The sequence below is a fragment of the Peromyscus maniculatus genome, chromosome 1, assembly GCF_049852395.1.
Source record: "Peromyscus maniculatus bairdii isolate BWxNUB_F1_BW_parent chromosome 1, HU_Pman_BW_mat_3.1, whole genome shotgun sequence".
Taxonomy (NCBI): domain Eukaryota; kingdom Metazoa; phylum Chordata; class Mammalia; order Rodentia; family Cricetidae; genus Peromyscus; species Peromyscus maniculatus.
This window is the reverse complement of record NC_134852.1, coordinates 167,418,045-167,562,223: the sequence shown is the minus strand read 5'-3', so window position 1 is coordinate 167,562,223 and position 144,179 is coordinate 167,418,045. Positions and strand designations below refer to the sequence as shown.

Sequence of the window (144,179 nt, the reverse complement as noted above, 5' to 3'; positions counted from 1 at the left end):
TCCATTGTCTTTTGCAATAGGAGAGCCCACTTCTTTGGAATTTACAGTTTCTCTTTTCTACATCCAACTCTTACTGAGATTAGACAGTGGCAGCCGAGGAATCTCAGGGGTAAGAATTCCTTCTCACTGCTATTACTGATGCCATTGATGGTGACTATTCATTTCTCACATAATTGCTATGAAATAGGCACACACATGTGCAACCTGTTGGTTAGAATGGCTGAGGCTGAGAAGAAGTTGCTATGCCATTAGCAAATCTTTGGATGAATGTAATGGAGTAACAAGAAAAATGTCCCAAGTATCTAAAAGGAAGAATGAGCCAGGTTGGTAAAATCAACAAAAGACAATGCTGTCCATTTCTCACATTTGCTTGTGTGGACAATTCAGAGGAGCTCATTCTTACTTGGGTAATGTTGAAGGTCCTGTCTAGGTCTGTGATTTTCTAGATCTCTTTCTGGGAAATAGCAAACCATGTCAATTTGACTCCTTTGAAGTCATCCCTACATCATGTGCAGAAAAGAAATGAAATGAAATTTAATTGATTCCCAGAAGGAAAAGTCTTTAGCAAAATGTAAGTAGGAGGTAAGAGCTGGAAGGCAGTGAGCGCTGAGGCAGTGGCAGAGGGATGGGGTTTAGTTTTGTCTGATTCGATTTGACTAAATAATCTGTGGTGGAATCACAACCTAAATGTGGACTCACTCTCAGGTAACTTAAACAGTAGTTTATTCAGCAAGACATGATTTGTGAAGGGAGGAGGGTGTAAAACAATGCAAAGTTACAGTAAAGCTGCGACACCGTGAGTGAGAGAGACTGCGAGAAGAGTCCTTAATGCATAGGAGTGCTTGGAGAAATTGAGGGAAGAGTTAAGAAGGACTTGACAGAAGGGATTTTGATAGAGGAAAGGAAGGGGGAAATCTGAGTGGGAGGAATAATTTACGAAGGGCCACATGTGAGGATGACCATCATCTATTCAGGCAACAGGAGGGAACCAACTTGGCTGGAGTAGAGAGTTGATGGAATTAAGGGAAGATGAGGATATGGGAGCAAGTCTGGATGGAGTACAGTGTGAAGAGAGACTTGAATCTGATTGAGTAACTTACATTTTTTGTCGAAGAAGGAAATCTATGAATGGTTTCAGTAAAGATGGTGGACTAAGTGCCTCCAATAATGCTCTCCTCCATAAAACCAATGGGGAAAATGGCATTGCTACCCACCAGAAGAGCTCTGGAAGTTAAAAAAGCATGAAGCAACCCCAAGTCAAGATAATTGGATGAATCTCAGTAGATCGTGTTCTTTCTGGCATGTGAGCCTGCCTTAACCTCATTTCCTTCTTTTCAGCTTTGTGATACCATCACTAAGCAGCAACTCATGATCAGAATGAAAGCCAGTCGCTTGACTATGCCATAGGAAAACACATGTGGCTGGATTCCTTCAAAGCCTCACTGCCAGAGAACTGCTATCATTGGACATGCCTTATGATTCTCTGGAACACTTTCCTTTAACTCTGAGCCTGCCTGGGGTGGTGAAACAGTTAAGCCAAATGCTTAAGGACAAGAGAGGAAATGAGATGTCCATAGGCACTTTGCAAATCTCTGACATCATCTTGGGATTCACAAAGTCACTGGAAGTACAGGCTGTGTGTATTTCCAATGCTCTGAACATGGTCAGCAAAGATCGGCAAGGGTCCCATGCTTTCAGCCTTGTCTGATCTTGAGGTTCTGTGAAGACATAAAATGAGTTGCTATTTATTCAACTAAATGTAGATGCTATGCCCCAAAGTACCGTCTGTCACTTGAAATCAGAACAGTTTTTGTCTCCCAGCATTTAGATACTCTCTGTCAAATTCAGTAGTTAGGTTATAAATAAATCCATTGAACAAAAAGGCCAGTGTCTAAAACATAAACAATAGATCTAGTAGAATTAGTTCACAGAAGCCATCAAAGAGATAGTTTCCAAAACCCAGAAAAACACATACCAGAGAGAGCATTGTCTCAGAGACTGAACATTTCCACATTATGGAATTAAAATGAAGTCACAACTGTAGCAGGCTTTCTTTGGAGCAACCAACCAGCTCCCAAATCATGACATGGAGACTTATTAGTTTTGAATGCTCAGCCTCAGCTTAGCTCTTATTTTAATCTGTTTCTCTTTATCTACATTTTAACTTAGGGCTTTATACCTATCTATCTATCTATCTATCTATCTATCTATCTATCTATCTATCTATCTATCTATCTATCTATCTATCTATCTATCTAATTTTCCTGCTGTCTCCATGTCTGGCTTGCAGCTGCCTGGCTTCCGGCCCCAGCATGTCCCTCTCTTTCTCCCCTGTTCTCTCCTCCTTCTCTCTCGAGTTTGTATTTCTCCACCTACCTTTTCTCTCTGCTCACCAGCCTTGCCTATCTCTCACATGCCTAGCTATTGGCTATTCAGCTTTTTATAAGACCAATCAGGTACCTTAGGCAGGCAAGGTAAAACAAGTGCAACACATCTCTACATAATTAAACAAACACAGCACAAACAAATGTAACACATATTTATATAGTTAAACAAATGCAGCATAAACAAATGTAACACATCTTTACATAGTTAAAATAATATTCCACAACACATGACTAGATCCACAACTCTGCTAAAAAATAAATAAAAATCATGAACAGAAACTGGCCTTGATGAAGCTCAGACTTTGGGATTATTAAACAAATACTTTTAGTAATTTAAAATTTGTTCTATGAACTAAAATAAGGTATGAATAATTAAAGAAGTGAGAATGATGTCTCAATAGAGAGTGTCAGGAAAGAGAAATATGTATTGTTTGACATTTCTTCTTATTTTTTAGAGGAATATTTATTATGGCTCATAGTTTGAGTGTATAGTCCATCATGGTTGGGGAAGGAATGGAGGTAGGTAGCTCCATGGCATTGGGAGTATGCATCTGGGACTCCTTCACATCCCAGTGAAACAGGAAGTAGAGTTAAGACAGGAAGCAGGGACCAACTATGAGGGCCTAACTCAGTAACCAATTTCCTCCAGTGGGGACCTCACCTTCCAAAAGTTTTACATCCACCAAAAAACAATGACAACAAGTTGAGGAGCAAGTGTTCAAACACACGAGCCTGCAGAGGAAATTTCAAACTCAATATTTTGTCCCTGTTCCCCCAAATGGTGTATGGACATCTCATAATGCAAAATGTGCTTTTGGTCCAACTTTAAAATTCCAACACTATTAAAAAGTCCAAAGTCTCTTTTAAGACTCAAGGCAATCTCTTAATTGTAGGTCCCTATAAAATGACCAAACAAACAAGTTACATACTTTCAGCATATAATAGCACAGACTAAATATTGTCATTTCAAAAGGGAGAAATGAAGACTCTAGCAAGAAGGTAACAGACTAAAGAAACAAGCTGGGAAAAATTAAACCCTGCAGCTTCATGTCTGGCATCTGAGATTCTTGGTAAAATTATCTGAGCTCCAACAGGCTCGGGGAGCCCCACCCTTTCAGCTTTGTAGCCTGTACCACATGTGGCCTTTTTTTCTGGGTTGACTCTTAGTGCTGAAGCCTTCTGAGCAAATGCACCTTCTTCCAGGCATCTCTGGTATCCTGGTGTCTCCATTGGAACTTTGGCCCCACCTTCACAACTGCACGTACAGCCTCTCCAGAAGCTCCATGCCCAGAACCCAACCTTGCTAAACGTTGCCTGCCTCGAATGGCCCTTTACTCTTGCACTTCCCATGCCTATGAAACCAGCACCTGATGGATGACACCAAGTCCTACTACCAGCTTGAGATATGGCTTTGCTGCTTTGGAACATAGGTACAGTGTCCTTCTGTTCTTTCGCAGTTGAAGCTGGGAAGGCTTTTCTCTAGGCAAGAAGGGTGCTCTGGAAACTCTGTTCAGGAACTCTATTTTTAAGTGAATTTCCCAAATGAGTCCACTTTATTATACCTTGGAGTTTTTGAGAGATGCGGCCTTTCTCTTAGTGCATTTTCCTACTCCTTCAGTGCCAAGTGTGAGGTTTGTACTTACTGATACTAATCACTTTAATAATTTTAGCTGTTCTGTCAGCAAGGGTCTTGTCCACTTGTCTGAAATGTATCCGTACTCATGTTCCTCTCCTGGCTAAACTACACATTTTCTCATATTTCTGCCCTGCCTTTCCTTTGAGTTCTTACTGTAAGTCTCACTGAAAGCAGATGGCAAACAACCATGCTACAGACTTGTTACCATGCTGTTATGAAATTTCCTCCACCAAACAGCTTAGTCCTTGACTTTTGAATTTAGCCTCACTCAGGGAAGAGTGCAGACAGATGCTTTGCCAGAATGTGACATGAGTGGTTCTAATTCTAATGGAACACTTGTCCTTTCTTAAGCTTTATGCACGGGGCTCCTGCTGTCCACATTTTCATCACTTTTCTGGTCTACTGAACACCTATTGGAACAGCCTGTTAGGCTCTGCCTACAACATTCAAGAGCTTTTGTATCGTGAAACTCTGAAATCTTTATCTCCTTTCCTGTAAGCCAATTGAACCGCATGGCTATGCGGCTTATAATCCACATGGTTAATTTTATTATGGCAACAACCCCACTCTTGGTACCAGTTTTCTGCCTTCATTGTTTTTCTGATTGCTGACATAGTATGCAAACTTAAGGGAGGAAGGATTTATTTTGAATCACATTTTGAGGGTCTATCCCATCATGTCTGGGAAGGCATGGTAGCTCTATGGTAATGGGAACATCCAGCCGAGACAGCTTACTCCTCAGGTTTCAGTAGAATAAGAGACTGCTGTTTTTATGGTTCCTTGGAATACCTCTGACACACACACACACACACACACACACACACACACACACACACACACACACACACACACCACATGGAGTGAGGGGGGGGGCTAGGGTTTAAATAACTACTGGGATTTTAAAGTAGACTTCAGAAGGCAGAAGCAATAATCAGAAACTTGAAGATATGTTAACTGAGACTATTTAGTAAAAGTCATAGAAAAGAATGAAGGAAAATAAGTAGAGCCTGAGAGAACTTTGGGATACCATTAACTTTATCAAAATACCCATAATAACAGACCCAGAATGAGAAAAGCAATAAGATCAGAAAAAAATATTTAAAGAAATAATGACTCGAGACTTCCCAAAATTGATGAAAAACATTAATCTGAAAACCTGATAAGCTTGGTGACAGTGGTGTGGATTAACTGAAAAACGTCTTCATCTAGAAATGGTCTAATCAACCTGCTGATAGCCAGACAAGGAGACAGTCTTGAGATCAGTGAAGGGGAAGCAGCTCATCATGCACAACTGTGGTTCTTATTCTACTCATCACTGATTTGAGATTAGAGGCCCCCGGGGTGGGGGTGGGGGTGGGCTGAAGCAGTGGGAAGACATTTTAGGGGGCTCAAATAAAGACTTTCAACAAGAATTCCATGTGCACTAAAACTATTGCTTTAAAGTTAAAGATAAATCAACATATTGTCTTACACAGAAACGAAAGGCATTTGTCTCTGGGGAATCTCTTGGGAAAGAAACATTAGAGTTGGCTGGGTGTGATAACTCAGCAGGTAAGTTGCTTGCCCCACACGAGAACAGACCCCACAAGCTGTCATCTGACACCCGTGTGCCATAGCACCCTGCACCAAGAACACAGACAATAGTAATACATTTTTAAAAATTAAAGTAAGTGTCATAGTCCCTCAGGCTGACATTAAATGAATTAGACAAGAACTTGAATACATATGAGAAAACAGCATTAGTTAAAGCAATTGGAAAGATTATATAAATAGCTTTTGTTATTCTCCTGAATGACTTAAAGGAAACTTCATAGAGCAATAATTGAGCAATAGAGTAAAACTTCATAGGGTAAAAATTATATAGTGTGTGTGTGTGTGTGTGTGTGTGTGTGTGTGTGTGTGTGTGTGTGTGTGTGTTATGGTCACACAGTAGATAAGGGTGCAGTTTGTATGAAAATATGCTGGAGGGGAGTAGACAGAGCTGGACAGGATTGAAGTTTTTTTATAGTATTAAAAACTAACTTGATATTAATCCAAATTAGATTACTGAAAGTGAAGATGGTAATTGTTCTCCTCTGGGAAAGTCTAAGAAGTGAAGATGTGATTTTTATTTTATTTTGCTACTTCTACTTACACTTTACTAGAGATAATAGCCAGATAATTGCATAAGAAACAAATAAAAAGCATGAATACTGGAAAAGAAGAATTTGGCTTATATTTGCAGATCACATGATCTTATTTGTAATACATTCCAAGAAATCACCAAAAAGCTCATGAAAACTAAAAAGGTCAGTAAGTTTGCAGGGTACAAAATCAATATATTAAACCAGCTGTATCTTTTCACATTAGCAATAAACAACCAAGAATTCAAATAAAACAATTCCATTTACAATAGCATAAGAAAAAGAGAAACAATTAGGAATACAATGGACACTGGAAGTGCAACACTGGGATCCTGAAAGTTGCAGAGCAGGGTTGAAGACACTTTGCAAAGTCTAAATGAAGGGAAAGACAATGCTTTCTTTCGGATGAACTGCTGAACACTGTGGATGTAACTGCTCCCAATAGGTCTGCAGAATGAACAGAATCCCTTTCAAAACCTCAGCTGCTTTTTGCCTCCCAGTGACTGACAAGCTGATTTTGATATTCACTTGGAAATCCAAGGTGCCTAAAACAGCCAAGACAATCTTGAAAATGACTGTAGGATTTATACTATGCAGCTTCAAAATTTGATGTGATATCCTCTGAAGAAAGCCTTAATGAAATCCGATTCTTTGCATGGTAATAAAAAAGGAATACAAGAATGCTGCTGGAATAAAGACAGCTATGCTGATTAATGAAATCGAGCATCTAGTAACAAACCTTTATATTTTAAGCTTTCATTTTATTGGTAAAAGATATTTAGGTATGTGCCTGTGTGTGAGGACGTACACATTCATGTGGGTCCCTATGGAGGACAGGAGAGGATATTGGATCCCTTGGAGCTGGAGTTAAGAGCATGACATGTGTGCTGGAAACTGAACTCGGGTCCTCTGAAAACACAGTGGTGCTCCTAATGGCTGAGCCATCGCTCCAGCTCCCATGGTTTTAGACAATTGTTTTTGTACAAGGATATAAGTACAGACTCAGGGGCAAAAAAGTAATCCTGTCAACATTTGATGTTGGCACTGTGATTGTCTACATATTGAAGAATGCACTTGGACTTACCCTCCCATCATATGCAAAAATTAATTTGGTACAAATCAATGTCTTAAATGTAAGAGTTAAAACTACAGGAACTCTACCTGTGTTTAAATCACATTGATCTTGGATTAGTCAATAGTTTCTTTTTCTTTAAAGTTTTTTAAATTAATTTTTATGTGTATGAAGGAGTGTCTTGCCTGTGTGTGTGTGAGCAGCATCTATGTGCTTCATACCTAGGGAGGTCAGAGATCTGGCCTCAGAGCCCCTAGAACCTGACTTAAGGACAGTTGTAAGCCACCATGTTGGTGTTGGAACCAAATCTGGATCCTTTGCCAAGAACAGCAAGTGCTCTTAACTGCTGAGCCATCTCTCCCGCTGCTATCATTTCTTAGGTATACCACATAAAGCAGAAGCAACCAATTAAAAACATATTCAACTTAATAAAATCAAATTCCCCTATTACAAAAATATCAAAGGGAAAAGGAAAAACCTCAAAGTGGGAGAAATAGTTATATATCATATATCTTACATGATTTGACATCAAGAATGACCATTCTTTCAATACATAAGAAAAATGACCCAGTTAAAGATGCACAAACTAATTAAAGTGAACACTTGTTTTAAAAAGATACACACATAACCAATAAGCATATGGAGAAATGGTCAATATACCAACCAGCAGTATGAAAATTCAAGTAAAATGACGATAACTTTGTATAATGTTACATAATGCATATGATGGGCAGTGCCAAGTGTGGATGAGGTACAAAGAGTCTTGCTAGTAAGGATGTAAAATGATTCATTTGGGGAAAAAGTTTAGCAAATTCTTAAAAATGAAGTCACCATGTCACCCAGCAATTCCACTTCAAGGTGATATTGAGGAAAAATTAAAACATAATCCACATAAAAGCTGTACATGTAGTTTAATTAGTGAACTACTTAAGCTGGAAAATGAATACAGCTGATATGTCTATCAACAGCCTAATGGCTATACAAAATGTGCTGTAACCACACTATGAAATACTTTGCAGCCATAAATGAATGAATTACATGTACATGATACCCCATAGGTAAATCTTGAAAGCATGCTATGAGATAGAAGCAGGGTAGGAAAGACTATGCGGACTGCATTTCCATTTGTATGAAAGCACAGAACAGGAAAATCCATGGAGACAGAAAGTAGATGGGTGGTTGCTAAGCCTGGGGAGGAGGCAATGAGACTGCCCGATAATTGGTATGGCACTGCTTTCCTGGGTGAGGCACACACTCTGGAATTAGTGCCGATCATTGCACGACTTTGTGAATATCAATAGAAACCTTGGAACTGTATACTTTATAATTGTAAATTTCATGACATATAAAAAATGGTATCTTTGGGGCTTTTCAAAACAGGAGAAATTGCATGTTAGTAACATATGTTCCTAAATAGCTAAGTGATGATCAGTACTTTTATATCAATGAAGTGATAGAGTGAGGAGATAGCTAGAAGATCATTGCATTCTGCATGAGGAGCACTGAATCAAGAGTCCTTACTATTTCAGTAGTTGTTTAGAAACCATCTCTACTCAGAAGCATCTAGTACTTATCAGTGCTGAACTACAGATACGGTCCCAAACACTGGTATTGAGGTTTATGCCAAATGGCCCATATTATCTCTGGGAGTGTGTATGTACACAGCACTTTGTAAACTGCAGTTTCTCCTCTGTACAACAGAGATTCTTTATGCTCAGGGGCAAATTATATCTGCATCAGACTATGCGTTTTTAAAAGGCCTAATTAATTTATGCAAGATACCTTTGATAACCTGCATACAGTAACAGAGTCATAATAAAACAGTAAAGGATACTCTACATTCAAAGCTCCAGGTTTGGCGGATGAACTGCCATTGAGTTTTTTTTTTTTTTTTTTTAAAGAGGCCAGAACCTTTGCATTTTGCCAAGCACAGCTTTGCCTGGCTCACTGTATATCCATGTCAATGCATATACTGTATGATGTATGTTTTATAACATGGGATGCTATGAACATAATCACACATGCTACACTTTGACTAATACATGTACTATGTATACTTATGTATCATATTTATAAGCGTGTGAACAAGCACAGGATGGGGAAGTGGGACCCCCACATCTTATTTAAATTTGATATTCTTTTACCAAATATTATTCAAAGATGCCCATGTTTGAAATATGTTTTTGATCTTTTTTGTGTGTGAAAATATAAAAAGCTCTTCTAAGAATAGGAAGCCAGTTTAGGAATGAAACTTCCTCTCTTGCTTAAAGGGCTGTGTTTTCCTATGCAAATGCAGCAAAGCCCAGAAATTAGCAATGACTGCTAAATTAACACACTTGAAGAGCTTGGCTGGTTCTAATAGGCAGTCAAATGGTCTTGTTACATTGTAATGGTGCCAAGCTAATTGAAGTGATTACTGTTGCTCATGAGCAGCCTTTTTGAAGTAGAAGTCTTTTAAATTATCCATAGACGTTAAATGTCAGACACTATTGTGTAATTATACTTTGTAAATGCTGAATGTCATAAGGCATCACAGGTAATTGAGGTTTACAGAGAGGAGCTTTTTCTAAACCTAATTGGGCATCAATTCTTTGTCACTTTTTCTAAATCTAATTGGGCATCAACTTTTTGTGCCAGGGGACACTCCAGTGCCTCACAGTCTCCCTTTCTCCCCCCCCCTCTCCCTGATAGACCTCCTCATGGGGCTCTACATGCCAAGATGTTTCCGAACCACTGGGCTAACAAACGGCTGTTTGTCTCACCCTGTGGCGTCTTCTGGGATTGTGACGCTGGTTTGGGATTTCACAGACTGAAGCTTTCTGAAGCCTGATGCGGCTATCCTGGCAGAATGAGGCCATCTGAGTGAAGCATCCCTCCTTGGATTCTCAGTGTGTCCTGGGCATTTCACTGGTTTGGGGATGGGGTACTGCATGTGATTTTTGAGATACTGGAAGCAGAGGTTTTATACGAACCTAAAACAGCCCTTTGTTTTCTACCCTTCTTGTTTTGTTTAGGTTGTGTTAGAGTTCATATCTTCCCTCCCAATAAAACACATTTCACTTTGCTTCTGTGACAGCAACATGCACCCTAAGGCAAACTTCAGGTTTTTGTGTCTGACCTGTGTGAGCCCTGCTCTGACCAAATGGTCCAACTGGACTTACGAGTGAATAAAGCCAAATGTCTTGCTCTTCACCATGAATCCTTCAGCTTGGCTGGCTGACAATATATTAAAAGAACACTGCTTTTAATCAGTGCCTGGAAGGAAATACACAAAAAAGTCTTTGGTTGCATGATTCTTCATATATATGTTTAATTGGTCACCAATTTTATTAACCCAAACTGCTGTTACCTCACTCTGATGTCATGGCTGCAGCCTCTGTGTGTGCTTCTGGAAGACGTCACTTTATGCAGGTCCTGGCTTGTCAGGCTATCTTTCTCTGTGCTTTTTAAAAAGTATTCGTTATTCTCTGGGACAAATTGAGTTGCAAGTAAAATGTTCTTTGACCTGGACAAGGAGACCTTGGGAGAAGCGTTGGTGCAGGCAGACAGGAGTATGAATACTTTCAATGTATTGAAAACATTGAAAACAAAAAGAAGAGCCAGGTGTTCTTGCTGAGTGCATTGGAGAGTTTTCTAATGTCTGAAGATAGATGCGGGGATGCTCACACAGATGTGCTAAAATGGTCCAGCCTCGTAATGGGCTTCAAAGAAGAACTCATATTCATTGATTGTGATTCATCTCATTGTGATACTGAAAAGGCAAATTAAATGGGGGACTTTTTATAGATTACAAGCAGTATACAGATACTTGTCAGAAGTAACACTGAGCAGTAAATGTAGTTTTCTAAGCATCACTTTGGAAGCTGCCTTTTGTGATGTGCCTGTCAGAGAAGAACAAGGTTCAAGGATATTATTAAAGTTGTTAGAAGTTTCAAGTAATAATGTGCAAGGTGCTGCACAAAATGTTGAATTATACATGGCTTTTGCACAATGAGCACATACAATCCTCTCTTTTGCTTCCTCCCTGAGCAAATTATACCCCTCTTGTAAGATTCTCACCCCAGTGTCTTAGAAGTCTTGCTTTCCTTATCAGTTACTGCCTCTGTTGTCCACATATAGCATGGAGGTTTAATGTAGAGGGGAGTCGATTCTTCTCAGTGTGGGCTCAATGGTTGGGATATGCAGGGGCTGGTGGTTCATGGTTTTGCAGAATTCCTTATTTCTATGTTCTAGGAACCTTCCTCAAATATAAGAAAAAAAGGTATGTGTGGTTTTGAATGGATTCACTGATGGCCCCTGGCCATTCAGTTGAAGATCAGAGAAACATGTGAAGAACATGGTGGTAAGTAGCTTTTTCTCCATGCTTCGAGGGCAAGATGAGAATTCTCAGGGAAAGTGTGCTGTAGGCTTTGTAGGACAAGCATCAAGGTTGCTTACTATTTAATTCTAGCTCTTTGCCCTGGCACACACTGATCTTGCATTTCCTTACAGTTAGATTAGGGTTATGTGATTTTATCCAGTTAGTTCTGAATAAAGTGATAATGCCGTTTTGATTGGAGTACCTATTGACCAAACTGTAACCTCAGTCTCAGTCACAATAAATCCCCACCCTCCTCCACTTTGTCTCCTTTTACCTTGTGCAGCTGCCGTTTCCTCTTCTTCCCCTCCCTCCCACCCTCCTCACACATCTCCCTCTGGAGAGGATCTCACTCTGTGGCACAGGATGACCTCATACTTGTGAAAATCCTTCTGCCTCAGAATCTCCAGTATTAGGATTACAGGCATGAGCCTTGACACTTGGTTTAAAACTGGCATCCCCCCAGAGCCTTTGTTCTGTTTGTTATTGTGACTGGCAGTATTGAAGATGATGATTGCTCTGACTGCTAGAGCAGAGACCTGAATCAGAGCCACTGCTGACCTCAGTGGGCCTGTAGGGTGGTGAATTGGAATTTGCTATTATTGACATTTTCCTTGCTGAAAAGCATAATAGCCTACTTGTTAACCCATACCTAAAACACTAGCTCACTGAACCAACCATTAAGTCATTAGGGTCTATGTCAAGGGTTACAAATACAAATGCCAGTGCCCATGAAACCATACTGAATGAAAGCAGACAGGCAGGCATGAGAAAAGACATGCTGTATCTGCATATTAAGAATAAGTACATATGCCATACAAAGGCATACAGTCTGGGTTTTCATTTTTTAATGTGACCTCTGATCTCTCTCTTTTGTAGTGACAGCCCCAGTAGGAACTTCTATACTTGATATACAACAGAGGTCAAGCATGATGCCCAGTGACTGTCGACACTTGCTCTGTATGTGTTGGGAACACAGTTGGAAGGATGGTGACAGAAATACTTTAGACCACACAAACCCTATCTAAATGAGGCAGCTGGCTTTTCCTTATCCCAAGGTAAACTTGACCTGCAGGAGTGTGAGTACAGAATACACAGTTTTCATTTTCCCAGGAGAACTTGAAGTTTAGATTTTGTGTGAAATATTTTGAATTTAAATATTCTTAGGAACAACAAAACATACCACAAGGCTGATGGTGTATGACTTCTACCCTAGCCTACTGTCTTACAGCCTTTGATCATCAAGCTGCCGCCAACAATGATTTTGTTTTTGTTTTTGTTTTCCCCCCTTTATTAAGGAGGTTACATCTTAGGAACAGGATAAACATCAGCTGGCAATGTAATGAGACAGAATTGAAGCAAAACAGTAGCAGATAGCTGTTGATTTCTCATTATATGTTCAAAACCTTGCCAGTTGTAATGAGAGATACTGAGAAACAAAAGAAGCTCTGACTTGTAGAACAGATCTTGTTGGGCAAAATTGGCAAAAGCTACAATATAATGTCTAGGAAACGAATTGAGAAACAATTCCAATAGAATAAATAATATGACAGATTTAAACAAGACTATTACAATAAACAAAGAACTTCCTTTTCCATTAGTTCGAATTTTTTAAAGGAGTTGGTGCGATGTATGGAATGTATGTGTATACCTTGTGTATGTGTGTGTGTGTGTGTGTGTGTGTGTGTGTGTGTGTGTGTGTGTATGTGTGTGTGTGTGTGTGTGTGAGTCTGTCTATATGTGTGTAAAATAAGGTGTGGACTGACATGATGGTGGAGGCTCAGAGGTTCTGTGATCTGCAGTCCACAAGGAAGCTGCTGGTGCAGCTCGTGACCTCAAGGCTACAGAGTGGACAGTGTAGCTTCGAATCTAATTCTGAAGGCTTGAGAACTAGAAGTCCTGAGGGTTGGAGAGAATCTCAGTTTATCTAGTGGGACAGAGAATGAATTCAACAATTCTCCACTTTTTTCTTCTACTCAGGTGCTCAGTAGACTAGATGATGTCCACTCACAGCTAGGAAGGTGTCTTAGTTAGGGACCAAGAGCAAGTTGGGGAGGAAAGGGTTTATATGGCTTATGCTTCCATATCACTGTACATCACCAAAGGGAGTTAGAACTGGGAACTCGAACAGGGCAGGAACCTAGAGGCAGAACCTGATGCAGAGGCCATGGAAGAGTGCTGCTTACTCCTCATGGCTTGCTTAGCCTGCTTTTTTATAGAACCCAGAACCATCAGCCCAGGAATGACCCCACCCACAATGGGCTGGGTCTTCCCCCATCAATCACTAATTAAGAAAATGCCCTAGAGTCTTGCATATTGCTCTTCTTAGAGAAGCATTTTCTCAGTTGGGTCTCCTTCTTCTCTGGCGACTCTAGCTTGTGTTAAGAGGACATAAAATTATGTCCAGCACAGAAGGGCCCCTGCTTTACTTTGATTCATATGTGAACTGCTTCTGATTAGACCTGCAGAGGCAACCTGAGAAATGGTGCTTGCTCAGATCCTTGGCTGACCCACGGCCTAGGTAAGCCCACCACCATCTTTGAAATGATGCAGGGATGTATATTTTATTGCCAACCTGTACACTGAGTGCTGCAGTGTTAGCCGAGGCAGGAAGGAGAAGGTGAGGGTGGTATAGCTTTGTGAGGATGTGAGAAAGGGGAATTACACAGAAAGCTGAGCAACTGAGAGGTCACTGATAGGCTAGAGACAAAGAAAATTCCACTGGAAGGTGGCAAAACATGCGGTAGAGCAAGGAGTGCTGCTTAGCTCAAGTAGAGGGTGCGGAGAGGGAGTCTGGCTGCCGGCTGTTTGTTAAGAGGAGCCTTGGTTGTCAGTTTCCACGACACAGATGTCATTACCAAGCTTTATGTATGGTAGGGTGAACTACATCAATGCTGGACTCACATGTCAAGCTTATTAAAAATCAAGACACTCAAGGATGCCACACCCCAGCCTTCCGAGGACAGGGATCTGAGTGAGCTGTGCAGTAGATTCTGAAGCAGGCTATCATGGAAGTACGACAAGCTGAAATCTGGGATACCTCAGCAGAAGAGCAAGCTGAACCCAGAGTGAAGCTGAGCCTTGTGATAAGAATCCAGGCTGACTTATAATGCCCTTACCCAACCCCCACTAGCCTGCAAGAAAAATGCTGTTCAGTAAATCAGTGATAGCAGTTTCTCTTCTAAGACCCATGACTTCATTAGTCATGGTCTGCTTTCATTCTTGTGCATGTGGGCATCCAGTTTCCCCATTTGTTGAAGCCTATCTTTTTACAGCACATGTTTTTGGCCTTTGTTGAGTATCAGATAGTTATAGTTATGAGTACTCATGTTTGTGTCTTCTGCTTTATTCCACTGGTCTACATATAAGTCTGTTTTCAAGTTAGTACCATATTGTTTTCTTGCCATAGCTCTATAATATATCTTTAAGTCTGGTATGCCAATCTCTCCAATATTATTTTTGTTCAGGATTGCTTTGGCTCTCTGGGGGTCTTTTCTGGTTCCATGTGAATGTTCGAATTTTTTTTTCTATTTCTGTGAATAATGTTGCAGGTGTTTTGATTGGGATTGCACTGAATCTATGAATTGCTTTTGGTAGGATGGTCATATTCTGTTGTGTCTATTATGTTTCACTACGCATTTCAGAGTCTACTAATTTGGGGCCTCTCTTTCTTTTGGTTAGTTTGGCCAGGGTCCATCTTGTTTATCTTTTCAAAGAACCAGTTTTTAGATTCATTATTTGTATTTTCTTTGTTTCTATTTCATTAACTTCTGTTTTGATCTTTATTACTTCTTGCCATGTACTAGATTTGGTTTTGGTTTGTTCTTATTATTCCAGACTCTTGGGTTGTGTCATTAAGTCACTTACGCTCTTTCTGATTTTTAATGTAGGCACTTAGGGCTATAAATGTCTCCTGAGAATGGCTTTAGATATAACAATAAACTCTTGGGGTGATATACAAAACAATAAAAATACATTGCTGAATGAAATGATGAAAATAATTCAGGATCTGAAAACTGAATTCAATAAAGACATAAAACACTGAGTAGAACACAAGCTGAAATGAAGATGGAATTGAAAAACCCAATTAGAAAATTAAGGGGGAAACCTCACATGTAGAATAAGTCAAAGACAGGATATCAGGACTCTAATGACAAAAGAGAGGATATAGAGAAAATAATCAAAGAATATAAACATTTTTAGAGCACAGGAAAAGAACATGCAGGAAATGTGAGACAACATCAAAAGGCCAAATTTTCTAGTAATCAGCATAGCTAAAGGAAAATAATTGCAAGTTAGTGTCATAGACCACATCTTTAACAAGAACAAAGAAGAAAAATTTCCCCAAACTGTATGGTAAGACATACCCATACAGATACAAGAAGCACACAGAAGCCCATCTAAACTAGACCAGAAAAGAAATACCCCATGGTATACCATAGTAAAGATACCAAGTATAAGAGCTGGGTGGTGGTGGGCACACCTTTAATCCCAGCACTCAGGAGGCAGAGGCAGGTAGATCTCTGAGTTCAAGGCCAGCTTTGTCTATTAAGCAACTTGTAGGACAGCCAAAGCTACATAGAGAAGGGAAAAAAGATACCAAATATACAGAATGAAGAAAAATGTTGAGAATTGCAAGAGAAAAAAGCACAAATCACATAGAAAGGAAAACCATCAGAATAACAGCTGGTTTCTCAATGGAAACTCTGAAAGCCAGAAAAGCCTGAAGTGATACATTCCAAGTTCTAAAAAGACCATGACTGCCAACCAAGACTGCTATACCCAGCAAAACTATCTACCATAGTTGAAGGAGAAAGAAAAACTTTCCATAATGCAAACAGCCTAAAACAACAACAACAACAACAACAAACCCTAAACAGAATACTGGAAGTGATACTTTGAACTGAAAAAAGCTCGGTCAAGAGACTCGAGGAAGAAAAAAACAATTGATTTAGCACTCTATTATTTAAACAATAATTTAATGGCATACAAAGCACAACTAAGAACACAAACAAGAAAAAAAGACTGTAATCTACACATACCTTACACCTTTTAATAATTACTCTAAATATTAATGGCTTCAACTCGCCAATCAAAAGGCACAGGCTAGGTAAATGGATTAAGGTACAAAATCCATGCAATTTTTTGTCTATAATAAATTTATCTTAAAGATGGATACCACCTAATATAAAAAATGGAAAAAGTATTCTAGGCAAATAATAGCAAAACAAGCTGGTGCTGCCACCCTAATATCTGATAAAATAGACTGAAACTAAAACTAATCAGAAGAGACATAGAGGGCATTTCATTCCAATAAAGGAATCAATTAATCAGGAAACTATTGCATACTAAACATGTTTGCACCAAACTCTGGCATAGCCAATTTCATCAAAAGCATACTAATGTATTTAAAGACACAGATTAACACAAATCTTATAATAGTAGCCAATTTCAACAACTCACTTTCTCCAATAGATACATCATTTGGACAAAAAAGAATAGAAATCCCCAGAATTAAATGATATCTTATACCAAATGGGCCTAACAGATAACTACAGAGTATTCCACACAAATTGCAAAGAATATACATTATATTTGGCAGCCCATGGAAGTTTCTCCAAAATAGATCACATGCCAGTACACAAAACAAACCTTTACAAATACAGAAAAATTAAAATAATCCCATACATCCTATCTGACTATTATACAATACAACTTAAAATAGCAAACAAAACTCTAACAAGCATATAAACTCACAGAGATTATACAGCTCATTACTGAAGAATGAGTGGGTTAAAGAAAAAAAAATCAAAATATTCCTGGAATTAAATGAAAATGACACAACACAGCAAAACCTTTGGGACTATTCTCTTTGAGTTCAGTAAGGTGTTTGTATTGTTTAAATTCCTTAAATTCTTTGATAAGTTTATTATTTTTCTTTTGAATGCTGTGTTGTGGGCTCATGTAGGTACTGCTCATTAGAGAACACTTCTTTAGAACTAGTAGGTTGGATGGAAGGCATGCTATCTTGACCAGTCACATTATTTTTGTAATTTGGACCAGGGATGTGGACTTCTTTCTTTGGTTGTGTGTCTGATGTGGTAATCTGACCTTCCTTAGACTGGGTCAGTTCAGCAGATACATGACCTGAGCTAGGCCAGTTAACGCTGGTAGATGAGTTTTTTTAACTGCACCAGGCAGATGGCTCCATACCACAGGTTTGAAGCTAGGCTGAGGATGCAGAAATGGCAGTGGGCAGAGGGAAGGATGGGAGAAGGACAGTATCACACCAGTCAACGGTGGCTCTTAAGGGAAGCAGGTTCAGAAGCCACTGATCTGGTGCTAGGCCTGTGGTATGGGGAGGCTTCAGGCCCAGGGTGGTGTTGGAGTCAGGAGGGATGAGAAGGGGAAGTGACTTACCCATCAGAAGTTGATCGGTAACGAAGAGAGTTCATGGGCTGAGGTCTGGAACTAGGCTTGTGGGTTTGCAGATCATGGAGGGAAGGCAAACCATTATTCAGGGAAGATTAACTATAGTCCAGATTTAGGTCTAATTTCTATATTGGTTCCTCAGTTGTCTTCTCCTCTTTTTCTCAGCCCTCATCTTAGAAGCATCCTTGGCTGGCATATCTCCAACATGTTGCCAGAGAAGCATTTCAACCTCACTTGCCTGGTGAAATCCCATGAACAACCACAAAAATATAAAGAATCAAATTTACCTTTGAGAGCTGTGCAATCCTTAAATAATGAAATGAAAAGCTGCGCGTAGAGCACCAGTATTCAGATCCATTGTGCTAGTCAGCTGCCAGAGCTGTCCAAGGCAGCATTTACTTTTGTCAGAAGCAGAAATGAGGTAAAACACATGGGAGAAGTTTCTAGAATGGAGAAATTAGTGGAAAATTAGGATGCAAACAGCATGTCCCGAGGATCAAAAGCAATTTAGACAAATGAAGTAATCGGTAAATATTGTTTGTTACATTGATAAATAGGATCTGGCAGCCATCCAAAGTTTGCTTTTAGTTGGAAGCCAAAAATACCTTTTTATTTGACAAGGTAATTTTATGTGTTGATACAGAGTGAATATTAGTGCCCCTCAATTTATGTGTTGAACCTAATCTCCCATATAATGACACCAGAAGGTGGGGCCTTCAGAAATTGATTAGGTCATTAGGAGAAGCTTTTATGAATGGGAATAGGGACCTTCTTAGGGGATTAAGAAAGCAGAATTTTCCCTTTTCTTCATGTGAATACAGAGCTAGATGCTTCCATCCATGAACCACAGCGATGCCCTTTCTTGGACTTTCTATGTTCAGAACTGAGTGCCATCATGTCTGTTCACCATCCACTCACAGGAAGCTGTTACTGAAGCTGGAATTGACAGGGCTGGGCTAGAAGTGTGTTTCAAAATGGGCAGGTGGTGATGATGTTGAAGGAAAGACATTTGCGGAATGTCACAGTCTGGGGATGTGGTCCCCTGTGAATCGGATTCTGCTTTTTCTGACAGAAGGGATGTGATCAGAGTTCAGACGTAGAGGGCTGGAGATTTTTCTTTTATGAGCGCTGCTTTCCTGATATTTTCCTCATGCTATGTGTGAAATCATGGTAAGGGCACGGGAGGGAGAATGGTGTCTCTGTCACTGGAAACTGAGTTCCTTAACATTGTAAAATGTGTTATCTAAGACCTACTGTGTGCCAGGCAAATTTCTGGGTGTCCAAGGAGAAAGGGAAAATGCCGAGAAGTGATTCTTTCACCCAGGGAACTGTTGTTTCATTCTTTTGGGTTACTTTGCTAGCTAGCTATGTATGTGGGGGCTAATTTTTAGACTGCCAGATTAAGGAATACATAGAATAAGGAGGTGGATGGATGTTAGCATTACAGGCTGGGTACAAAATATGTGAAATGGACAATAAAGTCCTTCAGGTGCCTTACTATTCTAGAATATATATATATATATATATATATATATATTCACATATTCACAATATATATCACAATATATATTGTTGGCTCTGTTGACCTCACAGGAGTCTAGCATATGAAAGCTGGGAAGGGCAGACTATTTCTTTTGCTCTTTGAGAAGACATTATCTCCTACTTTTGAGTCAGGTACCAAGAAGATAGAAAACTGTTACCTAGAGACAAAATTCTGACTCAAAGAAGACTACTTCTTTTTATTAGTTTTTAACTCTCTTATTATTATTTTTTTAACAGCAACAGTAACAACAGTAACAGCTAATATTAATTCAGACATAATTTTTCATGCTTTAAACACTCAGCTTTATTATTTATTTATTAAACCAGGGTTTTATATAGACCTTACTGGCCTCAAATTTGTTATGCAGCTAAGGATTACCTTGAACTCCTGATTCTGCCTTCACCTCTGAGTGCTGAAGTTTATAGCTGGTTTAGGCAGTGCAGGGGATTGAACTCTGGTCCAGGACATGCTAGGCAAATATTCTTCCAACTGAACTACATCCCTAGACACCAACCTCTTTTGACCCACAGGATGAGGCTATAAAGATGTTGCTATATGATCATGCTTTACAAAAGAGACAACTGAGGCACAGAGATGTTGGAAATGTGCTCACAGTCACACAGCTAAGGATATGGCAGAGCCAGGGGTAAAGCAGGGAAGCATGACCTCAGAGTCTATACCCAGTAACAGCTACCTCCAGATCCATTCTTACCTCAAGTAAGAAACAGATTTCACAGTTGTACTTCAACCACAGTCATACTTTTCTCCTGACATATGATCAAATAAAGAAAGCCTACCAGGCATAGCTTGAAACAAGCAAACGTAACAAAAAAACCTACAAAACAAAACGAAAGCCAGACCACTTATTACAGTGTTCCAGTAATATGATATTGAAATTGAAGATTTGGGGTTGAGACCATGGAAAGATCACAAACTCAAGGAAGTATTTCTTTAGAGTAAAATAAAAAAGTTATAATATCCACTTATCTGGTATTTGGCACCTCCAAGTAGTTTTCCTTATTTTTTTTGACACTTTCCATCATTCAAGATTTAAGGAATAATTAAGATTACAGTATTTAATGCCAATGTAATATAGAAGTAATGTAAAACTCAGTCTACATTAAAACAAAATTTAAAAGTAGGCATGAATCTATGATGTGTTGACCAGAGGAAGGAGTTGTTATTGGATAGAAATATGGATTATATCAATTAAAAGACCCCATTCACTTATAAACTAAATAAGCTTCCCTATCACTAGACAAAAATCATGTAGTATATCTGACAGCTGCTGGAAGGAATGGATACTGACACATGCTTTTCCTGATGCATTCTAAATGTATCAATCAATTACATTTAGAATTATACAATTATAAATAAATGCTCGAATTGCACAGAAATACTGGCAAAAATGTTGAAGTGTCTCATAAGCTCAGCGTAATAGGCACGTTAATAGTTGCTTCTAGTTTCATTGTTCAGTGTTACATGTTGAAGGAAAAACAGCTTGCTAAACACTGAACTCTTGAAATGCTAATTCAACTAATATTTATTGAACACCCACTGTGTGCTCAGCTAGGGTTGTGAGAGGAATGTAACTAGTATATGACTATTAAAGGACTTCCTGTCTTTGAAATCTTAAGTTCTTGGGTTTGTATTTGACAGAGAGGTAGAACCAGTGCGATATAAATATAGATGTAAGTAGCTACACGAGCAAGGGTTTATTAGAGGAGCTGTCTCATGCAATTATGAAAGCTAATGAGTTCTATTGTGGACCTTCTAAAATCTAGTGACCCAATATGCTGCTAGCACGGCTTAGCACAGGTTCAAAAGTCTGAGAACCCCGAGCCAGCACTGCAGCTCTTGGTCCAAGGACAAAGGCTTGAGAACCCAAAGGAAATGAATGCTGGTGCAAGCCCTGGAGTTCAAGTGTTGCAGAACTTGGATTTTTGATGTCGAAGGACAGAAGAGTGCATTTTTGCTTTGAGACAGAAAGGGGGTTGGTGAGCAGGAGGAGGAAGAAGGAGAAGAAGTTGCCTTTCTTCTGCCTTTATATTTTATCCAGACTTTCAGCCAATGCGGTGGTGCTGCTCACATGGAAAGTGAGTTTTCTTACTCAGTCTACAAACCTCCTTGTCGTTCCTTTCTGGACACACTCAGAGAGAGATCCACCAGGAAATAATGCCATGTTAATTCCCCAGTGTGCTGATTTTTTGCCAACTTGACACAAACTAAAGTCACTTGGGAAGAGGGAACCTCTGTTGAAGAATTGCCTCCATCATATTATCTTTTCTGTGAGGTAATTTTTAAATGTATGATTGATATAGAAGAGTTCAGTCCACTGTGGGTGGTGCTACCACGGGCAGAGAAAAGCTGCTTGCTGGCTTGCTCTCTAATGCCTTGCTCATCTTGCCTTCTTATACAACGTAGGAATGACAAGGAGGTTTGAACATTCCTCAAAGACTCTCAGGTCGTTCTGGTGATATTTTGAATTATTAATCAGTGGTTTCTGGTCAAGCAGTACTGAAAAATGAGCTATAATTTATAAGAGATTAGCACTACTGAAGTGAAAACTTTGATTTGCTGGGATAATTGGTGTTGATTAGCTGGAGCTAAAAAATCAGCTGTGTTTAGTAAGAGACCAGCATCATTAAGGCAGAATCTTCTAGGAAGTATTTCTGGTATACTTCAGCACATAGAAGTTCTGGTCCAGAGGTGACCAAAGCTAGATCTCAAGATGGCAGCCAAAGTTGGTAATGTGTAAGAGTTTCCAACATGGTTCTGGTTTCAGCTACATGAAAGTAACATGATTGAAGGGGTTATGGAGAGCAGTTGAGGCTTAGTACAATGAGAGGCCAGGAGAGACCGCTGGTGAAGGTGCAGCCTTAGCTACAGTAGAAACTCCAGGATATGGGAGATGCCAGGGCTGTGGGATGTCAGCCAAGGACAGTGGCAGGTATCGAGTGAAGCTGCCCTGAACATACAAGACAAGCTGCATGTGCCATGAATGGCAGAGCCAGAAAAGTAGGACTGCCTGAGAAGATTATGAATGAGTCCCAGATAATCTCAGATGTTGTACTTTTTACATTGTTGGATTTTGCTTTTGCTTTGATCTGACAATAAAGAAGCCCAGGCTCTTCACATTTGAAATAGAAAAGTATGTAATTTAGTTTTGATTTTACAGGGTCCCAAAGTTGAGACCTCTTTTTTAAAAAGAGACATTGAACCTTTTCTTTTTTCTTTCTTATTTTTTTTTTTGAGAGAGAGAAACATGGTCTCTCTTTTATAGCTCTAGCTGTCCTAGAACTCACTAAGTAGACCAGGCTGGCCTTGAACTCAGAGATCTGCCTGCCTCTGTCTCCTAAGTGCTAGGATTAAAGCTCCCACCACCATACCTGGTAAGACATTGAACTTTTAATTGGTGTAGTTTTTTTAAGATTGTGAGGCTTTTAAAAGTTGAATTGTGTTTTATATTGTGATATTAATCCTACCACAAGATTTTCGGAACAAACAAAAAAGAAAGGGGCAAGGTTTACTAGTGATGTGTTTGTATGTCAAGTTGACAAGGTGTCAGTTGTGATGGTTAGTCTTTGTCAATTTAACACAAACTACAGTCACCTGGGAACAAGGAACCTCAGTTGAAAAAAAAAACAAAAAAAAAACGTATCTACCAGACTGGCCTGTGGGCATATCTGCAGGCATTTTCTTAATTAAGATTGATGTGGATAAGGCTCTGTTTGCTGTGGGTGGTTCTACCACTGGGCAGGTGGTCCAGGGTTGTATAAGAAAGCAAACCTTGGAGAGAAAGCCAGTAAACAGCTTTCCTCCATGGTCTCTGTTTCAGTTCTTGGATCCATGTTTCTGCCTTGAGTTCACGTTCTTGACTTCCCTTATTGACGGATTGTGACTTGAGTGTTGTAAGATGAAATAAACTCCTGTCCAAGTTGTTTTGGGTCATGGTGTTTGTCACAGCAACAGAAAACGAACTAGGACACTTAGATACTCCTTAATCCTGTCCAGTCGACACTAAAAATTTACAATTGCTGTGCTGAGAAATGGCAGGTGACTCAAGTGACTCTGGAACAATTGCATTATTTCCGTGGGATAGCATTTTAAAGTCGGCAAGGGACTTTTACATTGACTCCTTGTTTTCATTATTTTAACTCCCTGATGAACTAGAAAAAGTGAAGCACTGAAGGATGGTCCAGTCCACACACAGCTCCGAGCTTCTGGCTTCTGGTAAGTAGTTTTCACCATGGCAGGATCCCTGTTTACTCAGTTTCTTCTGGGGTAGGTGCAGGGATCCTGGTCTACACTGTGAACAGTGTTTGGTTGTTATTTACATCTGGTACCACAGACTATGTTGGCAAGATGGTGCTGGCTGTGGTTGAGGTTATGGTTCAGGGGACCTTCTTTGAAGCTTATGTTAGACATATAGCCAGGTTTTCCTTCTTAAAATTGTATGGCTTCTATTTTGTTGAAGAAATCCATTGGGGCTGAGTTATGTCTGTATAAAATTCATGTATTGAAGTGTTAAACCCTATTCCTTAGATTATAACTATTTGGAGATGTGATTCTTATAGTGTAAATTAAAGTCAGGTCATTAGTGTAGGGTGCATCCTTATCCAATACAACATTGTTTCTTCCAGGCAAGTGGCAAAGTCAAAGCCAAATTGAAAATCATACAGCCTGACTACTTTTGTGTTACTTATGTTTTTTTCTGTTTTTTAAAAGAGACACTTTTCTATAAAAAAAGAAAAGATTTTACTTTTAAAAGAGAGAAGAAGCCTGATATATTGACACATGCCTTTAATTCCCTCATGGCACTCAGGAGGCAGAAGCAGGTAAATCTCATTGTAAGTTTGAGGGCAGTCTAGTCTACATAGTGAGTTTCAGGGCAGCCAGAGATACATAATGAGACCCTGTCTTGAAAAACACACACACAGAAAGAGAGAGAGAGAGAGAGAGAGAGAGAGAGAGAGAAGCAGTCAATCTGAGTGTCTCAATTCTGAAGAAACTGAGGTTTAAGGTAGCAAGGCAGCTTTCCATGGATTCCTAGGATTCCTCATGGAAAAGGCACTCACTGGACCAGCAGCTCTGACCTGGTCAATCGCCTTCTATCACTGAACCTCAGTCAGGGGGCTGATGTTGTAGAATGTTTCAGACACAATGGCTCAACAAGTCACTGAAAAGCTTCTCTAGGAAGAAAGCCAATGAACAAAACACAGTAAAGGTGAGTGTATCTTCTAGACACATGAACAAAGGTTCTGGGTTCCGCGGGCAGCTGTTGGTCTTCTATTCAGCTATAGTCAGACTTAGGGGTCCTAGGAAGTAATCTGTCACTCCTGAGGGGTATGTGGCGGGGGTGCTGTGCCCTGGCAAGTCTTGAGCTGCTCCAATCTGCATCCTTGGTTTATCCTTTCTGTTTCCTCACTTATCAAATATTTATTGTCAACAACGGGCAGTTCTGTTTGCACACAGTGTGATAGGGTAATGAGATAGTTAGGTTTCCTCCTGTTATTGATGGGGAGTGTTGATGGCATGAATAATTTCCTCTCTTTATAAATGGGAATTTAATTATTGATGCTTTGTTTAGGCAGTGACAAAGGTGTTATCAACAAATACTGCGGTTGGAGGTCTTGGGAGGCATGAGGTTGCCAGGTTGCAGTCTGGCATCCATGAGGGCCATGAAATGAACTTTCTCAGTTGCTTAGTAGAGAGAAGGCATGTCCTTATTTTATCTCATCTCATCTATATAATTTATATGTGTATCTCTACACACACACACACACACACACACACACACACACACATGTATATGCATATGTTGCTTGAAGAAATTATAAAACATATCAAGCAAAACAAAACTCTCAAACCAAATCCTAACTATATGCAAGCAAACTCAAGCATCAAGAAAGTACCCACTTCCCACTGTCACCGGACACTAATTGAATTCTCAGCATCACCAGAGGAAAGTTTACTCATACAGCAGATACTTTTGTAGCCTGGAAACTCACTTTAGCCCTTAAGATATAAAGAATGTGAGGCCTTGAAGCCAGAATATTAAGATTTCTGACTTGCATTCCTTGATTGGAGACTGTCTGTGCTAAGAGTAAAACATTTCTGGTCATGAGCCAGGAGTAGTAGGCTAGTAGACACTGGACTAGATAGAGAGGAGAGGGAGGGAAGGAGAGAGGGAGAGAAGGGTGGGACGAAAGAGAGACAGAGACAGAGAAGAGACACAGAGAGAACATGAAGTTCTTTTGGGAGGGTAGGGAATTGGGGAAAGTTCTGGAAGGACTTGGGGGAGGGCAAGGAGTATGATCAAATATGTTATTTGAAATTCTCAAAGAATTAATAGAAACATTGTTTAAAGAAATTAAACAACAATAACAACAACAACCGCTTCTGGTCAAGAGACCTAACATTCCAGCTGGGTAGATGTTCACTTGGCCGAGGGACCACCCTTAGGACAGTGGGCTTACCTTAGGCATGCTAAAGAGAGAAGAGTCCTTTACTGAGGTACTGTGCTCACCTTTCCTAGAATCCCCACCCTAGTGCTGCTGCTTTGCTGGGGCTGCTGCCATGTTACCCACTTTTCTGAATTATTCAGAAAACAGAATTTCTATTCTTCTATGTATCTCTTTTCTAAGCACGCATCCCCTACCATGTTGGGTTTTCTTTTCATCTGAAAGCCTCCCTTCTCGCCATGTGGCTCCCTGACTGTCAACTGCCTGACCTCCATGCCAGCTTAAATGGCGTGGCCTTTGTTCCTTCTCTCCTCCATACTCCTCCTCTGGGTGGCCACTGAGGTCTACAGCTTGCCTGCCCTGGGGTGTTTTCTCTTTTAAACACTAATAGAATTGTCTTTGAGCTTCTGTTTCAGTCCTTCTTAAATTCTTCCATTAATGCGTCTAAGAACCCCGAGGGGACTCTGGCTTCCCTTGTGTCATCTGGATGCTGTCCTTGCATGCCTACCCCCACCCTATTCCCACAGAAAAGAAAAGTAAGACACAAGAGCAGAGCGTATTTCTTCAGGAGGCTCCCTTAGTGCCTTAGCTGTTAAAAAGCCAGCTAACGTGACTGTCTCATTCTTTCCGGCTTCTGGGAGTGAGCTGGCCAGGATTTGGAGCTTGCGTTTCTCTTTCTGGTATGTAAGTGGTGTGGGTTCTGGAGTCAGGGCCCCTGGGGAAGAAGCAGTGGCTGTGATTCTGTTGTAGACAGGGCTTCTCAGACTGGGTATGTGAAAGGCCTGGGCAGCTCTCCTTGTCAGGGAGAGCATTTGGCTTTAACAATCAGGCTGGAGCCTGCTTCTACATCTTCTACATCTTCAGGGGTGAAGGGGGCTCTGCTGGTCCGTGGACCCCACCCTGACCAGGCAGCCAATCCAGACAGCAGAGGCTAAGACAGGTAAACAACAGCTGTGCTCTTGTTTTTTTTTTTTTTATTCTTTATCTTTTGCAGTTGTTACTGGGATGAGTGATTTTTTTTTTTTCAACCTGCCTCAAATAGCTTTTAGCTATAACATTTTCATTTTTCCCCCTCTTGAATTCTCTGATGATGCTAGACAGGAAATAAGAGTAAGACAGGCTGGCTTTGGAATGTTTTCTTTCCCTCTGATACTTTTATGATTGGAAGCTACTCTAGGAAGTCCAGTTCAGCCTCATGGACTAACCAAGCCTGAGTTATAGGCATGGCTGGCCAGCACCCTTTAAGTTTGCTAGAAGTTTTAAGTTGAGCACAGCCTTGACCTCTCCTGTTTAAAGGCTCCATCTGAGGCTCCCTACTTGCAGATGTTCTGGAAAATGTCCATGTCTATTTCCCAGAGAAGACCCTGTGAGTGTTCTCTGTGAGTGGGGCAGATTCATAATTGCAGGTAAATAATAAATAAACCACACCCACTCTGATCACTTCCCTCCATCTCACTAGGGCATGCCCAGAGAACAAAAGATGCTTGGGGAGCCTCCTGGCAGGATCCTCCTTCTCTCAGACCCCCACAGGCAAGCAAGCCTGCTTGGGGAGGCCCTGCTTCCTTTCCATCTCCTGGCTCCAGATGACAGCCCTGATGCCTTCTTAAAAGTTCATAAGGACCAGAGACAAAGATCCTCCTGATGAAGTGCTGAATGATCAAAGAACAAGAGAGAAGAGGGGGAAGAGAAAGGGACAGGGAGGGAGAAAGGAAGGGGAGGAGGAAGAAGGAGAGGAGAGAGAGAGAGAGAGAGAGAGAGAGAGAGAGAGAGAGAGAGAGAGAGAGAGAGAGAGAGAGAGAGAGAGAGAGGTGAGGAAGGGAGGAAGAAAGCTCAGGCCAATTATTTTTCTACAAAATACTGTATGTGACAACAGCAGCAGCCCCCAAAGGGCAGCGTGTAACAACAGTGCCTAATTAGAATGATTTCAGTGTAATCATTAACTTGCATCTAACACCTACGAGAGGATTTCTGTTTAAACTAAAACATGACCTGCATGGTGGAGAGGCCTTGTAAACTGTCTCTGAAATAAAATATGTGACAGGAAAGGTCAGAGCAGCTCTCATTTGAATTTCAAGTAGGGAGCTGGCTCCAAGGTGGCCGGTGCAGCAAGTCCGAGGACTCCCTTTCCCGGGCCTTTCTGCCAGCCGAAGCCGTTGGAAAAAAAAAAAAAAATCCTCCAGGACTAATTAATGGGATTGCAAAACAAGAATTTCTCATCTCCTCTCTCTGCTCACTTTCTTTTCCTTCTCCCAACCAGGGCAGGAAGCAAGGGTCTGAAATGGTGTCTGGGGAGAGAGCTGATTTCCTGTGTTGTTGCTACGAGACAGAAGGTCACCACCGCAGAGGGGCCTGATCCAGACACCTGCCTGTGGTCCCTGGGCCAGGCCAAGACGGCTCTGGCCTTCCTAGCACGTCTTCCTGCCAGCCAAGCGGGGGAGGCCTGGCTAATAAACTCTCTTCCCAGCAAGAGTGATGCCAAGGCGCTGCTTTCCGCTGGGCTGCGTAAAAGCAGCTATCAAATCAGCAAGATGCAGCTTGATTTGCAGGTCTCCAGTGAAATTTAGGAAGGCGGACTGTAAAACGTTCAGGGAGAAGGAAGCATGAAAACATTTTTAGGGAAAGCATTTAAAAAGTCAGAGGCAGACATAATAATAAAAAAAAGTTGGCAGGGAAGCTTTTATTTATTCATTTTGAAACATTGCAAGGAGCGCTGTTAGCAGCATTTATCTGCCTCTTTTTCTTTCTTTTCTTCTCCTATTTTTTTTTAAAAGGCAGCTCGAAAGCCAAGGAGCTGAAATCATTTCCCTTTTCCTCCTGTGACTTTTTAAAGCATCGTATATGTGGAGATTTTTTTTTTTCACTTCTGACTTTATAAAGCTATAACCTTTAGTGCATAAGCCTGACTTGGCGAACCCCATTTCATTCCTTGACTTCCTTTCCCCATCCCTCCCTTCCTCCTCACCCACCAGCAATGCAGGGCTGTTCTTTGTCATGCATACTGATTGTCCAGTTACTAACACTTTATTTGTGTTTTGTTTTCCAAATCTTTTCCCTTTCTTGATTTATTTAAAACACCCAGCTAGGATGAGAATTCAAGAAAGTAAAGCGGCTTGGCAAAGCCCTCCAACACCAGGGGAGGGAGCTGTCCTTGTTATCTTCAGCACATTCTGAGTCCGTGGGGTTACCTTAGAGCCTGAGGGGAGGGGGTGGGGTGGGCGTGGGGTAACACCTGCTAAAGGGGAGACCCAGCTTCTCCAGGCTGCCTCAGTGGGGACTGGTGACTGCTCTTATAACTGACTTCATGAGGCAGCCTGGGTTTGTCCACAGATGGTCAGTAAAGAGACATGCCACCTCAGGGGCATTCTGGCTAATGCAACTCAAGAGAATTCTTGATAAACCAGGCCCAGGTAGGGCCTTCAGCAAGAGGCCTCCAGGAGCCCAATGGCGTGGTTAAGTAGGGCATGTGTTACATGAACACAGCAGTTGTGGCTATGTATAAAAAACTTGCATGGGTGTGCAAATGCCCAGGAGTGGGGAGGATGGACACTAGATAGGTCAGCAGGAGTGAGAAGGGCATAGGAAAAGGTAAAGGGGGCAAATATGATCACAAAACATCATATACATGTATGAAATTGTCACGAATTTAAAAGAATGGAAGACTCTTTGTGGACACTTGTTTTCTACTCTCTCCATTGCTACTCGCTCCCCGCTCGGGCCAGCCCTGAATGAGAAAGCTCACTGGTCCTTCATACAACCCATGGATACCGCCTGTAGCAAGCAAGCAATACCCAGATGCTGATCTCTCAGGTCTGTTTTCAAACTTTGCCTATGGTAGTTTGTTCCATAGTCTCTCAGTCCTAGAGTCTATTTGCCTAGCAAGAATTCGTTTGGGCTCTTAATAAAAATCAAGGCAAATAGCAGATCTCCTTGTCAGCTTCACTGGGCATGTGAGAGGTCCATACATCCCTGCTAGAGCCTGTCCTGGGAGGATAAACAGAAACTCTACTGCTTTAAGAAGTTGTTTAGGGGTCAGGGAGATGGCTCAGTCAGTGGAGTAATCACCACACAGGTGTGGGGATCAGAGTTTGGACTCCCCAGCACCTACATCAAAAGCTAGGCATGGCAGTATGCACCTATAATCATAGTAGCTGGCCAGAAAATCCAGTTGATCCATGAGGTCTATGTCTGGTGAGAGACTCTGTCTCAAAAATGTAAGGTGGAGGGAGCAGCAATTGAGAAAGAAACCCAGCATTGACCCTTGGCCTCCACGTGTGTAGGCATCTCCCCCGTGTGTATATCAACACATATACATGCACATCCACCTGTGCACACACATACACTCACACACATGCACACACACAGCTGCAGAATTTCTGGCCTTTAGGTAGCGATCACATCCACAGTTGTAAAAAGATCAAATCTCCAGCTCTCTCCTTCATCCTCAAACCCTGTAGACCACTATCTAACCACACTTGGGTGACCTGATGAGTGTCTCTGACTTGGTAAGCCTCCTGTCAAAGAGTGGACTTCAGTGCCCCAGCCTGTAAAAGCCCCAGGTGTATAGAGGACTTTCTTAACTTGTTCTCTTTCTTAGAGAGCTGGACTGTACTGTGTGGACCAGTGGGACAGAGGGTTTAAGCAGAGGAATGGATGGCGCCACTTAGCAAGGTCCATAGCTATGGCCTAACTAATCTTCTTGGGGATGCAGGGTGACCAAAGCCTGCTGTCCTCAGCTTTAGCTGACCTCTTGAAAATTAAAGCATGCATATAATAATCTCATACCAGAGACAAGCCAAGCAGCACCTTTTTTTTTTCTTTTTGTAAAGTGACAGTACAAAAAGCTCTTTGTTGGAATCGCTGTGCAGATGAATCCGGAAGATGTATATGGAGGAACCAGTTACTCCCAGTCTCTTTCCTTTGTTTCCCTCTTTCTTATCTTGTCTCTTTTTTGTTCACTTTTTCCACCTGCTTCTCCTGAGTCTCAAGGTTCATAGGATGAGGGAAGAGCAGATGGAAAAGGATGGAAGTCAGAAGTTTTTGAAAAAGAACAGTAATGGGAAAGGACTGTCTATTACATTTATGCAGAAGTTGGAGCCACAAGACTAAAATCTGGACCATTCCCAGCCTCTTGGATGCAGCAATTCAGTCTGCTGCTGGGGGCTGCTCTGCTGCACTCCCTGTGTGTACACTGTCGACTGGACTCCCTGGCACACTGGGGATTTCCCTGTCAGGCCCATCCCTACAGGAATGGGCTGCTAAGTGACTGCAGCCTCAGTACTTGGTTCTTCAGTGATCTTTCAGTTTATAGCTTGTGAGGGCTGGGGGAGCCCTGGGAGCAGGGGCTTCCCATCCTCTGCCCGTGGTGCTCTTTGTGATGGATGATAGTTTGGGGTGTAATATCTGCTGTGATGGATCACAGAGGAGTATGAAAATTCATAAGGAAACGTTAAGTTGTATTTTATGGTACTCTGTCTCTGTGAGTGAGTGAGTGTGTGTGTGTGTGTGTGTGTGTGTGTGTGTGTGTGTGTGTGAGAGAGAGAGAGAGAGAGAGAGAGAGAGGATGTTATCTCAGTGATTTCATAGAGCTATGCCATTTTGACAGTTTAGTGTTTTCTAGCTGCTCCTTCATTCATGCACAAGGAAGAGAGATGTTTGCCCCCCCCACCCCCCGCCATGAATGGAAGGCTCACCATTAGGCCTTCTCTCTGCCTTTGACTCTTTGTCTCTCACCTTCTTTGTATAGCTTCAGCTGCTTGAGCGAATATCTGTGTGTATTTGGCTTGAGCATTCTGTCTTTGTATATTACAGTCTTAGCCACATCTGGGAGCTCTCGGATTCCCAAGACACTGGATACAACCTCCATGGGAGTAGTTTTAGCTTCTGAGTCTTAAAGAATAAGCAAGAGAGTGAGGGCAAAGACCAATAAGATTAGAGTAGTTTCTTTCCTCTAAGAGAACAAATTATCAGTGGGTTACAGAAGTATGGCAAGAATTTTCTTTTTAAATTTTCTCTGTCCAAGTTGAATGACATCAAATCCTTAAGACTCATATCATTCTACATGGTATAGTATTATTGTTGGCAGTGCATCCTCCTTTGCATATTGGTGTGGTGGGAAAAAAGCCACAGTATAAGAGGATGTAACGTTCACCCTAGGTCTGCATCAGACCCTCCTGTGATTTTGGTGGAAACACCCATCCTGTCCCAAGAAAAAGTGAACAGATTGGACAGGAGCCAGGTACCCTGCCACAGATAGGTTCTGTGGCTGCAGCTAATGGGACGATGTTGTCCCTGTTAAGAGAAGCTGTGGGGATGCTGAGATCCATGTAGTTCTGGGCCTGTGAGTGTGAGCTGCTGGTCCTCCAGTCAAGCTTGTGGAAAGTAGAATGCTCTGGCTAGAAGGGCTTGTTAGCACTTGATGGAACATGGTTCCCCCATTTCATAGTATCTTGAGGAAACTGCTTACTTCTTCATCTGGTCTTGTCTATGCCCCCAAGAGCACTCTCAGCATCTTCAAGCAATTACTCGGGGCTGGCTTCTAGGACCAGCTCCCTGGAGTTTACTGCTGGCCAAGCGGGCATGAGATAAAGGATCTGACTAATGGGTGGGCACTTGGCAGAACTTCCAGCAATGCTTATCTCCACCACAGGAGAGGATTGCTCAGGTGTTTGCTCCCCTTTAGGCCACCATCAGCACAACATTGGCATAAATGAAAGGAGAAAGGGATCCTTGCTTGCCAATCTCTCATTTTTGTTTAGAATGTTCAACATAAGACTTCAACATTTGCCGAAGTCGCTGAGGTGCTTGGGACCCACTATTCTCTGAAGGGGCTTCTGCTAGGGAGACTCTGCAGCTTTGTGATGCAGGGGAAGACACATCTTTGAGCTTCCTTGCCTCAGGCCCCTTGACTCCAGGCAAAGGTGGAAAAAGGCCTCCTTGGCTTACGCAGGACATCAAGTTTGCTGTTTGCTCCTGGGCAGAGGGAGCGCATTGGCAAACTGATGCTGATGGTAGCTTGCCAGAAGTTTTGGAGAGTCTGATAGAAAAAAAGGGAGGGGAAAAGAGCTTGAGAGATTTATGTGCTGTTCAATAGTGCTCGGGTCATTATGGACCTATAGTCACTTTTAACTGAGGTCAGTGATCATAACAGTGATCAGGAGGCTGTTTGTCAACTTGACACAAGCTAGTGTCACTGAAAAGGAGGGAGCCTCAGCTGAGAAAATGCTTCCATAAGATCAGGCTGAAGGCAAGCCTGTGTGGCATTTTTAAAATTAGTTATTGATGGGGGAGAGTCCAGGCCATTGCTGGTGGTCCTGGGTTCTATAAGAAAGCAGGCTGATCGAGCCAGAGGGAGCAAGCCAATAGGCAGCACTCCTCCATGGCCTCTGCATCAGCTCCTGCCTTCAGGTTCCTGCCCTGCCTGAGTTCCTGTCCTGACTTCCTTTGATGGTGAATTATGATGTGGAAGAGTAAGCTAAATAAACCCTTTCCTCCCAAAGTTGCTTTGGCTATGGTATTTCATCACAACAACCATAACCCTGACCAAGGCAGATGGGCACTGTTCACTGAATACCCACTCTGACAGATGAGTTAGACATGCATTGCCTTTAGATGTTGCAGGACTTCAACAAGGCAAGCTTGTTTATTCCACCTTGATAGATGAGGAAGCTGAGGGTCCATTGCCAAGCTTCCACAGCAACCATACAAGACAGATGAACACCTATGTCCCAAGGATGTCTAGGCTCTGATTTTCACAGCATGGAGGTATGCTAGGTTGTGAGGAAAAGGAAGAGTACAGATGGAATTAAGTTTGCCAATAAGCTGATCTAAGGAAAGATTGTCCCGGGTTATGATTGGTCCCACTATACGTAGGAAGGGTCCTTAAAAGCAAAGGCAGGAGGCAGAGGCATGACGTTTGACAAAGTAATGTCCTGTGAGAAGGATTTAACTGGTCATTGACAGCTTCAGGCAGCAAAGAGGCCCGTGAGTTAAGGAATGTGGGTGGCTCAAGTCATAGGAACTGGCTAGGAAACTGTGTCTTCCTTAGAGCCACCAGAGTGCACAGAAGCTGGCATCCTGCTTTTAGTTCACAGAGTCCCATGCCTGGTCTGTGACCTAGAAGCTGTAAGGTGACACCTGCATGTTGCCATAATGTACTAACTTGTACAGCTAATTTGCTGTAGCCATGGGGGAACTAATGGAGCCTCTGAGGGGCCGAGATAGGGCTAAAGACATAATCCAAAGTCCATCTTCTCTCCCAACTTCTGCAAGTTGCTAAACACATAAAAACGCCACCAGAAAAAGCCGACTCAGTCTCCTTGGCGAGGCTCCCTTCCGCTTCTTTCTGCTTTTCTGTTGTGCTCAGTTCACAGGCTCCTTCTCCACCTCTGCCTTGCCTTAAATTAACAGATCCTTGCTGTAAAAGAAATTGATTCTTCACTCCAAAGTAGGTCATTATAACACAGGTTTTAAATCATTTGGTCCCCTACTTGTGAAATATAGACTTCACTTTAATCTTCTGTGCATTTACCAGCATTAAAAAAGGCCCATAATTTGTGAAAAATGGAGTTTCCCCCCACCATCAGTCACCTGGACACATGTGTGCATTTCTCACCCTCTGAGTCAGGCCTGGAAGGCAGCAGGAGAGATGTTCTCTATCCACACAGACGCAGGTCTTCCCTTTGTATCTACATCCAGGAGACCAAAGTCAGAAACGTAACAAAACAGAAGGTTCCGGAAGCCACTGACATCTCTACCCACCATTTCTTTCCATTTTCAACTCTCCTTCTCAGAACTCTTTGTATTTAAGTCATTTTTCTCATTTTCTAAAACTTTTCAAATTTCAAAAAGCCCAAGCTAGGTTTTTTTTTTTTGTTTTTGTTTTGCTTTTTTTTTTGTTTGTTTGTTTTTGTTTTTTTGGTAAGATGTTGGCATAGTCAAAATTTGTATTGTGTTCTGAGCTTTGCACCAGGATGCTGGAGGGTGGCTCCTGGACTCATTAGAATTGCTGTTCCACTTTAAAAGACCACCCCCAAAGCATGGTGGACCTGTTCTAATATGGGATTCATGATACGTGGGCCACTGTAAAGGGAAGAAGGCATTATGGTGAATTCTAAATCCCCAGAGTCTACCGGTGTGGATAAGAAACTTTTGCAATGATTGTTTAATAGTATACCTGTCCTTCTTCATCGTCTGCCCATACCATATGTCTTCTGGGAATTCCTTGATTCTAGCACAAGGTGCCTGATACACAACTTCTTATACTCTTTGGAATCTGGCTTCAAATCCTAATTCTGGTACATGCTTTTTGCATGTACTTTGTTTAGTTATGTTTGATTCATCTTTGGCTCATTTATAAATTGAGCTGCAGTAATCTACAGTGCTATGAGAACTAAACAGGACAATATACTTAAATCATATAGCAAAAACTAGGCACACAACTAGAAAAACGTAGTGGAATATGGCCATCACACACATCAACTCGTGTCAGCTGTGGTTACCTGAACAACACCTGCATGAGATAAAGCCAGTCAAAACTCCATTATGGATGGGAAAGGAGCTCAGAATTTTCTTGAATGGATTGAGTTACTATGTTTAAATGTGCCCAGATTGAGAACTAGTCTGGATGGAATGTTTTATAAGTAGCAGTAAATTATCTCACTTCATACCTTCATACTCTTTCCCACAACTCTGCTCTCTCTCTCTCTCTCTCTCTCTCTCTCTCTCTCTCTCTCTCTCTCTCTCTCTCTCTCTCTCCCTCTCCCTCCCTCCCTCCCTCCCTCTCTCTCTCTCTCTCTCTCTCTCTCTCTCTCTCTCTCTCTCTCTCTCTCTCTCTCTCTTATATGAAGGTCAAAGGTTAGTGTTAAGAGCCTTTCTTTATGTCGTCCACCTTGGTCTATCACTGAACACAGAACTCTCTGATTGGCTAGTCTGACTACCCAGCCTCTGGAATCTTTCTGTTTTCCCAGTGCTGGCATTATAGGTGAAGGCTACTACACCTGGCTTCCTTCGTGGGTGCTTGGGATTGAACTCAGGGTCTCAGGTTTCTGCAGCAGGCACTTTACCCATGGAGTCGTCTCCCAGCCCTTCTTCCATCCATCTCATTTTACTCAACCAGCTCCCCTTTTCTGATGTTATAATAACACACAGACGGGGAAAGTTAGTGGTCCCAAGGATTATTTCAGAATGCTTCCATGTGTTTTAAAATGTAACTTAAATGAGCAAAGACCCAAAGCCAATTCTCTATCCTCATATTTTCTTGAGGTCCAAAGGGAAGGAAACTGTAATCTTGAAAAGCCATATTCAGAGCTAATGGAAGTAAGACTTCCTAAGGCAGGAAAAGTAGTTCAATCTTGCTGGATGAAACCCAGCGTTTGTAACAAATGTAACTGCTGTGGCTTTGCATGTTAAACAACAACATCTTTGTTTGATAAACCACACATACATATGCTTAGCTTTTTAAGCAGCAGCATTGCAATATGGTGTCAGAAATTACAGCCAGCTCTTGATTTCACTGCAAAGAAAAATTTTGCATAACCTAAAATTGCACTTATGTTGGAAACTAGATTGTCAGTGAGAATTTTAATTTTTGGTCCCTTCCTCCTTATGTCCCTTATGATATTCTCTCTTTCTTAGTTCTCTAAGCATCCCTCTTTGTTAGGAAGGACATGCTATGTTGGTAAAATGAAATGCCCCCTCTTTGCATCCGTTCACACAGGAGCTAAAGTTGGGAGTGGGGTGGGTCTCTCTTTCCTGTCAACTTCCTTTTCCCATCAATATTACAGTATGCTTGAAGGCTTAAAACAAAGCTAGATTTGAGTTATCCAATCACAAAAGGCATCTAAAAAATGTCTGGGCAAGTGACAAACACTCCCCTTTACTGGGGAGTTGGCTCACTCCAAAATGTCTAGATGAATTTGAGCTGAGAACAAACATGAAGAATCATAGAACAAGATGTAATTATTTCACACACTTTCAGGTGCCTAAACTCAGTATACCCTTGACCAATGTGAAGCCCTGCTACCCAACAGCCAGATTGCCAGGGAATTCAAAGAGGTTTCTACTTACCCAGACTCCTACCTTGACAACTACCAGGTAGGGAGAAGTCCCTCAGGCATAAGGGTGAAATATGGAGAAGGTAATTCTTGATTAGAAACAAACTGTAGAATGAGGCTGATGAAATCTAATGATTGAGTTTGTGGTAGCTTCATGCCAAGGCTGTGACAATATGTGTGGCATTGTACTTCAGTGGTTTGAGGTAGTTTATGGCCTTGTAGCTCATAGGTGTTGTGCAAGGAGGAACTTGGAGTCTGATCTTCATTTTAGAAAGAAGATGACCTGAGGGCCTTGGAGTTATCAATATCTGCTGGGGTTGCTGTTCAGATTTACACAGGGCAGGATCCCAAGTGTCCTCTCTCTCTTCTTTCCCCGATTTGTTCCTACTAAGGGTAATTTGGGACCCAGGCTCACTCAGTCTCCAGTCTCAAATTCCAAACACTGAAGTGTCCATAGTGCTACCCAGGACCCACTTTAGCTGTCATAGTTCCTTTTCTATTGTTGCGATGTTTTACACCAGCACCAAGGCAACTTATAGAAGAATTTATTGGGTTTACGGTTTCAGAGGGTGAGCCCATGACCTTCTTGGTGGGGAGCATGGTGGCAGGCCATTGGAACAGTAGCTGAGAGTTTACACGTGGAGACAAGAACCCCAAAGCAGAGGGAGAGAGTTAACTGAGAGCTGCATGGGCTTTTGAACCCTTAAAGCTCACCTCTAGTGACACACATCCTCCAACAAGGCCACACCTAATCCTTCCCAAACAGTTCCACCAACCAGGGACCAAGTATCCAGACATATGAGCCTATGGGGACATTATCAATCAAGCCAACACATTAGCCTTCTCCTTCATTCTATATGCTTGGGGAAATAAGAGTGCTTACCTCTTCTAAGCTTCTGGAAATTGTCATACAACTTAGAGACCAAACAGCACACTTCAATTCCCTTATATGTAGTGGAAACCAGGAAAACTGTTTATTGCTTATTATCTCTGTAGGAGTGAGACACACAGAGTCACACACACACACAAACACACACACACACACACACACACACACACACACACACACACACAGAGACAGACAGACAGACACACACACAGAAAGACATACACACAGAGACACACACACATACATATACAGAGAGACACCACACATACACACAGAGAAGGAGAGAGAGAGAGAGAGAGAGAGAGAGAGAGAGAGAGAGAGAGAGAGAGAGAGAGAGACAAAGACACAGATACATGCTTAATGGTGTGGGGGAAGATAATGGATGTTCAAGCCTCCCTTTCCATGGCTGGGGCTATGAGTAAAGTTTAAGTTCAGAAAAAAGCAGACCCAGCCTTCTAGTCCATTTCTTTAGAGTTTCTCACTGGTACCTGTGACCTCACCCTGAGACCCAGCCCCCACCATTTGTATCTATTTATTAGCAGTTCTTGTTTTTGGTGATTTGATTTTTGTAAGGAGGAAGGGTGATCACTGAACTGGATAGTTAGGAACCTTGTCTGCCTTCCAATTCCTATTCTGTTGATTAGCATCTCATTTTACTAATGCGTGTACTGATCGTGCTGTGTGGATCTCTTGAATTATAACACAAGAAAAATACAACCTAGGTTGTATGGCAAACATCATTTAGAGAGCTCTACATGTAACTTACTTCTTCTCTACAATGATCCTTTGATAGAAGTATTGCTACAGTGAAGCCAAGGCTGAGGATTCAGAGTCACAAAGAGGCTATATGATTTTTTTTCAAAGTCACATAGCTAATTAGTGAAGAATTTGTTTTTTTTTCTTTTTTCCTTTCTTTTTGATTTTTCAAGTCTGAGTTTCTGTGTACCTAGCTGTCCTGGAACTAGCTCTGTAGAACAGGCTGGCCTTGAACTCACAGAGATCTGCTTGCCTCTGCCTGTACTGGGATTAAAGGCGTGTGCAACCGCTGCCTGGCTAAGAATTTGGGCTTCAAACCCAGGCAGTCTGACCCAGACGATATCTTGGTAGTCACTATATGATATAGTTATCAGGAGGGAAGGATACTGGAATAGAATACTCCATTAGGCTCCTTGGTAAATGGTGTGGTATTAGTTGCTTTCCCTTTTCACTTGGCTGTGATAAAATCCCCGAGAAAAGCAAGCGAAGGGAAGAAAGATTTACTCTGGCTTGCAGTTTGAGGGTGCAGCCTATTGTGGTGGGAATTCATGGCAGCAGGAGCTCGAGGTAGCTAGTCATACTGTATCCACAGTCAGAAAGAAAGATACATGCTGCTATTTGGCTTGCTTTCTCCTTTCAGTCAAGGGTCCAAGCCATGGTGCAAGCTTCACAGTTAGCAAAGACCTTCCCACTTGAGCCAGGCTAGGAACTCTCTCACAGTCATGCCCAGAGGTCTGCTGCACAGGAGAGTCCAGACCCTGTCAAGTTAACAATCAATGTTAAGCATCACAGGGACCTAAGAAGTTGTTGGCCATGATAGTAGTTACCTTGGGTTTGTATTGGGAGGCTAAGGAGAGCTTAAAGGATCAATTTAGGTCAATTGTGTAACAAGCTTTGGAGGAAATCAGAAATCTGATATATGTATGGACAAAATGGATTGGGCAACTTTCAGTTCACAAGCAGGGAAAGGAGCAGATGGACGCACTTGAGGCACTCTGCTGAGCACAGCTGGGTACCCAGTGGAAAGTCACTAGAAGGGAAGGAGAAAGTTGCTATGGGCTCGGTTATGGGCTGTCTTTCTTTACAGAGGCTGTCCATAGCTCACTTACTGTAGTGGGTGGAATCCTTGGATTGAGAATGAAAGATTAACCCAATGGCAGAACCCAGAATGTCAAATGGAAGACACCTTCAGAGATGATCCCAATTGGTGGCCTGTGGGGTACCTGGAGAGACCAAAGTTTCAATTTTGGATACTGAAAATGCTTTATTAGTTATCAAATTAAAAAAATAAGATCTATTGCAATTTACTTTGAAGGACAAAAAGATCTGGGAACATGGTACCCTCACTGAAACACATCTCTTCTCTTAGAGGAGACATTTAGGATCCATTTCCACAGACTTAGCCATTTTCTGCGACTGTGACTTTTTCCTCATATGACTGCTGGTCTCTGTCAACATTGTGTCCTTCCTACCAAATTTGACAAATACACATGTGGAGGGTGTGAGTGGCAGCTGGTGAAAGCTAGTCTGGCTTTTATTTTTGAGTTGTTGTGTGAGGATCTCCACAGTCATGTGGCCATTTTCATACATAATCCTTATGTCATAAAGCAGCTGCTGGTGTTTATGAGGTGAACTATCTGTGCTTAGGTGGTGTTACAGCTTGAATGTGTTAAAATTCATGCTGTGAAATCCTTATACCCAGTATGGTGGCATTAGGAGGTAGGGCTTTTGGAAGGTGATTGGGTCATGAAGTAGACTATTGTGAAAGTAATTATTGCTGTAATAAGAGAGAGCTGCACTTTCTAGCAAGAGCAAGATTCTATATATGAACCAGGTATCCAATTTGCTGACGCCTTGATATTGGACTTCTAAGCTTGCAGAATCATGGTACGTGTATCTCTGTTGTTTGTTAGCCATCTACGGAATGTTATTTTCTCAGGCATCCCCAAAAGACTAAGGCACATATAGCATGATGACGCAATGCTGCCCTTCTGAGATTATGAATGGGCAAGGAAGAGTGGCTAATACTCAAAAGTCATAGGAAACATAGCTCTTTACAGCACTCCATTGTTCACAGAGCCATGATATGATTGCTGTGCTTTGGACCCAGAACTATTGGTATAAGCGGTAATGTGGGGTGGGGTGGGGGTGGGGATCTCTGGTGGGAGTGAGGACTTGTCCTTGAGAAAGTATTGCGGCAACCTCTGCCACTGTTCTGGATACTTTTATTAGAATTATTCAGCCTTGGTAATAGGCTGGATTTCAGCCAGATAATTCCTAAGAAATCTTTGGCTCTTTCAGCAAATCCACCTGCATTACTTGCACACTCACATTTCATCTTGGGTTGTTCATGTTCTTTCCCATTTCTAAACCTAAATTCTTTCCTTTGAACCTAATGGCCTTTGCTAGCACCACTTACAGTGGCTAAATAAACACATGCTGAGGAAATGACCCAGCGAGTAAAGGACTTGCTGCATAAGGAGGAATTTGGATCCCTTGCACCTAGGTAAGAAGCTGAATGTGGCAGCATGTGTCTGTAATAGCAGAGGAGGGAGGTGAAGACAGGAAAACCCTGACGCCAGCCATTCTGGTCAATCAGAAAGCTCCAGGTTCAGTTAGGGAAGAGATAAAGGAAGATCCCAGACATCGGACTTGACCTCTGGCCTCTACATGTTCAGGTGCACACACATATGCATGTACATGTATACAATACACACGCACGCACGCACGCACGCACGCGCGTGCGCACACACACTGGACCTGTGCTTGTAAAGGTGATGACTTAGAGCATGCTTTGAATTTCTTGATCCTCAACCAGAATTTTGAAGACGGATTTGCAATTTTCTCTGGTTCAATTGCAAACAAAACAAAACAAATCCTACATTTATTATTACAGGAGCTTTCTAGAGTCAGATGGATCTGATTTTCCTCTCCATTCTCAGTTTTCTAACTTCCAGACAAGTTATAGATCCCCCCACCTCTGCCTTCCAAGATCTGTAAAATGGGAACAATTATTTTTGCAGAAGCACTCTGAAGAGTAAATGCCAAGAGGTGGTTGTAAAATGTTTCGCATAGTCCCGGCATTTCAATGGCCACCATGGGACTTCAGCCTGTCTGTTCTGGTCTTGTTTTCAAGATGAGTGAGGCCTATTATGGACTGGAAAATTTGTAGGAACTGTCAGGAATTTTCTTGGAAACTGAAAGGAATGGGTACCTAATATGGACAAAATACCTCCAGCATTTGCTCTAATCATTGAAGAAAGGAACTGGGGAAGAGGGATTCCTTGTATGGTGACCAGAGAACAGGATGGAACTTTGACTACCAGTAAGAAAGGCAAAAATGTCCTTCTCCTTTCTGTCCTCGGAAGGACAGTAACTTCTCAGCATGGACACTCAATAACTATTGCTGACTGGCAGGCCATGGAATGTTATAGAAAGTTTACAGGGCAGGGAATATAATATTAATATCCATGCAATGTTTTTATGTTTTAATTTTGGCAGAGGAAGTCTGAAGCCTGGGGCAAAAGCTACTATTTTCATTTGCTTCACCTGAAGTTATATTGGCAGAGGCCCTCGGGGTAAAGAAGAAAAGGATTAGGTTTGGGAATGGGAAAGGATATGAAGGAGTTGTAATAAAATATATAAGTGCAGGAGCTTGAGGAATAAACACGGATGGATTTCAGTCAGAGAAGAGAAGGATCTGGCATAAAGACATTTTGAAGGAAAAATAATACACCCATAGGGTAGGCTCTGCTGAATGGAAGAGAGAATGTGAGAAGTAATGAAAAACTTTTAATATCAGGGAACTCCCTAAGAGGTGTGTGGATATTGTTGCTTTACATTGATTGAGGACCCACTCTGTATGGGGCTGCCATCTGCTTGCAAACCCAATGTATGAAAATACATTTTGGCAAAAGGATAAAGCTAGCATGGATAAAAAGGAAAGATACTTTTTCCAAGGATAGGTATGTCTGTGTGTGTGAGTGTATGTGTACAGGAAATGAATAAAGGAGTGATAATTTGATAGATAAAGCCTTAATGAAATCATTGGTAAGTCAGCTGAAGCAAAGGCTAGCATTTGCAATGTAATAATCACAATCTCATCTAAAGCAAGCAAGATCAGAATTCTACAGAAAAAGAATTTGTGTTACTGTGATGGGAGTTTAGACTGATATGTAGTTTAACATGAGCGTAGCTGCATTTCTTGCTTATCAGAGTTTTCAAGAAGGTTCCTGATGACGTTAGAAGTACTTATGAAAATGGATGTGTTGGAGGGCCCTCTGCTACCATCTGAACCCTGCTAATGTCTTGCCTTTGACAATGTTTTTGCAACTTTAATGAATTTTTTCTTTGACAATTTCATACATGTATATATAGAGCATCCTAATGTCACTCTTCCCACTTTCGTCTCCTCCTACACCTATTTCCTGTTCTCACATTCATGTCTTATGACTCACTGAATTTAACCTGGGTCATCCTTGTAACCATGGGGCTGGGCTATCCATTGCATCATGGTGGGTTCCTCGGTGAGCACATAAGAGAAGACAATGACTACCTCCCCTCCAGAATCTGTCAGTAGCCAGTAGTTTGGCAGGAATGGATAGGGCCTCATAGCCCATCTGGGATCCATGATGGGCTGATGATAGATCCACTGCAGGCAGCCATAGCTGCTATGAGTCTTAATTGTATTGCTTGGAGGTATCCCCAGTAAATAGTGTTTCACAGCATTCTTCTCCCTATTTTCAGCTCTTGCTTTCTTTTCAGTGCCTCTTCACAGTGTTCCCTTAGCCTTAGAGGGGGTGGTTTAAATGTCCCATTTAGATTGGGGCACTTAACTATTATTTATTCTTGGGCAGCCATGTATCTCTGTATTCACTGCCACTCAATGCAAAGAGGAGCTTGGCTGATTTAAGTAGAGAGCAGCATTTGTCTGTGGAGATAAACATAATATATAGAAGGCAACTTGCTGCATGACACAGTTATTAAAGCTGTACTCTAGTCACTACCTAAGGTCAGTTATAGATGCATTTTTTTTACAGTATTAAATAACAACTGATGATGACAGCTGTGAGCCGAGCATGGTATGAAAATGAAAAACGACTTGCCAATCATGGTACCCTGTGCTTAATGTTGGAGGATTATAGCCACACTGCTCTCAAAGCCAGGAGATATTAGATAGCAAGAGACCACTGGGGAAAGTATTGGGGGAGATGGGCTGCTGTGGAAACTCAGAACCTGAAGGCTTGCTGTAAGACTATCTGGCTTAACAACCCCCAGCACCTCCAGCAGGGAGGTCTTCCCTCAAGTGAACATTGGACTGCTCTCATAGTTTCAGTTTATATATTCTTTCTTTTGGAACGTTTTCGGGTCACTTGATCAATTCTGTATTGAACTGTAAGAATATTCCAGAATAAATCTTCTTGATGTATTTACAGTTATTGAAAGTAACTTTTTGACTCGTAAAAGAAATCTTGTTTTCTTCAACGAATTGCTCAGTTTTTGTCACTCTCTGCACCTAGTCAAGGTGGGCTGGCTTTGTCGTTGTCGTAACAAAGAATTCCATTATCAGGATTACTGACTTTAGTTTCTTAATATTACTTGAGTAGTTTTGTTGAATTTTTGAGGGCTCAAATGCCCACATTGAGATAATGTCTTCATGGAACAGAGCTATGTCAGGGGGATCAATTGATGTTAAGCAGCTTCATTTCTGCTTCCTTTGCAGGGTGTTGGTTTTGACACCTCTCTCATAGTACAATTTTGCACAGTTTTCCATGTCAAGTAGAACTTTTGCTTTGTTGCCCCCTGCCAACACCCCCCACAGCTTGGAAAGTTCTATTGATGGATAGCTGTGAGACTCCGTTATGATGTACACATCATATCTTGACTGTTCCACTCTCAAACAGGTCTTTTCCAAGTACTCCATCTAACACTCTAAGATAATCTCATGAGGACAGATGCCAGCCTTTCCCATTCTTCTCCCTCATATTACTAGTCTCACTAGCATATGTCATATTTTAATCTATAGATGCTAATCACCATATGATGATATTAGATACCAATAAATCCATCATACATTGAAAAATATTAATTATAGCATGCACTTAGTAATCTGTCTTACTGGGCACCATAGCTTAGTGTAGATTACCTCTAAGAATACTTGCATAAGCCTGTAGTTGGGCATTTTGGGAGAATATCATTCAAAGGAATTTGACATGTGGCAGATAAAGAGAACTTTGTTGATGGATTTGTGATTACCAGGGCTTTCTGAAGGAAGTGGTTCATTACATTGAGGTGCTGGGAGTTGGTCAAAGAGATTTAGGTCATTTAGTAGCCTGTAGCTGGAATGTTGCTAGTCTCTCATATATGATCCCTGAGCTATTCCATCAGCTCAGTTTGCTTGTGTCTGTCCTTCTTGCCACAAAGATCATGTCATCATCCACTACCCCTCTTCTTCAGGAGGTTCCTAGTTTGGATGTTTTATAAATTACATCTTCCCAAATAATGCCATCTCATTATCCAGCTGAAGGACCTGGGTGCACACAGGTAGAGGCTGAAGCAGAAGTGACATGGCGAATGTCCAGGTGCTCTCACAGAAGCTCATGATAATATGGCACGACAGGCACTTTACCCTATGTGGAAGAATGCCAGTTGGTTTTGTGATGGTCATTATTATCATTAGGGTGTTTTTGAGATGGGGTCCCAGTGCATAGACAGTGAGATTAAGACCGGCCTTAGCCTCCTTAGTGCAGGGATTGTAGGTGTGGCAAAATGGCTCTGATGGTTCTTACTGACCAAGATGTCCAGGACAGTCATTTAACTGGGATGGGGCACGTGATAATGGTAGTAAGAGAAGAGAGTTAGACAGAGCAAGAAGGAGGAGCTTAGTGTATGTGTGAGTCAGCTTTTTGTTACAAGAATGATTAGTTTTTAAAAATGGAAGGTTTACTTTCGCTCAGAGTTTGGGAGATTTCAGACATTAGGCTTTTTCTCATTGTCAGTGTGCAGTTGCTGTTACTTCTTGCTACCACATGGTGTCGCTGTTGGGGTGGAGTCCTGTCCAGGGCTGGTTTTCTCATCTGGCGTGACTGATAGATAGGTCATAGGCTCTTACTCCTGTGACTAACAGCTATTGCGATGCAGGTTGCTAGCATATGGGTTACGGAGTTAAAATAAAGGGATGGGAGTAAGAAATAAAGAGCGAAGGGCATGGTTAGGCAAGAATGTGTGGTTTATAGTTAGGGCACCTAATAGAGAAGGCTCCAGACAAAACAAACGTTAAAGGTGAAAACAGCCATGAACTAACCTCTGGTTTAGTTTAGTGTGTCTATTAATTATCACTGGGCCCACACAGGTAGCTTTATTTTATTTTTCATTATTTTTACATGGACTTAAACTCCTGTTGTTTTGTTGAGTTGGAGTCTTCTATGAGCTGAGAAGAGGTGTGATTGATTTGGGAGCAAGGGGGGAGTTTACCTTGATTATAAGGCTCACAGAGCTGGGAAAGTTGGTTACCTTGTATAGCATGCTATCATCCACCCCCTTGGTTTTGATTGCTTGTTGCCAGTAAAATACGATCAGAAAGATTTTAAAATGACTCAGCCTCTGTTAGTGCTAGAACCTGAGGAGGAACATTGTGCATGCAGAGGGGCTAGCCTGTTTCCCGATGACATACATGTCCTGTTCTTGTTCCAAGAAACCTGCTGACCATGCTTACTGTCCTTCCTATTAGTGCTGTCCTTAGAAAAGGATGCTCTTAGTCTCTGTGGTTCTCTCTCTCTCTCTCTCTCTCTCTCTCTCTCTCTCTCTCTCTCTCTCTCTCTCTCTCTCACACACACACACACACACACACACATACACTCATGTGTTTGTTGCCATGATAGTATTCCATAGGTAGAGGAGTTTATAAAGATAAGAGTTTTATTTTGGTTCATAATTTTGGATTTGGACAATCTAAACTTATATGGCCACATTGGTGAGGGCTTCACACTGTGTCATATCATAGGGAAGTTTGTAGGAGAGCCATGAAAAGAATAGTTTAGGGAAGCCACCAGGCTCTCTTGTGAAAATTGCTCTCATGAGACCTAATCTGGTCCCATGTAAGCTAGCCTGCTCCTGTGAGACTAGCATGAATCCCTCTTCTAAAGTGGAACCCCCACAACCTGTTTACATTCAATTCTGCCCCACCTTTGAAATATTTCACCCTCTTACAACACTTGCTCTCTGGAGACTGAGTTTCCAATATCTAAGCCTTTTGGGGACTAGCCAAATTCAGGACCCATTGCATTGACAGCACACTTGTAAGTAATTGAAGAAATGGAGCTTACCTAATTTGATGACAATTTCAGAGCAGCTGGATCTTGAAGTGAAATGAATTCCCAACTCATTTTTGGAATTTGAGGCTTGTGGGGCCACACATCTCTTTTCAAGAAAGCTCGGCTCAAGCATCACGCTCAAGACTGTGTGCCATTTACTTCTCCACTGAGACCCCACAACCAAATCTGTAGTCCAGTTCCTCAGGACCATGGATGTCAAGAGACTCTCTGAGTATTTAAAGCAAATCAGCCATGTGGCATTCATGGTTGCACTTAAATGCTGTGCCCTCTCCATCTCCACCCTTTCTCATCATTCTCCACATTTGAGGCAACCGATTAGACCAGACTAGAGGGGCTTTTGGGGGCAAGCTGACTTTATGTAAAGTCTTTAGGCTCTGCCCTTCAGACAGAAACATTAGATTAAGGTATGAACAAGGAAATAAGTTGTCACATTTGTGTCATGAAGGTCATGGCCTCCCTTCCACAAGGCCTGCATCTATTTCTGGAAGAAAGCATTCCTTTCTATATGCCTGAGAGTCTCCTTCTAAGTCTTGCATTTTAAATAAATCAGTTGCTTATCAGTTGATTCCTATTCTCTGGATTCATTTTCTTCTAACTGCCCCTCTCTCTTTTCCCTCCCCGGCTTACATCCTTTTATAAATGCCTTGGATACAGGCATTGATCCCAAGGAAACCTCTTGATCCATTTCTCTCTGTCCCTCTAGTTCCCCTCTGGCAAGAAGCTTACAAAGGGTGTCAGATGCTCACTCACGATGCATCTGTGGCAGCCCCAGTTCCCAAACGCCATGGAACATCAATAAGCAGACAGTGCCCACTGGGGGATGCCCACGTGCCTGAGGACGGGCATCAGTCATGTGGTGGCGCAGTGCTGACCCAGCTCCAGATTCACGGCTGCTGTCAGCCGTGCCTTGTGCAGCCTGAGAGTCACTCCGGCCCGTCAGAAGGAGGCAGCTGTTGTAAATTACAAGTGCAGATCCAGAGGATAATTCTTGGCTTTCAACACGCTGCAGAGGCTTTGGCAATTAATTTCCTCTGTTCTTTGCGTAGCCAAGGATTCTCCACATTATTCATCTCTTTGGGCAAAAGCCATTGGTGGCTCCTGAGTTATTTTCTCATTAAGCTTATGATAGGAATTACCTGATTGTGGATGGCTTGTTCTTGTAGTTCATTTTACAGGTGCATTCTGACTAAGCATGGCTTCAGCAGTAGTGCAATCAGTCTTAAGCTCACAAGGAAGAGTTCAGGGACGCATTTCCATTTGACCCGAAAGTACCTGCGTGGCACTTTCAAATCTGGAGGCACAATTTGCTGATGCCTTAACATCTGGGGGTGGCTGGCCTCCCTGTGTGCACCTGGCAAGACCCAAGTAGCTTCATTAGAGGCCTGAACCTGGGCTCTTATTTCCAACATCTTCCTAGTACTTTGATGTGAAAACAACAAACACACCAGCCTTTCTCATCAGGAATAGAATGAGGTGTGAAACCCCCCACCCCCACGGTCTTCAGAACTGTGGGTGGGTGTCAGAGCCCCAGAGTTCCAAGTCTCAGGTGCTCAGAGAGAATTCAGAAGAGCAACACGTCTTCTGCAAGACCAGTTTAGCAAGATCTCCTCAGGACATATTTGATTTTTTTTTTTCATGTGGAGGGTTGATAAAAGCCCAGTCCTCATACTGCTCTTAATGAGTAGTGTCTCTGTTGGGTGTGTTGGCCAGCCCATGCTGCTGCTAAGTCAGTAGACAGAGGAATACAAACTCAGCCGTCTTGTGGAAACTTCTAGATAGGGCCAAGGACAGGAGCCATGTTCAGATGGTCAGCATGCTGCCTGATTCCTGGGAGGCCAGCCTGGGCATCCTGTATCCCAGGCATGGGAACCGGGATGCTCCAGCTTCCCAAGAAGTGTTTAAGAAGCAGTAGTTCAAAAGGATATTGTGAAGTAGGCCAGGCTGGTCTGCAGTGTTCTTAGCTGTCTTTGTGCTTAGAAACTTAAATCATGCGGCTTTGTCCATTCTTGGTACTGCTCCCAGGGCAGAGCGAATATTTCGTATTCGACGGATGAATGAAAGGATCATGATGTGGGTTGTGAGGTCTTCATTTTGGTGCACCCTTTTTGGGATACAACTCACTTTGCTTTTCTTCCATCTTTCATTTCAGAAGCAAAATTTCCTTACCAACTGTTCCCTGGCTGTAGAAGTAGTGAGCTCCCTGTAATGTAATCTGAACTACGCATTCTTTCTGAGGTGTAATAGCAGGTAATGAATAATTTAATGTGCTATCCTCAAAGGGCCATGTACATTTTAACAAGTGACAGGCGACTGGAGACAGTAATAATGGACTCAGAGCCCGTGTGGTGGTTCATTGTTGTGAGTGACTTTTCTGAACCAGGGAGCCACCATCTTGGGGAGTTCGTCTGTGCCCTTTTGCAAATGGAACATTCCAACTGGGCTTGGTGACTGTTTATACCCTCCATGGAGGCATGGGGAGGCTCAAAAGGCCCTCATCTAAGTACATAAACACTCCTTAACACCTGTTGTATGCAACTCTGACTTAATTGCATGTGTTCTCAGGGATGGCTAATTGCATGTGTTCTCAGGGATGGGCTAGTGTACATAGGGAGGTGATAGGGGGTTATGGGACAGCCTTAATCCTTAAAGCTGGCATGTTTGGCCTATGAAGGGAGGACACTCATATCATCCCTGTAAGTGACCCCTTACTTATGTGTTATAAAAAAGCCTAATAAACTCATTAGTTCCCTAGAGTGAACTTTGTTGGTATCATGTCTCGGTTTGTCTTTGGGACCTTAGGAGAAAGAATAGATGTTGCTAAAGGTTTCCCCTGGGATGGAATTTTAGCAACACTGATGACTAAATCCTAGTATTCAAAAGAGTGAGACAGGAGGATTGCTGGAAGTTTCACCTCAGCCTGAGCAAGCCCTGTTTAAAAAAAAAATCATCTTTAAATGGAAGTTTAAGTCGTTCACAAGACACCGTTTTTGGGGAAAGTGGGACTGCTTCTACCCCTACCAGTACCTGGATACTTTCCATGCCTTTGGGCATCATTTTTTCCTCCTGGATGAAACCACAGATGGTCTGAACGATGATCCATCCTTGAAGTACCCAAATTGCTCTGGGCCAGTGTCTCACAACTTAAGCACAGGACACTGGTTGAGAAACTCTAGCCTGGTCCCTGGCAGTGTTGCAACTGCAGGGAGCAGATTACCACGATGGAAGCACCAGCAGGTTCACTGCTGCCTGCTTTCCAGAATTTTCCCCATCAAACAAAATGTGTGTGGGCCTAATGAGTCTTGAAAATAATTTGTAGCTCTGACAACCTCTTTTTATGGCAGGCATGTGTTGAACACGAAGTCATAGCCATCAGTTCTTCAGTGGGAGGGAATGAGGAGGAGACAGCTCTCTTTTGGCAGAGGTGGGGAGGCTGAGCTGTGTGCTCCTAAGACAGCTTGCCCAAGGTCATTCTGCAAGTTGGCAAATGGTGCCTCCTCCTTCCCAGGCCAGCTTGTCATCCTCCCGCACACCCATCCTCCCACTGCAGAAGCAGAGTGTGCCGGATTCTGTCTTCTGGCTGGGGCTGCAGGGAATGTGGGCTCAGCAGTCTGATTTGCAAAGGCTCAGAATCCAGTGCCAGGCATTTGTTGCAGGTATGTGCTGAGTGTTCTTCTCTCACTCTCTGCATTTGGAGCATTCAGCATATAACCATGCAATTAATTCATTAAAAAAATAAAAAAAAATACTTGCAGGTCACCTTTAAAACAAAGGAAGAAGCAATTTTGAACTTAGCAATTTTTCATTTTTGACATCTAGTACCACCTCAAGCTCTGTGGTTACAAATAATGCTGGTGGGGAACGGGCTCTTTTATGCACATTGGAAGAGAGAAGGGCTATACATTATGAATGGAACAAGGATAAAAGAATTGGCTGTGTGGTGCAAGATATCTTGAGTACATTAATCAGCCCATCTCTTTTAGAGCAAGAATCATTTTTAAAAGTGAGTATGAAATAGAATGCAAACAATTGGTGCCGTGCAAGTCTGGTTGATGCACAGTGGACATATAAGGACAAAGGGACAACAAGAAGGTACCCAGAACAAGGCATGCAAGAGGCCCTTCCTAGGGATAAAGTAAGGCAAGGAAAGGATAGAGTTTGGAAGAAGCACCAAGATGGCATTGGATCCTACATGCAATCCTGCAGTACTTGGCATATTGACATGCTTATTTCACAAGCAAAAAGTAGGTGCCCTGCCCTGACTCACTTTCTAAGGAGAGGAACAGCACCTCTTCAATTAGCTCCATTTGGATTTGCTATGAAGAAACACACGTGAATATTTTCCATGTATGGCATGCATTGCATAAGGAAGAGATGGTATCCTGAGAAGTATATTACTGGGCAGTCCTGTTGTTATGTGATACCAAGTGTACTTTACAGCCAAAGAGGACTGTGACTTCACTAACTGTGCTTAGAATGTATGGTTTTTCAGCATATGCATAGCCTGTCTTTGATCAAAGTATTGCTGTGTGGCACTGGACTGTAATACAAAACACCGTCAATGGTAGCTTAAATAAGTTAAGGTTTTTCTTATATATAGCAAGTCTAGTGGTAGACAGCTGTGAGTTCAATGCCTCAGGGACATGGATGCTTGCATCTCTGTGGTTCTTTTGGGATACTCCCTCAGTGTTTCAACATGGCAGTTATAGATCCAGGAATCACATCTCTCTGCAAGGTGAAGAGGAGATGCCAGGGATGACCAACTTGGCTAAGGAAATAAAAGCCTTTCTCCAAGATCTAAGAGACATTTCTGCTGATATCTCATAAACCAAGACTGTCAAATACTACCTCTTAGCAGCCACAAGAGAAATAGTGCAAATAAGCAGGCAGCATTTCTAGTCTCTCTGCTCCCTATCAGCCTTGATCCCTGCACCAGGAGGCTGGCAGGCAAGACATCCATGGGCTTGCTGGCTCTACAAACAGTGAATGAACCAAGAGAAGCAAGAGAATGAGAACAGGTTGGGCTGTCTGTCTGAGCTCTCTTCCTAAATGGTGGCAGGAAGGTGGCTTTTTGAGTATTCTCTAGGCTGGTGGCTATTAGCGCCCCTTACTTTATCAGGCTCAGGGGTGCCTTTTGTTGCTAAACCTCATGGGCACTGTAGTGTTCCATTGGCTTTCTCTATTTCTTCTGGGGATCCTGATTGATCTTGGGATAGGAGTTCTTTCAGCTGCCAGTACTCTCTGCTTCAGATAACTGGTTTCCTGAAAGGAGAGTTGTTAAATGGGTTCAAAGTGTCCTGCCTTTAAAACACGTCTAATACTTGTACAGTTATGTTAACTAGAACAGGATCTTGAGACTTCAGTTTTTCAACATTTTGAATACTTGCCCAAAGTTGGATCTTAGCAACACTTGACTCTTACAAGACAGAGGAAGACATTCTTTTTTTTTTAATTATTTATTAAATTTAGTTTTACACATCAGCCACGGATTCCCTTGTTCTCCCCCCTCAAGCCCTCCCTTCCCCCCCAGCCCACTCCCCATTCCCATCTCCTCCAGGGCAAAGACTCCCCTGAGGATTGAGTTCAACCTGGTAGATTCAGTCCAGACAGGTCCAGTCCTCTCCTTCCAGACTGAGCCAGGTGTCCCTGCATGAGCCCCAGGTTCCAAACAGCCAGTTCATGCACTGAGGACAGGACCCAGTCCCACTGTCTGGATGCTGACCTGGTCCCACTGTCTGGATGCCTCCCAAGCAGATCAAGCTAATCAACTGTCTTATTAATCCAGAGGGTCTGATCCAGTTGGGGGCTCCTCAGCTATTGGTTCATAGTTCATGTGTTTCCATTCGTTTGGATATTTGTCCCTGTGCTTTTTCCAACCTTGGTCTCAACCATTCTCGCTCATACAAATCCTCCTCTTTCTCACCAATTGGACTCCTGGAGCTCTGCCTGGGGCCTGGCCATGGATCTCTGCATGCAGTTCCCTCAGTCATTGGATGGGGTTTCTAGCACAACAATTAGGATGTTTGGCCATCCCTTCGTCGGAGTAGGTCAGTTCCGGTTGTCTCATATTCTTATGTTTATCTTCCAGATGAGGAGGCCAAGGTTGCACAGAAAGTAATGGGGCTAGAGTTTGCACTCAGTTTCTGTCAGAGCCAGGAAGTTTGCTGATTCATACAAGTATCCTGTGTGCTCATGTTGACTCTGTGTTTTGCTATATTCACTAATTTGCCACTGTTCCACTCTATCCCTCCAGACCTTGGATTCTATGAGCATTTAAGTCCCCCAGTGATAGCTTTGCCTGTGACTCTGCATCTTGGGTCTAAGCCTTTCCCTATAGAGGGAGTCTTGAGATGATCAGCTCTGGAGCTGATCTTTGGTATAGAGCATGGTTTTGTTTCCTCTCAGGCTCTTTTATACTCAGATGACTTACTGGGTGTCTGTCCTGGGAGGTGTTTGTTTCAGGAATAGGGAATGACCTTCTACCTGGCATATAGTTTCTGCCCCTCTTTTTGCTTCTTTGTTGAAGGCTTGTGACTTCTCTCAGGTTGTCCTAGTCCTGGAGGGCAAGAATGGCCCCAGATGCTGGTAGGAGTAGCTAGCTCTTTATGGACTGTAGGGGGTGGACTTGGAGCTCAGAGAAGGCTACATGTAATTGGGTCATTGGTAATAAGAGGTGTGTTGAGCAGGGTGAATTTCTTGACCCATTTCTTGCTGGTGTTAAAGAATATGGGTGTACTGTGTCAGGGAGGAGCTGCTATAGCCTGAAGTGCCATGGTCTCCTTACGGAGCATGGGGTGCTCTAGCTGAGGGCACTCTCCTTCTTTGTTTTCTCTTGAAGTTTGTTCCCCTCTATGCTGTGGCCTGTTCACAGTGCTGTTTGGTGTGGAGAGAATTTCTCCTTTCCCATCCCCAACACCAGCCTTTTGGCACAGGTCTTGATGTAGCTTGGCATTGTTAGTCTGAGATTGGAGCTCTAAGGTAGAACTTAAATTGTCACCAGTCCTAAACTAAAGACTAGGAGAGAATGTCATCAGGCCATGTGCATATTCTGTGCAGTGTTGATTTCATTAGTTGATTCATTCTTTAATACTTGACCTTTTTGATTTATGTGTATTATTTGCATATTAGGATATCAGACAAGCATAGTTTAATAGTACGCAGACTTAGAAGGATCTGATAAATGTGTCCTCCTTTGCCTTCCTAGTTATAAGATGTAGTTAGGATCTTGGGAATCATCACTGTGGCCAACTTGGGCATGGAGCAGTGAAGACACACAAACATGTCCAGTGATGAGGGCTCTTCCTAAGCCCCAGGAAGCTGACTTTCCCATGCTAGCACTGAACCTTTGCATTCTCACTAGGCCATAAGTTCTTAAAAATTGTAAAAGGCCTGCTGCATGTAGCCTTGTGTTGATAAGACTTTGGGGACGAGTGCTGGCTAGGAAATATGACACAACAAAAGGGCCATAGGGAGTAGCTGCTGCATGTGGAGAGGGCTGAATTCTGTAGACGGGGAATGGAGAGCTGAACAGAATTCTAAGTCTCTTTTCTATCCCCAGAATCTCAGGCTGCCCAGGGATAGCTGCTCATCCACAAATGAGGATTGCAAGCAATATTGCTAAAGTCTGAAAGAATGAGGTGACATCTACAAGGTCAAGCAAATTCAGAAGCTGACATTTGGGTCACAACTAATGTGGGTCAGAGAATAAAGCATTACTTGGACTCCAAAGGCATTTTGTTTTAGAAATGGGCAGAGAGGCTGAGCAACCAAGCATCCCTGGTGTGACTCAACACAAACACCACGGCTATCTCTTGAAGCCCATGAAAATCACCCAGAGCTCTTGCTGTGTCTGGTGCAACCACTGTCTTTGGAAAGCCTGAGTTCTGCACCCTCCCTCTTCTCTCTTCTCATTGATTTCTTCTAGTCTGATGGAGATGGAAAAGAATTCAGACATGAGCTAAGCCAGTGTTCACTGGCTGGTGACTCCCGGAGCCATACGTAAAATAAACACCATGTGTAAGTAGGTGGTAGTTTTCAGAACAGGCAAGATAGAAGCTGAATGTATAGAAAGAACGGCATATTACAAGCTCTGTCTTATCAAAATGGTTGCCTTGGGGTGGAAGGAATGAATCGGATCCTCTCTCTAATTATTCTAAGTCTTTATGAGTGAAACATATGACTCACATCAGGAGGCCTGTTACCGAACCTTTATCCCCCTTTATTCTCCCTGATGCCTAATCCTGGATTAAATCCCAAATTGATAAAATGCCTTTGCTAGCCACATTAGTGCAGTAAGCACAGATCTGCCTGCTGCCAGGACATGCTTTTATTCTTTTGGAAAGACAAACAGGAAATGATGATGGAAACCATTTGGAAACTGAAGGGGAAAAAGAAATAAATAAAAATAATGAAACTATTACTGCAGGTGATCTGTGAACAGGAGAAAAAAACAAAAGACCCGTGCTTTTGATTCATACTTTTGGAGGGCTTCCTTAATGACTGCTCTTTTGTGTCCCCAAAGCTGTGCTCATTTATCAGTCTGTGGTTTAATCCAAACCTATCAGGATGAAAATTCAAGGAGGATGAAGGTTAAGTGACAGGCATTCTATCCTGGAAACGATGGAGTTGATGGATATCTAGAAAACTTGCCTTAGAGGCTTAGAGGGAAAAAAAAAATCTCTCTGGAGCCCACCAAAAGGATGAGATATGGTGGTGGGGACATCTGGCCAGTGGTGTTCACACATCCAGCACATTTCCATAGTGTTGCACATCAGCTACAAATTCTGAACTGCATCTTTCCTATATATCAATTTTGTTAAATTCGAGGAGGTAAGTGTATCATAGCTGATACAGTGGCATTAATTGCTAAAAAACCATTTTTAACACATTAGTTCCTAAGAAGATATCTGTAGCAAGGCCAGGTCTTCTTCCTAGGTGCTTCTTGGGTAATCTGGTTTATCTTACCATATAGCACAATGGCCACCAAGTAGCAGGTGCTCATTGGATACTTATTTAAGTCAAATTGAATTGTAAGCTGATTGGCTTTTGGGGGCATTTTCCACATTGATTGCACCTCTTCTGATGGAATAACCACCCCTGGCTACTAAACTTGTTACAGTGGTAAGAGCTAGATTTAGGAATCCAATTTGGAATGATCTGAAGATAGTCCTTTGGCTCCATTTTGTTCAAGTATAAAGAGAAGGTACCTATGTCATGGAGTTGTTAGAAGATTAATTAGGCAGAGGGAAGTCGAAGAGAGATCTTACTCAATAAAGTGCTTGCTCTACAGGCATGAGGACTTGAGTCCATTCCTAGAACCCTGGTAAAAATGCTGGGCAAGACTGCTCATGCTTATAATACCAGCACTGGGAGGGGCGTGAAGGTAGATGGATCTCTGGGCTTACTGGCCAGTCAGACTAGCCTGATTGGTAAATTTCAGACCAAGTGGCATACCTTGTCTCAAATAAACAAGGGTGGATAGTGTGTGAGTAATGGCATCAAAAGTTGACTCCTAGCTCCCACATGCAGGAATCCACATGTACATCTCCCTACATGAAACACACGCAAGCACGCACGCACGCACGCACGTGTACACACCAAAATGGATTCATATTTATGAAAGTTATTAGAAAAGAAATAGTTATTCTGGGAGAAAAGGAGAAATGGCTTGTTTTGATAATGATTTCAGTGCTATGTAAGAATCAAATGTATATAATTTTGGCAAGTAAAAATTATGAGAGTCGCCGGGCGGTGGTGGTGCATGCCTTTAATCCCAGCACTGGGGAGGCAGAGCCAGGCAGATCTTTGTGAGTTCGAGGCCAGCCTGGTCTACAGAGCGAGATCCAGGAAAGGCACAAAGCTACACAGAGAAACCCTGTCTCGAAAAACCAAAAAAAAAAAAAAAAAAAAAAAAGCTTTAAAAAAATTGTGAGAGTCTACAGAAATTTGAAAAATGAATTTGGCATGAGTGATGACATTTCCTTTGTCTCCTGAGTCTTCTTTTCCAGAACAGAAACACACCAAGACCATATTAAAAATTGACAAATAATTTGATATTTACAATACTCGTGCACATTAGCCATGCAGTGTGACTGTCCCCTCATCAGTGCAGGTGAAAATTATCTTCTTCTTGTGTTTAAGTAAAGCGCAATGATGGGACACCGTGTGAGGTTTGCATGGTAAGTTATTTTTCCACTTTTTTTTTGATCCATAGATTGGCCTCTATGTTGGTGCATGCCATTTTAGTGGATTATTTCCTGTTTCTCTTCTCCTAATTAAAGAGTGTCTTACTCAAGGAAATGATCAGCTCAGTGAGGCTGGCACTTCTTTGGCATTAAAAGCATGGATGACAAGTCTTCCATTTGCCAGAATTTTCTATCTTGTAGTGAGTAGAGTGCCGCTTTGATCTTGCCATCCTTCTTGTCTGTGAGTAGTTGAAAGGGAGTCCTTTGGAAGAGGACCACCTTGCTTATGGTTGAACAAGATGCCATGGTTATGGGTTGGAGAAATTGGAAGACTCATTCATGTAGCCTCTCAGACTCCAAGGGATGAGGCTCTTCTGTGGGTTTGGCTATTTCTAAAGCATGTCCTGTCACCCAAGAGAGGGACTGTGGGATCTCATTGTGGATTGCTAACAGAGATGTCAGGGCATGCCCACTTTTTCCTTCCTCAGGCTACCCTGAAGGTAGGAGGCTCCCTGTATACTTTGTCTGGAAGAATCACATAAGCTGAAAGGGTACTACAATCTGGTACCTATCACTCTCGATTCCATGCCCTCTGCGACACTTGGCATTGAGTGTGCCTTTTGATGTACTCTCTTATCCTTTGAGCCTGTCACAAGGCTCTCATTCTGTGTGTGGTAATTTTCTGGTATTCTCATTCCCTCAGAAGATCACTTCAGAATGTTCACATTTTACTTATTTAGAGAGATAAACAAATATTGTTATAATGATGAATGCCAAAGAACAAATGGTAAGAACAGCAGAGGCTTAAATATGAGAATCAATTAAGGAGAATCAGACATCAGGCCCAGCTGCCTTGAGTAATTTTGAAGCATAACTTGAAATGTTGAAGATGTTTGAAGGGAGCCTTAAGTGGAGAAGCAAACAACCCATGTCATTACCACGGCAGCTGTGAGCTTGGTCAGTGGCATCTCCTTCCTATGATAACTTGGTGATACAGAATCACTCAGTTATGGAAATTGAAAGTCATGTGACCCAAGAGAGCTAGTGGGAGAATTCTCAAAACACCAAGAATAAATGTATTAGCTTAAGCTTACCATTTTGTAACCCATTGCTAGGCTGTGTAGATGTGAGGCTCATATACTCATGCTTTTGCATAATATGTGGAGGTTTAGTTTCCTTTATCTACGTACTTGTTGGCCAGAGTGGGTGGGAGTTTTTAAGGAGATGGTGGGAAGTATAGGAATTAGAATGCAACTGAGTCTCCAACAATGCTGGAGTAATGGCTGTTTAAAATTTGACCCTAACTTACGATTCCCCCAATGTAACTACAAATAACCTGCTGTTGGAAGTGATGTAATTAGCGATTAGTACTAATTTCCTATGATCTGTGTACAATACCGTGTGAAGTATATGAGAGCAGTGAGGGAGTCCTTTGTACTATAACACACACAGAGGACCAGAGACATGGCTGCTTATACAGGACAGAGTCACATGATGCTTGAAGAGGATACTGGCCACACTTGAGTCCATTGCAGTAGCAACACAATTATTGCAGTTTCTAACTTGACTACAGTTAATTCGGTGCAGTTAAGATGTTAAAGCATTTTTATATTTGTGTGTTTCCCTCAACTGTGGATGGTGCCATGTGTGATATGAGCTTGTGTACATATATTTTTATAAATTTTAACTTTTCATAGAAGATCATGAATATTTATGGATAATAAAAATAAAATAGACTTTTGGTCTTAAGCTGTATTTTTCTTAGTTCTTTGATACTTTGAAGGTATGTGGTTTGTTTTTTAAATTGTTGCAAATCTCTCAAATCAAAATCTCCATACAAGTGACCCTAGTAGTTCAAAGGGTATTGTTAAAGGGCAGACTGTATTTGTGTATGCATATGAGCTATCTTAGGAAGAGGATCTAAGTCTGAGCATAAATTCATTCATGTTTCATATATACATTTTATGCATTGCCTAAAGGTAATTTTATACAATATTTTAACACAATTTTTTTTTCTCATGAAACAGAATTTCTTCTTGCACTGTAGCATTATGGTGCTCAATAAGATTGGACTTTTGGAGCATTTTGGATTTCAGATTTTCAGATTAGGGATAATCAAACTACATTATTTTAGGTATTTCCCATTGGAAAGAAATTCAATTTTCAAATAAAAAGCAACAGAGTATGTAAATTTAGGAAGAACCTTGTCTAGATAACATGACTATGAATTTATTTAAACTGGCGTTAGTTTGGAGAAGAGATAACTGCTATTATGATAGTATAAGGGACAGAATCTACTTCTGTCTGAGGGGAGTTTGGATGTATGTTTCCCTGAACACAGGGCCACAGTATAGAGCTTGGGTTGACATTAGCCTTTGGACGATAACTAAAGTCATCAGATTGTAACTTTCTCACTTATTGTACTTTGAAAGATAAGAGCCAAGTTTACAATATCATTCACCTAAAACAATAAATAGCTAGTGGTATATTTTTTTCTACTGTGAAATTTTTCTTTTTTTTTAAAACAAAAATATTTTTAATGTGTTTAATGTATATAAATGTGTGCACATGTTTGTGTGTGTGTATGTGTTTGTGTGTGTGTGTCTGTATATGTAGGCCAGAGATTGATATAAGCTTCTCTTTTTTTATATATATTTTTATTTTTATTGTATGTATTTCAATGTTTCACCTGCATGTGTGTATGTAAAATGTATATATGTGCACACACACACACACACACACACACACACACACACACACACACACACAAACAAATATGTGAGTGCCTGGTGCCCATGAGGGTCAGAAGAGGATGCCAGATCTCCTGAAACTGGAGTTATGAATGGTTGTGAGTAGCTTTGTTGGCACTGAGAACCAAGCTATGACCCTCTGGAAGAGCAGCCAGTGCTCTTAGCCTATTAGTTGTCTCTCCACCCACCTCAGGTGTCATATTAATTGATCTCCATCTTAATTTTGAGACAGGGGAGTTCACCAAGTCAGCCATACTGGCTGTCCAACAAGTCCCAGGGATCTTCTTGTCCTGGTCTCTATAGAGATCTGAATGTAGGGCCTCATATTTGCAGGATGTATTAGCTATTTTCCTCATTGCTGTGATGAAATAATTGATAAAAGAAATTCAGTGGAGGAAGGTTTAATTTTGGCTTATGGTTTGAGAGGATACATTCTGTTATGGCAAAGAAGTCATGACCAGAGGGTAGGAAGCTTGCTGGCCAGGCTATGTTTGCAGCAAAGAAGCAGAATGCTGTGCATGTTTGTGTTCATCTCCTTTCCTCTCTTTCATGCACCCTGGGATCCCAGCCCATGGGATGGTGCTGCCTACATTCAGGCTTGTATTTTTACCATCAACAACCTGATCTAGAAAATTCCTTTCCCACATGTGCTCAGAGACTAGTCTCCAAGGGGATTCTAGATCCTGTCAAGTTGGCAATCAATTTTAACCATCACATACGATAAACACTTCATGGAGCCATCTCTTCAGCCCTGAAAAAGTGCTTTACTTTTTAAATTGGCAAGTAGTAAAAATTGTTTTCCCTCTATCCTCTGGATCTTCTCACTTGATTTTACTTCCACTAAGGAATTTACTCTCCTAATGAAGACAATTGGAAACTGAGGTAAGTCTTTCCATGACATGCATACCTGGTGAGGTTTGGGGTCTCACTTCAATAGGCATAGGCCTTATACTCGGATTTTCTGAAGTAATATTTTTTACATTACAAAAATGGCAGCAGCTGATTTCTGTGGCAGTGGGTACCTTCAGTACTCTCTCTCTGATCATCCTTCTAGTTCTTTATTGATGAATGAGGTTGTGAACTCTCTTCCTTTAATCCCTGAGAGCAATGCTGTATGGTCACAAAGATTTGGCTCTTTCTCACTTCCCCGAGAATGTTGAACCCAAGCCATCTGCACATGATGACCTTCCACAGTTCAGGAAAACGTCTCTTGGTTAGGCTGATACCCAACCTGTGCAATTCACTTAATAAAGAAGTAGCAATCTTCCCTCGATGCTGAATGGGTTCAGTTTGACCCCTGTATCTTGAACTTTGGTTCCTTTCATTATTTCGAATGAAGACAGTGTGGTTGACTGCACACAATTGCTGGCCGCCTTACAAATTGAGAGACACATGGCCTCTGAAAATCATGGAAGGACTGCTCAGGATGACAGATAATCTTTTGTTGGCTACTCTTGTCCCAGAGCAATTTGAAAGTGCTGACTTCTGTGCACATCTGGAAATGCTGCTCATCTAAACTTCTACCTCAACTAACTCTGAGCTCTGTGCTGAACCCCAAGGACTTCTAGGGCTTCATCTCCGAGGGCCCCCAATTTCAAAGAAGCTTGGACAGAGGGAGGGGACTCTATTACTTTCTTTTTAGACTCCCTAAGAGCTCACAGCAGTGAACACTCAAACTTAAATATAAATAATTCAGCATCGCTTTCTTGGAGTTTCCTAAGCAATATTGGTTTCCTTTGCTGCTGCTCCCTTGTCCTTTACTGGGAGGAATAACCTTCCTTTCACACTGTCATCGACTTGGGCAGTAGCATATTTGGAGCAACAGCAAAGAGAAATTGATGATAACCTCAGTGGCTACAACCTTATATGGCCCTCCAAAGTGCTTATTAGAGTCCCCTTCCATTTTTATGCCATATGTCACAGGGTTTGGTTTTTCCTATTTTAAAAAATTTTAATGCTTTATTACATTGTGTTACTGGGGCCATTTCTCCCCCTAAGAGAAGCATGATTTCAATAAAGGTCTGACATGTTTTTTATGAAGGCTCTTCTCCACAAGGGCTGGGCCTTACTATTAGAGTGCTGCCAATTTCCTCTGTGGTATTTGTAACATGGTTACCAAATATATTCCCTCTCATCCCTTGAATTGCCTTTTATAGTTAACCGATTAATGAAATAGAAATAATTACAAAACTGTGGGCCTAAACACTAAGAGGAAGAAAAGAACCTGCCTCAATTTCATCAATCAGCAATGAACTCTTTCCTTTTATAGATTGCCTGTCAACTAAAAATTCATTTAGAATGCTGCATGACTCAGAAAGAGTTTGCACTTCTTTAAAAGGAAGACACGTTTTTCTCAGAAAGGACAACTATATTTTTGGGTGTTTTCTGTTCTATGGGCACCAGAGCTGCACCCCCTGCCCTTCCCTTCACTTCCCTCCTTCTCTTCTCTTGACTCTCTTCCCTCCCTCTTTTCCTCCTTTTCTATGTTGGATATTGAACTATGGCCTCAAACATACTAGACAAATTCACTACTACTGAGTTGTATCTTCAAATTGAATTTTTCTCTTCCTTTATTCTTCCTTCTTTCTATATTTTTTTTGTGATTATTGATGGTCTGTCATGTGGCAGAAATTCTAATATATTAAATTGGGTTTATACAAAGATGAGAAGACCATACATGGCCTTTAAGGTGTCATTCAGAAGACTAATAAAACAGTGGTGTGGTTGTAATGAATGTGAAGATAGAAACCATTCTGGGCACCGAAGGAGCGCCAATGAAGAATGTTGAAGGAGAGGATAAATTTTGTCCTGAGTAGGGGAGTTTTCTCTGAGAAGGGGACATGTGAGCTGGATTTTGATGTAAGAGTAGGGGTTTCTTTGGGGTAGAGTTCAGAGGAGGGAGGCATGGCCAAGTGATGATGCATTCAGAAATATGTTGCTAAGGAAAAAAATACTTAAATTTAAGGAATGAGCACAATGTGAATATTCCATGCCCCCCCCCCCAAAGACAAAGGTACATTTTATTAGTCATGTTTTCTCAGTATGGTGAAATAACTGACATCCATTAGTTTGTATAGAGAAAAGGTTTATATTTGTGGACAGTTTTGGATCTTCTGGTCCACTATCAATTGGCACTGTGGTAAGGCAGCCCATTGTGGTTTAAGTTTGTGATTGAGTAAACCACCTGCCTCATGGCCAGAAAGTTGCAGACAAGAAAAGGAAGCAGCCAGGCTCTCACCATATCCTTTGAGGATACCCTTCCAATGATTTGAAGAGCCTTCTCTAGGCCTTATCTTTTGAGGGTTCTACCAATAACACTGTCCTACAGGCCAAGCCTTCAGCATGTGAGCCTTAGGGAGACATTCAACATCCTAACTATATAACATGTTTTCTGGGCTGAAGGGGACATCAACAGCTATTATCAATCGTTGCTGATGTTTGTAGCTGGAGTCTTCTCCAGTTCTGCCTGGTCCACAGTCAGGACAAATCCCTCTCACCCGCCAGTCCCACAGCCACTTTGACCCAACCGAGTAAACACATAGAGATGTATATTGTTTAAACTGTTGGCCTAATGGCTCAGGCTTCTAGCTATCCAGTTCTTACATCTTAAATTAATCCATTTCTATAAATCTATACCTTGCCATGTGGCTCGTGGCTTACCATCATCTTCACATGCTGCTTGTCATGGCGGCGGCTGGCAGTGTCTCCCTCACTCAGCCTTCCACTTCCCAGAATTCTCCTCTCTCCTTGTCCCGCCTACTTCCTGCCTGGCCACTGGCCAATCAGTGTTTTATTTATTGACCAATCAGAGCAATTTGACATACAGACCATCCCACAGCAGATGTTATAACATTATTGCTGACACTAATTATGCTACAATTGTATATACTTGAAATAAGAGGAAACAGAGGTTGAAAGAAGCCAATTCACCACGAGTCATGAATTTACTGAATGGCAGAGCCAGGACTTCACATTTTCATGAACCTGTCTCAAAAGCAGTGTAGCAGGAAGTAAGGGCCTAGAAGAAGAAGCGACCTTTAAAAACCAGCTATTGTATTAGGTAACAAACCAACCCCAAAGCCCCATGACAAAGAGCTCTAGAAACTCACCGATTCTCAGGAAACTCAAAGGTAATAGATGGTTGATTCTGCAGCCTTATGCTGGCTCTAGTTATGTTCCTCTTACTGTTTTGGTGCATACAAGGCAAGGAAGGCAGTAAACTATGCCGAGGCCATTTGAATGTTGTGTTAGGGAAGCCTTTAACCTCAGGTAGATTATGTTGAAGTGAAAAATAGCATCCAGACATCAGTTCCTTAAGACAAAACCCATTGGCTTGGATTCACATATATCCAGTGGGCTGCAGCTGTACCTTGTTGCTCATGCAGGCAGGGCTCAGATGGTGAGCTCTCATACCATTCTCTTACAGCACTGGCTTCTCAGCACAGGGACTGTAGAGTTGAGCACAGCTATACAATTGCTTAGGCCTCGTGGGGCTGTACATTACTCCTGCTGTCATTTGATCACAAGTCATGTGGCCAGCTTGATTTCAGAGGGCTGAGAGATGGCATGTGTGAGTGATGTGTGAGTGAGAGGGGCATGGAAATGCAGATCCTTCAGTATATCATCTCCAACTCCAGATTCTAGATGGCTTCACAGTGGCCACTTCTGCTGCTGCTTGTTTTTCTTGTATTACTACAGCTGGAACTGACCAGATGCATCTTTTAAAATGAAATCCTTAGTTTTTCAGCTATACTTGTTACATTTCAAGACCTCAATAGCCAAGTGTGACCAGTGTCTACTATTATGGAGACCACAGAGATGAAACATTTTCATCATTGTAGAAAACTGTATTGGACAATAATGTCTACAGCAGGGGCAAGCAAACTTTTCTATGAAGGTCAAAGAGCCAAATGTTAGAGTTTGCAGGATATATGGACTCTGTTGTAAGTACTCAACTGTGCTATTGCAGGGTGAAGGCAATCCCAGATGAAATGAAAGCAAATAAGCATGGTTGTTTCCCAATAAAACTTTATTAAAAAAAAAGCTAAATAGACAAAAGACAGATCTGGCTCACAGCCACCCCTTTTGCAGTCCCTGGTCGATACCAATGGTCTCCACAAGGAGTGGGGGCCATTTTTCAAAGACCACCCCATCAGTACAGAAAAAAAACATTAGATTTTTAGCTTATATTAAGAATAAACTCCAAACATTTTGTACTTGCACCAGTCATCTGGCATGGTCACCTGTGATATATGTTAAGCAGGAGTTTCAACATCCACAGAGGTGTACTGTGCTGTTTGTTGGCATCACTCACTTTCTAACACACGGTGACATAATGTCCATATAGCTTAGTTATATGACAATGTGAATTATATCAACTAATTTGGGATAACATGAAGAAATGATTTAAACTATTCACGCAAGGACTCCACCCAGTGTTGCTATCGTTTTGTGCTTTATTCCTCACTTTGCATGTGTCACAGGGTTAAGACAACAGTAGCCACATTCCTGCTTTGCCATTTGGCCCCCTGTTAAGTTCTGTCAACCTGGAATGTAGGAGGAGGAACTATGAGCATGTTCCTTCATCTGTCTTCTGTTTATGCCTTTGCCACCCCAACTGGTTCCAGTAGCAGTTGGTCTCATTCCCAGCTCCTTCCCACACCATGAAATCCAGTACAGCAGTACCAGGCAACACCCGTTCCTTGAGTGTGAGCCCTGTGCCATGGGCTCTGGCACCCAGGATAGCCCTAGTTCATGTTTGCTTTCCTCCCTTTTCCTCTTTTGGATTCCAGCTTTGCAAAGTCATTCTTTCTGTGACCAGTGCTACTTTTCTCCCCTTTAATTCTCCCAGTACTTTTGAAATCAATTTCCTTTAAAAAATTCTGTTTGTTGCTCAGATACTTATTCACAGGTACACAGTAGATTAAAGTATGCATCTGATGGTGAAGTATCGGTCAACAATAAAATGGTAGCAATGACAATATATAGAGTAAAAGACAAGACAATTTAATCAGAAAAGTAAAAAGTCAAAGAAAGGAGTATTGAGAAATAGACTGACTTTCCTTCCCTCCCTTGTCCCTCCCTCCCTTCCTCCTTCCCTCCCTCCTTCCCTCCTTCCCTCCCTCCCTCTCTTCCTTCCTTCCTTCCTTCCTTCCTTCCTTCCTTCCTTCCTTCCTTCCTTCCTTCCTTCCTTCCTTCCTTCTTCCTTCTTTCCAGGGATTGAACCCAGGGTAGGCAAGAGCTTTACCACTGAACTAAATTTCCCAGCTCAAAAGACATTTTTTTTTTATTCCCTACAGTTGTAGATGAATCTTACCTCTGGTTTATAATGTGTCTTGAGATTTCAGTTAATGATAATAAGAAGACAGAGCAATAGTACAAAAGCAAAGCATCCTTCTTACAAGAAAGAACCTATGGAATTCTTAAAGAGATTTGGACCATGAGGTATCAGGTATTTTCTCAAATGAACTAAAATTCATCTATGTTAAATGTTTAAAAAATAGCTTTCTGAGTGTAGGCACCATGTTTCAGCTAGGTTTAGTGCTACACTAAGAACTTAAGGCAGTTTGTAACCTATAGAGACAATCAATGTGTTCACTAAATAAATTAATGTGTACTAACAGTTGATCTCTCTATCATCATCATCATCATCATCATCATCATCATCATCATCATCATCTATAACAAATCCTCAGACAGAGCAGGCAATTTTTGTATACCTCAGTAAATAAAAGAGTAAAATTGAAAAGGTAAAAAAGTCAGTAATGATATAGATTTGTACAGCCTATATAACAAACATGACTGAATTATTTATAGAATTGTTAACATAAAAATGCCAGGACACACATTGTATTTGTGTGGAGATGGATTGGTACAGGACTGTAAATCAGTTCTTAACAACTATCAAAGGACTTAAAACACTTATAATTAACCTAGATTTAATGACAAAATTACTAGAAGATTCTCAAGTGTTAAGTGGATTTGAATTATCTGTGGGTCAAAGAGGAAAATATTTTCATAAATGATAATGGAAATGTTAGTTCATGGATTGCAGAATGCTGGCAAAGCCACATGCAAAGAGAACACATAGACTTAAAAGCTTGTAGTAGAATGGAAGAATAGGAAAAGACAAATTAAGAATATTCTACTAAGAAATCAGCTAAAGTGTAGCAAATAAAACTAAAAGTTATTGAGAGGAGAAAACCATAAAGAGAAACTCAGAAGTAAAGGAAAGAGGAATTAGTGAACAGAGGGATTATAAGACTACTTTTCCTGAGGAGACTGAGGAACTTCATAAACCTCTGTCAAGTTTTACAACTCTCAAAAATAAACAAACAAACAACAACAACTACAAATGCAAAACAGGACAATCCAGAATAAAAAAAATGGTGCATCATCTTGCAAGTTAATTCAGTAAATTTGAAACTTTCAATATAATGGGAAAGTGTATTGAGAACACAGTGAAACAGATACCAGAGGAATTAGAAAATTATGTTCAGTCTTTCGTTTACAAAAGTGTTGACAGATTTTGAAAGAGTCAAGTAAATGGAGAACTGTGTTGTGTTCAAGGGTAAGGAGACTCAGGAAGCTCCTGTCTCTCCAAACTAGGCCAGGCACTCAGGACTAGAGCTGTGTACACCCAACATGCTTTTGTGTTCATGATGCTACTATGAAGAATAACAATCTGACTCTAAGGTTTTATGGAGATGCCCAAATTCTAGGAGAGCAGAGATATTGTTAAGTAGATTTGGATGATTTTAGCTTGTAATCTTATAATGACAATAGTGAATGTAGTGTGTTATTGGTGCACAGACACATGAATACACTAATGTACAGAATCAGACCCATGAATAAATATAGGATTTATTGCAAAACTTTCACTTAAAGTCTGTAGGGAAAGAACAACATTATTTTTAGTAATTCGTGCTGTGTTGATTTTATATCCACACAAATAATAGAAATCCTAACTTACCTCATTATCAATACAAAAATCACCCATGTCAATAGCAGATGACTAGGAAAACAATGGAAATTTCTAAAAGATAATTTAGGATAATAACTTCTGGCCTCAGACTTTTGATGACTCACTGGGAAAGGTTGCTGAACCTGACCTTATCAATTATGAGAGTTTCTTTATATGCAAAACACCTTACCTATTGATTAAGAAACAGGTGTTTGGGGAAAGTATTTGGACCACAGGTAAAACAGGGACTTGCAAAATAAATTCCTACAAACCAATATGGAAAAGTGAAGTCTCTGTAGCAGTTTTTCCCAAAAGGTGACATTTAAAGAGCAACAAAGACTCCAAGAGATTCTAAATCTCATCAATACTTAGGAAAAGGCAAGTCTCCACTTTCATACTAGGCCAAAGTCTTTTGTTATATCATTAACCAGAATCAAGGCCAATGTATGTGCCAACCAAGTTTCAGGGAATATGGTATTAAAAGAAAAGGTAATTTCTAAACCACAATACAGCCAGGAACTCCATAATGATGTTATGTCTACTATGGACTCCATGTGTGATGATGGTCCTATCTAATAGCACAACCTAGTGACAATACCACAGCTGCCTCAGTGTGTGATGAACTCCCTATGAAGCCTGAATGATGAGGAAGGAAACTGCCTAACATCTTTCTCAGACTAAGTCTCCATTGTTAAGCCTAACATAACTCAATTTAAAGTTGAATCACAGACCACGAGAAAGGCTAAATTTAGATGTTAATGGTAAGAAAAGTTGCTGAGGATGTGGAATGACCAGAGTATTTCTTTTTAAAACTTTTGTTAGTACAAAATATAATATATTTCGCTTTCATATATGTATGTCATTATAGTTTGTTCTTGTTTATTCTCCTAGCCTTATTTCTACTCCACAAGCCTTCTTTGAAATAGTCCATCTTTCTGCTTTCCTGAGGACAGTAGGGTGGCAAGTTGTCAGACACTCTGGGAATGTTGGCAGTATCTACTGTACATACCCACTTTCTGAACCCATCATTTCACTTCTAAAAATATATGCAACAAGAATGTATACACATGCTTATAAATTTATACCATATAGCAGCATTTATTTTTGGTAGTGAAAAATTGAGAGACCCAAGCTATTCCCCAAAGGTGGCATAAATATATTTGATATATCTCATTTATCGCAACTGGATTCAATAAGGTAAACAAAGGCAGTACTGTTCTGTGTGGAGGTAAGAGGGCAGCTTGTAGAAGTTGGTTCTTTCTTCCTACCTTGTGGGTCCTGGGGATCAAACTTAGGTTGCCAGCCTTGGAAGCAAGAACGTTTACCCACTGAGCCATCAGGCTGGCCCTCTGAAACCCTGTTTTTGACTTGAATGATAGCTCAATAGATTCATCCAATTTCTTAAAATTAGTCAACATTTCTGATTTGAATACTCTAAGGAAATATATGTGTAAGTATTAATCTCACAAGGAGAGACAATTAGGCATCTTTGGCAGCTGAGTGAATGCATGAATTCTGCATCCATGCTTTCCTCACTGGGTGCCCCTTCCTCAATTTATTCTGGCTCTTAGATATGGATCTGGGCTCTTGAGAAAATGCTCTGCTTTAATGACTGTAGTAATGAGTATCCTTTGTTTTCTGATGAGGCCTGGGAGACAGCAGACCAGGAACAGCAACCCGAGGTGGGTGTTTGAGAAGCCCATGCCTTTGGTAGGTGCTATAGTTTGAAAGTTGTCTCTTCTAAGACCCACGTTGCCCTTCCCCAGTATTAAGTAATGGCACGGGGTGGTGTTGGTGCACGCCTTTAATCCCAGCACTCAGGAGGCAGAGGCAGGAGTTGAGGCCAGCCTGGTCTACAAAGCAAGTTCCAGGACAGCCAAGGCTGTTATACAGAGAAACCCTGTGTTGAAAAAACAAAAAAACAAAACAACAACAAAAAGAAATGGTTACCCAGTAAATTGCCCCTGCTCAAGTAAATAATCCCCACTCATCCTCATGCAAACAGTCATAATTAAATATAATGAATTTCTCTCTCTCTCTCTCCTCTCTCTCTCTCTCTCTCTCTCTCTCTCTCTCTCTCTCTCTCTCTCTCTCTCTCTCCCTCTTGCTGTCTCTGTCTCTCTCTCCTCTCTCTCCCTCCCTCTCTCATACACACACATATGCATACACATGCACAGTCTCCCACATTTTCACATACTCTCTCATTCTCTCTCACACACATACACACATATGCACACACACACACACACACACACACACACTCTCACACTCTCACACTCATTCTCTCTCTCACACACATACATATGCACACACACACTCGCTTACACTCTCACACTCATTCTTTCTCTCTCTCACACACACTCTCACACATACACACACACAAACACACACTATGAAGGTAGGAGGGAGACTTGTGGGGAAGGAGGGATCTAGCAGGAGGGAAGGGGATAGGAAAGGATAAGGGGGTGATATGATCAAAGGACATTATGCGTGGATGGAATCATGAAAGTATAAATTTAAAAAGTAGTGAATAATACCTTTAAGAGGTATCACTTGGATGGGATTGTTGCTATAGTAAAATATGGAGTTTTGCGCTCTCTCTCTCTCTCTCTCTCTCTCTCTCTCTCTCTCTCTCTTTCTCTCTCTCTCTCCCTTGCCCTTCTTTTCCCTTGCCCTCTCTCCCTCTACTCTTCTCTCTTCCTCCCCTTCTTTCTTCTTCCCTGCGTTCTGTATCCTCTCGCCTTTTGCTAAATGGTGACACGAGAAGCCTTTCACCTAATGCAGGCACTGTGATATTGGGCTCCCCCATTTTGTGAATTGTAAGGCAATACATTTCTGCTCACTATACATTTCACATTCTCAGGTGTTCTGCTGTAGCAGCATAGATCAAGCTTCAGGGCTGACCTAAAGATACACTAGTGATCTTCCAGGTGGTGAGAAGTGCAGAATCATTATACTTTCCAGCAGCTCTTGTATTCTCATTCAAAGCTGTTTGTCAGTTAAACAGCGGGTGCTATTTAACAAGGGGAAATAAGCTTGCTGGAAAACTTGCTGCACAAATGGAAGAAAGACATAAGAGCCTTGACAAGCTTAGCCTTATTAAAAAAGAGTATGAAGGGCTAGATATTGCTAACTAGTGCCAGCCCTGAAAGAGCTGTAAAAAATTTGGGGTCTACAGTGACCTTCTGAAAATTTGGGTGAAATCAATTGTATGTGAGCATGAACAAATTTCTTTTGAAAAATGACAGCAAAGGCAAAAATCTAAATACCCAGAAGAGGATGAGTTGATGATGAAAGATGCCATGAATTTGAAAAGGACACAAAAGCTGTTGTTCTATCAGTCGCTTTCCAAAAGGAGGCCTTTGCAGCCAGTATTTGGCTGGTGGTCTCTCATGGGTGACTGATCCTGTTTTCTGCTGGAAGCCTTCCCTCACTACCATTTAGACTTTCACCTTTGTTTCCAAGATATGGTCACTGACTGCCCACTCTGGTGTAGGTCTAGAGTGCCAGTGGGTCCAAGAAAATTGTTCACAGAAAGAGCTTTGCTTTGAATCCCCTCACCACCTGGCTGATTGCCTAGTTGCAGCAAGGACAGAAGACTAGTCAGAGAAGTTCTCCTTGGAATTATTCTCTATTAACCAGATTTCTCCTTCCTCTATTATCTAAATTTAGAAATGAATTGCCAACAGGCTTGATATAATCTTCAAATGAACCAATTATTGAACACCAGAACTCCCAGCAAGAAACTCAAGGCGATTTTTGCCTCATTACAGAGAGAATATTGAATGACTTTCTTTCATTATCGGTTGAAGCCACCCCTGCTACTGTAGTGATTTCTACTGGTGTTACTTTGGGAACAGCTTCCTTGGACCCAGTTGGCCCTCCAGATCTAGTTTAAGTCCAAACTCCCAGATGTCCTTAGAGTGCATATGTTTGTAAATATGATTTGCATATGGGTCTGGTAAGCTCTTTTTCATGTTGGCTATTTTCCAAACATTTTATTTGAAGGTAGCTCTTCATAGCATATATCAACTGAAGTGTAATGTGAGCAATTGAACAGGTATTTGGAACTGTGAAGGGGATTCCTGTAGTCAGCAGCTGCATTTAACAGAGTTCTATATGATCATGAAAAGAATTTATTTAAAAATTATATGTGCATATCTTGGAGTTACATGTGTAGTTTTTGCTTAAGTGCTAGGTGCCAAAGATATAGAGGCTTAGAGAGCATGGCTTAAGTATTTCTTGAAGGCTTTCTTATTTATTTATTTATTTATTTATTTATTTATTTATTTATTTATTTATTTATTTATTTATTTATTTATTTATTTATTTATTTATGTATACAGGGTTTAAGGGAGCCAGGTGTGGTGGCACAAGCTCTTATGTGTTCTTTTTTTTTTTTTTTAAAGATTTATTTATTTATTTATTATGTATACAGCATGTACGACTGCAGACCAGAAGAGGGCACCAGATCTCATTACAGATGGTTGTGAGCCACCATGTGGTTGCTGGGAATTGAACTCAGGACCTCTGGAAGAGCAGTCAGTGCTCTTAACCTCTGAGCCATCTCTCCAGCATTGAAGGCTTTCTTAGAGATCAAGGGTTTTTATGGTAACATGGATGGTGATTTGGGGCCAGCTCATGCTAGGTAGCAAAGGCTGGCTGGTAAATGCTCATGAATATAAGGAATGATTTGTTACACACAGCCATAGCTAAACATTAAATTATATGAACAAAAGTAAACACTGTTTTGTGGTACCAGGATTGAACCCAAGCCATGTACTATATATACTAGGCAAATGCTCTATTACTGAGCTATGTCTCTAGCCCTTTTTGAATATTTGAATTTTAAGTAGGGACTCACCAAGTTGCTTATGCTGGCCTCATACCTGTAGTTCAGAAAGGGGTTGAACTTTGATCCTCCTGCCTTAGCCTCCCAAATAAATGAGGCCATAGCTGTGTGCTACCAGCTAAGATGAAATTAATTCTAGTAAAAACAAAGCCAATTCATTTACATAAACTATCCATAATTATTTTACCACATTTTGTAATTGTTTATGCCCTTGAGATCCATTTATTGTATCTGTGTGGTAAGAAATACAAAGCCACAGCATCTATGTATCTCTTCTCAATTTTACATGAAGAATGCCATTGCGAAGTCAGCATTGGAACATGAGAGTGCTCACATCGATAAATCACAGTATTATAGACTGGGAGCTGAGTTTTAGTTTTTGTTGACTTTCTAGATTGAAGAAAGTGATGGAGAAAATGTTAATAATGCAGATCAAATTTTAAAATGTGGATTTCTGTGGGCCTCTTTAGCACTTCGCTTCTTCCTATTCTCATGTGGTCTTCATTTATCATGGACTTGCCTGGACTGAATCTACCAGGTTGAACTCAATCCTCAGGGGAGTCTTTGCCCTGGAGGAGATGGGAATGGGGGTGGGCTGGGGTTAAGGTGGCGGGAGGGGGAGGGGGAGAACAAGAGAATCCGTGGCTGATATGTAAAATTAAATTAAATTATAAAATAAAACAATTTTAAAATGTGTTACATATGTAGGTATTACATTGGATGAACCACAAAATTGGGGCCTTGGGGGATGGCTCAGTGGTTAAGGGTGTACACTACTCCTGCAGAGGACCTATTTGGGTCTCAGCATCCATGTTGGGGGGCTTAAAACTACCTGTAATTTCATCTCCAGGGAAATTAAACACTTCTCATCTCCAATAGCACCAGCACTCATGTGCACATACCCATGCACTGACACACATACACATCATTAAAAGTAAAATAGATCTAAAATCCCACAGAAATTAGGGACACTTATTTCATTCAACAAAAATATTCAAAACTATTCTGACATCCTGTCATTTCATTTCCATCTTAATTGTTATAATAAAGATATCAGCCAACATTCATGCTAGCTCATTAATTGCAAATATAGGCTGGCTACAGTTATGAATTAGGCCAAAATCAAGTATTCTGTAAGAATTAGTCATGTAAGTATTTATTATAAAAGAGTTTTATTTCTTATATTACTTGTTAATTGAGACAAACATGAATGTGTATGTCATAGATACACTGGACAGAAGGCTGATCCATGTCCCAGATGGGCCGAAGTGGAATGGTGTAAGACTTCATGATGATAGATTGGCACTCCGATTTGTCTCTCCAATTCCTACTTCCTATTTTTGGAATGTGACTAAGACATTGGGGAATGAAACTTTTAGACAAGAAATGACTACCACATAGACCTTGTCTACAAAGAGTTCAGCTTGTCAGCACCATCTTACTCCTCAGGGCTAAAGGAAATATCCCCAGGAACAACCCAGCTGGTGCACTGCAGGACATGGTTGATTTCCTTATTTGAAACACTGAAATACTCACTTTATATAATTATAAGATGAACTGGAACCACTGGGCTAGAGCTAAGATCTCCCTGTGGTGGATGCTGATTGAGAAGTAATCTTTCTAGTCTATTCTTTGTGGTTTTACTAATTTCACACAGTCAGGTTTGATCCAGTAACTCTGCCAATTGCTGCATATTGAGAATTTGCTTCCTTGATCCATTCTAGAATTTATGTTTTAAGCTTTATTTCCAGCTTGATAGAAAACCATCCCATAAGAGATCAGAATGTTAAAACCTAAAAGCTATAATGACTTTTTTTCTTATATTAATTTAAAGTGTAACAATATGGTCACTGTGTGGAGATTTTGTATCCAGTGGTTTTATTCTGTTTTTTTTATGAGATTATATTAGCCTTTGTATTAATAATTTAAATGGTCTGTATATTTGAAGACTCTTAGTAACCACTCACATCAAAGTGCTAACTATTCACTAGGCATTATAATTTAAATATTGAGTCTCTAAAGACTAAATGAAAATGAATGGGTTCAATATTAATTAGCAGGGATCTTGAGGGGCAATTATAGTTGGAAATTCAAAAATTTTGAATAGGAATTCTGAGTGAAATTTATAGCATCCTTATCAAGCTGTTAATTTTTTTTGTTGAAATTGGAATTTGTGAACAATCTTGATGGCTCTTATGATAAGTGAACTCATAATTTCTCAAGTTTATGAAATAGTTTAGGTGGAGAGGGCTCGGTGAAAGACCTAATGATAATTGTACCGTCTGGAAAGATGAGTGATGAGGAGCACAGAATGTGCCAGCTATGCTCATCCCTTTTGCTTTATTGCAAAATAGAATCTGAAGTGTAGTAGACAGGGCCCATACAGAAGACTGCTCATGATTCCTTTACATGCTTTCCTAAGAAAGTGTGAGCAGGCTCATTCATTAAATGTTGTGCACTTAACTACTACCCTATAACTTGAGCTGATGGAGATTGGTTCCTCAGAATAGTATGCAGAGGCAAGGCAAGCTGAATCTGCCTCTTCAACAAAGAAGGAACTGCTAGGTCAAGCACAAGATAGTATGAAGAAGCAAAGAAAAAGGGCAATATTCTGAACTGGGTGTGGGGAAGGGGTGGCTAGGGATGTAGTTCAGTTGGCAGAATTATTTCCTATCATGCACAAAGCCTGGGGTTTGATCCTCAGAACCACACATAGCAGGTATGGTGGCACACGTTTGAAATCTACTGTTGGGGAGGTGGAGTTAGGAGGATCAGAAATTCAAGGTCATCCTTGGTTATATATAGGTGGTGTGAGGTATTCTAAGGGCTATGTGACAACCTGTCTCTAAATAAACACATGAAAATTAAGTATGTGGGAGAGACAGAGATGAGGACTGCTCCAAGAATCCAAGATGTAAGGACCAATGCCTTTTCAAGGTTTTCTACTCACAGGACAATCTTATAGAATTCTACACAGTGTGGATCCTAGCTTGACTCAAATTGACTATATGTTCAGAGGGTTAGCCTCAAAAATGAAGGAGTTTCCCCTAGCTACCATAGATCATGCTCTGCCAAGGAAAACGCGAAGGCAATGCTCATAAAGAGACAAAATGTTACAGCAGCATTCAAGGACCATTAAAAGACAGCTTTTTCCTTCTGGTCAAGAGAATGGAGTCTCTGGCCTGGTTGGAGATCTAATATTCCATTTGGGTTGGTCAGTCACCTAGTTAAGAAACTCTGGAAGATGAGTTCACCTAAGGGCATATGAAAGACATGGGAGGAATAGTTATCCCTTTAATGAGGTAATATACTTTTCCTTCCCAGAATTCCCAACCCCTCTACAGAGGCTTCCACAGACATAGCCATGCAGCTCTCCTGCTTTTCTGGATTAGTTAGAGAAAAGGCAACTTTTCCTCTTTCTCTATTTCTTTTCTAAGCATGCTTTCCTGGACACTTTGGGCTTCCTCACTGTTTATCTAAAGTCCCCCTCCCCGCAACTTTTTCCATGTGGCTGCCTCTTTGCTGAACCTCCATGCCTAACTCAGAACGGCATGACTTTATGTCTCTTCTCTCTCTTCCTCTTCCAGGCAGCTGCCAATATTTACAGCTTGCCTGCTTTGTATATTTTCCTTTAAACCAATAAAAAAAATCCTTGAGCTTTCTTCTGAGTTGTTTCTTAATTCCTCAGAGGGGAACCCAGTTTCCCTGGCAGCATGTGCTGATGTCCCCAAATTTCCAGTAACAAACAACTGCCTGAAATTGCCTGAACAATACTATCTTTGCAAGTCCTGACCCCTTAGTTTTGAACCGGGAAGCCTTTCCATTCACTTCTGTGATTCTCATAGTCCCTTCTCTTCTCTGTAGTGTTGTTTAATAGCAGTGCTGGTTACCATGTGGAAAGGTCATGAGGCACGAGCCACAACAAAACCCAGTATCAGAGCTTTATTGGCGGGGGTGGGGTGGGATGGGGGACAAAAGAACCAGGCCTGGGGAAGAAGCACATGCTCAGAAAGCAGGGCCGGGGTGGGGGCAGGGAAGGAGGGAGGGGAAACAGAGAAGGGAGAAGAGGAGTCTGTGTCTGGCTTTTTAAGGATTCCTATGCACATGTGCAGGTGGGCTTATGGAGCTATGCCATGCACATACATGCTGATTGCGTGACTGCACTGTGTGCATTTGTGCGATCACACGGTGCACTGATGATGTAAGACGAACTGCGCATGTACGGTCATATAACTGGAGGAGCAGCAGAGTCCTAACATATAGTTCTTAATGGGATCCTTATTTGTTTGTAAACCTACTACGTGGTTAGTTTTGTCCCTATGTTGACTAGTCCATAAACATCAATATAGGACAGAAAGAATAAAGAAACAGCGGTTAAACGAAAGGATGCCCTGACTGGCAGGCCTTTGAAGCTCATTGGTTTATGTTACATCACTGAAAAAATTGAAATTGGGGGTTGAAGATATAGCTCAGTGGTTAAAACTCTCCCTGCTCTTTCAGAAGATCTGAGTTTTGTTCCCTGCACCCACACCAGGCAGCTAATAACATACTGTAACTCCAGTGCCAGGAATCCAACTCCTTCTACTGGCATGTGTGGGCACCTGCACTCACACAGCACACATTCACATATATACACACATAAATGAAAATTAATTTAAACATAAAACAAAAAATGAAATTAGAAGTTTTACAAGATTGTCAGTGCCAAGTAAAAACTACATGAATATAATATTGTGTAAATGCTAAACTTGTTGATGGAAGAAGTTGTTTTTTCTCTTTTTCTATCTCATTGCATACAAAGAAATCTGGATATAAACTCAGGTAAGGCTTTTCATGGACATTCCTTCTTTAAGTCACCAGTAGTATGTTAAGCATGCCCTTAGGCTGGCTTCCTTTCTTTTTTTCCTTTGTCTGTATGCATTATTGCAGTTTTTAATACTACTAATGACTTTGAAATGGGACATTGACTCAGAATTAGTGACAATCAAGCGTTAATGGTCCTTGCCTCTGTGGCCCATCAGCAACTCATCTCCTCTGACACTGGCTCCGAGGAAATAAGCTAGATCAGGCTTTCTCAAGATGTGGCCATTTAGAAAGGAATCCCGACTGTCACAGCGAACCTCTCATTCATCTTTTTACTGCTTCTCTATTCCTGTTTCTTGGTTTGTGTTTTTGATCAAAGAGAGTGATCTATGTCAGATTTTAGGGGAAGGTAAATGAGAGAAAGAAAAACATGAAAGAAATAGAATATAATGTTCAACCTGAAACCATGCAACATAAGAAAAAATTCAAAGAACATAGTTTCCAGAAATTACTTAAATTATTTAATAAAACTCATTTCCATTTAAAAAAATGAGGAAAGAGAATGAAGGAAGCAAGGTCTGTAAAAGGAAAAGGATACTCAAGTGACACTTGGTTTTTGTCTGCTGGGCAGAGTTTGACCTAGCTCCCCTCAGTGTGGAAGAGCCATCATCAAACGTTGAGAATGTTGTGAAATGGCTGCGGACACCAGTTACCACCATCACCAATAATTCTTAAACCTTGTGGTTAGGGCAATTATATTAAAAAGCAAACATAATATACATCTAAAGCTTATTTTCTAAGTATTTACTTTGTAGGTTATTTGGCCTTCGGATTATTTATATGCAAAAAAAAAAAAAACCCCACTAGAGCAGTGGTTCTCAACCTTCCTAATGCTGTGACCCTTTAATACAGTTCCTCATGTTTGTGGTGACCCCCAAACCCTAAAATTATTTTGTTACTACTTCATGACTATAATTTTGCTACTGTTATGAATTGTAATATAAATATCTGTATTTTCCAATGGTCTTAGGCAACTCCCCTGAAAGGGTCGTTTGACCCCCAAAGGGGTCACGGCCAACAGGTTAAGAACCATTGGGTTAGATAATGGTGGACATCTCTTCTTGTTTTCACGTTGATTTAAGTGGTAGCAATTGACCACATGGAAACTGGCAAATGTTAAAATCAGTTTTCCTTTCCTTTCCTTTCCTTTCCTTTCCTTTCCTTTCCTTTCCTTTCCTTTCCTTTCCTTTCCTTTCCTTTCCTTTCCTTTCCTTTCCTTTCCTTTCCTTTCCTTTCCTTTCCTTTCCTTTCCTTTCCTTTCCTTTCCTTTCCTTTCCTTTTCCCCCTCCCTCCCTCCTTCCCTCCCTCCCCCCTTCTTCCATCCTTCCTGTCATTTGTTAACTTACTTTCCAGCTCTGTTTGGTGTTTGGCTAATGGGAGACCCAGAAGGAGTTTAGAAGGTGGGCAAAGGAGTCACGGTGTTTCATTTACCTTTGGAGTCCCTTTGATGGATGGTGCCAGTTTCTTGCTAATCATTGAGTAACATCACTGCTTTGCCATATACTATTGAGTTGCTTACTTCCTGTAACTAATTATCTTCATTAAAAAAAAAAAAGCCTTCAGTGCTAGAATGGGGGCCAGTGAGATCTCTCAGTCAGTAAAGGTAAAGGTGCCTGCCACCAAAGCTGACAAATTGAGTTCCATCTTCAGGATCCATATGGTAGAAATAGAGAACTAACTCCCAGAATTTGTCCTGTTATCTAAACACACACACACACACACACACACACACACACACACACACACACACACCCCTCATGACACATTCATGCTCCATCCATACACAAATGGAACAGTTAAAAGAAGCACTTGGATGGTTGGATGGTTTCCTTTTTATTGTTTGGATCTGGTCTGACACACATAGAAAAATTATTTGAACTTAAGTCTTTTTCTCGTAGCATTTTCCATATCAGACCTTACACATTTACAATGATAAAGCTATATATTATAGAGATGGAAGTCCCTTTCTTTATTCCAGAATCACAGAGCCCAATTACAGAGCCCCAAAGGCGAAGTGCCTGTGGAAGTGTCTGTAGTGTGTTGTTGAAAGGCAACCCATGTGATACCAGGATCTACGAGAAGCACGTTAATATTCTGAACGAGATGAGAGAGAAAATTCACCAGACTTACTGAAGCCATCCAGCACATCTTTCAGGTCTGAGTTTTGATTTGATAACTCATGTGCTGCCTTTGATTAGATTTTCATTAGTTTTTTTTCTTATGGCGCCATGGTGACTAGATGAAATCTAGAATTGGAAATTTGGTAGGAAAAAATGTATAGTTAAAATAGTGGATTGATTTTCTGAAAGTCAAATTGACATTCTTAAAAAAAAAAAAAGAATTGGTACCAGGTACACGGCTGCTGTGGCTGAGCTCTGCTGATGGAGCTCTCTTAGCTTATCATTTTAGGTATTGATCAAAACCCACATGACTGTGGGACACAGAAGGAGGCCAGTGCTGGGAAAGAGGTCTGTCTTCCTTTCCTTATGGGTTTGTATAATACAGAGAAAATGGATTTCATTTATAGGGAATCAGTAAGTATTTCATATTTCCTCTTGCGGGGAAGCACAAATTTCCAAAATGTGCTGAGATGACTTGGAATATAAACATTGCTCATGTAGTTTTGTATCTTATGTATTTCCTTTTGTAATCTGCCATTAAAAATATTATGAAAGAATACTGATTGAATTTGCCTTCATGGATACATTTACATTAACATATGATGATTAATTATAAATTGGTATGCGCATTCACAAAATATTTTAAGATGGTATACTGATGTCTGAATTGATACCTTCACACAGCCCCTTATTAACATTGCCAAAAGCCAGATGTGAGCTGGCAGGAACACATTTGGAAACGGCGTACCAGCAAGCCAAGCAAACTGTTTATGAGTGCCATACTAAACTTTGCCCACAAGATGTCGCTCAATCCGTTATGACTTAGGTCTTTTGTTACCAGCAGAATGACATTTCCATTTATTTTACACGCTCTCCAATTATATATTAAAACTCATGGTGGGTGGGTTGGAGGAGAGGAGACCCCGACTCTTTTCAGCCCATGTGAGGAAAATTGATGAATAATTTCTTTAGGTTTTCACAAACCCTGGCTGAGAATTCAGATACCATAAAATTATTGCATCCCCAGTTTCTGGGTTGCTGTGTCTACATGTCCACACCGGCCCTGCCAGTGGCACAGTCTTTTACATATAGTCATCAGTACCATCTGCTCTGAACCAAGTAATTTCCTGCCGACCCCCACTAGCAACACACACAACAACCTGTTTCTGTAATATACAAAATGTCAAAAGATTGCTGTACAATGCAAACAAGCCATCAGATATCTGTGTTTCAGTGGCAATTAAATAGTCACAACATGGCAGTCCAGAGAGAAAGCTTCCAGAAGTAACTGTGCAAAGGCAATCACCAGATCAGGGTAATATTATTTATTGCTCTAGTCCCTGTCTGTGGTTAGAAAAAGAAATCCACGAAAGAAAGATTGGAAATGCTGCAGTCTCTTGCTTTCCTATCAAATTTGCCCTAAATTTAAATTTAGACCTTGTAGTTTTTGACATGAGATGGAAGTAAGGCTTCTCTTCACTTCTCTTGTGACCAATGTCTAATCTAACCTATGACTGATTGTAAGACAGGGTGGCCTGTTATTAAAAATATTTTTCTGGGAAGTGGCAGGGCCAAAATCAGACAGGAAGCAGGTGTGTTAACCCCCCAGGAACATCTTATAGGAAGGTAACTTTGCCCTTTTCTCAAATTAATTTGGCAACAACAGAGCTGATTTGGCCCTTAGGCAGGATGTTTCTGGGATGTCAAGAAATAGTCTTTGGCATATTAAGTCCTTAGCAGTCCCTTTCGTTTTAGTGCAAGTTGCTTCTGTGATCTTTGGTCTCAGTGGCCTGAGCAGAGGCTTTCAGGAGCTGGAGCCTGATGATCAGTGGAGCCAAACAGGAGAATCTGAATGGTGGTGAGCAGAGAGAAAATCAGCAGTGGAAATGGGGAGGGGGGAGGAGGAGCTACCTACAACTGGCAGTGTGGAGCTTGCTCTAGGAGAAGCCCCACATAATGGACAGGTTTGCCCGTGAATGCTCCTTCAGGCTGTATCATCTAGCTAAGGCAATTAAAAAAATGAGTAGAAGGACTTACTCTGCATTTTTGTTTTCGTATCCTGGCTCCATACATCATGGGCAAATGGATCACCTTTCTTTCTGAATTCTCATTCCCTTGTTCATTCTTGCAAATTTATCTGTTTAACTGCTATTCATTTTTATACTTAATAGAAGCCAGGTACTATGGGTTTGAGGACGAAACACATTTCAAAAACTTGTCAGATAACTATGGAACTATTATGCAGAAAAATTCATCTTTTTCTCCAAAATATCTTAGCTCCCAAAGTGGAAACGTTAAACTTTTCTATATTTAGTCTAAACAATATTAAAAGGCACTGGTGTTTTTGACCAGTGATTCTCACACTTTGAGGAATTATCCAAGGATTTGGCCCAAATAGCATCTAGTTCAGTCAGTCCAAGGTGGACTTCGATGCCTTTCTAACAAGCTCTTTGGGGTTGCTAACCCCCAGGGACCACACTTTGAGGGGCAGGGCTTTCAGCCAGGCACTCTTCAGCATGGTTTCAAGGTGGAAAGAGAAATTTCTGGCAGTGACACAGATCTCTTGTAGTTTTCGGAGAGGGAGAAGGAGGGGTGTTCAGAGAAGCCACTGCGAGAGTAGGTCGGGAACTCGGTTGATGAGGCATTGTTCCCTGTCACCTGACCCGGAGTCTCCAGGAGCACACTCCATGTCCTGTGCGCTAGGATGCAGGTTTCCTCCTAAGAGAGGAATCAATCATCGCCTGCGTCACTGTTTTGAAACATCACAACTGAAATGGCTTTTATGTTGCTAAAAGAAGAGGAGGAGGAAGAAGAAAAAAGGCCCAGCTTTTGAAGGGGAAAAATAGTTTTCCGATAACCCCCATTAACTACAGGGGTCATTGTGGCAAAATGAATGGGATTAGAAATCTGCTAAAAGCTGCAGTATATGGTACGCGGTGACTGACAAGCCTTTTGCTGAGTAGTTACAAATGGGACTAATGGTTTAAACTTGTTAGTCATTGTCAGAGCCTCTGATCCTCGAGTCAGCCATGGAAGCTATGGCAGAAATCGATAAGGCGCCACTTTCCGCAGTGAACTGCTCGACCATATAGATTGCCTGAAGGGAAATGCTGAGTTCCCTCCCAGGCTGTCAGATGAAAGCAGGCAGCTAAATCTCCAGGAAGATTGACCACACTGCTCCGGGCAATTAGGCCTTTCACCACTTTGAACGCCGATTATAAAGGCATGGGGAGGGTGCCAGGCCGGAAGCCATCTTGGAGCCTCCGGAGCTGGTGGGGCGGTTCTTCCCTCCAGGGCTGAGACGTGCGTGCATGTCGGGGGCTGCCTCTGGCCTGGCCCTTTCTCTTTTCCTGTATTTCCCCTCAGCAGTTGCAAAGGGAGGCTGGGCAGTCGGGTAGCCCTTGGTTGCTGATGGACTGTAACCGCAGCTGAACTCCATCAGTCCTCCTAGAGCAGCCCAGGCTTCCCATTGGGCGCATTTCAAAACAATCAGATCCCATTGTTCAGGGCCTTTTTGGGCAGAGCCCTGCGAGGGTGCCAAAATCATCAGGGAAAAAGAAAGTGCTTGTTCGTGCAACAATGACAGACAAGCTGCAGATTGGCAGCAGGCTGTGAGGGGCCAAGTATGGGCCCTGCAGAGCTGGCCTCTGAGAGAAGCCCATGTCTGACGCACAGAAGGATGCCTGGGTCCCTGCAGCCTAGATGTGAGCAGAGGAGCCTTGGGCGGTGGGGAGGCTTTGCTTTCCCCCTTCCTGACAAGGCAGAGTGGCTCAGCCTTGGCTGAAGAGGTACCAGCCTCCTGCTTTATCTGCTTTACCTTTCTGCTCCTACTCCAGCTGGGGATGCCTTCCATTTCTGTGGTCCTGGTGCTGAGCGTCACCCCTTGGTACCTAAAATTAGCCTCATGATGGACTTCTTTAATTTTCCTCCCTTCTCCTTGCCAGCCCCGGCTCCTATTCTGCTAACTTTAAGTTGCACCATGAACCTGGCCTTCTAGGTATTGTTTTGCTGTCAAAGGGCTGAGAGGCAAGATATTGTGAAATCATTCCTAAGTACTGCTCTGTGGGAGGGCTGTCAGTCCCAGCTTCGGACCCTCCCTGGCCTGCGCAGCTCCTGAGGGAGAGTGTTGGAAGTCTACCTTATGAAGTTTGCTTGACAGCTGGTGAAGGAGGAAGGACTTGTGCATTGTAAAGGTACGGGTGCCAGAATAAAATGCTGAAGTTCTTTAGGAAACAAAGGGTGGTTGTAGGACATGATAGCACTGGTCTCTTCCACGGAAGAGACGATGGAAGGGATTGCTGCCATTTTCTATTGTAGGGAAAGAGGCGCCTCTGGTCTCAAGGGCAGTTCTAATGGGGGTCGTTTCTTGGTTCATCTTTGACTCACTAAACAGCCACGGGATATCATCCATTATTAAGGAAGCTTCTTGTCACTCATTTACAGTTCACAGGATGGATTGGCTACCTATGAAAACAAAGGGAGTTGTAAAATATAGAACAGCAGAAGTGAGCCCTAATGCACTTTGAGCTCAGCAGTGAAGATGCATCAACCAAGGCCGTCTGTTGTAACAAATGCACTCACTATGTGGGGGATGCCGTATCACTGTGGTCGGGCAAAAGCCTAAGGGAACCCTCTGCCACTTCACTCCTATCTTGCTATGATCCTAAAACTGCTCTAAAAAGTAATCTCTAGCTGGTCATTGTGGCACACATACATAATTCTGCTGTGGAATAATCCTTTGTGCACTGTGAAAATGTATTGCTTTCATTGTTAATAAAAAGCCAACTGGCCGATAGCTAGGCAAGATTTTCAGGGCAGAGGGAATGCTGGGAAGAAGGGCAGAGTCTCAGGAGTCTCTAGCCAGATGGTAAAAGCAATGTGGGAAGTTCATAGATGAGGCAAATGAGCCTAGGGGCAGTATATAGATTAATAAAAGTAGTTTAAGTGTTAAGAGCTAGCTAAATACAAGCCTAAGCTATAAGCTGAGCATTTATAGTTAATATTAAGTCTCTGTGTGGTTATATTTGAGAGCCTGTTGGGACATAGAGAAACTCTGCTTAGGTAATTCCAACCTCCAGGAGGTAGAAGCAAGAAGATAAGAATTTTAAGGCCAGTCTTGGCTACAGATTGAGTTCAAAGTCAGCCGATGCTACATGAAATCCTGTCTCACCCCAATCCTAAAAGGAAAAAAAAAATAGGAAAACTCTATTTAAAAGGCAAGAAATACTCTTCCAAATAATAATAACACGAGCAACAAACCTGAAAACCAATGAAAGTAAAATGAAAGAGGAGTGTAAACATCCCCTAGACCATAAATAGGGTTCACAAATGAAGTGGAATGAAGAAACCGATTTTATTGGAGTATTCTTTCATGAACCTGGCCTCCAACCTCTTTTATGGCGTTAAGTGAGAATTCTTCCTGCAAACTGAGTGCAATTTTTAGGCTTCTGGGGAATTGCTTTGGGCATACTTGGCCAAAAAGCAATTGTTAGGTTCTAGAACTTACTGAATTTTGAGAAAAACTTTATCTTAGGAAGACTGTTGCTTTACTAATTATCCTCTTAGCTAGAATTTTTACTGACAGCTCTACTGAGGATGACGGTGTAGAATGCTGAGTGCTACCTTCTGCTTGGTAAACTTTGGTTCTCTGTGTCTTAGCCCCTCTTCCTTTCCTGCAAAGTGGAGGAGGAATTTCTTCACTACTTAGCCTCAGGTGTCTGTGGTCAGCAGAGTAAATGCCTCTCCAAGAGTCTGTATCCTGATTCCTGGATCGGTGACTATGTTATGCTTCACCACAAAAGGGACATTGTAGCTGTAAGGATGGTAAAGCACAGAGGTTCATCCAGATTATCCAGGTGAGCCCAGAGGTTTGTGAAATAGCTCTAAGTGTTTTTCTTTTTGTTTGCTTGGGAAAGTGGAGAATGTTACTAGATAGGTTTAGAAGAAAGGGAATCGCAGAATTATAAGGGGCCGTAGTGATTGATCTCATTGTAACAAATGCCAAGACTCATGTCACAGTGTCCTTGAAAACTGCTTTTTGTGACTCTGTAGAATATTGCTAGCTATGAGAACCTTCTACTTCATAGGACACTCTCTTCAGGAATTTCACAGTCCTAGGATGGAGAGATGGCTCAGTGGTTAAGAGCACTTGCTATTCTTCCAGAGGACCCAGTTTGGTTCCCAGCACCTGTAACGGGTGGCTCAGGACTGCCTGTATCTCTAGTTTCAGAGGATCTGACACTCATCTTTGGCCTTCACAGAAACTGCACGTATACCATTCACATAGAGACAAACAGGCAAACACATACATGTAAAAGTAAAAATAAATCCTAAGAGAAGAATTGTACACTCCCAATTCTTAAGTCTGTGTACTTATATGATATCTTTGTTTTCTTATGCTGCTCACTCTGACTTCTTTTTTTTAGTCAAAACTTTAAGGCTCAGATTTGAAATGCATTTAATATTGAATGGAATAGGGACTGTTTTTTGTTTTGTTGGGGTAGGGCCCTGCTCTCTGGGGCCAAGTTCAGGACTATAGAGAGATGGGTCAAAATATTTTCAGGGAAAATGTTAGTGTAAATTAAGATAGCTTCATGAGACACAGTGGGTAGAGGTGCCTACTGCCAAGACAGATAACCCAAGCTGGATCCCGGGGATCCACACAGTGGAAGGAGGAACCAGCGGAAGGAGAGCAGCACTCCTCTAAGGTGTCCTCTGACTTACACACACTCACTGTGGCATACTCCTCAAATAAATCTTAAAATGCAATTAAAGAAAAGCTTCATGAGGTATATTGCTAGCATTTTCACTGTTTTGTCTCCTGAACCAGTATATAACTCATAGTACTAAATATACATTTATTGGCTCAATTAAAATAGTCTAATAATAACATACACAAGAAATAACTAGTTTGGAAATCATGACAAAGAGCTCGGATAATAAAATTTGGTCCATCCATTTGTTAAAAAAAAAAAAAGGGCATACTTTCAATACATTGGGAGCTCTTCCTCTGAGATGTGTTAGTGTGCAAGTTGGATCATCTTACTATCTTAAGGGGCTTTGTGCTTTCCAGCAGGACTGCATGTAAAGGGCAGAGGAAATCTGTGTGTTCTCTGAGAAACCAAGAGGTCATTGCTGGTTACTGAGGAGAATTTAGGACTTCTCTGCTTGAAGGCAGATCTAATGAGTCCATGTGGGGAGCTGTAACCTCCCCGTAACACAGGATATGGAGGGTACATTGGGCCTTGAACAATTAATCAGTGTTATGGCATAACAACTCAAATATGGAAATTCTAAAGGTCCTACATATTGACAAATGGCCAATTTATGCTAAGATCCATCAAGTGTGTTGGGGCATTTGGAACTATCACTGCACAATCATGACATGGTCATTATCGGGCCGCAAATCATCCAAGGAAATGACATGCCTCAGGAGGCAAGGTTTGCCCGCAGAGCCTGCCTCTTTCTAAACTCAGTGTGTGGCTGGCTTGCTGTAAACGAAGCAATCCAGCATGTAGATGAGCTCCTGTGTGGCAGCTGCATGGCGGAAAGCAATTATAACACAGAGGCAACTCTGCAAGCAAGAACCAGGCCCCTGAAATATGACCACGTCTGCCTCACCACCAACGGAGATGCCAAACTGAAATACACACATAGTTGTAATGGAGAGAGAGGCCTGAATATATAATAGCAAGGAGAGGAACTAGGGATACTCTCAGCAGCCTCCACAGAAACTGTGCTTGGCAGAGGCTGTCCTGGAAAACTCATTAGCTTCTTTGAACTTGGAGACAGGATTCTTCATGGACCCAGGAGTCCACTGTTCCCTTTAATAATGTGCAGGGTAGTAGAGCAATGACATCACACATTTTCTTTTTGTTGACTACACTAGACATTGTCATCGCTCCCCTCTTCTTAGAAATGTACATGGTAAGAAAAGCATGGTCGGTGGGCCAGGAGGACTGACCCATAGGATGCCAAAATTGACAGATGGAAGACTTTGATTGATCAATAAGGTTTTACAACACATTGCTTGATATTTGAATATAAGATGTGCAAATCTTGGGCATGGATGGTTCCTTCTGTGCATCTTCCATTCTGCAGAGGCAGCATGGCCATTCTACAGATTGAGAAGGCGTCATGTAGAGACAGAGACACAGGGAGAAGAGATTGCACTCACAGAGATGGAGTTTAGTTTCTGATTTGGTCCCCTCATTTCAACCTCTCCTGAGGCCCTGTGATAACTTCTATTCTTGGGTTCTGCGAGCCAGCCACACATGATTTTACAAATGCCATGTTTTTTTTTTATTCTACCAAGCAACAGAATTTGTTTGGGTGGGTAACATAGGCTTATCGTCTTACTCAAAACAACCACCATTTGAAGATAGACAGTTATTTCAGCTTTTCATGAGGAGAGAGCCTCAGAGAGGTTTGATGATATCTCTAAAGTCATAGGGTTTGTAAATGGGGGAAGTGGCGATTTCTATTGAAGTTGCATTTGCATCGAAATTGATTTTACATTTTCTGTGAAATCATTAAACCACCTACTATATAGTAAATGATTTATGCTATAATTTGAGAACAGAATCTATGTTGAATTACTGAATCAACTTGAGAGTATGACTAGAAACCAAATCATCTTTATTTAAATAGCTAGCACTACTTATGTTTACTTGTGAGTCGAAACTTGCACATGCCCTGAAGAAAATAATCTTATATATGACTTTTTCTCTGAGGTAACGAGGAATAAAAGTTTAAGAAGTGTTGCCTAGAGTTACCAATCATCCCAGAAAGTTTGGAACTTAAAACTAGCTCTTCATTATCATAGGCAAGATAGGTAATTCCAATTGGAGGGCAAAACTAGTAGTTCTCACAAAGAGAATCAAAGGATTCTGCTCATAGGTAAAAAGTGATTCTCTATTTTGGACAGGGGAGATGGAAGTGATTTTTCCTGTCCTCTCAACCACTAAGCAACATTTGGCAATGCCTGCACTTATATTAAGTAGCTTCCACTGGAGAGAAGATGCTACTGGCTTTTGGTGGGTGGGGACAAGGGACTTTTGGTGCAGTGCACCACAGTACAACACCACAATGACAGAAGACTGTCTGGCTTCAAATGCTGGAAGTGCTGAGCTTAAGAGTCATTCACATGTCCTCTGTGGCTAGCACACTGTGTAAAAATCTTACTTTATTAATAACAGTGACTTGAGCCTTTTGGATGGGCCACTGTTTACACACACACACACACACACACACACACACACACACACACACACACACACACACTTACACTTTATTTTGGAGTAATATACACCTGTGGATTATCATCTATTAAAATAACAGCAACAATTGCTCACCAAATTCCCTGGACAGCCACTTAGACCCCGGAGAAATGAATATGACTTACTGCACAGGAGGTTCTAACACCGAGACTGAAGTCAGAGTAAGAATGAACCCAGGAGAAACCTGTAGCAGGCAAAACCTCTGTTTCTGTTATGCACTAGAAAAATGAGGCAGCATAATAAAAAGAGAGAAATACTACCTGAGTGCTCAAGAACTATAGAGCACATATTCAAATTTCTAGATGTGAAAGGTAAGATTTACTAATGTTGAAAAAATGGTTAAAGAAAACATGTTCGGGAGAGGAAATATTGCCCTTGAATTTTATAATGGAATGATCTCTCTCCTCAGGGTGTGCTTTCCATTCCCAAATATGTGAGGAAGTTTACTTGTTCCCATTTAGTTGGAATTTGAGGCTGTGCAGTTGAATAGACAACACTGTGCAACCTCTCTATTTGATCATTAAAACCAGAGCTGATTCTGTAGCTTAAACTCTTTTAGAACATCATTTTCCTTCAGGTGAATGAATACAGACATTTATTACCTATGTTGTATCATACATAGTTTTCAGTATTTGGGGCTGTACATTATAGATACAATGAACACGTGTTAATATTGTTATCTGCCTAACTTCCAATCCTCCTTTGCATTGGGGTTGAAGGAAGACTTCACCATTATGTTGAGAAGAATTATGGTTGCCATCAAAAAAGCTGAGTGATTTCTGGCTTCCTTTTCCTGCCTCAGAGCAAGGCACATGTGACCTAATCATCAACGGGATGTTCTCCACTTGGATTTGGTAAGGTTGGGATTTTGGGAGCCAGAGATTCTATGGTGTAGTTACAGAGTAGGAGCTGTGTGGGTCCCTTGGTTAATACTTGGAGAAGAGCTTTCTGGAAGAATTGCATGACCCATATAGATTATGTGAAGCTAGCAAGAAGGTAATGTTTGTTACTGCAGCTTAGCCGTGTCTATCCTGACTAGTGTAGAATGAATCATTGATAGAAAGATATTTATTCAACAATGTTCTTAAAAATTCAACTACCTAGGGAGGAAAGGTAGAGATGAATGGAACAGACATTTTATAGCCTCACAGGACTGCTTGGAGCTTCACTTCTGCCAGCTGCTGACTAGGACTTTAGGGGTTAGTTGAAGGCAAGCAGGAAATTATAAGTTCTGACTATTTTTCTTCATTCACATTAGAAAGAAGGGGCAGCAGATTAGAAAGCCCTACTGACCCATGGCAACATATTCACAGAGACAAATACCTCATCTCATTTTAATTTCCTAGAATGGCTTTTTTAGTTCTCACTGAAAAGTATTCAACTGTCTTTCTCACCCATACTAATCTCTCATGAATCTAGACGATAAAAGCCTTTAAAAAAATAAGCCGGGCGTTGGTGGCGCACGCCTTTAATCCCAGCACTCGGGAGGCAGAGCCAGGCGGATCTCTGTGAGTTCGAGGCCAGCCTGGGCTACCAAGTGAGCTCCAGGAAAGGCGCAAAGCTACACAGAGAAACCCTGTCTCGAAAAAAAAAAAAAAAAAACCAAAAAAAAAAAAATATATACATGCCCCATCTTGCCTCAATAAGTCAAAATGACACGCTTTGTCTGCAGATGGCAGCTAAAATTCTATAGTCCGTAGGGTGACCGTGAGCTCTCTCTTGCCCGTCTATACCTTCTGCTTCCTTGATGCAGAATCTTGAGGTGTTGAGTTGGTTGTTCAGATGTAAGCATTTTTGCCTGTTGTCCCCTCTTTTTCTATCTTCAAAGCACTGTGCTGCAAACTCAGTGGTATGTGACCTGAAACAAGCATCTCACAGACACTATTCTTTTGTGCCAAAGAGCTCACTCTAATCTAATGTCCAATCTTCCAATAATTATCACATTTTCTTTCCCCGCTGAGCACTCTGAAGCATTTTTGCTAAGTAGCCGAGGAAGCACAGTAGAAATAGTCCTGGTCTCTGGTGGTCAGATTTGCAAATTTATCCCAAACCATCGTAAAACCCGTGCAAGTGCTTCACATATGCAAAAAGCCTTCTACTATGCCAGACAGGTAAGTGGGTTGTTCTGGGTGCCCTTTTTTGCCATTAGTCTTACTGCAATGGGATTGTGGGGCACTGAACTAGAACTCCCAACAGCTCCGATTGCTGCCTGCTGCCTCAATGAATTTTATATTAGCAGGCAAATGAAACAGTCAACCAAGTGAAAGGAATTCATAATGCTGAGGCTTCTTCAGACTGGAATGTGCTGTACATTTTGCAAAAAGGATGGTGGCTATCAACGTGCGATGACTAATCTAGACAGATCGCCACTTTACGACACATCTGGTCTCAAGTCCTTTAAATTAGTGGAGTTCAGCTGTAGAACACTGGCTGAACTGGAGAATACAAATTCATATGCTTCCTATGCACGCATAAATGCTAACTGATGAGCTTGGTAATGACCGGGAGCCTCATTGCTGGGAGACTGATAAGCTAGTACAGGGTTTCTTTGCTGAAACATTAATTAAGACAGTGCAATAAAGCTTCCGAATTACTAGTTTCTAAGCAAGATAGTTTGAATTAATGTTTATGAAAGCTCTTTATTAGCCAGAAGATGATCTTCAAAGGTAATACAGGCAAAGCTTTTTCCCTCTTAATTTAGAATCTTAGTAAATAGTGCAAATCTTCCATTTTATACTTAGAGCCACGGCGGGAGCCTCAGAACCATAACTTAGCCAGTTTGCCTGCCATTATCTTCTTCCATGTCTCCCTTAAACAAGGATAAAGCATTAGAAATGGTGTGTGTGTGTGTGTGTGTGTGTGTGTGTGTGTGTGTGTGTGTGGTTTTATCCCCAGGGAGTTATTTTTTAGTAGATCTTAGAGTTTAGAGTTGGCTAATAAGGTCTAATCATCCAACCATCAGATTCTTCCAAATGTGAAACCAAGGCCCCACTTAATATTAATCAAGCCACCACAGTGAGGTTTGTCCAAAAAAGGTTGTGGACCCTTGGGCTGTTAGGAGTTGGCACAGGATCAGCACAGGAGGTAATGATGGCATCATTCTCTGAACTTTCTGGCTTGATCTTAGGGCCTTGGTGTATTCAATTCTCAGTGCAGTCTGTTAAGAACAGCAGCAAGAACAGATTCATGAAAACATGTGACAGAGAGTGATGTTAAGTCATGCCAAGAACCACTTGATCCATCTCTGCACTCAGGAAAAATGTGAGATACTTTTTGGATAAAGGGAAAGAAGTCATGTGGGAGTTTGGCTAGCAGAGTAAAGGATGGACTGAGAAGTTCCCGAACTTAAATGTAGAGTTTGTGCATGTGGGAGCAATCACACTTTTAGAAGGACTGGTTTGTAGAATTAACCAGGGACTGGTTTGTAGAATTAACCAGAAATTCAAAGGCCAAAGTGCTATATACTAAAGGTGTGGCTAAATGTGTCAGACCACTAACCAATAGTTCTGAATTGCAAGAAGAAAAAAAAATCCAGTTAAGGAATAATGTTTTAAGAATTGGAGTTGCCTCCATATGGCTTGGTCTGCCTCCAGGTGAAGAGAGTTTCTCATCACTTGACACTTCCAACTCCCAAACTAATCAAGAGTGGTAGAGAAGAGATTGGTGCATCAGACTAGGCTTGGATTAAACTGCTTCTGTGGCTCATGCCAATTTTGAATTTACAGGAGCCTGCACACACAGATCAAACAACACCTGCAAGTCATGGGCTTTGTTGGTTAGATCTAGTAGGTATTTTTTTCTTTCCCATTGTCTTTCTGTTACTGATTTCTCTTGGCTTAGAATGAGCACATTTAGATAAAAGACCCCCCAACAAAGGTCACTTGTATGATTCTGTAATCATAGTAAGGTTTGGTTTTGGTTTTTAATTTTAGTATATCCTGTATGAAAACTAAAATGTATGAGGATACTAAATTAGGAAACCTTATGCTTCACTGTTGCTTATGTAATAGAACTCTACTTGGCTGAGAAAATGTACTTCCAGTAAACTTAGTCATATAGATTTATTTCAGTATTATAAAGCACCACCACACACACACATGCATTCACACACACACACACACACTCACACACACACACACACATACGTTCACTCACACTCTTACATTTTTTTCAATGCTGAGGCTAAAATCTAGGGCCTTGCTCCTATGATGCCAACATGCCACCATCGAGGTATATCTTTAGCTCTGACTCTGTATTTATAATTATATATGTTATATATATTATTTTACACTAAGTTTATATATTAATGGATATTTACTAAGAATCCACTATCGAATATAGTGTTTTATAGTTATATCATTTGAACTTTACTATGTTCAATGAAGACATTTTTGTTATATTTATTTTACTAATACAGACATTAAGTCTACAGAAGTTTCAAGACAAATAACCAAAAGGGTTGGGATTTGAACACAGCTATTTGACTCCAGAACATATGAAATCCTGCCTCCCCTATTTGGTAAGTGGCAGTTTTGCTTAGATAATGATGCTCTTAGAACCAGGACTGTTGTATGGACTGGTGTCAGGCTGTCTGGTAGTTTTGTGATAGATATATCTTGCTAGAGTGAACCACACATTCTGGGATCACCTTCACTGTGTACATCAAAGTCATGAGAAACAAACACTCTTGTGAAGATTTGGGAGTGTGGAAGTGGAGTATCAGTCGTACACTAAAGCTCACAGGTGGAATCAATTTCTGCGAACTCACTTTGTCCATAGTGGGATTGAATTGATACACTCTCCCCTAGATCTTCCTTCATCTTGTGAACTTCTGTGTGAGTATGTGTGTTTGTGTTTGTGTTTGTGTGTGTGTGTGTACATGCGTGCGTGTGCTTGCACGCTTGTGTGCAAGTGGGTTTCACTCAGTGAGAAAACCTATTCACCCCTCCCTAGCCTTCAAGATTAAGGCCAGAGTGAAAAAGCACTTTCAAATGCTTATACCATCCTTGAGGGATTCCAATCTTCTCTACCTTCAGAAAATTCTGAAGTTTCTGACCTCTTACTAATTTGACTTTCAGACTTCAGGGCTAATTCAGAGGACAACAGCTTTACAGAGTGGGTTTAACCAGTATGCAGAGCTGACTGAGTCAAATTACTGTGACAGACTTTTCCCTATTCAACCCAACCTGCTTCTGTCAATCACAGGTCATACTTGTTCATACCTTCTGCTGCTGTTCTAATCAAACCAACCGACACAAGCACATTGGGGTGTGACCTTGATGTGTGGATTGACATCAACACAGTTGCTGTCTTCTGTTGTTATAGTCAACATGAAGTTAGAGTATAATATGGGCAGAAATGACAATTTCAGTCCATAGGAAACAGCCTCAGGACGGCAGAGTGAGACTACAGGGTTGGAATGGCTTTCAGGATCTTTTGTAATATATGCTGGATGATGCTGGTAAGCTATTTATCTTCTCTGGACTTATGACTTGGCCTGCTAGAATGGATACTATCAGTGTTTGCTTTATGTGGTATGTGATGTGTTTAGAAAAGAGTAAACTTTGCATTGCTGTTTGCTATTATAGTTATTCTTGTGAATCCGCAGAGGATTGGCTCAGGGCCAAGCTTCAAAATCCATGGGTGTTCAAATTTCTCGTACAAAAATGGCATAGTATCTGAATATAATCTCTGCTTATCCTTCTATAGTCTTTAAATCATTTCTAGGTCACTTATATCACTTAATGCAAGATAAATGCTATACAAATAATAGTTGTATAAACTGAATTTTAAGGGACTTATGGCAAGAAAAATAGACTGTACATGTTCAATATAGGTGGGAACCTTGTAGAACTAACTTTACAAAACCTAAAGGACATGCAATGCAACAATGTCCAAATAAGGAATATTAGAGAGAAGAGTCCATGAAATGGTGGAAACTATGTAGAGTAATGCTCTCATGGCTTCATTTATGTGGATTCAACATTGCAATGTTCAGTATGTGAAAATTCACATTTTGCTTTTTGCAACTTTCTAGAACTTGTTTCCCAAATGTTTTAATCTATGGTGAATTGATTCTAGAGTTATAGAACCCAACGATGGGGAGGGCTGGACTGTCTGCTCTTTGGAACTTTCTGGAATTTGCTCCCCATACCCCAGAACATATTGATTAGTGGCTGATGGATTCTACAGACTTGGAACCTGTGGATATGGAGGGCTGAATATTCTTTTCTTATTGTTAGTTGTTCGAGGAGAAGGGCAAATTCTATCTCCGTGTTTCTAAAGTGTTTCAATCCTGTCTCATTTCTTTGGGATTGAAAACATGTATTTCAAGCCTTTGAGAGACTCTTAGCTTTTCTTGTCCCATCTCTGCTTCTCAACTCTATCTTGTGTCTCTTTAAATGACTCCCCACTTCCTCCCCCAGAGATAAAAAAGGGGAACAGATGGATGAGGATGAGATCAAAATTCAGGAAGAAACTTGGGTAAACAGTTTCCATTAGCCTCTCTTTTCATATCAATCTAGAGAGAATAGGGGAGATGGCAAACAAGGAAAAAAATAATGGTTTGGATTAAGCAGGGCTTTTACATGCACCAGCCCTTCAGAACAGCTCGTGTCTGGGCAGAGTCTGTGTGTGCCCTGTCCTCAGGAGCACAGAAAGCAGGTAGACCGGTGGTGGAATGAAAGTGTCCTCATCCCACAATTGAGCTTTTCTGATATTCCTTTTAAACACAGCAAGTGCTTGTGCCCCACGTGCATTGTGGTCAATTTTTTTCCTGGAATGGCTCACCTTTTCTGGCTCCCCAAGATAGGAGAAACGTTTTGAGCACAGCTGCTTGTTTGGGTTGATACAGGGGCCCAGAGAGACATTTATTCATTCCTTTTTGAAGACCGCTCTTGTCATCCCTCTGAGGCTACTTCTTGCCAAAGTGGCTGCTGTCTGGCAACCACATGGGCCAGGATGGTCAAGTTTCAAATGTCACCATGCAAATTGCAGTTTTAAACCAAAATCAAGGCTTGAAATGCCAGACTTTAAATGTCCCTCAAATACATGTTTTTCTCAGCTATGAACTTGCCACAGAAATAAACAACAATTATGTAGAAAACACCTCTCCTATCTTTCCCATTCTCTACCCAGTACCAAAACTATTTCATGGAGTGTTTGTGATAAAAAGATGTCTCAGTGTGGCCCACTTAGTACTTTGAAGCATAGAAATGAAAGACGGTAGGGCACACATACCACAGAACCACAGAATGACAGAGTCATCACTGTCCTAGTTTTCTGAGTCACGGTGACAGACACAAGGGGATTGATTTTAAAGCTGCTGATGACACATCATCAAGACAGCAGAGCATGGCTCTGCTTTAGAAAAGAGACCTAAAGAATCTTCCCTTATGACTCGCAAAGGAGCTTGGAATTTAGACCTTGCTTTTATGTTTTAAGAAAATGGAAGCAAATGACATGGTCTATATGGAAGATCAAGAGTCACACCTCACCCAGGATCTTGGAGATGCTCCAGTAGGCAGATGGGGGATGAACTTGTTGTTCATGGTTTGGGGCATTGGGTCAGTTGCTACAAGGGAGATTTTACCACCAAGAATGAACCAAAGCCAACGTCACTGTTTAGGCTGCTTTATTCAGATTCTTCACCAGGAATGGCAAATGAGTGAAGCTAACTAAAGCAGAAGGCCACGTTCATTGTTTTCTGAGGGGCCCCAGAAGAGTTTTCCTAGCGTCATTTGGTCACAGAACCCAGTTGTTTGCTTTCTTGCTTCTGCAGTTCCTCATCCATTTCTGGATCCAGAGGAATCAGGAAAACAGAGTGAACTCTCCAAGAACAAGGGCAGCTTTTAATAATGCTTAGAGAAGAGTGCCTGTCTCACAGGCTGCTGAGATTCTATTTGTTCCTTTGAGAAAGCAAGTCATTTGAGTTGGAACTTACCAGGTGAAAGAGGGAACAAAAGACCCAGTATGACTCAGAGTCTTCCGCTGAAGCAATCAAACCAACAAACAGAAAATAAATCTGTACTCTGTGTCCTCACTGAGTCACGGCATTAGTGAGTTCTCTAGGATGAACCCCACTGGGATGATTTCTTTCTACCCAAACCTATTTCCTGTAGTTGCTTAGACTGTGTGCTCCGGTGAAGTCAGCAGACTGCAACACGCTAATGAGTAGAGACAGTTTGATTTCTGTGCAGCATGGAGATAGTGACTTTAAGAAGTAAAAATATGGGTCTCTCCATAAAATCCAAATTCTCAATAAATAGTAGATATTTTTTTGATACAACTTTGCCTCAAATATTGCAAGGGTCATATTTATACTAAAATATTCACATTTTACATGGAAATGCTAAGGATATTAATTGTTCTTCTGAAACAATTTTAGCTGGGATCCAGTCTAGTATTTTACCCAGCAATCCTTGTGCCATATCACACCAAAACTATAAAACTTCATGACTCCTGAGTATAATTGCTATGGATATCACTCTGTATGCTGTGAATGTGTTGCTCTGATCTGGTTGATAAATAAAATGCTGATTGGCCAGTAGCTAGGCAGGAAGTATAGTATAGGCAGGACAAGCAGAGAGGAGAATTCTAGAAACAGGAAGGCTAAGTCAGGAGATGCTGCCAGCCGCTGCCAGGAGAAGCAAGATATAAAGATATCGGTAAGTCAAGAGCCATGTGGCAAGGTATAGATTTATAGAAATGGGTTAAATTAAGATGTAAGATCTAACTAACAAGAATCCTGAGCCATTAGGCCATACAGTTTTAATTAAGATAAGCCTCTGTGTGTTCACTTGGGTCCAAGCAGCTGCAGGACTGGTGGGTGAGAGAGATTTGTCCTGACCAGGGGCCAGGTGGGGCACAGGAAAAACTTCAGCTACATGTACTATTTTTAAGAAACCAACTAGGTTTCTCTGGATTATGTTCCTTTTGCCTGTATAACTTGGCTCCTGAATACTGGCCTGTCCTAGATGGAGGCCAGGTCCTGCTCAGCTGGTGACAGCCATCCATGGCCACTCCTCCAGGGAAGTCTGAGGTTTAAGATGCTGTTGTTGGCTCTGCAGGAGTGTGTTGTTTTCCTAGGCTCTGTGGAGACTTACAGGCATCTACTTGGCCTTGTGTTGGTATGCACTGTGTTGTGCTCTTAGGAGTGATGGGCATTTGGAATGCTTCACTGGCTTTCTCCTCCTATGTTTGTTTTAGGACTCTTTTTTTTGTACTTATTGTCTTAGGAATCTTCTTTTGTACATATTCAATATATGTTCCCACCACCACCAATGGCTGGTCAGCCATCATAACTTAAAAACTCACCTTTAAATACATGCAGACCAACAGAACAGAAAGATGTAAGTATAGAAGTGAGGAGTACAGTTGAGTAACAAAAGTGCCCTTTGATAATGATTTCTGTTGGCTCCAGGGAGATTACCTTGTAGACCCCTGAACAAATGGGTTTGTTTTAGAATATAACTTGGAGTTGGGCGATGGTGGTGCATACCTTTAATCCCAGCACCCAGGAGGCAGAAGCAGGCAGATCTCTGAGTTCAAGACCAGCCTGGGTGCTGGGATTAAAGGTATGCACCACCATCACCCAACTCCAAGTTATATTCTATGTAACTCCAAGTTATAAAGAGTGAGTTCCAGGACAGGGCTACATAGAGAAACCATGTCATAACTTGGGACAGAATGCATTGTTGGTATATCATGAAATGAGTAAAAAGTGCTGGAACCTGGGACTTTTGACTCTCCAGTGTTCTCTTTCTTCATTGACTCATTGATTTGAAAAGAGTTTTGTGAGTACATACTGTGAACAAAGTATGTCCTGGGGATTTAATGGTGAACAGGATGCAGCTCCTGCCTGCAGCTGGCTGTGTGAAGGTGGATGAAAGCCTGATGGAGACACATATAAACAGCTGAATAAGGATAATACAACCTAGGATAAATACCACAAAAAGATAATTTTGTCTTATTTTGGTGTAACAGAGAAAGGAGTGGAAAGAGATTGGGTGGCAGAGGAGAAATAGACCTTTTTGAGGGATAGCAAAGTGGAGTCCTCAAAGGGCATGAGGAGCTTACATAGATGAAGAAGTGCAGGAAGAGTGCTCCAGGACTGGGAAGATTGTTCAGTGGGTAAAAGCACTGGGTGCAGGTCTGCCAAGTTGAGTTGAATCCCTGGGACCCTCATGTGGGAAGAGAGAACTGACTCTTGAAAGTTGCCTTTGGTTTCCACATGCATATCCCTCACATGCATAATAAACTTACAAAAATTTAAAAGAGTTGTTTTGATATAGTTATTTATTTGAATGTCTCAAGGTGAAAACTTACCACCTTAGTCTAGAGTTATTGTAAAATGAAGTAAAGGTACAATATAGAAAGTTGAGGATGACAAAAATGAATCAGGGGCTAGATCTTTCAGGGCTAGAAATAGTTAAGAATTTGTATTTTGACTAAAGAACAATGGGAAGCCAACAAGGGATCATGGGAGTTTTGTATCCATATTTCCATGGCAGATCCCTACTATGGCTGCAAATTGAATAAAGAAAGAGAAAGGAGGCTAGACCTAAGTTAGGTGGCCAATTTCGAAGAATATCACTCATTCATCCAAAATGATTCTGAGAATGATTGGGAAAAGATGTTAGATATAGAAAAAGTGTGTGTGTGTATACACATCTACCTTTTGAAGATGTAGAATAGATTGGACTGTAGTGGAAGCGTGAGTTTGGTGGTCTAGGGTGAAGGGAGATGTCAATATCTTGGGAAACAGGGCTGGAAGAAGAACTGAGTTGGACTAGACAGAGAAGTGATGAAACTTGAGAAGCTATCATCTTATTTTAGAATTTCCACATGGCAAGTGGAATGGCCTTCTACCTCAGTTCAATTGAACCCAACAGTAAAAACTAGGGTTATAAAAATTATGGCAGGGCATTTCATGTTGTTGAAAGCTCCATTCTTCTTTTCCTTCTCATAGCAGCTCAAGGGAAGTAGGGAAAGATTTTCCCCCTTTAAAAGTGAGGAGCAGCCCCCCCCCCTTGTGTTTTTGTCTAGGATATGATAATATGACCACATCTACATCATCACTAGTAGCCAGGGCTCAGCAAGATTAATTTAACCCTGAGCTTCATAGGTTGGGATCAACCATGTGAGCTCTATTGGGATGTTTACAAGCTTAAAAACTTTAGTTTATCAATAGAAGGAAGATGCTTATTAGGGATGGAAGCTAAAATTCTGTGGGAATTTGTCCAAAGGGTTGTTGGAAAATAGAGTAGGGAATGAATGATCATTCCTGGTAAAACACAGTGGAAACATTCACAGAAGCCAAGGGCTTCAGTGAAACTCTAGTTTCCTTAATAGCAAAATATCATAGACTGACTTAAACAACAGAAACTTATCACTCATAGTTCTGAAGGATGGGAAATCTAAGATCAGAGTGCAGGATGATTTAGTTTGTGGTGAGGTGAGGGCTGTCTTCCTAACTTCCAGACAGCTGCCTTCTCCAGGTATCTTCATATGCCTTTGCCTTAGTTCACTGCTTCCTCAATGGGATATTCTTTCTTCCTCTTATTAAGAGGGTGTTATGATCCCATCCTTACTAACCTTATGCCCTCCTAAAATTCCTATCTCCAAATATATTTGTTCACATTGAGGATTTGGGCTTTAATACATGAGTGGGGCTGGAGGATCACCAATCTCTATAGCAGACTGAGACCCTGAGTCATGAAGGAGTATTTCCAGGTGGAGAATGAGGAGGTGGGGTAGAGGAGAGCAGCTGTGTATGGGGAGTGCACATAGGGAAAGCTGGTACAGAAATGGTAACTGAAGTGCATGTAGCTTGTTATGTGTATAGAGGTGATGGGTCATGAAACTAAATACTGAACTTGTCAGGATGTGAAGGAACATGAATGCTCATCTGCTATGAAATAAAGAAAGCACACCACAGTTCAAAATGTTGAAAACAGAGATTCCATACAGGTAGCATGGACATACGTGCGGAAATCACAAGGTGAGTGAGATTTTTCACAATATTTGCAATTATTCAGCCATTTTATTACCATCAACTTGCACAGGTTGCAAGCTTCAAGTAAAGAAGTCTAAATCTATTCTGAGTACAGGAAAAAGCTGCTCCTCAAGAGGAATTGTGGGTTTCCTCAGCTGTATTTACATCTACCCTCTGAGCATTTCTGGATTGATTTCACAGCCACACAGGAGTATTTGTGGCTTGAATTCAGCATGTGAAAGAGAACTTGTGTCCAACTCTATAACCTTTATTTGTGCCCAAGACTTCAGGCAATGAGGGGAAAGTAAGTTGAAGAAAGACTTGGAGGAATTCAGTTAGTTAATTTTAGTGGACTTGGATTAAGGCTGAGGAAAAATATTTTAAGCCATTAAATGGAAGAATTTAGACAGCTTTAAGTATACATACTTTGGTTTTAGAAAATTATCTAGTAAAGAGTTCTGAGAAATCTATACTATGTCTGATGTGATGGTACTATTGTTTGTCAATTTGACATGGTCTAGAATAATCTAGGAGACAAGCCTAGGCATTCCCATGAAAACGTATTTAGATTGTTATTTGAAATGGAAAAGTTTACCCTAAATTTGGGTGTCACAATTCCATGGGGTAGGATCCCTTCAAGAAAGTGAGCTGAGCAACAACATTCATCACTCTGGGCTTCCTGACTGCAGTTGCAATGGGACTAGCCAGTCTCCTACACCTGCCAAAGGACTTCCTTCCTTCCATGTCTTCCCTGCCATGATGTAGTGATTTTCTTGAACTGTAAGCTAGAGAAACTCTTCTTTATGTTAGCTGCTTATTGTCTGGTATTTGTTCACAGCTAAGAGAAAACTAACTAAATACACTTAACTACTTAACCTGCATACTTTAACTTTCACCACTGTGAAAAGTTAATTAGGACAACTAGATATTGGTAAGATCCTTCTCCATTGTATTATATCACAGTGATAAGATAGTAACTGTGTCAGCCAGGGATATGGGTACAGCAGTGGCCATAAATAAGAATTGTGCTTGCTTCCATGATCTTAGAGTCTTAGAGGTTGTTCATCTCTAGAAAACCAAGGTACATATTAAATTTGGTTGTCATTGTCCTGAGCATCATCTATTAAAATGTAGAAAGCTTTTGTCAACATTATTCCTGAAGTTTGCTTTTAAATTCTGGCTGAGTATCAGCATGTCTGTGTCCAGGATTTGTAGCCCATTTTGGTCTCTTTTCCTCTACTCTCCATCCTTGTCAATCAATCCTTTCTGAAAACTTTGCGTCATTTCCTGGTCTCTGAAAATCACTAGGGTTTATATTAGCTCTGCATTTCTGTCCTCCTCTGTTCTCCTACCCACCTTCCTCTTACCACTCTTGGCCAATCTCACACGTGTCTTGTTTTATTATTTCTTTTCAATCTCTTCCTAATTTACCACTATCGTCCTACATGGTAGAGATCTTTCTAGTCACATGACATCATGACATGCTTTTTTTTTTTTTAAATTAAGCTATGTATAAATTAAGGATGAATTCTTTCTCCTCCCTGTATGAACATTAAAGAACCCAGATCTTACTGTTCAGTACATCTTGCTTTCCTAGGGAGTATGTTTTATTTTCAAGTGCTTAGGGGGCTGTGTGAGTAGACTTCACAGTATTTCCTTAGTCTGTCATGAAGACAGTGGAGAAAATATCACTTGTTTCCCTAATGTCTTCGAGATTCTAACATATTCTTCCCTACTGTGTCTAGCTAGGGCTTGGAGTTTACAGACTTTATTTCCCAGGTTACTTGGAAACTGGTTTTCTGTTGTTGTGTCACATTAGGAGACACTAGCAAGGAATCAACAGATGGGAAGAAGTATGCTTGAGGCTTTAGGACTGCTGAGTGTGCTGATTCTTGACTTTAGGAAAAACTAGACTAGTTCAGTGTTCTCATTCTTAGCTAATGGGATGTCTTGTCTACACTTGAACAGTTAACTGAAGTGTATGCCCAACCTTGTGGCAGCAACTTGTTGTAACCAGAGGCTTTTCACTGTCCTGTCCCATCTTGAATCCTCTTTTAAGTAATCACTCAGAGGCTTTTATTAATCACAAATGCTTGGCCAATGGCTCAGACTCATTACCAGCTAGCTTTTACATCCAAATCAACCCATTTCTATTATTCTATGTTTTGCCACATGTTTTGTGGTTTTACATGTGTTCTAATACATCTTGTTCCTCTGGCAGCTAGCTGGCATCTGTTCCTGACTCCACCCTTCTTCTCCCTGTATCTCTGCTTGGATTTCCTGCCTGACTCTATCCTGCCTTGCTATAGGCCAAAACAGCTTCCTTATTAACCAATGGTAATAAAACATATTCATAGCACACAGAGGGGTTATCCCATAGCAGCTTGTCTTCACAAGAGTCATTCAACTAAATACCAGCAGCCTCTTGATCTCACTATTCTGTTTTGCAAGATTTTCATCATCTTTCAACATCAGTATCCCAAATTAAATCTCCCCTGTTTGCAACACTTATAATGCAGTGGTTCTCCATCTTCCTAATGTTGGGATCCTTTAATACAGTTACTCATGTTGTGGTGACCTCCCAACCATAAAATTATTTTTGTTGCTATTTCATAACAGTAATTTTGCTATTGTTATGAGTTGTAATGTAAATATCTGTGTTTTCTGGTGGTCTTAGGTGGGGTCACAACCCACAGGTTGAGAAACACTATCATAATGGGTTCCATTGCCTCAACTGATTATATTAAAACAGAGCATGGTGGTAACAGCAGAAATAATGTATTTTATTTTCCTTTTGTTTATGACAAGTTTTATTATTAAGCAAAGGATACCTGTTAGATAACTCTTTCATGTGTACCAGGAAACAAAATGCCTTGGATGGACTGGTTTTAGTAACTTCTTCACTTTTGTGATGAAATAGTCTGACAGAAGCAACTTAGGAGATGAAAGATTTATTTTGCCTTACAACTGCTGAGAATACAGTCCATCATGGTAGGATATACATGGCAGCTTGCAGGGTAGACATGGTAGAAAGAACAGAAAACTTGTTGGTCATATGACATACATACTCAGGAAGCAAACAGCAAAGTAGGGCAGGACTGTAAACCCTGGGGGCTTGACCCAATGACTCTCCTTCAGTGAGGTTCTGCATCCTAAAGGTTCTACAACCTTCTTAAGCAGCACTAATCTGGGCAGCAAGTGTTCAAACAAGTGAGTCTATCGGGTACCTTTCATAATCACACCACAAATTCAAACCTCTGGCCTCCATAGGTTCCTGGTCATCTCCTGTTGCATAATGTATTCATGTCCATTGCTTTCAACATTCCTTATAGTGTTCAAGAATCCAAAATCTAAAGTCATTTCTTAGAGCTAAGGCAGTCACTTACCTGTGAGTTCTTATAAAATAAAAAGCAAGTTATATGTTTCTAATACATAACAGGACAGAGTAAAACATTCCAAAAAAGAAGCATGAACAAAAACAAGACTGAAAACCAGCAGGGTAGACATGAAATACTGTAATTCCATGTCTGACATTTGGGATTTGTGATAGAATCATTTCAGATACAAAGGGCTTAGATAGTCCTTCTACATCTCTGGTGCCTATAGATTACATAAACTCTTTCTTAGGCTGCTTCTACTCTGTTTATACAGTTTTCTTAATTAAAACCCCATGGTTTTGTCCTGTTGAACATTCCAGGATCTCGATGGTAAAGGAGGTTCTACCTTCACTACTTCATGTAGTGGCTCTAGGGCCTCTTTGGAGGGACTCCAACCCTTGTCACTCATTGCTTAGCATCAGCAGCTCTTGAAATGGTGGTAGAAGATTCCATGCCACCTTCAAGCTTGTATCTTTTATGCCTCCATATCAAATACCATGTGGACAGCATTGTTAAGTTCTATTGGCCAGCTCAAGATGTAGCCTGACCCCCTTGGAACCCAGTTGCCTCTGTTTCTGTATGTTGACCCTGGGGAAATACTTCCTGAGTTACTTTCCAGGAGCAAGACACCAGTTTGGCATTCTACACCTAGACTTTCTCCTTTGAAACAAATTTGCATGCTCACAAGTTGGAACATTTGATTTGTGGGGTCTAGCTCTCAGTGCACCTTTCTTATTGTTCCAGTACACAACAGAAGGTTCTCTTTAATAAGATTTACAAATGCTTTGAGATCTACATCCTTCTTTTTACAGCTTCAAGTTTACTCACACACCTTTCCTCAGTAAACTTCACATTTTTGGCTTGTTTATGTTGCTCTTTCTCACTGTAGATCAGAATGAGAACAGTGTGCACACCGGAGCACAGCCTCAATGTTATCATGACTAGAAAGTTTCTTGTCCAGGGAAGAAAGACTCATGAGCGCCCCACCTCTAGCTCTAGCTGGAGGGCTATTGACAGTTGATAGCTTCTAGCAGAGGAAGAGTCTCTTCCTTTCTTCCTTCCTTCTTTTCGCTGGTAGGTTGACCATGCTCCAGAGTATGGCCCCACAAATTGGACTAGATAGAGCATTAAAAAATGGAGGATATGAAATTTGGAGGGGATTAGGCTAGATCTTGGAGTAGGTAAGGGAAAGAGTAGGAATGCATGATTAAAATTTATTTTATGCATATGAAATTCTCAAAAATTAATAAAAATTAAAAAAAATTTCCTCCAAAAACAAACAAACAAACAAACAAACCCCAACAAGTTAAGCCATTACTTCTGACTAGAGCTTCATTCAACTCTTTGAAACACAGGCTGACTACAGACAGACTCTTAGACAAGATACAGCCTGAATGGCCTCCACCCTTGCTCCACATAGAGTCCTTGTTACTCTCTAAAACTTGATGAGCACCCACAATTTTCTCTGCCTTTTGTCCTTTTAAGTTCCTCTCTTAAGAGCTCATGGCATTCTGCTTACAGAATCTGAGGGCTTTTCTAGCCTACAGTTTCAAACTTTTCCATTTTCTTCCCACAAACCTGTTCCAAAGGCATAAGGTCTATGTGGTCAGATTTACCACAGCAATGACTCTGCTTCACAGTACATCATAGTTACTGTCTTAGTACTTAGTACTATATAATACTCAGACAATATCAACTCAAGAGAAGGGTTGACCAGGCACAGTGGCACATTTAATCCCAGCACCAGGGAGACAGAAGCAGGCAGATGTAAGTCCAAGGCCAGCCTGGTCCACAAAATAGGTGCCAGGCCAATCAGGGCCACAGAGTGAGATCCTGTCTTGAAGTGAGGGAGGGAGGGGAGAGGTAAGAGGAAGAGAGGAAGAGAGAAAGAAGGGTTTATTTTGGCTTACAATTTTAGAGTGATACAGGGAGAATATGGCTGCTGGAAGGGAAGACATCATGGCAGAGTGGCAGGAGCAGAAGGTTGGATGGTCACATTGTGTCTGTACTCAGGAAGCAGACACCAAACAGAAAGGCGACCCAGGCTATGCATTCTCAGCTCCACCCCTCTCTCCAGTAAAGCCCTACCTCCTACAGTTCTACAACTTGTCCAAATGGTACCATCACCTGGGGGTCAGTTCAAGAAATCAAACCCATGGATTTGATTATATTATAACAGAGGTCAAGGGTAATCCATCTTATAAAAAATGGATCTAGAAGTTGGACAAGAAACACCATACAGAAGAAAAGAACACTGTACTTAAAAGTCAAAACTCCTAACTTCAAGTCTACCTTCTTTACTAGCTACATAATGATGGGCCAGCCTCGAATTCTTTTTGACATTCCATGTCATCATTCATAGAAATGTGACCTCATTATCATGCAATCATAATAGAGATGATATGAAGATATGTGTGGTGTTGGTGTGCTTCAGGAGCTGAGTGCTTTCCTTGCATGTGCCCAGTTCTGAGTCTGATCCACAAATAGGAAAGACACTGAAAAACAATATTTTTTTTCCTTTGAAAGTAGAAGGGCACTCTGGGAGGAAATGGAAAAGGAAGGAGAGTCAATTTGTCTCTTAATGCAGGCAACTTTCAGCCTGGTAAAGTAGAAAAAGTATATGTAGAAATATGTCAAATTCACATTTCTCTAAGGGGAGCTATGTTTTTACCCTTAGTTTGATGCCAGCCTAGTTAATGATTTTTCTAAACAGTTATGCAGCTATAGGCACTTAAGTATTCAAGAGGGCAATATGTGAAAATTACTCTTAATCAAGATTAAGGCAGTAAGCAATCTTTGTTTGTACAATCATTCGAGTAACTTGGTTGGAAATGCCTGGCCATTTTGTGACCTCAGTTTCTGAATCTGTAACCGGGGAGCAGCATGCTGACTTGCCTCCTGAATGTGCTACTGTGCATTAATTACCTGCATGTGATTGAGGAGTGTCCTCAAGACGAGCCCTGAAATGCCGAGTGTTCTTGCTGATAATAAAGCAGGTACATTCTTGATGGAGTTGTCATGAGGATTAATGATTTAATTGCATCGAAGTGCTCTGATATTCTTAGATGAAAAGCACCATATAACTTTGAAGAGGAATATTATTAAGTAGCTTCTGCTTTGTTTCCCTGAAGAGCAGCTTCAAAGTAGGCAATGTCGATTTGCCCATGCCTAGCCAAGCACTTCCATCTCCACTCAATATGGCAGGAACTTAGGGTTTCAGAGGAAGCCTGGTCTAGGGTGATTAGGAATTTCTTATATTTTTTCTGTAGTTGGCTCATGGGGTCACTTGGAGATGCAGTCTTCACAGTTGTCAACTAATAAGATAATTTGGAATTAACCAGTGCAAACACTTTTCTATTGGTGAGAACAAAGTCTAGTTCTGGTGTTTATACTAATCTACCTCTTCAAGTGGCCGCCACCTCCAAATGCTCCAGTCTTACTGGCTTCGGTTCAGTTTCTTCTACTTTCTGAACTCTGTTTTGCTTTTGACTTTTGTGTTTTCATTTTTAGCTTTTTAAAAGAGTGGGCATGCACTGTTTTTCTTCTGAATATCAGTTCATTACTTTTCTTCAGTGGCCAGGCTCTTATGACTAACCCTTCCTCTTGGCTGTTTCTTTCTGCCACACCAATCTTTCTGTTTGTCATTAGTATTTATTAGGAAATCCATATATCTTGTAATTTACTACCTTAATTACATGTTGTTTGCTCCATGCTACTAAAGTGTAAATGTATAGTGATGTAGACTTTATCTGTTTTATCCTCTGCCTTTCAACTGTGGCTGACTATAGCAGATATTTGGAGAATGCATTGTTTATGATTTTTTTTTTTATGTATCCACCAAAATTGCTTAGTGGCCATCAGTAAATTAGGTTAGCCTTAAAAAACCTGTAACATAGGCTGTGCTGGCTAGTTTTATGTCAACTTGACACAAGCTAGAGTCACCAGAGAGGAGGGAACCCCAAAAGGGAAAATGCCTCCAGAAGATCCAGCTGTAGGCAAGCCTGTAGGGCATTTTATTATTTAATGATTTATGAGGAGGGCCCAGGCTGTTATTGGGTGGTGCTCCTTCTGGGCTGGTGGTCCTGGGTTCTATAAGAAAGCAGACTGATGCTGTGGGATGTTCTGTATCAAATGTGTTGCTCTGATTGGTCAATAAATAAAACACTGATTGGCCAGTGGCTAGGCAGGAAGTATAGGCGGGACTAACAGAGAGGGGAAAAGAAAGAACAGGAAAGCAGAAGGAGACACTGCCATCTGCCACCATGACAAGCCGCATGTAAAGATGCCCGTAAGCCATGAGCCACATGGCAAGGTATAGATTTATAGAAATGGGTTAATTTAAGATATAAAAACAGTTAGCAAGAAGCCTGCCACAGCCATACAGTTTGTAAGCAATATAAGTCTCTGTGTTTACTTGGTTGGGTCTGAGCAGCTGTGGGACTGGCGGGTGACAGAGATTTGTCCTGACTGTGGGCAAGGCAAGAAAACTCTAGCTACAGACTGAATAATCCACAATGAGCAAGTCAGTAAGCAGCATCCCTCCATGGCCTCTGTATCAGCATCTTCCTCCAGGTTCCTGCCCTGTGTGAGTGCCTGTTCAGACTTCCTTCAATGATGGACTACAATGGAAGCGTAAGCCAGATAAACCTTTTCTTTCACAGCTTGCTTTTGGCCACAGTGCTTCACTGGAGCAATAGAAGCCCTAGCCAAGACAGTAGCCTTGGATGCAAGTTGGAAACTTCTTGAAAATTTTCTAAAAATTTCTAATTATCAAACCAGTTAGCTGTAAAAATGGAAGACTGGGAAGCGAACACTGTGAAACCTAAAGTCCTTTTGCCTGAAATATAAGGCGATATCATAGGTATTTTCTTTTCTACACATTTGACCTTGGAATCATATTCTCTGGATCTCAGCTTATTTTTACCTTTCTAAAAAGAGTGTGGAGGGGGAGATATAATACCATGCTTGGGCAGGAGTTGGTCTGCAAACTAGCCATTCCCCACTTTGTGAATTAAGTTTGGTTGGAGAATAGCCCTGCTTGTTCATTCCATGTTTTCTATAGTTGCTTTTGAACCTGGACAGCAAAGCTGAAAGTGTTTACTATCTGGCCCTTAGGAAAAAGCTTACAATGGTCTGTCCGAGAGCTCTGAGAGAGAGAAGTAACAAGAACTTTTGAATACACAAGCTTAATCCCAGGAATCACTGGTGGCAGCTCCCTTTTGGAACTTTGAAGAATGAGGTAAATCCTAAGAAGTAAGCCAATTATCTGGAAAATTCAAGAAAATATGCCCAGACTAAATCTGGAGCATTTTTACTGTTAGATGACCTTTGTTTGAGTAAATGGCATCCTGTAACTGTGACAACTTTTCTGAAGAGAGATGATTTTATCAGCACATACACTCCAGTCTTCAGCTTTAGTTGGAAGAATTGGGAGGAGACAGAAGAGAGAGAAAATCCGGGATGCTTAATGTCCGTGGAATTTGTTAATTGCCCCAGTAACAGCAGTGGTGTAACTGTAACGTAAGAGTGGGTTGGGAAGGTTGGGCTGGGGGGACCTACAAGGGGGATGATGTCTTATTCTTGCAGCAACCTGGGAAACAAGAGCTATTATCTCAGTTTTGCAGATAAACGCTCAGTGCTCTGGAGGACTGCAGCAACTTTCCCAGGGTCCCCTCGGTGCTAAGAAGTGGCATAGAATTAGAATTCATGTCTGTTTCTGCCTTCCCAGGAGGGCAGCAGTTAGAGATAAGGGCTGTGCATTAAATACAGGAAAAGTGGAGCTTCAACTCAGAGGCAAAGTGATTTCGCACGGGCTTCCCTGTAGAGTGACCCCACACCAGGTGCTTGTGGCTGGGTGCTGTGGCCGGGAGCCCCCTGAGCTGCCGTGACTCACAGTGGGAAGTGTGAACCTGGACTCCGGGTGTTTCTCTAGGAGTAAGGTGTACATTGATAGAAAGAGCCAGGACAGTGAAGTGCTTTCTCTGGAACCGCTCTGTTCATTTGGAATGCCTGCAGAAGTTGCCTACCAGCAAGTTTTTCAGGTGACTCACATTCTTTGCAATGACAGCTCTTGAGAAAAGCCTCCTTTTAAACCTTCCAGGACTTTGGTCAAAGAGTAGGGGACCTGCTAGTAGAGGTTTTGGCACTGTCAGAAGCACCAGCCAATCAGAGTGTCCTCGTCATGCACTCTGCCACTTGCTCAATATGTCTTGTGTTCTTTGCTTTCACTCTGACAGTTTCTGAGTCTCAGAGGACCAGGGAATTTTTCTTTATCTTTTTATTTCCTCTCCAAGTTATATATACATATATATACACATACATACATATATATTTATAAATCACACACATATTTATTTATGAGGAAATTGCTGAGTGGGGGCTACCTAGAGGAGGTTGAAGAGCATCTATTAAAAGAAGAAGAAGAAGAAACAGGGCTGAATAATTTTTTTGTGCCAGTTTTGTTACTCTTTATGAACTCTTAAACAAAAATATTGGCGATTTGTTCAGTCTTTCCCCCTTTGCTAATATTTAAAAGTATTCAATTAAGATTTTCTAATGTGTCCAATGAGTTAAACTGTCCTATAGTGTTAGGAAAATATTATACGTATAAATAAAATACGCTAAAGCATTAAAAAGCTATTACACACACTGAACATAAAGTGGCAGAGTAATGATGGATCCCACCATGCAGGAAACATATTCAAAAATATTATCTTCCTGGTAATGAAATGCCATCCGTTTCATTTTAAGCTAAATATGTTAGACATATCAGTGGAGTCTGTGCTGACACAGCAGTGAGTTGAAATTGAAAATCTGAAATTATATATATGATTGGACACAGTGTTAAAGTAATTTATAGGAAAAACCACGAATGTGCTGGGTCTGCACCTTCTGGTGAACTCATTTTATAGAATCAGATAGAGGAAAACTCTACCATTTCTAATGTGCAGTTAGAATGGCAGCCCGCCAGGGCCCCAATATATTCAGTTTGAAAAGAGGACAGACAGAGACAGGGGTTAGGGGAGGGAGGGGCTGGGAAGGGGAGGGCAGCAAGGGAAAGAGGTGGCAGGGTGGGCCATGGAGACAGGGAAAAGCTGGGCCAGAGAGGCTTGCTTCAAATTACTGCAATTCTGCATAAGCCATCAAGAAAATGGCATTGGCTTTCATTGCCCTGACCTAATGGGAGATAGCATAGGAGCTGCATTAGTGATCAGGACAAATGGGAGATAATAGGAGACCTGGGAGGGGGCTGGCTTCAACCAGACTGTTGCTGGGTGCTCGGTGACTCCACTCACTGTGGTGGCAGTCAAGCTGTGGCGGAGGTCATTTGACCCCAGAAGTTCAGGTAGACCCAGAGAGTGCTGAGGTGAAAAGATGAGATGATGACCCTCTCGGGTCGCCAGTCTGTCTGCCTGCTTGTCTGTTTCTCTGTCATCCTTTATCTTTCTCAGCATTGTACACATTCATCTACAAAGTGCAGTGGGAAGCAGGGTGAGCCAAAGACGAGGAGAGAAATAGGGCTGAGCTTTGGTGTGGAAATGTGTGACGAATTGGTACCCTGATGTGCTTTTCGTCTTTCATTTATATCCATAATCCTGCTTGAAACGTGGATTATTTGCATTCATATTGAGCTGGTCCCCTCTGGAACCCTGGTGAGCCACTGCTGTGATTTCCATTTGGTGACTGCTTGGGCAGAGACAGAGATGGTCTTGTGTCTTCTTGAATGTCCTTTGTAACCTTCAGTTTCTCTGGAGAAAAGGAGGTGACCGGGAAAGAGAGGAGGAAGGACACTTTGATCCTGTCATGAATGCATAGCCCAGGACTCTTGGTAACCTCAAATAGGATGGAGATAAACACAAAAACTTCTCTATGTCTATCTGTCTGTTTCTTCAAACTGCCTGGAGGTTTTAAATGAGTAGGCAAGAGCTATTATGCATGTGGAATTTTTCTTTCTAAATATTCAGGGTGTTTTCTACATGGATGCCAGTTTTGACATGACCTCACAGCACGATGACAAAGGTACTTAGGGTGCTTACCAGTTTGGGGGTGAGGAAACTGAGGCTTACAAAGGTCAGATGACCTTCCTCAAAGTTACAAAGACAAAAAGTACCCCTGCTACACACTCTATATTCTTCAAAGTCATTGTGTGGCAAGAATTTTCTGCTCCATTTAACAGCAATCACTGTGGATGGATGGAGGGGTTAAATAGCTTGCCCTGGGTCTTAGCCGTCTCTGAACCCTCCAAGTAGCTCAGCTTCCTCCTGTATTCTGTGATTTTCCTCCTAGCAATCACTAAAGTGGTAATTTTACTTATATGTGTGCAGATTACTGCCTGTACTGGGCACTAAGCTCAAGAACACAGCAACTGTATCCCTTTACTCACTATTACATCCCTAGGTACAGGACAGGTGCAGGTGCTCAATACTGACTGATTGGATAAATATATGATTGGAAGGTGCATTTTCACTGATAATCTATAGAATTCCTGGCACCAGGAACTTTCTTTTTCCACCCCCCCTTGTCTTTATTGTCTCAGTGATCTTCTCTGAAAAGGAATGATAGTTATTTATTTAGATTTCAACATCTTAGAAAGTGGAGACGACAGCTATCTACAATTCTACCCCATGCTTATTAACTTTTATCCAGAAAGGGTTTGCTTTGATGGGTCCTGAGATAGAGTACTTACTATGTCACTGAGCAACCCTCCCACTGCTCTATAGAGGCAGTTTGTGGAGGTATCCAGCTTAGAGAAGCAAGTGTAATTTTAGAAGCACCATCATCCTAGCCTTGCCTTCTCTAGAGCTCTGCACATATAGCCTCTCTCACCTCCACTGATGGTCCTCTAGATGTGTTAAGGCATCTGTTAGGTTCCACACATGCTTCTCTTTTGCAGGCTTTTCAAACAGTTTCCTTGTAGATATGTAACACTATTTGGTCATCCTGAAAGGCCAGTGCCCCTTAAAAATATTTAATGCAATTAAAATATTAAACACTGCATTCTATATGTAATTGAAGTATTCTATCATTAAACCTTTCTGTCATTTGAAAATTCAAATGTGACACAGTCTTATGTATTTTCATGCCTGGACCAGAATATTGTGATATTTGTGACCAGATAAAACTTATTTGTGCAATTTGTTGATTCTCTCAACAAATTTTTCCCAAGACGGGGTTTCTCTGTGTAATAAATAGCCCTTGCTATCCTGGAACTCATTTTGTGGACCAGGCTGGCTGTGAACTCACAGAGATCTGCCTGCCTCTGCCTCTTGAGTGCTAGGATTAAAGGTGTGCTGCACCATGCCTGGCTTCAACAAATACTTCTTAAGCCAACACTATATGCTAACAATCAGGTAGTCTTGGTTATAAAGCGAAAGGAGCCTTGATTCCTGCTGTCAGCTGAGTGCCTGCTAAGCTACTGGAGGAGGCATAAAAGCTAATACTAGAAAGGAGACCAAGAGAGGGTAAATTAGATTACAAAGAAAGATGAAGGTGGGAAAAGGACATATGGGACATGAAAGAGTGGGACTGAGGGGGGCAGTGATAGCAAGCATGGGGGGAGATGAGCTAGAAGGAGAAATCTACCAAAACACAGTTTGTTTGAAGATGTTCAAGACTACCCGATGCCTTATATGCTAATTTAAAAGAGTTAACAGTTATGGGATTCTTCAGTCCTGTGACATACATTCAGTGTTATATAGCATGTGACTCAGCCTTTTATTTTATAAATTAACAATAGATCATTAGTTCTTTAAAAGCTTTTTTAAATTTTCTTTTTGTTAGCATATGTTAATTGTATAAAGTAATGGGCTCCATTTTGACATTTTTCATATAAATCATAGTCACACTCTTTGTGCACAAATGATTTGCACGTGTTGTTGCACTGTGACTGTCTCTGCAGGCAGCCTTGGAGTGGTGCTTGAGAGAACAGTAGGCTTTTGAGGAAGGTGGTAGGAGGGCATTGTAGGCAAGGGGAAGTGGTGTGAGCAAAGGCCTGGAACTGGTGACCAAATGCAAGACACCTGATTTGTGTGGAGCTTCATGCTTAAAGTGAGCAGTGTAGCTTTGAACATGTGAAAAAGAGCCAAGTGTCCAGTCCTGTTCAGTTATCAGTGAGTAGGAGTCCAGAATGATTGGGCTCAGACACACTGGGTTTCATGCTGAAATATATGGCCACAATGGACCAGCTGGTCTTGTTTTTAATCTCAGTGTCAATTTGTTATAAATAAAAATAAATAGGATTACTGATGTTCTCCTTTAGTAAAAACTGAGATGCCATTAGTGGGGAATGAGAGAGCAAAGGAAATCACCATATGAAGAATGTTGATTCTGGCTCCCAAAATACCTGCTCCTCACCATTCTTATGACAGGTTAAGTTTAAGGCTTTGCTTTTGGGCGGTACACATTTTCATGACTCCATTTTCAAGAGGCCTTCCCCAACTAAGCCACTGTCAAATAATGCTTTTACTCTTAATGCACTTTAATTGCTTGTTTATTGATGTGTATGTGTGTGTGTGTGTGTATGTGTGTGTGTGTGTGTGAGAGAGAGAGAGAGAGAGAGAGAGACAGAGACAGAGACAGACAGAGACAGAAAGAGACAGAGACAGAGAGAGTGTTTGAGATGAGGTTTTAGCAGTAGCCTAGGCTAGCCTTGATCTCACCATGCTCATGTTTCAGTCATCTGAGTTCTGGAATTATATGTGTGATACTGTGCTCAGATTTTCTTAATGTTTTGATATTGAAAATCATGTGTGTTTTTCTTCTTTATCCAAAGCATTAATACCAGATTTCAAAAAAGACATCACAATAGGGGAAATCTACAGAGAGAACTGAACCAAGCTTGTGGGAACTCACAAACTCTAGACCAACAGCTGTGGAGCCTGCATGGGATCGAACTAGGCCCTCCACATATGGGAGACAGTTGTGTAGCTTGGTCTGTTTGAGAAGCCCCCTGGCAGTGGGACCAGGATCTATCTATTTTTGGAGCCCATTCCCTATGGTGAGATCCCTTGCTCAGCCTTGAGGGGTGTGAGGGTGAGGGGAGGCAGGGCCTTGGTCCTACCTCAACTGAATGTACCAGGCTTTTGTTGACTCTCTATGGGAGGCCTTACTCTTTTGGAGGAGTGGATGGGGGGTGAGCTGGGGTGGGGGGAGGTGGGAGGATCAGGAAGAGGGATGGGAGGGGGAACTGTGGTTGGTATGTAAAATGAATAAAAAATAAATAAATAAGACATCTCGGGGAGAAGAATTGTGACACACTCAGTGAGAGATGAGCACAATGCCTAGAACATTCTCATGTGCCACAGAGACACCATCATAGAGTCCTCTAAAGTAGTTAGCTGATATAAAAATAAAATGTATTAAGAACAAGCTTCAATATATCTTCCAGATATTAGATATCAAAAAAGAAACAAGGTCAATGTAACTTAAAATTATATATGGTCATATACTAATTTTCAAGATATATTGCTGAAATTATGAGATAAACAGTTTGCTTCCATAAAATTGCTTTTTTCTGCCCTGGTCTAACCCCTCGTCCTGCTACCTATATCAATTTCCTTTCATGCAAATTCCATAGCTTATTATTCTTTCTCACCATGTCTGAGCTTTGATGAAATGTTCTCACTGGCCCTTGGTTGTCTAGGAAGCAATTCAGCATTCCAGGAGACCAGAGGGAACCATGTGTCATGGAAAACAGAATTCGTTCCATTGCACCTCTGCTTTTCCTCACTAAAGTAACCAGTATATGACATCAATCTGCTGTCTACAGTTTTGGTTCCCACCATGTTCTTATATTGAAGAGTTAACCCTAGTAAGACTGTATCAGAGAGGCAATGGAAGTTAAGTTATAAGTGTGGGCCACTAATCTCTTATTCCTGAAGTCCTCATTAAAAAGTGAGACAGAGCCGGGCAGTGGTGGCGCACGCCTTTAATCCCAGTACTTGGGAGGCAGAGCCAGGTGGATCTCTGTGAGTTCGAGGCCAGCCTGGGCTACCAAGTGAGTTCCAGGAAAGGCGCAAAGCTACACAGAGAAACCCTGTCTCGAAAAAGAAAAAAAAACAAACAAACAACAACAACAACAACAAAAAGTGAGACAGATGAGGAATGTGTGTGCATGGAGAAAAATGCATTTGGGGCCAAATGAGATGTCCATCCAGAGTAGTCTCAGGAGAAACCAAAACAGTCAATGTCCTCATCTTGGACTCTGAGACTCCAGATATGTGAGAAAACACATTTGTGTTGCTCAAGTCACCCAGTCAGTAGTGGGTTGCCATGGTAGCTGAATAGAGCAGAACCTCATACTACCTTTTAAAGGTATATATGCCACACTGCTCCATTTAGGAAACTAATCTTGCTTTAAATATGGCCTTTTGGGAAGAAAAGACACCATTTAAGAGACTACACTATTTTTTATTTTTATTTATGTGTATGTCATATGTATGGAGGCACATGGGGAGCCCAGAAGAGGGTATCAGATCCTTTGGAACTGAAGTTATAGGTGGTTTTGAGACATCCATTACAAGTGCTGGGAGCTGAACTCTAGTCCTTTGAAGAGCAGCAAGTATTCTTAACTGATAATCTATCTCATCAGCATCTGGGTTACATTATTTAAAGATATATCTTAAAGGAAAATACATTGCAATTTGAAAAAGATTCCTTCAGAAATACACACACACATATACACATACATGTATGTATACATATTTGCATTTTTGTATGTTCACATGTTTTTATTGGGAGATAGCTTGATTCACAGGGAAGAATTGTTCCTCTCCTCACTCAAGCATTTCACATTTAGTGTGGCATTAATTAGAGTAATTTTTTTCTAGTTAGCAATTGTCAACTAGGCAGAAAGCTCATTGTTGGGTGTCTTGATACATTTGTGTTTTGCAAATCACTTCAAAATGATCACCTTATTCTAACTCTCCATGACAACATCCTCTCATAGGGAGGATGCATAGATAGAAGGGAACAGTCTTCCTTCCTGGTTTTCAGAAATACTCATGCTGCTGGGTAAGGACTTCAGCTGCCACTGTAGACTCGACACAGGGTCCTTTAGGTTTCCTTGTTATCCTCAAGCATAGGTATCTACTTCTTTATCTCCTAGACACAGCTCACCCTTTTTTTGTACTACCAGATAGTACAGTCTACCATTACTGCCGTAACATAGTTCACAAACTTAGCAAGTCAGAACAACCCTTGTTGAGGCTTCCACCAGAAGTTTCCCTCACTCATAAGGTATTGGCAGGGTTGCTAAACTTTCTGGACACTTTCAGAATGAGTTTATTGAAGTTATTGTCCAAAGTCAGTTCCCTCTGGCTGTTAAGATGAGGTCTGTTTCCTTTATGCTGTTTGTGGTTTGTTGCTCTCCATGTGGCCTCCTTCCTTCAGTGATGGGTATGAGACAGGGCAGAAAGATAGAAAAATATGGGGATGTGGGAAGAGAAAGGAACCTTTCATTCCAGAGTCTGGTTTCATTCCAGAGTCTGGTGGAAGCCTCTTTGTAGCTGAGAATTAAGAACTCTGATACAGTTAACAATGTTTTCTGTGAAAGCTCTTAACATAGAGGCAGTATTTCTTTTACATAGAGATATTTTCAAACAACATTAAAATAGGGCTAAAGAGATAGTTCACTTTGCTGTGGATATCACTCTGTGTAAATAAAGTGCTGATTGGCCAGTAGCCAGGCAGGAAATATAGGTAAGACAAGCAGAGAAGAGAATTCTGGGAAGTGGAAGGCTGAGGTGGAGAGACACTGCCAGCCACCACCATCAGAAGATGTTAAGATACCGGTAAGCCACGAGCCACGTGGCAACTTATAGATTAATAGAAATGGGTTGATTTAAGAAGAAGAACTAGATAACAGTTTGTAAGCAATATAAAAGTCTCTGTGTGTTTACTTCGTTGGGTCTGAATGGCTGTGGGACTAGTGGGTGAGAGAGATTTGTCCTGACCTTGGGCCAGGCAGGACCAGAAAAACTGTAGCTACATCACTTGATAATGTGCTTGCCACATAAGCACGAGGGACTTAGTTCAGATTCCTATCATCTATTTAAAAGGAGGCTGTGCTGATAGCACATGTCTGTAATCACAATGTTGGAGTATAGAGACAGGAGGATGCCTGGAGCCCAAATGGTTAGCCAGGCTAGCTAATAAGTGAGCTCTAGGTTCAGTGAGAGACTCTCTCTCAAAAATTATGATGGAGATAAACTGAGGAAGACATCTAACATTGGCCTCTGAACCCGTGCCCCCCACACACTGTGGTGGTTTGAAATAAATGGTCCCCAAAAGGGTGTGGCACTATTAGGAGGTGTGTGTGGCTTTGTTGGAGTGGGTATAGCCTTGTTGGAGGGTGGAAGTGTGTCACTGTGGAGTTGGGCTTTGAGGTGTCATATATGCTCAAGTCACACCCAGTGTTGGAGACCAGTTTTTGTTGCCTGCAAGATGTAGGACTCTTAGCTACTTCTCCAGCACCATGTTGATCTGCATGCCACCATGTTCCACAATGAAGATGATGGACTGAACCTCTGAACTGTAAGAGAGCCATTCCAGTTAAATCTTTTCCTTTATAAGAGTTGCTGTGGTCATGGTGTCTCTTCATAGCAATTGGAACCTTAAATAAGACAAACTCACATAGTTGAAACAACAATAAGCCATATTTAAGTCTTGGCAATATATGACCTTGAGCATAGCTTTAATCCTTCCCAGTATAATTCTTGGGACCCTCACAAACAAGATTATTAACTTTTGTTTACAATGAAGACATTTGTCTTCTTTCACTAGGATAAAAGCTCAAAGGTGGGTATTCTATTTTGACTTGCTCCCTAGGGTTTACTAGTAGAAATCCATCTTGAATGAACGAACACTGTTCTAGGGTGACTTGGGTCTTTTAGCAGTGCACCAATCATACAAGAGCAGGATATGTGAGAGCCTGTGGGAGTCCAACTCCCACCTTTTCCCACCTATCAAATGGTTCTTAGGTGGAGAAGACGGGGATAAGAAAATATCAGATAGAAAGAGAGACCTAGACAACAAGAAGAAAGACAGAAACACAGAATAGCTCCAGGAGGCCCTGGGTCAATAACCAACAGCCTCTTTGTGTATTGAAAAGGGCTTTTTATAATATGCAATGGGAAGTGACAAAAGACCTCCCCCTTGCAAGATCAAAGCACACCATTCAGCCAAGTGTAGACTCTTCAAAACACCTGGTAAACATGCCTGTGCCCAAATCATCTCCTTATGCAGCCCTGCTGGGTATAGCAAGCTCAAATTCTCTGACCCTGAGTAAGTTCTCACTAGGAAGCCTCTGTGGGCTCCCACAAGGATATCATAAAACAGCACATCTGTCCCCTTCCACTCTCCTGCCTCCTTGCTTACATGTCTCCTTCAGCATAGTGCCGGTCACCTTTAACTCTATGTTATTTTATAACAGAGCCAGGGGGACCTTATTAGCATGCAGACATCATGCTGGTTTGGACACTTGAGCCATACAAATTGTGAGCTAAATAAACCTGCTTTCATTAGAAACTACCCATCCTTATGTATTATTATTATTATCATTATTTTTTATTATAACACAGAACAGACAGGGACCATGGGGAAATGAGACATAGGATAGGATAAACAAAATTAGGGGCACATTAGTTAGCAGATAGTTGTTGCAAGCAACCCTCAAAAATCTAAATCAGCTTGGGTAAAGCCCAAACATTAAAACTATACATCTATTATTCCCTAACAAAAACCTCAACACCAGGTATGAGAAGTCCTGATTTGAGTTGTTAGTCATGGTTGCCCAAGAGACTCCCAAAACATTACAGGCTACTGCTGTTGTCCCTGAGATGAAATGTAAGTCTATTTGGTGAAGATACAATGCATTTCAGACATGACACAGGACCCAGAAGCCCCTGAGCTGGAATTGATTAGAAAGCCTCCTACTTGAGAACTAGCTTTCCTGGTACAAGAAGGCACCATGCAAGATTCCAAAAGAGGGAAACAAGCAACAGTCCTACTCAACTATGATGTCTATGAGCCACATCAATGGCCAGCATTACATAATAACTCAAAGGATGCAATGGTGGCATGCATTCCTTCGTGGTAACCAACAGCTCACTGATTGGACTGTCAACAAAAGGGAAATCATGCCTGATATAAAAAACCTAGCCAATTACCCAAGGCATGATAACCAATCTTGGAGGAGTATCTATTAACTGCCACTTTACTAAACCAACATAATCCCTAACTGCATTCTAAATGTTTATCATTATACACACTGCTAAGCATAGTCCTCACCCCTTGCAATAGAGGGAGACCATTATAGAAAACCAAAACCAATATAAATCCAGAGATGTGGAGCCCAGTCTCAACTGATACACCTTCAGTGCAACCCTAGATCCTAAGGGTCAGGGATTCTTGAAAAAGTGTGGGCAGATAGATTGTAAGAACTAGAGGAACAGGGAGTTTTCTTTGAGATTATATCTCCTAGGAAATGCCGGAAGCTAAACCCATAAAATCTCACCAACATGACTGCTTAAATATGAACTGATCAAGGACAACATCAACTGACATGCTCATGGTGGAAGCCCTGAATGCCTCAATCCTGCACAAAGAACTACAGGCCACTAAGGAATGCCGATGGGAGAAATAGTCTTCTCCAGAGAAGAGCATGCCAATTGGTTATCCAATACCAAGTGGTCAGCCCTGAAAGCCATGCATAGGAATAACATTATGAGACTGAGTAGGTTATATTTATGTATTTAGGAATATACATACATACACACGTAACAACAATGAATGAGGAAAGGTCATGAGAACAAAGAGAGATATATGGGAAGGTTTTCAGGGTGGAATGGGAAGGAGGAAATGATGAATTATAATATAAAAAAATTAAAAACCTGTATATCTCTGTATATGATTAATATACCCTCTGTTTTTAAATTTTTATTTCATTTTATTTTAGATAAAGTTTACCTATGTAGCTAAGGCTGGAATGAAACTCATAGCAATTCTCCACCCACCTGAGCCTCCTGAGGGTGGGATTTCAGGCATGTGCTCCCATGCCTGACTAACCTGCATTTAAGTCACAGCAAGTTAGGTTATTTTCCTCTTTGGATCTGTGCACATTTCTAACCTATGTCATTGAATACATATGTGCACACACAAGCAATTAGAAAGATTGAGTGAGTAGGGATGTGCTAACCTCTTTCCAAGCTCATCAAAGCCCTCTCTGCTGTCTATACCTGTAGTCTTTTCCTCTCTATTTGGTGCCCACCCCCTGCAAGTTCCTGGGAAGTCATTTTCCATTAACAGACCTGAGCTCTCAGCACCCACTGGAGGAGATAGGTCATATGAGAGCCACAGTACCTGCAATACTGTCCATATTTATCTGGTTCCCAGCTCTCATCTTGGAGATCCTTCTCCAGGGCTCCCTCCTTTACAAATCTTTTCTACATCTCTCCGAAGGTTTTCAGGAAGACATATGAAGGCCCTCCTCTCTAACCAGAACCTGGATTCAGTACATTTTAGAAGCTGGCAAGGCTATTCTAATGTATATCATCAGTCAAGAGCTAATGTACTGGATGGAAGATGATCAGGAAAGAACAAAGGGATGATGGGACCTCCTAAGCAGTGTCAGATTCTGCTATTAAAATAAGAGAAAGGAGGAGACTAAGGCAATCCCAATCAGGGCCAACATCCTGACAAGTGTGAGGAGCATTTCTTCTCTGAGTGTGCTATGATTGTGATGCTTCTAAAAAGATCCTGGGAAGTAACAAGTGAATAGAGTAGGAAAGAAGGTAGACTGTTTCTTGCAGGAAGGGGAAGAAGGAACAAGGCAAATTCATTATCAGTAAGACACAAGGCATAACTAAAAGGAAAAGTTTCAGCTCAGGACCTCCAAGACCAAGTTCTCAGCACAAAGGAGATTTATTTTCCCCAGAGGGACAAAGGGCAGGGAATAAGAGACAAAGACAGAGGATAGAGGATGAGGGAGAAGGGGAAGAGAAAGGGGGCAGGGATATTTGTCCCAGAGGACAAAGGACTGCCTTTGGATAGAGAGGAGACAGACGTGGCACATAGGAAAATGGCAGTTTATAAAGCTACAAGAGGAAACCTCATGTTAGGATCAGGTGTTTAATTTTAATTGGGCATGCTAATTAGTTGAACCAAAGGGAGCTTTTGATTGTGGACTTAATACTTGGATAGCTGGATTTTGGTAGTCAGTCTGAGGAGGATGAAGTGGCCGAATAAAGGAGTAGACCTTGGTGGCTAGCTTTAGGAATGTAATCTAAAGGCCTTTAGCAAGGTAGAGGGGGTCGGGGAGAAGGGCAAGGCCTGCCAGAGCCATGTTTGCCATGCTTCAGCTGGGCAGAGTCCTTTTAATAACAAGAAAACAAACTGGTTAATTTGTGAGTAGAAGTTTGCTTTACTGGGCAAACCTGAATAACGTAAAACAGTTAATTTGGAGTTTTAAAATATGTAACTCCTTATTGCAATGGTAAACAGCACACACTGCAGTCACGAGTCTTTAACAGCATCACCACGTGGAATTCAGATGGATGGGTTCCTCGTTCCTATGAGGGCGCTGCCTGTTGTTCACTAAATAAATAGTCAGGTGCTACTCCTTCACAGTTCCTCTTCCATAGGTGGGACCTTGACTAAGTTCTGACTCTTAGCTAAGTGCAAGAGACCTGTTTGCTTCTAGTCTGAGCCACTGAAGTTGTGGCATGTGACTTTTAATCTCCCTCTTCCAGGCATCATGTTGTGATAGGGAAGCATCCCTTTGTCTACATTTCAAGTGACCCTGTGAAGCAAAGCCAGCCTTTCCCCACAGCCCGTGTGGACAAACCTGAGTGATAAATAGATATTTGTTCAGCCACTGAGGTTTAGTTTAGGACAGAACACTTAGCTTCCCCTGAAGAACCCAGTTCTTCTTTGGTATAAGAGAAAATAGAAATCATGGGGAAAAGGACAATATGCTTTGATGAAATGATATTGAATTTTACAGCTTCTCTAAATAAGTTCTTGGCAAGAATCAAATAATTTTAGACCGGGGACACAGTTGTTAAGAGGAATTATGATAAAGGAGATTGAACACTTAGCTCTGCCTCTTTAACAACCATTTCCTTGAGAGCTTGTTTGGAGGTTCTAGCAGGGGAGCGCAGCTACTCGTATACCTATAATCCCAGCACTCGGGAGGCAGAGCCAGGCGGATCTCTGTGAGTTCGAGGCCAGCCTGGGCTACCAAGTGAGCTCCAGGAAGGGCGCAAAGATACACAGAGAAACCCTGTCTCGAAAAACCAAAAAAAAAAAAAAAAAAACCAAAAAAAAAAAAAAAAAAAAAAAAAAAAAAAAAAAAAAAAAAAAAAAAACAACCATTTCCATCTCCCTACAAAGAGCAAGGAGATATTAAAGTCTATCATGGGGTAATTCACATGTCTGCTACCAACTCAAGCATCTGCAGGGCCCTTGAGCCAATCACTAAGTATATTCATTAAGTGCCTACTGTGTGCAGATCGATGAAGTAGGTTATTATGGGTAGATATAAAAACATCATGAGGCATAATATCCCTAATCTCAAGTGTTTTTCAGTTCAGAAGGCAAAACTGCTTTGGCATCATGAAAGAAAATACAACTGAGGATATTTAAAAGATATTAATTTTAAAATCATATTTTTAAATGCTTAGAGGATGTAAAAAGTAAAAACAAAATGGTAAATATCAAGAAAGGCTGAATAAGAATAACCAACATTGGGAACTTTCAAAAGCTTTACAAGTTAAGACGTGCTATAGACTCATTGTCTATAAACTTTACATAAGTATGTACTTAGTATGATCACAGTTTTGCAACATGATTTTTTGACAGATTTTAAAAATGGGGAAACATGATTTGTTCTGAGCATGGGGATGAAAGCTTAGGTGTTGTGCACAGTAGGTCCTTGTAGACAGGGTATTATAATTTCTTCTCCATGACATTATAAAGCACACCAATAACATTTTTTTAAAATTTTCTCTTCCAAAATGTGATGAGGAAATGAGAAAAAAAAATAATGTAATACTTCTAAGTGAATTCTTCTTATCCTCTTGATGACTGAAAATGAAGCACCCCTCAATTGTTTATCACACTTGTTTTGTAAGATTGGTTTAAGAGAAGGGGTAGGTGATTAAAGTGCATATTGTTCCTGCTGGTGGTGCATTATTACATTACATTGAATTTAAATAAGAACTTAGTGTTGAAGATTCTGCTATTATGTTTAAGGGACTTGAAGTGTATTCTTTGTCAAAAGGGTTTTCTGTACAACTTAAAGAGGAGGACATGAGCAGCATGGCTGGCAAGCAATTTCCAGGCTGTTCTGCTATCCATGGAAGATCATTTCTCTGTGAAAGAAAGTGAAACACAGGTGAGTCTCTTCCTTCTGCAGGGCAGCTAGAGAACATCCACATTCAGCCAGGAGGAAAAACTAAGTCACACATGAGCATGGACCCTGTCCCAGACACTGCATAATAAAATCAGAGGAAGGCTTTCCAGACACCCAAATTCTTTTGCAGAGGAGGGTTTAGATGTCGAATACTGTGTCCTAATGGGACAGAACTTCACAGTTTTGTGCTTAATTCACCAGCTTTGAGAGTGCAGGGTGTTATATACATGCAATAGCACTGAACCTTAGGAAAAAAAGATGTTGGGGTTTTATGTAGGCAACCTGCAGAAACTGCATAGAAGAGGTTTAGAAAACACAGACTCCTTCACCCTGGTGAATAGTTTATGACTTCTGTTCTCAGTGGCTGCTTGATACCCTGGCTTCTAACTAAGTTGTGTTGGGGAACAAAGGGATGTACAGACAGATGATAACCCACCAGCAGCCTAAGAAAGAGATTGGAATTTCTCAAACACTACCTGTCCGTCTTCCCTAGTGAAGACTATCCTTGTGAGTAGAATTATTCAGGGACTACATCATAAATTAATTGGTTCTTAAGTCAGAGGGTATTACACATACCTGACTCTTCTTGGATCACAAAACAAAGAGATGAAATGCAAAGATCCCCAGTAGTTCACAATGGGCATGGTCTAAGGGACTATACTCCTGGAATCTGTTGGTGCAAACAAGCAGCCTTCTTGCTGCCTGAGCCAGAGGTCAACACTTCATGAACTTCCTTCTAGTTCACTCCATTGTAGAACCAGTTACTTATTCTTTCTTGAAAGAGGTTAGTCATATAGGAGACTACCATAATTGAACTGAAGAAAGTCAACAGAGGGGTTTTATTTATTTATTTTTATTCAAGATTTTTAAAAATTCATTTTATATATCAACCACAGATACCCCTCATCCCTCCTCCCACGCCCACCCCTTCCTACAAAAGTAAGGCTTCCCATGGGGAATCAATAACGCCTGATACATTCAGCTGAGGCAGGACCAAGCCCCTCCCTACTGCATCAAGGCTGAGCAAGGCCTCTCACCATAGGGAATGGGCTCCAAAAAGCCAGCTCATGCACCAGGGGTAGATCTTGATCCCACTGCCAGGGGCCCCTCAACATACCAAGTCACACAACTGTTCCCCTCATGCAGAGGGCCTAGTCTGGTCCTATGCAGGATCCACAGCTGTTGGTCTAAAGTTCGTGAGTTCCCACTAGCATGGTTCAGTTGTCAACAGAGGAGTTTAATAGTAGACTACATCAAACAGACAAAATGGCAAGTGAACTTATAGGTAGGCCACTGTAAATAATGCACTTTGAAGAGTGAAAAGAAAACACAGGGTAGTTTGGGGGCCTTATGGTATACTACCAAATATAACAGGCTAATTATTAATGTTACAGAAATAGGATAGGGTAACCAGGAGGAGGAAAAAGAATGTATTTGAAGAAATATGGCATTAAACTTCCTAATCTTGAGGGAGTAAATAGAATTCCAGACTCAAAAATTTCAAATGACATCAAATAAGAGGAACCTGCAAGGACACACACTCAGCATCATTATCATCATCATCAAATAGTTAATGGTTAGAGAGTTTTGAAAACAAGGGGAAATTAATTCCCACATACAAAGCAACCTAAACTTATCAGTAGATTTTTCAGTAGAAGCCTTGCATGCAACTAAGGATTGCCATGATATCTTCAACACGCTGAAAGGGAAAAATTGTCAAACAAGAATACTATACCTAGGAACTTTGTCTTTTAAAATGTGACGTGTGATAAAGACTTCCTCAGATTAAAAAAAAAGCTGAGAAATACAACATCACTAGGCTTGCTTTACAAGATATTCTAAAGGGAGTTAGTTCTAAAATCAAGGAAAGACTGTGTAAATGTAATAATTTAACATGCAAACATGAGAGTATAAAGTTTACCAGTACAACTAAGTATATTGTCAAATCCAAAATGCTCCAGTATTGGTAATGAGTAATCAATAATATCCATAGTACAAAAATTAAAAGGCAGGCCTGGAGAGGTAGCTTAGTTAATAAAGTACTTGCCTACCAAGCACGATGACCAGAGTTCAGTCCTCAGAACCCATGTAGAATAGCTGGGGCCAATGGTGGACATTTGTAATTTCAGCCCTGGGAAGGCAGAGATAAGTAGATGCTGGGCCCATTGACCAGTCAGCCTAGACAACCAGGCAAGCCCAGGTCTCATTATGGATACATACCTGTATTATAATCCAGCATTTCCATTTAGGCATTTGTCCAAAAGTAGTGCATGCATATGTGTATCAAATGATACCCAAAACATTTGTAGGAGCATTATTAGTAACTGCCCCCAAGTGAAGATGAACTAAATGGCCATCCACAGTGAGGTGCATTTAATTTTAGATGTGGCCTTCACACAGTGACATATAAATGGTCTCTGATTTACAGTGCTGTGACTTACATTTTTTTGAATTTATGATAGCAGATGCTGTGGGATGTTCTGTATGTCAAATTGCTCTGATTGGTCAATAAATAAAACACTGATTGGCCAGTGGCCAGGCAGGAAGTAGGTGGGACAAGGAGAGAGGAGAATTCTGGGAAGTGGAAGGCTGAGGTGGAGAGACACTGCCAGCTGCCACCATGACAAGCCACATGTGAAGACACCAGTAAGCCACAAGCCACGTGGCAAGGTATAGATTTATGAAAATGGATTAATTTAAGATATAAGAACAGTTAGCAAGAAGCCTGCCATGGCCATACAGTTTGTAAGCAATATAAGTCTCTGTGTTTACTTGGTTGGGTCTGAGTGGCTGTGGGACTGGCGGGTGACAAAGATTTGTCCTGACTGTGGGCAAGGCAGGAAAACTCTAGCTACAGCAGAAAAGCAATTCATGTTCTGTAGGAAGTGCTTTGAATTTGGGTTGTTTCTTGGCTAATGACAGTGTATGATGTTTGCTCATGAAGCCCGGCAGTATTGGTCAATCATAATTCATGGTCAGCCTCACAATTAAGATCAAACAACTGATGCATCAGCATCTGTGTTCTTAAATGGTGGCAATCAATAGCTTAGGTAAATTAAAGCATGTCAACCTAGGTTATTTTTTTACTTAAAGTGAGCTTATTTGTATGCAACACAAGCATAAGAGACTGAGGATATTTGTATTACATGGAAATGAACAAAATACTGGTGTAGGTGACAGCCCTGTGAACCACAAGAAGATAATTTTGACAAAATAAGCCATGTTTTAAAATTCATGCAGTATTTCAGGTATATAAACTGAAAAAAAAAACAGACAAAGCTAATTTATAATAGTTAAGATTGTAGTGAGCCTTTATCTGTTCCACCAGCTAGCTCCCAAATCATGACCATGGAGACCCATTTTTAATTATGAAAGCTTGGCCAACAGCTTAGGATTGTACCACTAGCTCTTACAACTTAAATTAACCCATTTCTATTCATCTGTATGTTGTCAGGTGATTTGCATGTCTCCTCCTGCATGTCTGTTCCCCCTCTTCTCCTTCCATTTTCTCTCCCACCTCCCTCCTCAATTTACTCTTTTCTTTCTGCTCAAAAGGGGTAGGCCTCCCATGGGTATCAACAAGGCCTGTCATATCAAGTCAAGGTAGGAAGTAAGTTCCTCTACTTGTAGTAAGGCTGAGCAAGAAAACCCACTATGAGGAATAGGTTTCTGGAAGCCAGTCAAAGCATTAAGGACAGACCCTGCTTCCACCACTCGGAGTCCCACAAGTAGATCAAGCTAAAGAACTGTCTCACATATGTAGAGGGCTTAAGTCAGTCCCATGCAGGCTTCCTAGCTGTCGGTCCAAGTCCATGAGCTTCTATGAGTCCAGGTTAGTTGTTTCTGTGGGTTCTCTTGTGATGACCTTGACTGCCGTGGCTCATACAATCCCTCTTCCCTCGCTTCAACAGGATTCCCTGAGGTTGGCCCAGTCCTTGGCTGTGGATCTCTACATCTGTTTCCATCAGTCACTGGAAGAAGTCTCTCTGATGACAAATGGGGAAGTTACCAATTTGATTACAGGAGAAGGCCAGTTCAGGATATATATCTACTATTGCTAGGAGTCCTAGCTGGGGTCACCCTTGTAGATTAGTGGGAGTTTCCCTTGAAGTAGGTTTCTACCTGACCCCAAAATATGCGCCCATCAAGACGTCTCTTTAATTACTCTTCCCATCCACCCACTCCCTAACCCAATCACTCATGTTCCCATCCCTGCCAGCTCCCAGTCTACCCAGAAGATCTCTTTTATTTCCCCATCCCAGGGAAATCCATGCATCTTCATCCCACTCTGAGCCCTCCTTGTTAACTAGCCTCTCTGGGGCTGTGGATAGTAGCATGTTTATCCTTTACTTTATAACCAATATCCACTTATGAGTGAGTACATTCCATGTTACTCTTTCTGGATCTGGGACACCTTACTCAATATGCTTTTTTTTTCTAGTTCCATCTATTTGCCTTCAAATTTTTTGACATCATTGTTTTAAGCAGCTGAGTAACATTCCATTGTGTAAATGTACCACATTTTCTTTATCCATTCTTTGGTTCAGGGGGATCTAGGTTGTTTCCAGATTCTGGCCATTATGAATAATGCTGCTATGAACATAGTTGAGTAAGTTTCCTTGTGGAATGGTTGAGCATCCTTTGAGTATATGCCCAAGAGTAGTATAGCTGGATCTTGAGGTAGATCAATTCCCAATTTTCTAAGAAACTGCCATACTGATTTCCAAAGTGGCTGTACAAGTTTGCACTCCCACCAACAGTGGAGGAGAGTTCCCCTTACTCCACATCCGCACCAGTATAATAAGCTGTCATTAGTGCTGTTACTGTCTTATATATTGAACAAGGTGGTGATTACACAAGTGGGACTATCTTGTTATATTTGTTGAACAGTGTGCTTATGATATGTGCATTTACAGATATATAAAGTTCTACATTTGAAAAATACATCAAGAATGAAGGATTATAAAGGACATTTCAGGGGTTGGGCAGATGGATCAGTAGTTAAGAGTGCTTACTCTGTAAGTATGAGGACCTGAGTTCAATTCTCCAGCACTTACATTAAAAAAGCTGGGCATGTGTATGTCTATAATCTCAGCACTGTGGGAGGCAGAGAGAAAAAAATCTCTTGGACTTGCTGTCATCCAGCCAAGCTCTGGATTCAGTGAGATACCCTAACTGAAAGGAATTAAGGGACAGTGATAGAGCAGGATACACAATTGCCTCTCCTAGTCCCTAACACACACACACACACACACACACACACACACACACACACACACACACACACACACACACACACAGAGAGAGAGAGAGACAGAGACAGAGACAGAGACAGAGAGACAGAGAAAGAGAGACAGAGAGAGAGATTCCCCCCCCCCCAGTGGCTAACAATTGACAATAGTTCCTTGGCTAAGGGTAAGACTTCATGCTCAACATTCTTCTCTATGCTGGGATTTAGTCTGGCTTGGGCTTGACAGGTCTTGTGCATACTGTCATGATTGTGAGTTTATATATGCAGCTACATGTCCAGAAGACACTGTTTCCTTTTAGTCATCCATCACCTCTGTCACTTATACTTTTTATGCCCCATCTTCTGCAATAATCCCTGAGACTTTGGAGGAAAGAATGATGATGATGATGATGATGATGATGATGATGATGATGATGATGTGTGTGTGTTTGCTTTAGGGACAAACATTCTGAAGTCTCTTATTTTTTATTCTTGGCCAGGTGTGGGTCTCTACATCAATCATCATCTACTTCAAATAGTTTTTATCAGAGTTGAGAAATGCACTACCTATTGATTAATTTTAATTGTGTGCTATGTTTTAGTGTGAATTTTACCACTTAAATTCTTCATATGCATGAAAATACATATAGTATGGAAATGACTTTCTTTTCTAAAATATATGTAAATGTGAATCTGTTTATTTTTAAGTAGAGCATGTGTAAATTCACAAGAACATGATGCATAAAGAAACAGAAAAACGTCAAAATGTTGACAGTGTATTGGAAGACTTGGTCATTTAAATTTTCAGAAATTTTCTCTACCTTTTAGAAATTTACAACTTTTCTATCATAAGCAATAATGTATTTTTAAGTGTTGATTTCCTCCATTTTCATAGTATATAATAAAACATTAAAGATAATATTTAAAATAAGATTCCATAATCTGATTAACCTAACACCAATATTATACTTTTTATAATACTTCTCTCCTCACATTCCCCAACTGCATAGATAAGGACAGAAATGATATGATCATATCTCTAAGTTTATGAGTATGTATTAATAAAATAGAAAATGCAAGGTATAAAAGGGCTTATAATAAAAGTATATGTAGACCATACAGCATTGCACAAATTGCTGCATTCTTCTGTATCTCAGGATCTATCAGCCTCATTTCTAATGGCCACACCAGATTGTCAGAGTCGCTCTCTTGGCAATACTGAGTTGTCTTAAATGCTTGTCGATGCTGCTGCAGGGAATACTCTAGCCTCACATCATCTTGTACTGTGACTATGACTGTGCTGTCATCTGTGATGTGGAACCTCTTTTCTGTAGTATCTGTCTACTTCTGTGTCTAGTTGTCTATTTATGCAAATGGATATAGACACTCACTCTTCTTGATGAATTGAAAACACCTTTTTAAAGGTGTTACTTTTCACTCAAGAACCAAAAGAAGCATTAAACCAGAAATCATCAGCTTTTCTTATAATGAATGCCTATTAACTACACATTCCCCCAATGTTTGAAATCATCAGTCAGAAAGCATCATTTAACATATAGCAAATGCATACTCCCACTGTAGGAGTCAATATTTTAAGGAAGGAAGGAAGGTATATATTTCCCAAAGGTATTAAGAGGCTTTCATGGTCTCACTGCCTCTGACCTTTCCACTCTATCCTTACATCCTCTTGTGTAGATCACAGCATTGTCTTATAGCTTTCTTGAACTCTTTTCTATTTCCAGAAGAGTCTAGGCTTGCATCCTTTGCGTCACTGAAATAGTTTTTCTAGCTTTTTCTAAACATATGGCCTCCACATCAATCCTGGTAAAAGAGCCATCTGAAAATGCTTCTGTGGTAACATTGGCATTTTATATTGTTTATGTTTTTGTTTGTTCTCTTCCCACTACATGAAGCATGGACTTTACTCTGGCATTTGGTAAAGACTCCCAAAACAGACAGTAAAAAAATGAAGCTCTAGTGTAGGACTGGCCCACATCCAAATGTAAACCACATTGTATTTAATGGTAAAAGAGAAGCCCATTAACCTCCAAACATTCCACATTGGGGAACCTGAAACTTCCTATACCAAAGCTGAATATGACATAGTGTAAAAGTTCTAACCATGGTCCTAGGGCACAGAAAGAAAGAAATGCAAATGCTTTTGGAGGATCTTTTCCACAATCTAGGTCATAACCCCCCCCCCCCCCCCCCCGCGCGCGCCAATCCACTTAAAGTAATACTTTTAAATTACTTAAGAGCAATGCATCATTAAAATGGTGGGAAAATTAGCTTGCTAAACCCTGTGGAAAAAACAGTAATTACAAGTTATAGAATCTTTTACATGGTTACACACACACACACACACACACACACACACACACACACAGTCAGTGTTGGGGGAGAAGAACAACATAGACATGTTTAGGGCATAGAAGAAGAAAACAAGGAAAATGATGCCAAGCTGCATTAGTTAATCTTCATAGCACTGTGACAAATTATCTGACAAATGCAACTTAAGGAAGTGTGGATTTGTGATGTGACAGGCTTTTCTTGGGGAGATGCAGCGCACACATCCTCTCACTACAGATGGGGAGCTTATGACAAATCCAAATCCAAGTAACAACTGCACCAATGTCCAACTTGGTGACCTAGTGAGTTTTCACTGGGATTACTAACAGGAGACTGGGTGAAGGGTTACTTACAGGGAACACGGATGAGTCAAGAGCAGCTGTATCACCCAAATGGGTGCCCACTCATGACAGCTACAACCCTAGAGCTCTCCACACACCTGGAAAGGAGCTCAACAGTCTGAGGAACCCTTTCTTTCTGAAGCTGGGCTGCTCAGGGTATCTTTCCCCACCAGCTGTTTACTCATTTTATACGGCTGGTGAGGGTCCCGCAACAATCTTCTAAATTTCTGTTCTTCCAGATGTGTGACCTTTGGTTTACTTCCAAGTTTCATGACACCCTCCCCTGCCCAGGAAATCCTTTGACTCAGAAGAAACTGCTATACAGAAGGGTTTATTTTAGCTCCGAATATGAATCTCTAGTTCATCATAGTAGGGAAATCATGATGGTGGGTGTGTGGGCAGCTGTAAGAAGCAGAAAGACCCCAACCCAGGGAATAGTGCTATCTTCATTCATAGTGGGTCTTCCCATCTTGATGAACCCAGTCTCTTTTACTGGCGTACCCAGTGCTTTCTCTCTTAGGTGATTCTAGATCCTGTCATGTTGAAAATATTAAGCACTGTACAAGGCAAATCAAAAGAGGAAAAAATTAGGAAATTAAAACTTAGTGGAAGCGTATCTATTTAGATACAGATGAAGAGAAAAATTCCTGACTGGAAGATATATACAAGAAAATGCCGAATCTTCAGCATAATGAGATGAGAGAATGGAAAGAAACAAGAACTGAATTTTTCTGGCTAAATATTCTTAGATGAGCTTGAGAAAATGTTAGATAGATTGGAGGAAAATCTGGATACATTTTTATTTATTTGAGAATTTCATACATACATCAAAATATTTTGATCATCTCTGCCCCTCCCTCATCCCTCCAATGTCTCCTAAACTTCCCCTACTGTGCCCCCTCCCAGGATATTTTAAAAAGCAAACTTCTGGTTTAATTAAAATTTCATTGCTAAAGCATCAGTATCCCAGTAGAGCAGACTTAAAATTCCTTTTCATTGCTGTTCTTTTGAGCATATGATTGCAAGATGCTTCCTAGAGCACCATTTGAACCACACATATAGATTCCACTAACCTGGTGTGGGAAGGTAACCTAGCCTCCCCATGACTAGGGAAGCTCATCCCAGCCAGTTCATAATCCATTCCTTAAGGGCTTGCTTTTTAGTAACCCTTCTGACACCAACTATTTCACTGGATAATAGTGAATGCAACAGAAGTCATGGAAGAACAAAACATGCAAACAAACACAAGAGAATTTAAACATGCCTAGAGGAACACCACGAAAAGGTATGAGTCTTAGCAGTTTATGCTAGACTAAAGTTGAGAAAATCAAAAGCTAGTAAATCAAGGGAGCGAAGAGACAGCTGCAGGAGAAAAGACTTCATGGCTGTCTGTCCATCTGACAGAGGCTTAATATCCAGAACTTACAATGACCTCAGAAATCTCACCCTAACCATCAGGGAAATGAAAATCAAAACCATGATATGTGATCCCAGTTGGAATGGCTATTACAAACAACAACAACAACAACAACAACAAGAATCAAATGCTGGTGAGGTTGTGGGGAAAAAAAGGAAGACTCATAGCCCATTGTTAAGAATGTAAATGGTACAGTCACTTTGGAAAACCAGTATGGAATTTCCTTAAAATAAAAAAAAAGTAGAACTACTTAGATAGAGCTATTATAAGAGAAAATGAATCATTCATTCAAAGAATAGGGATCTACACATCCATTTTTTATTTTGGAATTTTGGTGGATACTTAAGATACAGAATCGAGTTGAGCATAGTGGTACACAAGTTTGGTCACAGCACTGGGGAGTCAGAGGCAGGCAGATTTTTGAATTCAAGGCCAGCTTGTTCTTCATAATGAGTTCCAGAATGATCAGGGCTACACAGAGAAATCCTGTCTCAAAAAGAAACAACAAAAACAAAGTATATAGAATCAGTCTACATGCTCATCAACAATTAATTTACAAAGTGGTGTATGCATGTGTGTATACATGTGCATATTTATATAGTTAGAAAGAATGAGTCCTATAATCTATAACAAAATGGACACTGTGTTAAGTGAAAAACCATATGTATCAAAGAAAGTGTTGTATATTGTTCTTTATACATGTACACTTAAAAAGCCTTCTTGAAAACAGACTAGTACCTACAAGAGACTGGAGGTGGTGGAAGAAAAATGAATGGATATGATCAATGCATGCTGCATTCATATTTTGAAATATAGTGTACCCCACTACATAAAATTAATATATGTAAATAAAACAAAGGGACTGAGGTTTGAGAATGGGGGGGGAGTAATATATTCATGCAATGTTGAGTAGAAGAAAACTGCTAAAGCTATGTGTATCTCATTACTGTGTGATGATCAATGCATAATGTAATATTTCACCTGGAAGCTATAACAATTTAGTTCATGTAAATACTTCAAAACACAACCTCAGTATATAACATATACATGGACAGAATCTCATAAAAGTTCTGTCTCAGTAGTTGATAGATTAAGCTCACAGAAATTAGTGAGAAAGGATAGAGCAAGGTAATTACAAGATCAGTCACACAGACACATACAGAATTTCATTCTCAGAGCACGTAATAAAGCTAAGTATTAACCAGAAGTTAGGAACTGGCAGTGGGGTTTAGTTGGGAAAGTGACTGCTCAGAGGTCACAAAGCTCAGAGTTTGATCCCCAGAAGCACATCAACTGGGCAGAGAGGCATAAAAATCTTATCCCAGCCCTTATGAGGTAGAGGAAGAGCAGACTGATAAACATCAGTGTTCTGTAAGAAAAAAGCTTCTTATTTCTCCGCCTCAACTCAGAAGGTAGAAGCTTCTTAAAATGTTCAAAAATTCTTTAAAAAATAACATTTTTTTCTCAGTCAATTGTCATTCACATACTGCTTCTAGAATCTGCAGGGAGAAATAATTTACAAAGCAAAGACTAAATCAAGAGATGAGGGCAAGGGATACAGGCCATGGACTGCCATCATGGTACAGAGGGAAGGAGAATCTGGTGTGGTTGTGAGGACAGATCCTGCTGTTAGCTGTGCACCATGCAGCCCAGGCAAATAGAGACTGGAGCATGGCAAGGGTAGGAGAGGTGTTGGGAAGGTCAAGTCTATGAAACACCTGAACATCTTCAAATTAATTTTTAGATGCTGAAGAGCTGATTTTGGAATACATCTCAATCTCATATAAAAGGTAGCAAATAAAAAAGGCAGAGCACATTGAAAAAAAAAAAGAAAGAAAGCCAGTCAAGGGAAATTACTCACAGTTCACTGTATGGTTCAGATGTGCGTAGTGTTTCCATAGCTGTAGTATAGAAGCAGGGTATTTATGTAAAACATATGTGTGTGTAACTTTTAGGCCATTGTAGATGGAAGGCAGAAAATAATGGCACAGTGGGGTCCAGGACTCAAAGGTGCTCACACAGTGAATAGTATAAGACTGAAACTGAAATAGTAATGAGTAGCAAAGCAAGTTTGTTATTCAGAAATACAGAAACAAGCCCTGAAAAATGAGTTAAAATAGAAATGATTGTCTTGGTGGAGAAGCAAATAGTGGAGAGAAGCCTGCTGTGTTTCACCACAAAGAGAGCAATTGGACTCCTTAGGATGTGCTCATCTGTAATTTCAGTAGAAATAGATTTTGTCTGGAAACAAAAGCCAGTCTAATTTGCCTTATCAACAACTTTGAAAAGGAAGAAAGAAAAGACTGAACTAATGAATGCAAGGCATTTAATTCAGTTCAGTATTTACCCATGATAACATCTCTTAGAAAGCTTTCTTAACCTGGTAAGTGATAATTTAAAAAGCAATAATAATTCAATAATTCAATAGGGACATGACAAAATAATTTATTTTCAATGTCAATGAAAATAAAGATCCCATCCCTCCAAGTTCTTCTCAGCATAGTTCAGGAGGTTCTTGTTACCATGTTGTGGAACAATCTTTGTACACTGTACACTGACTCTCATTGGTAAATAAAGAGGTGACTGGCCTATAGCTGGGCGGAAAGAGATTGGGTGAGGGAGTCAGACTAGGAGGATGCTGGGAAGAAGAAGGGAGGAGTCTCGGGAGTCATCAGCCAGACACAGAGGAATCAGGATGTGTATGAAATGAGGTAACAAGCCATGAGCTATGTGGTAGAACTTAGATAAGAAATATAGGTTAATTTAAGCTGTAAGAGCTTCTTAGTAATAAGCCTGAGCTATCAGCCAAACATTTATAATTAATATTGAGTCACTTATTTGGGAACTGGAAGGTGGGAAAGAAAAGTCTGCCTACACTACCAGGATAAGATAAAATTTGAGGACAGGAAAGGAAGAAAGACCAATTATTTACAGATAATAACATAGTCAACTTGGAAAGATCCTTAGGAATCTAACATTGTTTTGAACTGACCAGGGAACTCAGCAAGACTGCTGAATAGAATGTCTACCTAAACACATAAGCAGTGTTTCTGTATGGAAGGAATAAACATAAGATGTTTAAAATCTCAAGAACAGCACATCCCTTTGATGCATATTTAGGAATAAATATGCAAAGAAGGTAAAGACATGACAAGCTTCATAACCTCATTGAAGAACATACAAGAGGACATAAATGAATGGGCAGATGTATCATGTTACTGCATGGAAGAACTGATATTGCCAAATGTCTTAGGTAAGGTTTCTACTTCTGTGATAAACACCAGAGCCAAAAGCAACTTGGTGAGGAAGAAGTGTATTTCATTTTGAACTGGCAATTGTCCAGGGAAGCCAAGGTAGAAACCTGAAGGTAGGAGCTGATATAGAGGCCATGGAGGGGTGCTGCTTAACTGATTTGCTCCTCATGGCTTGCTCAGCCTACTTTTTTATAGAACCCAGGACCACCAGCCCAGAGGTGGACCTATCTACAATTGACTAGATTCTCCCACATCTATTGTTAATTAAGAAAATGCCCCTCAGGTTTGCCTACAGCCAAATCTTATTGATTTATTTTCTGAACTGTGGTTCCCTTCTCTCAGATGATTCTAGCTTGAGTCAAGTTAACTTAAAAAACTAGCCAACACACCATGCAAATCAGTAAGTTACTTTAAATCACCAGTTTCTATGTACAAGTTATACTACCATCATAGATTTCTTCCCCTATAATTGAAGCTGATCTTGAAATGGATATGGTAGATAAGAGAAGAGCCATGGTATGTTTTAACAAAAACATTGGGAACATAAACTACTAATTGGCACTTAAATGAACTAGGCCTTAATATTGTGAATACAATGGGAAAGAACATTCTTAACGGTCAATGGTCCTTTCTGGGAGGTTTGCCATGCTGGAGACATTGGCCATGTGGTGGAGGAATTTCTGATTGTCAAAAATTGGGAGATGTTGCTATTGACATTTAGAAGCCTGAGATGCAGCTATACATTCTAGAATGTATAACACAGACGCTTACAAGTTTGGCTTGGGGGTAAAGTTGATAATGACCCTTTAGAGATGTATCTATCCTAATTTATGGAATTTATCAATGTTACTTTCTATTAAATAAGCAAGAGGTCATTACCAGGAGTCCATCTCTGTTGTCTGAGTTTTATGTAACAAGCTGCACAGAAGCCCTGCATTTCATATCTAGCACTGAAAATAAAACCAAGAAAGACTTGGCTTAAAAAAAATTTTAATGAATAGCAGGCCAACCAGGGGTAGCAAACTCATGACATCATGCCCAACTAAGGTGGAGGCTTGCTGCAGCTGGTCTAAGGACAACTTCACTTTGCTTAGACTCTGTTGCATATTTTGCCTAAAGTTTTCTGTAGCCAAAGGAACTTCACAGATCTGAGTAAGTGAAGGACTTTGAGATGAAGACAGTGTTCTAATCTTGTGGGCCATGGAAAGTGTGATTATGGGGTGTTTTTAGGAAGGAAATGAGAGGGTCAAGGAATAAAGAAGACAAGAGGATGCAACAGAGAGTAAGATCATATGCTGAGAAGCCACAAGCCAAGTCACATGGGCTATGTCTAGAAACCACAGGGGTTTCACATGTATTCTTTCCTAGGTCTTCTCTGTGTTAACCACAGTCCCACCATTTTATAAAGCTCCTCCACTTTGGCTAAATAATGACAATTCCTGAAATGAAACTACCTTGTTCTTCTAGATTCTTGTCTTCTCTGTTTCATCAACCCCAGTAAAGGCTAAAGAAGTACCTGCCATTTTAATTCACTGTCTTAGTTACTGTTTTTTTTCCCATGACAAAACACCATGACCAAGGCATCTCAGAAGAAGTGTTTAATTGGGGGCTTGCTTGCAGTTTCAGAGGTTTAGTTCATGATTGTCATGACAGGGAAGGTGGTGGCAGGCAGGCATGCCGGCATGTCACTGGGACAGTATCTGAGTTTACATCCTGCTCCACAGGCAGGAGACAGAGAGAGCAGAAATCACAAACTCTACTCCCCAGTGACATACCTCCCATATGGCCACATCTAATTCTTCCTAAACAGTACACCAACTGGGAACTAAATATTCAAATATAGAACCTGTGGGGGCTATTCAAACAGCCACACCCACACTATATGCTGCCTCCCTAGTTACTGTTAGCAATGACTGACCACAAAAGAAAAATTTCATTTCCTTTCCCTTTTCCCACTTTCTGCCCTGTGACAACCAAGTCTGAAAGTGGATGACAAGCTTTGGTTCTTAAAGTAGTAGGAACCCCTGCCTCAGGTTTTTTTTTTTTTTTTTTTCCTAAACAAAGTCTTGTCTATCATTGAGCCACTCATTTCTTTGTCCTTTGTCCTTGCTGACTTTAGAGTTAACAGCAAATCTGGCACACACTTTAATGTCAGGTTTTCCTCCTGGCAAACATGTGATTTCTGGAACTGTAAGAGTGAAAGTGATGAAAGTTGATAGAAACTGGCCAAATGGGGCAGAGCCCCAAGACTGCATGCATTTCGAGTGTCCTTGCTAGAGGCCAGCAACCCCAGAAGTGTGCCTGGTCCTTGTTTCTTTGATGTCTCCTAAAGGAGTACCTCTTTCTGAAGGCTATCGGTGCCGACTTGACAGACACAGAGGGGAAACATCTGGACAGCTGGTTTGCCCAACTGGACTGCCCAGCTTATCTACTCTTCTATACCTTACCCCAGTTTTAGCCAAACTCTTTTTTAAATGTCCCCAATTAAGCAGCTCAATGATACCCTATTAGCTGGGACCCCGCCATACAGGAGCTTGCCTGTCTTTCTCCCTCTTATGATGTGACCTATGGATCTATAGTAAATTCTCCATAAAATTTACCCTTTGTGGTCCATGAATTTCATTCTTCCAATTCACAAGACGGGATCCTGAAAGCTCAGGGTGCTTTGGTGACCAAGAGCTGAGAAAGACACTATAGTTCTTAAAGTTGCTCCAATATTACCACATTATACATGTTTATAGTTTTAAGATAGTAAATCTATGGCAATATGTTGGAGCAGAAATAAATGCCTAGTGAAAACACTCGAATGTCCACAGAGCCAAGTTTGAAAAATCCTGGTATAGAATATCATTTGTATAAGTTAATTATTATAAAATACATCAATTCAATGCTTATATATAAATTTATTCTTAATTTCCAAAACTATATAATTTTTTTATACAACCCAATATTACAAAATATGTACATATTGTAGATTGGTTAAATATAACATTTTAGCTTATATACTCTACTCTTAGCAATTTTTAACAATATAATACGATAACCAGCCTGGAATAAATGAAGATAGTCTAAAGAGACACATGTGTTCTTCACTTTGGCTGTCAGACTATGGGAAGCTATGGACCCCAAGAAATTGGAATTCCCTCAGGAATCTCATGCTGAGAAAAGAGAAAGCATAAATCTTGGGCCATCTTATAGGTAAACATTTCTCTTAGAAAGATTTACAATTTATTAGACCACTTCACAGAAGAAACAATTATACCATTCATTTAACAATGTAATGCAATTTTCTGATCCTTGAATGTTGTTATTACCAACTATTAGGATATAAAGAAATGAAAGTTAGTAGTTAGACATTATAATAGAACTTGTAGCAATATTAGTATATTTTCAAGATTAGCAGGTCATCTTCAAACTCTTCAGAGATCTACAGAATATGGCATTTAAAATGTCTTAATAACTTAGAAAAGTTTTCTTTTTGTTATGACTATGAGACATGTCGGCTCCTGACAGTACCAATCTACTTCAGAGAAAATATGGGCATTGAAGAAACTGCATATGGAGTTAACTTTCATTGTGGCAAAAGTTAGCCACTGGACAACAAAGTATCCTCAAATCAACTGCTGACAACAGGACGAAATGGACAGACAGGACACGAAACAAAGGACTACTGATTCTTGCCAAAACAAGTCATGGGTCAATGGTGGGCAGGAACATGCCTTGACTATGACTGCTTAGGCATGTATAACTCTGCTCCATACTTGAATCTCAGCCTCACTTTAAGATTCCTAAGATGGACTTGGGGGTTAGAAGTGGTCATTGGGTCTTATTGTTCTTCTTCCCAAGGTGACCACATTGAATAAATTTCCTTTTATTGCTTTGCATTATTAATTTAATCGGCTTTTGGAGGATGGTGGCCAACCCTAACTTGTTGGGTCAAAGGCTGTGACCCAAATCCAGTAACAATGCTTGATTATTAACTAAAGTCTTTGTGTTATGCACTGATTCATTATGCAGAGGATTCACAGAGTTGGTGAGGAGAGACATGGCAATGGTTTGTTCCTTTGGCTCTCTGGTCTTCAGGCAAATTTTATTAGGGTACACAATACATCACCACAGGCTCTAGCTGAAAAGGCTTAATTCCTGTCTCCTCACACCTTATATACCTTTCTCCACCTTGCCATATTACTTCCTTCCTAGTACTGGAATTAAAATTGTGATTCTCAAGTACTTGAATTAAAGGTATGTGCCACCACTGCCTAGCTCTTTTTCTCACCTAGACTGAGTCAATCTCATGTAGTCCAGGGTGGCTTTGAACTTTCAGAGATCCAGATGGATCTCTGCCTCCTGAGTGCTAGGATTAAAGGTGTGTGCCACCACTGCCTGGCCTCTATGTTTAATCTAGTGGCTTGTTTGTTCTCTGACCTTCAGGCAAATTTTATTAGGGTACAGCAAAATATCACCATAGGCCCGCAAAAGGAGCGGCAACATTAGGAGGTGTGGCCTTGTTAGAGTAGGTGTGGTCTTGCTGGAGGAAATGTGTCACTGTGGAGGCAGGCTTTGACATCTCATATATGCTCAATTCATGCCCAGTGAGACAGACCACTTTTTGTTGCCTGCAAGTCAAGATGTAAGACACTTGGCTACTTCTCCAGCACCATGTCTGCTTGTACACCATGATGATAATGGACTAAACTTCTGAAAATGTAAGCCACCCAATTAACTGTTTTTCCTTTATAAGAGTTGCCGTGGTCATGGTGTCTCTTCAAAGCAATAGAAACCCTAAGACAGAAGTTGGTACCAGGGACTGGGGTATTGCTGTGAAAGATCTGACCATGCTTTTGTTTGAAGGAGTTTGGACTTTTCAAATCCATTGGCAGTAACATCAGAGAGGCAGTTACAGCAATGGGGAAAATCCCTGTCATAGTTAAGTCTGAACACAAAGCATCTCTGTGGTGAATAAACTGCACCCTAACAAAAGACCACAGCATGGACTAGGTGCTGCCGTCTTTAGTCTGTTGTGTTTGTGGTGAACTTGCAGTGGTACACATTGCTGTCACAGCTGTCCTTACTTACACAGAATCTTCCTGTGTTCAATACCTCTCAAGTGCCACTGACTCTTTCCTAATCTCCTCCATCAGCATTTCAGAAATTATCCTGAAATAAATTATTTATTTATTCTGTACTTCCCTAGGGAGACTCCAGCTAGCAGGATCTTGTATGTTGATTCTTTCCCTTAGTGTCATAGACCCAACTCTGCTCAGTCCATGCAGTCCTTTGGGCCAGGCTAAGACACGGCTTTGGGCTTTATGGATCACATTGTTATGCTTGCCTTTCCCAAAAGTTGAGACTGAACTTGACTTCAAAGTGGTCTAGTCCTAAGGACAGTCAGACAGATGGATTTTATAATTAACTCCTAAGAGCCTCTGGTCTCTCATGTCTTATAATTTCTGGTGAAAGGAAATAAAGTTAAATGTCATTTTAGTTCTATGAGAGTTAATTTCCAGCTGCATCAAAAAATTCCTCATGATGCTCTGTAGTTATCTCTGATGTTCTAACGGTCATGTCTTCTAGTTGCAGTGTGGTTTCTACATGCTCTATAGCTTGGGTTTGAAATGCCCTTCAAAGTCCAGAAGTGTTGTGCTGTGGGATGGTCTGTATGTCAAATCTGTTGCTCTGATTAGTCAATAAATAAAACACTGATTGGCCAGTGGCTAGGCAGGAGGAAGTATAGGCAGGACAAGGAGGAGAAGAATTCTGGGAAGTGGAAGGCTGAGTCAGAGAAACTGCCAGCCGTCACCATGACAAGCCGCATGTGAAGACACCAGTAACCCACAAGCCATGTGGCAAGGTATAGATTTATGGAAATGGATTAATTTAAGCTGTAAGAACAGTTAGCAAGAAGCCTGCCACAGCCATACAGTTTGTGTTTACTTGGTTGGGTCTGAGCAGCTGTGGGACTGGCTGGTGACAGAGATTTGTCCTAACTGTGGGCAAGGCAGGAAAACTCTAGCTACAGTGTTGAAAGCCCATGGTGATATTGGGTGGCACTGAAACCATCAAAATCTAATTTGAGAAAGTTATACTATTGAGGGCACCCAGAGGAGATATTTCCACCACTGTCCATTTCTCCTTTTTCTTCTTAGCCACCAAGGATGGAGCAACTTTGCCCCCACCACATGATCTGCTGCCTAGCCCCAGTCTGAAGCAATAGGGACAACTGGAACCTTTGATCCCAACTAAGCCTTTTTTCTTTACAAGGTGGTTGTCTTGAGTGTTTACATCATCAATAGAAATCTTATTAATATAACAAGGAAAGGACAGATGGACTTTGCCTCTCAGGCAACTTAAAGCTTTGGGGGTTTGTTCTTAATTTTGCTTCCATAAGAAGAATTCTTACTTTTATTGGGGTAGAAGTTATATTATTATAAAGCCTTAGACTCTTGCTATTGTTAAGAGCTTCTCATTATTGAGAAATCAATAATGGCCAATAACTTTCTTCATTTCTCTTAAGATGGTAAGACTTTTTTATCTTCACTGGAGGAAACAAAAATCAATTTTCTTTCTAGACACATTCTCATGTGCTTATATACTGGCAGATGAAGCCTGCCCTCATTTACAGCCTGCTGGCCTTCAAAGTGTTTTTCCAGATAAAATCCTAATGTCAAAATGGTGAAATTATTAAACTCCCATAGGGATATTTGATGCTCCTATAGGATATTGGAAAGATCTCAAGAAGAGGCCCACAGCTTTCAT

General features: G+C 41.1%; 4 long non-coding RNA genes across 5 annotated transcripts; 3 read left to right on the top strand and 1 right to left on the bottom strand.

Annotated features, from left to right (window-relative positions):
* Positions 1-40,362: 40,362 nt before the first annotated feature.
* LOC121826871 (uncharacterized) lies at positions 40,363-125,743 on the top strand. 2 transcript variants are annotated; one of them, XR_013047670.1, is made up of 5 exons: positions 40,363-40,597; positions 79,631-79,807; positions 109,538-109,661; positions 124,701-124,814; positions 125,194-125,743. It is a non-coding gene; the product is annotated as an uncharacterized LOC121826871 (long non-coding RNA). The 2 variants fall into 2 exon arrangements; XR_006069024.2 differs by lacking the exons at positions 79,631-79,807; positions 109,538-109,661; positions 124,701-124,814; positions 125,194-125,743 and adding exons at positions 49,193-49,290; positions 54,599-56,943.
* On the bottom strand, positions 79,598-83,752 carry LOC143270496 (uncharacterized). The gene is made up of 2 exons (XR_013047675.1): positions 83,590-83,752; positions 79,598-79,898 (listed from the first exon to the last, which is right to left on the bottom strand). It is a non-coding gene; the product is annotated as an uncharacterized LOC143270496 (long non-coding RNA).
* On the top strand, positions 85,437-93,563 carry LOC121826870 (uncharacterized). Its single transcript, XR_006069023.2, has 3 exons — positions 85,437-85,627; positions 89,770-89,904; positions 93,468-93,563. It is a non-coding gene; the product is annotated as an uncharacterized LOC121826870 (long non-coding RNA).
* A 982-nt stretch (positions 125,744-126,725) lies between the features above and the next one.
* LOC143270493 (uncharacterized) lies at positions 126,726-129,691 on the top strand. The gene is made up of 2 exons (XR_013047669.1): positions 126,726-127,502; positions 128,744-129,691. It is a non-coding gene; the product is annotated as an uncharacterized LOC143270493 (long non-coding RNA).
* Positions 129,692-144,179: the final 14,488 nt, after the last annotated feature.